Source organism: Panthera tigris, chromosome C1 (assembly GCF_018350195.1).
Source record: "Panthera tigris isolate Pti1 chromosome C1, P.tigris_Pti1_mat1.1, whole genome shotgun sequence".
Taxonomy (NCBI): Eukaryota; Metazoa; Chordata; class Mammalia; order Carnivora; family Felidae; genus Panthera; species Panthera tigris.
In genome coordinates this window covers 153,116,551-153,260,729 of record NC_056667.1, presented here as the reverse complement: position 1 = coordinate 153,260,729, position 144,179 = coordinate 153,116,551, and the positions used below count along the sequence as shown (strand labels likewise).

Below are 144,179 nucleotides of genomic sequence, written 5' to 3'. Positions count from 1 at the left end.
GGTTCCTGAGCCTGCCAGGAAGTGACCTTCCTTACTCACATCAAAGGGTGCCAGAAAACCCTGAGAGCAAGAGACCAGGAGGGGTGTTTTTTTTTTTTTTTTGGAGGGTTTGTTTTTTTGTTTGTTTGTTTGTTTTTTGTTGTTGTTGTTGTTGTGTTTTTTTTTTTTTTTTGAAAGGGGCTTTATTGTCTGGACCTAGGCTCCTTAAAACTGGTCAGATCTGATTCTACACACATCACTCTCAAATAGGATTCTGGTGAAAACTTGGTAACATAACTAACTTTTCCAAATGTGTCTTGTTGCAAGGAAAACAGATCCTTGTTGAACTTTTGCAAATAATGATACTGTCATGAAAACGAGGCCACTCAATTAGTTTCTAGTTTTGCTGACTGTATCTTCACAGGGCTATTTAACATGTTCCTCTGGTATTTGGATCTAGAGTTTTGATCAGTTGAGGCTTTTACTTCTTAGGTTATGTGTGTACCTTCTATCAGTAAAAGCATGATTTGGGTTTGTCTTTTTTGTTTGTTTTGTTTTTGATATTAGGTATTCATAATTATAACAGATCTGTTGGGTTTTTTTGGAAGCTGAAAATTAGTGACAATCTAATCCTATCATTCCCTTCACATTTAATAAATGGGATTGAGAAACTTCAATTTTTATTCTGACTTAAGAGTTCATATGCACAAGGCAGAATAACTCCATTTTTCCTCTTTATCATTTTTCAAAATAATGACATAGAATAGATTAAAGATTATATATGTGCAGTTTTGCCAGAATTTAACAAATTCCCTTTTTAAGGAGTTTCTGCCATTCTGTGTAACCATCAGAATCATGCAGTGTTAGTGTTTATTTTGCCGCAGACTCACTGAGGGAGTATTTTGTAAAGCTTTTGAAGTTTTGTCAATCAGATTGGCAATAAATGAGGTGTAGGATTTTTGAATACAGAATTTATGACACATGATTAGATCTAGTGTAACTTGGTATTTCCCAGAAAGAGGTGAGACGTTAGAAGACGTTAATAGTAAGAAACGACAAGAGATAGGCTTAGCAAACTCTAAAAAGCAAAATCCCCTAGGCGCTTCTAAAACTCTTCCTATTAAATCAACTGTTTTCTTTTTTCTTTTTTCCTTAAAAGGAGTATTGTTCTCCTTAGAAAGAAGAAATGGAGGGCAGTGGATCTTGGGTTTGGGGATGAAGAACATTTTTTCTAGGCTATCGAAATAAAGAAGCAGAAGTAAAGGAATTCAAGGTAGTTTCTGAACAGCTGTGGGTGTGTGGGGCTTCTTTGGACTCAGCCACATGACTGGTGTTGCAACTGGCAACTGGGTATAAATAGATGAAGTTTCAGGTCATTATCCATCTCTGAGACCTTCATCTGATAGGGATCTCAGACTAACCTCTTGAACCTCTTTGTTTTGACCTGCTCATCTGGCTCAAATAGTGGCAAAAGAAAACTTTATGCTGCCTCTAACTTTTAGGACTTTCTTTAAGGTTACCCAAATGGTCATGCTGAGCATGGGCATTTTAGAAGATCCTTAGTTCTTATGTTTATTTTTGAGAGAGAGAGAGAGAGAGAGAGAGAGAGAGAGAGAGAGATTGTGCAGAGCAAGAGAGAGGCAGAGAGCGAGGGAGACAGAGAATCTGAAGCAGCCTCCATGCCGTCAGCACAAAGCCTGATGTGGGGCTTGAGCCACGAACTGTAAGATCATGACCTGAGCCAAAGTCAGATGCTCAGCCAACTGAGCCACCCAGGTGCCCCCAGGAGATCCTGAGTTCTAGATCCCTTCCTTTTACCATTCCCTTCACCTCCACTAGGAGGGACTGGATACAATAAATCTGCCTAGAGTTGTATAAGAGACAACACTCCTCATTTTTCTTTCTTCATGTTTCTATCTGCATCTTCTTCCAACCAAAACAGGATCTTGGATTGGAAATTCTGAGAGTTCCTCTGGAAAACCTGATTACAAAATCTTTTTTTCTTCAGCCTGCCAAGGCACACATTTCGTGAGCTTTCTAGATAATTGGGCCTGAGAAATAACTTTTTGGCAAAGAGTAAATTGGTCTCGGGCCAATACTGGGTCTCTAGGAAAGATTGCTTAAAAAGGAAATTCCAAGAAAGTTATGTTGTGGGAGTGGTCAGTGACCAAATAGGCATGTTTCCCTTTTATACGCCATTACCAGCATAGAAAAATATGTATTTTTCCACAGATGAAAACACTATTGTGTCATGGTTTACTCCTGTTTTAAGGCTTGAGGCTCAGATAATGGAGGGAGGAAGAAAGCCCCATTCTATTTACGTGAGATGTTGCCCAGTGCACTCCATCCTGTACTTTCAACTCTGATGTGTGAAGCAAACATTCATAGCCAGACAACTCCCCAGTTACCACACAGGTGCAGCTGCTGAACACAGCACTATTGCAACTAGTTTTGACAGCAGCCATTTGTGCTTGAAAAAATGTCTAATTTTTTGCTTCCCTCAGATGGTTTCACACTCCTGTAGCAAGCGGGGGCTTTTCTTATAACATGCATTTTGGGTCAGGCTATACCCATTTTTGGGAACCCACCAACACAAATGTTAATGATATGCAGATCTGGCCTTTCTTAAGATGGCATTGCATCAGCCAAATTCCATTTCCTGGGGAGGTTGCTAAGACAATTCATAAATCTTGCCAAATTTCATTAATGTGCTGAGTAGACCCGATGTTATCATATGGGTGTTTATCAGGAGCCAAATCTCTGTACATACATATTGATCATCTCCTTTTTGTGTTTTTCCTGACTACTGATTTCCATAAAAAATAGGAAGTTTAAGGAGTCTCAACAATGTGCGTTCCCTTTGAACAATATCTATCACAATATTTTTATGTGGTTTCTCACATGAAAGTCAAATAACTTACCATTCTCAAGAGACAATCTTATGGTTTAACGCAGACTCTAACTCCGCTGTTGGTCATAGGTCTTCTGTTACTATAGGTCATAAAAAAGTACCTCAGTGAAAAGTAGATTTGTTTTCAAAAGTTGGCAAACGAGACACTTCTATCTCTATGTCTCACAAGCTGTATACCTGTCTTGCCTTATCACCTGCCTGGCTTCGTTCACTTTCTGGAATTCTAAGTTCATCATAATTTTCTAATTATGTAATACTCTCTCATTTGCATATATTCATAAATTGCATTTCCTCTGCTCTCTTCCAGACCAGACACTCTGTTCTCTTCAGACCAGACACTGCCTGGTCTGAAGCCCTTCCTATTTCTTTCTGGAAGTCTTTGAGGGTGGAGAGGTGGTAGTGTCTCTTTGCCCTCTACCCCTCTCTGCTACAGACATGGGGTTATTATGTGGTAACTGTTTGCTTCATGCCTGACTCATACAATGTAGGTATATATGGTTCTCAAATATTTTTTGAATTGGCCCACTGAAAGTAAAGACTTTTGGAGCATCTGGATGACTCAGTCGGTTAAGCATCTGACCAGCTCAGGTCATGATCTTATGGTTCTTGAGTTCAAGCCCTGCATGGGCTCTCTGCTTCGAATCCTCTGTCCCCTCCCTCTCTGATCCCCACAGCCACTCTCCCTCTCTCTCTCTCTCTCTCAAAAATAAATAAAATAGAAACATTAAAAAAATAAAGAAAATGAGGACTTTTGGTAAAATATATTCTACTTATGCCCCATATGCCAAAGCAGGAAAAATAATACCTAATGATAACAATACAGCTCCTCCTCATTAGAAAGCTTTGAGGGTGGAATTTTGCATATATTATCTATAGAAATATGGACAGGCATCATCATATTTGTTATGGACTGAAAGTTTCTGTGCCGCACCCCCCCCCCCCCCCCCCCACCAATTGAGTGTTAAAATTCTAATTTCCAATGTGGTGAGATTAGGAAATGGGACCTTTGGAAGGTGACTCGGTCATAAGGGTAGAGATCTCATGAATGGGATTAATTTCTTTATAAAAGAAACCCCAGGATCTCTCTTGTGCCTTGTACCATGTAAGGACACGGCGAGAAGATGGCTTTCTATGAACCAAGAAACAAGATCTTACCAGATGCCAAATCTTGCACCTTTATCTTACATTTCTCAGTCTCCTGTGTCAGAAAAATTTCTTTTGTTAAAAGAAACAAAGAAATTTCATTTGTTTATAAGCCATCCAGTCTATAGTATTGTTATAAGCTGCCCATATGGATTAAGACATTTATACTGTAACATATACTAATCTTGAGGGAATATTTCAAAAATTATAAACCAAAATATTATTGAGTCAAACACATACCAGGTAGATGGGATTAGCCAAAAATTCTATGACCAACTAAGTAGGTAATGAAAATAAGCTAAAAGTAATTAAAATTTTAAAGTAATAAATAACTTCAAGTAAAGACCTCAGAAAACTCAAGACATAGCAAAATGTTCTTGAAAAAAATTGAAGAAGTTTCAATTATGTCTTTGTGTTTATGTTTGTAGAATAGGTTTGCAAAATTCCCAAGGGTTTTGAGGTAAATAGAACTTTTAGAACCTTAAAATCACTGAATGGATTCACAAAGCTCTTAGGAAAAAGACAATCATTCCCGACATTGCCTGTATTGTCCAGCACAGTCCGGCCTCGAATGTTTCACTCTGTTCATGCCATTCTCTCCCTTGCCAGAGCTGTCCCAGCCTCTTTGGATTTCCCTTAATTCTACCCTACTTCTCTGCTTCCTGGCCTAGCTCTCCATCTGTGGATGCTTTCTCTCACCTCCGGTCCCTTTCCTATTACATTCATCAACTTAATGCTTGCTTACACTTCAGAAAGCAGCTCAAATCTAAATTTGTCTTGCACTGTCAGATTCATGTTCCCCGTTTGTAGTTTTGTTCTAATGTCCTGTATTTGCACTTCCGAGTACATGTTACTATTTGTGTTTATATATTTGTGTGATAATTTCGTTAGTATCTGTTTCCTTAACCAGACTATAAGTTGCATGAGGCCAAGCAAGTATTTTATTTGCCCACCATTCAATCCCCAACATCTAGTACAATGCAGTTAAAAGCATGGATCCAGAGCCAGAGCTTTGACTCCAGTCCTGGTTAGATCATGTAAACCTCTCTAAGCCTTGGTTTCTTCTTTTGTATAATTAAATCAGTAATAATACCTTCTTTGTAGGGTTGTTTTCGTGCTTAGACAATATTTATAACATATATATGCTTATTACAATGCATGTAACAATTATAAATAAATACTAGATATTTTAAAAATAAATATTTGATGAAAGAATAATAAAACATTAATATAGATTTTTCTGTACATATTAGTAATGTACTGATTTTAGTTTATAAATATTGAATTTTAGGAACCCTTAGTAATTCAGTTTTGAGTTTGTAATTTAACCCTTAGGTGTGTATAAAAGGGAAAGTCCGGGGCGCCTGGGTGGCTCAGTCGGTTAAGCGTCCGACTTCAGCTCAGGTCACGATCTTGTGGTCCGTGAGTTCGAGCCCCACGTCGGGCTTTGGGCTGATGGCTCAGAGCCTGGAGCCTGTTTCAGATTCTGTGTCTCCCTCTCTCTCTGCCCCTCCCCCATTCATGCTCTGTCTCAAAAATAAATAAACATTTAAAAAAATAAAGAAATAAAATAAAAGGGAAAGTCCATGGAAGTTTCTATCATCTAACCCTTAGGTGTGTATAAAAGGGAAAGTCCATGGAAGTTTCTATCATCTTTCCATCAAATGGAAGAAACAGTTTAGCACATCACGTACCCCTGAAAGCTCCCTGAGGGCGGCAGTTTTATTCATCATCGAATCTCCATTGTTTAGCGCTCTGTCAGAAGTGTAAAAAGATGTTGCAAAATATAACTGAATAAATAACGCTACTCCATGTCTATTTACAGTTGGTTTCAAGACCAAACATCTAGTTTTATTCTTATCAGTTGATCTCAATTTATAAGGCATGGATAACTTGTTCAATGGGGGTAAGTAGGTGACTCAATTATTCAACTGACTACTTTACTAAATGTGAAATAAGTCCTAAACTTTGAAATGATGGAACAGAGTCTAAATGCTTCCGTTCTTTTCTGACAAAATTCAAAGAAAGGCAGAAACTACTAACCCTCATGAATCAGATGCAATCAGCGTCAAATTGAATTTAAGGCATATGTTGAATACACCATAGTCTGAATAAAAACTTGCTCTTTCCAGAAGTGACAGTAAACACACCTAATAGGAAGAATTTAATAAAAGAAATGGACACTTAATAACACAAGTAGTAGCTGGTGCATATTAAGCCCTCCATAAATACCCACTGAGTGAAGGAACAGGATGTGTTTATTTCGACTTCTCTTTTCAGTGTTTAGGTCTTGATGTTACAGCAGTAGTGAACAGTAAAACAGCTGGAGCCCCACAATTTGCACAGTATCCAAGGTAAAAGCAGGCGTGTTTAGCACAGAAAGCATAGATGAAAGTCACCACCGACCAGCTTCTTCTGGAAACATTCAGACAAGCCCACCTTGGGGGAGAAAGAAAGAAAGAAAAGAAAGAAAGGAAGAAAGAAAGAAAATAGCATTAGAAGAGCAGGCCTTGCAAATAGAGATTAACAAATTCCCACCTAGCTGGGGGTTTTCTCTTATTATTTTTACACGGTGGAGAAATTTTGAGAAACAACTGGATTTTCTGTATATACAGTCAGGTACAGGTACACACACACACACACACACACAAAGCACACACATTTGTCTCTATGCTAAGTCCAGATCAGTGGTGTTTTCTTTTTAGTAATATGCCTAAGGAAAAAAAAACATTCTTTTTTACTTTTAATTTTTTAATGTTTATTTCTTTTTAGAGAGAGAGAGAGAGAGAAAGAGACAGAACGTGACAGAGCATGGGCAGGGGAGGGGCAGAGAGAGAGAGAGAGAGAGAGAGAGAGAGAGAATCAGAAGCAGGCTCCAGGCTCCCAACTGTCAGCACAGAGCCCGATGCAGGGCTCCAATGCATGAACTGTGAGATCATGTCCTGAGCTGAAGTCATCAGAGGCTTAACCAACTAAGCCATCCAGGTGTCCCCCCAAAAAACTATTTCTGGTAGGGGTGCCTGGGTGGCTCAGTTAAGCGGCCGACTTCGGCTCAGGTCATGATCTCGCAGTCCGTGGGTTCAAGCCCCGCATCGGGCTCTGTGCTGACAGCTCAGAGCCTGGAGCCTGTTTCAGATTCTGTGTCTCCCTCTCTCTGACCCTCCCCTGTTCATGCTCTGTCTCTCCCTGTCTCAAAAATAAATAAAACATTAAAAAAATTAAAAAAAACTATTTCTGGTAAAGGTAATGCAAAGGATCAATATAATATTCCTTGAACACAATATCCTCTTGGGGAAACTATTTTAAAAGGTGTGTACATACTAGTGAGAAAGGGTAGAATTTTTTCTTGCTGTACTTCAGTTTGTAGGTAGGTGCACAAAAAGCTATGAAGCTTGACCAGGCTAGACAATCAAAGTAACCTCTTTCCTATTGCTATTCAAGCTATTATGGAAAGGATGTGGCAGGCGGGCTGTCGAGAACATCACCTCATTATTTTCTCTCAAAACCCAGTGTACTTCATAAGCACGTAGAAAATATGAACATAAACTGAAATGATATATTCATAACACAACAGGACTTACTTCATGATGGTCTTAATGACTTCATTGTTTGCCAGGTAGGAAAGGATTCAAAAGAGAGGGGAAACAAGAAAGAAACATCAGAGGTAGACAAAAATTGTAAGGATGTTTAGTGCTTAGAGTAAACAGATTAAAAGCATATTGAGAAAAGTCACAAGTATATAACAACAGCAAACATGGTTTACTCATAATCGCGCAGTCCAATAAAATATGGTTTAGTACAGAGTTAAACATGTATTATTTGCTCATATACTCAACTGATGTGAGAAATCAAGAATTTTATTTCTGAAAAAAGGACAGATCCATTTAAATAATAAAAAACAAACTCTTGGTGCTTTTATGAACCAGGAGCTTTAAAAGTATGATCTTACTTAATTCCAGTGACACATCGTGGTAGGTATCATGACCTTTAATTTACAGGTAGGAAAATGAGATCAGAGAAGTTAAAGAAATTGTCTGAATTAACTCAGTAAAGAATCTGAACACAGGAACATCTGGTTCTCCAGAATATATCACTAACATCTTTCAAAAACCTTGAAATCTAGTCTCTTGCCAGTAAAGGACATACACACGATATTTTGGACATAGAACCTGTCCACTGATTTCTCCCCAAAGTCAGACAAGAAACCTGTGCCATATTAGTCTTCCTGAGAGCGAATACTCATATCAAACAAGCCATCATTTTTCTTCCTCAGAATGGAAAACTTGGTGTTAACCTTAAAAAAAAAAAATTGCCAGCTAGGGGTTCCTGAGTGGCTCAGTCGGTTAAGCCTCTGACTTCAGCTCAGGTCATGATCTAACGTTTGTGGGTTCGAGCCCCGCATCAGGCTCTATGCTGACAGCTCAGAGCCTGGAGCCTGCTTCAGATTCTCCCTCTCTGTCTCTGCCCCTTTCCTGCTGCACTCTGTCTCTTCTCTCAAAATAAATAAACGTTAAATTTTTTTTTTTTTTAAAATGCCAGTTATTTTACCAACAAAAATGAGTTTATTTGGGAACAGCAGAGAATTGCAATCCTGGACAACCAAACTATAACAAAAACCACAGACAAGTCCGCAGAACAAAAGAGAGGAACGCTCTTTTGTAGAAGAAAGGGGGAAGTTGCGAGGGCTTTTCTAAGCAAAAACTCCATTGGAGTAAACTGGGAGTTCAAAATATAGTGGCTTTTCATTGGCTGAGCTGTGACTGTCCCTCACTGGCTGGGCTATTGCCAGGGGGGAGGGGAAGAGTGGGAGTGAGGGGGGTGGGGGAGCAAAGTAGTATCCAAGCCCAAGTTCCCTCTCTTCCTATTATATTTGCAATTGAGGAGGAATAGTAGGGCATGAGATCTTCCACTGCTGAACCTCCCCACTTCATTCTAGTGAGGTTTCCCTTTAATAATTTAAACAGTAGTAATACAGATTTTTATATTGAGTACTTGGATAAAGGTGGCTTACTCTCAGATTTTTTAAAGTCTGAACAATTTCTTCAAAGAAAAATTTTAAAATGGTTTAAGTAAGATTTGGTGATGTCATAAATATTAATATAAAACATGAGAAAGATACATTCAGGCTCACATCCTTTTTTTTCAACATAAGGGACATAGAGGGATCTCAAGCATATGGTATCAACGTTTAATTATTATAGAATTGATTAATAAATAATAAAATGCTATTATGCGACTGAAGTGATGTATAGTCACAGTACAAATGTATTGATTGACATGGAAAGAATTCATAATAGGCACTTTATGAACCAACTTTTTAGTGTGTGTATAGAAAGAATTCTATATATTTGATATATATCAAAGTCTTTATCATTTTATTTCTGGAGGTAAGGTCATGTCATGCAGGCTTTTTTTTCTTTTCTTTTGCATATTTGCATTTTCAAATTTCTATGTAATAAATATGCACTATATAAAATTACATGGTAGGTTAACATAGTATATCCTTGTTCAAATGTCAAAACTTCATGGACATCAAAAACTCTTTGGTTAAAGCCAAAAGTTACTTTTATGACTTGGAATAATTTTCAACACAAAGACATTCCACCAATTTATGTTGGGGAGAAATAAGAGTTCTTTGCCAGGAAACAGAAGGCCCCTTTCCTGCCAGTGTGTTCTGTGAGAAAAACATTAATCCTGGCTAAGTGTGGGGTGACATCTAGTGAACTGTTTCTGTAGATGATTGCCGGGTTATCTCCTCTATGGCTCCCTCTCCTGCCTCTTTTCTTTCAGTACATAGCCCTTCATATCTGTCCTTTTCAAAGCATACATATTTCTCCAATATAGAGAAGGCAATATTTGAGTCATGTGTAGGCATAAACGAGATTTCTCATTTTGTGCACCTTGGCAAGAGAGAGCTGTTTAGTTTGCCATGTAAATAACACATGCTCTTTTCTCTGAAAAACAAAGACTTTGGATTTCAGGCTTTGGATTATGATTCACCTAGCTTTTCATCTGTTAGTAGTTAATAAGATGACTCCGAATTTGCTAAGGCGTAGGACAAGCAGGAAGTCAGTATTTACAGTCAGTCAACAGGTCACAGACCAACTCTTCCTTCACCAAAAAGCTGGAGTTCCTTCACCAACATCTATCTCTATGGGGTGCCAATAGAGGCAAAACTTAATCCTTTGGTTTGAGACAAATAAGTTAGTTATCAGTACTGAAGTTCAAGACCAAGTAATAGCACTTGTAACTCAATGCTAAACTATATATTACTGAGATGGAATCTACTGTTTGAAGTCAGGATTGGTCCTAAAGGACAGAGTAGACAGTGACCAAGTGGCCTTGGCAATAGGGAAAAATACTGTAGGAGGGCTTGACACATGAAATATATGGTCCTTTCTAATAATTTTACATAATTTAGTTTAGTCACTCTCCATATTAACTTAAAAAAATGATCAGGATGCCAGTTAAAAGTTTCCCATGGGTATAAATTATTGATACAAGTTTGGGATCATGGCTTTTCTTGGTTTTAAGGGGAACTTTTTACATCACAAACACTCCTGGCCAACCATAAGCAGAGATTTAAGCAAGCACTGGATGTTTTGTGGTATCATTCTTGTACTAAAAAAATTTGAGATCCACTAAGTTCGGAGGGCCGGATGGGGAAGGGAAGTGGTGGGAGAACAAAGGGTTGGAGCCACATGGCAAAGCTTGCTAGTCATCCTACAGAGGAAATTATTATATAATTATCAATATTGCCCTAAAACATGAGGTTGGCTAGAGATCCTTTACCCTGGAAATCAGATTTTAGTCAAAAACATCAAGGAGTAGAATAAACAGCTTGCACACTTACACAAAAATAAAGACAGTAAAGTGGCATACTCAAAAATCCACAGCATTATGAATATTGAATAAAATTGCCTGAAAGCAAATTTGTTACTGGTATTTACTCATTAAACTAGTAAAAGCACTAAAAGTCCATTGGTGACAGGTTAAGGTAAAAAGGTACGCTTATATATTTTAAGTGACATTGTAATTGGTTCAAATTTTCTTCAGAGCTATTTGTGACAAAAACTATATAATGGTTTCTTTCCTTTGACCTAGTAATTTCACTTTGGGGAATATACTCCTAGAAAATAATCTAAAAGCAAACAAGTAATTTGTTCCAAGCTTTTCATACAAAGCTGTTATGAAAGGGAATATTTGAAAATAACTCAAATGTCCAACAATAAATGATTATCCAAGGAAACTGGTGTTTAATGCCATGAAATACTAGGTGGCCTGTTAAGTTGTATGGACTATGTTAATACAGGCCCATATTGATAGTAAATAACTGACTGAAGTGGAAAAAACATCCATTTGTGAAACCTGATTAGAGTCTTATAAATATATAGGCCTATACATGAAGGGCCATCAGAAGAGACGCTGAAGTGAGGGAGGGAGTGAATTCAGATTTATTGATATATTAAGGACCTCTGTGTCCCAATATCTTTACACAATTTATCTCTTTTAATCTCAGATCAATCTTGTGAGACAGATACTATTTATCTAATTTCTACTGAAAACCAAGTACTTGCCCATGATCTCTGGGCTGGGTAAGGGACAGGTTAGAATTTGAACCCTGTCTGTAATTCCAAACTCCATGACTTTCCAGTTCATCATATTGAACGTCTCCTGAAGTTCTTTTTTAAAAACACCAGTCTTGGGTGTCTGGGTGGTTAAGCATTTGACTTCGGCTCAAGTCATGATCTCACAGTTTTTGAGTTTGAGCCCTATCAGGATCTGTGCTGATAGTGCACTTGAACTCTCTCTGTCTCTGTCTCTGTCTCTCTGTCTCTGTCTCTCTCTCTCTGTCTCTCAAAAATAAACATTAAAAACAACCAAAAACCACACCCGTCTCATTACATGGTCCTTCAGAATGAATTGATTGGTTGAATAGTTTTGAAATTGTATCAAACTATATCTTTCTTTTTTTTTAATATGAAATTTATTGTCAAATTGGTTTCCATGCAACACCCAGTGCTCTTCCCAACAGGTGCCCTTCTCAATACCCCTCACCCACCCTTCCCTCCCTCCCACCCCCCATCTTTCTAATGTTAACTGGCAAAACTTTTGAAATCTTAAAGTAACTAAGCCAGCTTACACTTATTTAAGACAGCATTTCCCAGTCCAGTAAATCCTGTGGGGGTATGTGTTTACATGCATATGTAAATATATATGGCAACTTTTAACAAACCACAAAACCCAAGATCTACCCAACATAGTTTGGCAAATGTGGATTTAAAGTTTTGTGCTCACTAGGCATATTTTTTGAGGTTAAATATTAAAGCTTCAAGTTTTAAAATTAAAACTTAAAGTATTAAGCTTAAAGTGTGAACATTTATAAAAGTTATCTCTACTGTATAAACCTCTATCTGAAATCACTCAGAGAATTAAATGTAAATTAGGGAATTGCTTAGAACTAAATGTAAATATACATATATATATATATATATATATATCCATATCCATATCCATATTTTCTCTCCTCCTTAAAATAAGTGGCACCTCTTTAAATATTGGTACAGAAAATCACCATGGGATCCCTGAAGTTTGTCTCCCCTGGAGGAAAAATCTCATGGAAATTTGTCCTGATTATTCTATAGATAAGATAATAAGAATTTTGATGTTACTGGGTCACAATTTTAGCTATCAGAATGGCCATTGAAGTGGCCAGAGGAAGTTGATGAGGAGGGTTCTGAGTCCGTGACTGACCCAGCACTCTGAAAAGTGATTTGTGTTGGTGAATTTAAATAAATGAACACTAAGAGCTATAACTCTGTGGGGTCAACTCCAGTCCAGAATGAAGGCCTCACCACTGAGTGTGATTCAGGGGACTAATATTTTCCCCAACACCTTATTTCAAGGCCTGTGGCAATGGCCACAGTAGAGGATTTGGCCTCCCTCTGTGACCTAACCTTTGTGTTCCAGAATTGCTTTGACAATCAGTCAGTTCTTAAACCATCACAAGCATTATAAATAGATGGCTGGGGTATGTGGTTAACTTCATAACCTTTACCAACCTCTCATGACTCCATAACTCCTTGTATTACAAATACAACATGAGACCAAGACAGATTTGTCGCTCCTCTCTAGATACTGATGCTGGGTATCCTGGGATACATGACGGGGATGGGTGTAAGGATTCAGAGGAGGATTTGTCTTACTTCTAGACCCATCACTATTTCTACCATGTGTTATTCTCAATACGTGGAGATAGACTGGCACAAGATTTATGTGAGCCCAGCTTCCATATTAATTAAGTCAGAATTCTTGGTTGGACACTGGTATTTTTTGTTTCCCAGATGATCTGAGGAATCTGGTCTGAGAATCACTGATGTAGAAAGTCATCTTTAGTTCAGATTTCAAGGGTGCCTTGTAATGTATTTTGTGATTTAGGCCTCCCTTTATCTTTGCAGTCATATTCTTATCTTCAGATTTCAGCCATTTCTGGTCTAGTTGATCCTGTTTCCAATCTTGTATAGTTTGTGGAACAAGGAGCAATGCATGTTGGACCTCATTTGAATATAAAATCTCATCAGCGGAAAACATTTTATCTAAGGAAATAGAAACCTTACTTCTTACAAGAATGGTCTGTTTGATATCACCAAAGATCTACAGGAAGTTTCTTGAGTATATAGGGAAAGAGAACTTTAAGCAGAAAACAAAATACAATGTAATAATATAAATGCAGAGAAAGAGATCTTTCTTGGAATTTTAGGAAAGAATTTTCTTTTTCTCTAAATTACAAGTAACCTTTAAATCAAAATAATAAAGTGGTAGAAGTAATATAGAATATGCAAATTTCCTCCCATTAGCGAAACTCTAACTGAAATTCAGAGATTGTTATGTTTTACTGCCAGAAGAGTTTGGAGTTACTAAAAAATTGCAATGAATACAAATTAAACAATATTGAGGCATCTGGATGGTTCAGTCAGTTAAGCATTCTACTCTTGATTTTGGCTCAGGTCATGATCCCAGGGTCCTGGGATCAAGTCCTGCAACAGGCACCACACTGAGTGTGGAGCCTGCTTAAGATTCTCCCTCTCAGTCTCTCCTTTGCCCCTCTCTCTAGCTTGCACTCTCTCTCTACAATAACAAAATAATAATAAAAGCAAGTTAAACAATATTACCCTATTTTCCTCTCAGATGTTGGACCACATCACCTATTCAAACAAAGTGTTGTTTCTACTTTCTGATCCACAAAACAAATACCTTCTTGTTTTCATGATTAAAGATATACAATGGTTTCCAGATACTGCATTCCCACAAAGGATATACTGGCAAACGTCCTTCTTGATGTAAGGAAATATCTACATCAAGTCACCAACATCTATGATTGAAGAGCACTGAAGGCTTTGTCTAAGATCCAAGATGGTTTTACGTCAGTTTGAACTTAAGTTTCCTCATCTATGAAATGAGAATATAGTGTAGCCATTGTGGAAACCTGGCAGCTCATGGCCTAATTTTTTTTTTGTTTTTTGGAAAAAATTGGTAGTTGGCCTACATTCTCACTTAGCAATAATTAGCTGGAGCTCTGTCTTTACTTCTCCCCATTTAGATGGGGCTTATTCTCTGAGATATCACAGTCCCTAGCAAACCCTCCTCACCTCCTGTGGCACTGGCTGGCTCCGGGAGCATTAAAGATTGTAATCTGTGACCTGGTCTTCCAGGTCTGAAATCGTATGATTCTCCTTTTTCTTAAGCACAAACACACGGAGCAGGACAGTGAGAGGTGAGTGGAAAGGGGTAGAACAGGATGGGGTAAGAGGGGAACTCTGAGGTTCCTTTGAGTGTGGATGTATAATTTCTCTTGGATAAATAAAACTACTCCCTTCAAAAATTTGATCCACAATTTCAGAGGTGGTAAAGGGTGAGAAATACATACAAACATCACTGTCATATTTACCAAGGGATATGGAACTGAGAGAATGTCTAGATAGAAAAGTAGCTACTATTGGGGCGCCTGGGTGGCTCAGTCGGTGAAGTGTCCGACTTCAGCTCAGGTCGTGATCTCGTGGTCCATGAGTTCGAGCCCCGCGTCGGGCTCTGTGCTGACCGCTCAGAGCCTGGAGCCTGTTTCAGATTCTGTGTCTCCCTCTCTCCGACCCTCCCCCTTTCATGCTCTGTCTCTCTCTGTCTCAAAAATAAATAAATGTTAAAAAAAATAAAAATAAAAAAAAAGAAAAGTAGCTACTGAATTTCATTTCTGTTATTTTAAAATTTAGGTTTTTTTCAGATTATAAAATCATTTATGTTTACTTCAGAATATTTGGAAAATTAAAAAATGTATAAAGCAGTACCAGATTAACATTCATTTAAGTCAAATATACAAGGGGCTAAAATATTTTTATTTCATTGATTATAACAAGAATTTATTGAGCACCTATATGTGTGTTAGGTACTACAAGGGAGGCAAAGACAAGCCAAAGCGATAATACTGAACTTCAGGAAGCACATAATCTAGGCGGAGGAAATAGTACAAGTTACATACTACTAATAAGGAAAAAGACCTAAATACAATATTTTCAAAGTCTGTATTTCAGAGAAACTTGCCAGTGAAAGAATATAAAGAATTTTATATCATCTAAGACAAAGAATCATTTTCCAATTTTCACTAGTTACACCAAATAATGCAATTCCAAAAATTAAAGAATGGACTAAAACAAAACTGTTATCAGTGTAATGCATATACATGATTATACTTAATCAAAATTATTCCAAGACAAAAATATTAAACTATTGCAAAAAAAAAAAAAGTAGAAAATGAAGCCTGTCCCCAACCACTGCTGTAGTACAAGAAATAGAGTTCAATTTCACAGTTACTGGATGAACATTACACTTTGACCCAGACTTCATGGGACCTAGTACTGAAAGTAATTACCATAACTTAAAATACCTCTGTTTGAAAGATTTTCATTCTGGTATAGGTCATAAACCAAGCAGAACATGATTTCAGTATGTTATGAATAATACTTGAGAGAACAATTACCATGTCCAGACATATACTGGTAGAGAAAAAAAACTTTCTCGATTTAATTTGAAAATGATAATTGGCTCATTTTTCAAAGGGCCTTAATTCTGAAAATGTTTTACTATAGCCTTTTTGTGTATGTAAAACCTAATGATACCCTAGATAACAAGTTCCCAGATGAAATTACAAACAATTAGATGCTACATATATCGCTTTCAAGTCTACAGTGTTATTAAATTATCATTGTTTTGCAAATTTCTACTTGCTTTCATTTTTATAGTAAGTGACTGAGGGCAAAATAGGCTCAAAATGAGTGTAAAACAGAAAATACGAATCACCAAAATTTTTGGCTATTTTTCTTTACAATCATTTCCCCCTACATGTAAAATATGGCTTATAATAATAACAAAATATTTCCCCCAGCTTTTCATAGTCTCAAAGACTGGTATGCTTACCACAGTGTCTTTATTTGTCTAGAAAATTTAGTGGAAACGGTGTACTGACCACTGGATAAAGCATATACAATAAATGTGATCCTTCAAATTTACTGCTGATTTATCAAATGTACAGTTGTCAACTAATCCATTTCTTTGATGGATCAACATTTCCATTACTAAGAGAAAACGTACACCTCTGAGCTGTATACTATTCTCTGCAGACCAAAAAATGGGGTTGCCATGGCAACTGCAAACCGTGGAAAGTCTGTCATGACCCAGTAACTGTATAATGGAAAACATCTGCTGGGAAATCACGGCCTGGCACAAGGTTTTCAGGAGGAAGTATTTGTGGGAATTTAACCTTAAAAGATTTCCTCGACCCTGATCTCAGACTCCCCCAATGCAAGTATATAAAATGGTGCAACTCTTGCCAACATCTGCAGCACACAACATAAAGGGAAACACAGAGGGAAAACATGATGCTTCATTCGTTGCCAGTAATACAGCTTTTAAGGAGTTATTTCTTCAAAATCAAATTGTATATCATAAAGTACCCCCCCACACACACACACCTGCAAAAAAAAAAAAAAAAGAAGAAGAAGAAGAAAAAGAAAAGAAAAGAAAGAAAGAAAAAGACAAGTAATTTTCATTATTTGGCCTCAACCAGTGATCTTAAACATGAATGTGTATTGGAATTGCATGCAAGGTTTGTTAAAACTTAGACTGCTAAGCCCCTTGCCCAAAGTTTCTGATTTAGTAGAATGGGGTGGGGCCTGAGAATTTGTACTTCTAAAGTTCCCAGGTGATGCTGTTGCTTTTGAACCTGGATCTGCATTTTAAGAACCACAGAACCCCAGAAAGCTCTAGAAGCTTGTTCGCAAAAAGAATTTTGAGAAGAATAAGAAAAATGTCAGTTCTTATTACGAAGCCCACTTCAACGATATAACTGCTGAGGTTTCTATACCTGGTCCTGCATGAGAAAGCACTTAAAAAATATAAAATTCCAGGTCTTACCCGTCGAGATCTGGTTTTAGTTTGTCTTGGATAGAATCCAGTGTGTAGGTATTTTTAACAAGCATCCAAGTTGATTCTGATGTAAGCTCCTTACTCTACTTTGTTTGGTTTACTGATTGGAGGCAAGTTGTCACTTTGGGGTATATCACAATCACCTGGAAGGCTTGTTTTAAAACTTTAATCATTGCCTCAGCTACTCAGATTCAGTAGCTCTGGATAGGACCCAGGAATTGAAATTCTATCAACCACAACCAGAACTTGGTGAAGTGACCACAAACATCAATCTTCTAAATGAGCTGTTTGAGACATCTATCAAAGATGGGGGGAAACTAGTAGAACTCTTCTAATTTTTAAAGTGATTTTTTTTAAAAATCTGAACACTGAGAAAGACACTAAGCTTAACACCTACTCTGGCTCTCCCAATGAATCCTGGGCAGTCATGATCACCTACTGCAGGAGGAAAGATGGGCTTTAACATGGAGGAGGGGTTGATAGCAATATTCTGTCTGGTTCATGTATTATTACAACACAGAGCAGTTCACTGGGACTCACTTAGGTGGACTTATGGATTTTCCTCCCTTGTTTTCACTGACCTCAGCCTTCAGAAAATGGACTAGTGGCTTAAAAAGAATTACAATTGATTGAAGACATTATAACTGATGCAACCACAAGTAAGCTACCTGGAATGGCACAGCTCACACATTTCCTGCTCTTAGTGCAAGCTGTTTCCCAATCTAATGAAGAAGAATAATCTAAGATCCAAGAAGTTGATCAATGAAAAGAAAATAACTTTTTTGCAAGAAATGCAGACTGTGGATAGAGCATATTGAAAATGAATGTTTCCATTATTGTATAATTTTGTTGCTAAAAATCTGCACACTTAAAAACATGGAATCCAAATATTCTACTTTGATTAACAATCTTCAAAAAGGAAGGGCCTCTGGCTGTCTCGGTCAGTAGAACCTGCGACTCTTGATCTCAGGATCCTAAGTTAAAGACCCACATTACTTAAAAAATAAAATATTGGAAAAAGAGCTTACTTTAAAAAACATTTTCTTTTCTTTTTTTAATGTTTATTTATTTTTAAGAGAGAGAGAGAGAGAGAGAGTGAGAAGGGGGAGGTGCAGAGAGAGGGGGAGACACAGAATCTGAGGCAGGCTCCAGGCTCTGAGCTGTCAGCACAGAGCCCAATGCGGGGCTTGAACCCACAAACTGTGAGATCATGACCTGAGCTGAATTCAGACGTTCAACTGACTGAGTCGCCCAGCCGCCTCCAGAAAACATTTTCAGAAGGGTTTTGGTAGATTTTGAATGATTGTTTAAAGATATAATTTCTTACATAAGTCTTCTATAGTTTTTGACATACAGATCTTTTACATCTTTGGTTAGGTTTATTCCTAGGTATTTTATGGTTCTCAGTGCAATTGTAAAAGGCATTGATTTCTTGATTTCTCTTTCTGTTGCTTCATTATTGATGTATAGAAATGCACTGTTGGTGGGAATGCAAACTGGTACTGCCGCTCTGGAAAACAGCATGGAGGTTCCTCAAAAAATTAAAAATAGAAGTACCCTACAACCCAGCAATAGTACTACCAGGAATTTATCCAAAGGATACAGGAGTGCTGATGCATAAGGGCACATGTTCCCGATGTTTATAGCAGCGCTTTCAACAATAGCCAAATCATGGAAAGAGCCCAAATGTCCATCAACTGATGAATGGATAAAGATGTGGTTTATACATACAATGGAATACTCCTTGGCAATGAGAATTAAATCCTGTCATTTGCAACAACATGGATGAAACTGGAGGGTATTATGCTAAATGAAATAAGTCATTCAGAGAAAGACAGATATCATATGGTTTCACTCATATATACAACTTGAGAAACTTAACAGAAGACCATGGGGAAAGGGAAGGTGAAAAAATAGTTTCAGAGATGGAGGCACCCATAAGAGACTCTTTTTTAATGTTTATTTATTTATTTATTTAACGTTTATTTATTTTTGAGACAGAGACAGAGCATGAATGGGGGAGGGTCAGAGAGAGGGAGACACAGAATCTGAAACAGGCTCCAGGCTCTGGGCTGTCGGCACAGAGCCCGACCCGGGGCTTGAACTCAGGGACCGCGAGATCATGACCAGAGCCGAAGTCGGACGCTCAACCGACTGAGCCACCCAGGCGCCCCTTTAATGTTTATTTTTGAAGGAAAAAGAGACAGAGTGTGAGAGGGGGGTAGGCAGAGAGAGAGGGAGACACAGAATCTGAAGCAGGCTCCAAGCTCTGAAGAGGCAACTCATAAGAGACTTTTTTTTTTATTTTAATTTTTTTTAATGTTTATTTATTTTTAAGAGACAGAGACAGAGTGTGAGTTTGGGGGGGGGGGAGGGGAGGTGCAAAGAGAGAGGGAGACACAGAATCTGAAGCAGGCTCCAGGCTCTGAGCTGTCAGCACTGAGCCCGATGCGGGGCTCAAACCCACAAACCGCGAGATCATGACCTGAGCCAAAGTCAGACGCTCAACCGACTGAGTCACCCAGGTGCCCCAAGAGACTTAAATACAGAGAACAAATGGAGCATTGATGAGAGTGGGAGCAGGGGAGAGGGGAAAATTAACGATATCCATTTATTATCTCAGTTTTTGTAGGTCCCAAGCTCATTACTGTATATTCTCTGTTCAGGGCCTGCAAAGCTGCAGTCGAGGTGTCAGTCAGAGGCCAGAGTCTTATCTGAGCCTCACAAATCTCCTCTTCCAAGCTTATGTGGTTTGGGTAGAATTCATTTCCTTGTAGTTGTAGAACTCAGGGTGGCTCATTCTTTATGGCCAGAAGGAAAATGGCTCTCTTAGACGTCACGTCCTTTTAAAGGGCTCCCCTTGATTAGATCAGATCCAGACATGATAATCTTCCTTTTTATCAACTCAGTGCCAACTGATCAGTACCGTAATTGCTGGAGTGCTAACCTATCATATTCATTGGTCCTGGTGTACACATCCCCCAAATCTCCTCCCCTTAATTGTTAGGGCACTTTTTGGATGTGTACATCCAAAAGTTACTTAAGGGGAGGGGAAGGTGTACACCAGGATGCTGTAATATTGGAGACCATCCTAGAATTCTGCCCTCCACAGCAGGCTTTGATACAATCCTTAGTCACCAGGTTTTTCAGAAGAAATACCAATTTATTCACACATTCTTTGGCTTATATTCAGTATTATTCTTTCATCTATGCACTGCATTCAAGGGATTGTTTCTTGTTTATAGTCTATAACTCAAGTTTAAAATAACTTTGGTCTATAAGAGCTTCAATTAGTTTTTCACTCAAAAAACCAAATGTTACACTTCTTAGCAGAGAAGCTTTAATGAAAATTAAGTCATAAAACTCAAAGGGTTTTTTTTTTTAATTTAAGTTTACTTATTTATTTTTGAGAGAGAGAGATAGCAGATTTGGGGCAGAGAGGGGGGAGGGGGAGTATTCCAAGCAGGCTCCACACTGTCAGCTCAGAGCTGATGCCAGGCTTGAACTCACTGCGAGATTGTGACCTGAGTCGAAATCACGAGTCAGATACTTAACCCATGGGGTCACCCAGGTGCCCCCAAACTGACAGTTTTTGAATGGTCTGAGGCAGACTTTCACTCTTGGCTGTTTAGTGTAATGAGCTAAAATCTAAAGTGAACCTCTGGGGGTCAGGAAGTTCCAAGGTACACGCTTGGAGTCAAATCCTTCCCCTTCCCCTTCCCCTCACCTCCAGCAGCTGGTAACTACTGCTCTCCTTTCTGTTTTTATAATTTTGCCTTTTAGAGAATTTTGTACAAATAGAGCCATGTAGTAGATAGTCCTTCTGTCTCAGGCTTCCTTTACTTAGCATCATGATAATGAGACTCATCCATATTGTTGCCTGTATTTGTAGTTTATTCTCTTATTGCTGAGTAGTATTTCGTTCCACGGATGTACCACAATTTGTTTATCCATGCACCAGTTGTTGAAATTTAAGTTGCTTTCTTTCGGGGACTATAAGGAATAAAGCTCCAACAAATGTTCATAAGTAAGTGAAAATACCTAGTAATGGAACCTGGGCTATATGGTAAGAGTATATATTTAAACTCATAAGAAACTCCCATTCTGCTTTCCAAAGTTACTGCATCATTTCGCATACCCAAACGCAACAGGGTCTGAGAATGCCTCATAATCCACACCAACACTTGATATTGTCAGGTTTTCCAAGTCATTTTGGGTTTAAATCTCCTATCTGCTACTAGTTTCGTTTGTTTGTTCAAAGTGTCTTTTCCTAGACAGATACCATATGTTTTCACTCTTATGTGGATCCTGAGAAACTTAACAGAAGACCATGGGGGAGGGGAAGGAAAATAAAAAAGAGATTAGAGAGGGAGGGAGCCAAACCATAAGAGACTCTTAAAAACTGAGAACAAACTGAGGGTTGATGGGGGGTGGGAGGGAGGGGGAGTGTGGGTGATCGGCATTGAGGAGGGCACCTGTTGGGATGAGCACTGGGTGTTGTATGGAAACGAATTTGACAAATTTCATATTTAAAAAAAGTGTCTTTTCCTTTATTCCTCATTTTCTTCCTTATTTTATTTTATTTTAGTTTATTTCTTTTGAGAGAGAGAGGGAGGGAGAGAGAGGGAGAGAAGGAGCAGGGGAGGGGCAGAGAGAAAGGGAGAGAGAGGCTATCTCAAGCCCGCTCTGTGCTCTGTGTTGAGACCAATGCAGGGCTCAAACTCAAGTCCCTGGGCTCATGATCTGAGTGGAAATCAAGAGTCCTTTCACTTAACTGAACTGAGCCACCTCTTCCTTCTTTTGGATTGAATATTTTCATGACTTTGTTTTATCTCCATTGTTGGCTTATTAGTAATACCTTATTATTTTATATTTAAGAAGTTTCTAGGGATAAAATATACTTCTTTAATGGTATACATTTTATAAGTAATATTATACATTTTATATTTTGTATAAAATGTTAGTTTATTTCCATTTCTCTCTTTGTGCTATTGTTATAAAATATTTTACTTGTACCTATGCTTAAACCCTTCAGTGTATTATGATTTTTGCATTAAATCGTTGAGTATCTTTTAAAGAACTTAAAAATATCTTTTTATATTTACCCAGATATTTACCATTTCTGGTACTACTCATTTTTTTTTTTGGTAAGGATTTATATTTCTCTCTGATATAATTTTCCTTCTGCTTTCACAAACTCACCTCAACATTCCTTGTACTAAAGGTTTATTGGTGATGAATTCTCTAAGTTTTTGTTTGTCTAAGGTTGTTATTTCACCTTTATTTTTGGAAAACAGTTTTGCTGGATAAAGAATTCTAGAATAAAAGGTTTTTGTTTTTGTTTTTAAGTATTTAAAGATACTACTCTAGGGGAGCCTGAGTGGCTCTGTCGGTTAAGCGTCCGACTTTGGCTCAAGTCATGATCTCGTGGTCCATGGGTTGGGAGCCCTGCGCTGGGCTCTGTGCTGACAGCTCAGAGCCTGGAACCTGCTTTGGATTCTGTCTCCGTCTCTCTCTACCCCTCGCCCCGCTCCTTCTCTCTCTCTCTCTCTCCCTCAAAAATAAGTAAACATTAAAAAAAATTAAAAACATAAAATAAAGATACTGCTCTATTGTGCTTCTGACCAGTTCACCATTATTCTTTCTTTGTTTTTTGTCCTTTGTGTTCAGTCTGCCTTTTTTCTCTGGCTATTTTCAAGACTGTCTTTTTAGGACTTGATTTTCAACAATTGGATTATGATATGCCTTAATACAGTTTTCTTTACTTTCACTCTGCTTGAGGTTATTAAGCTTTTTTGAACTATTAATTATAAATTTTATCAAACATGGAAATTTTCAGCCATTATATCCTCAATATGTTTTCTGGTCCTCCTACTTTCCTTCTGGGACACCAATTACACAGAAATGTGGCCAGTTGATGTTGTTCCACAGGTCACTCATTCTTTCTTTCTTTCTTTTTCAATCTCTATGCCCTCTTTATCTGTGACCAGAGCTCCAGTCAGCCAGTCCTTGGCACCATGTAAACACTGGGAGTGTTGACTTGCTGCTTCTCTGACCGTGTTGACAGAGTAGCAGATAAAACTTCTCCACAGAAAAAATAATTATAAAATCTATTCACAGAGAGAAATAAGACTGAGAGACAGAGAAAGCATGTTCTCTGAACCCTTGATTTTTTTTTCACATCCTGTATTCAGTTCCTTCTGAAGCTTTATACACTCTTGTCTTTGGAGTGATAGGCTCAATTCTTGCTCACATTTTTGTACTCGGTTATGAGAAATTCCCAGATCTTTATAATAAATCATCTTTATTTTGCTTAAGCTAGCTAAATTTAGTTTTCAACAAAAATTCCAAGGCGAGTTTTTTCCTCTGTTTCAGCGTGGAAAATTTTGTTGAAAATGAATTATATATGGAACCCCAGCATGTAAAGAAACAAAAATGGAGGTGCTCCAGTGTTATAGGCATTGAAGGGCTCTCTGAAGATCCAATTACTTGCATCCCTTCCCCTCCACCACGGCACCTGATTTACTCCCCATAACTCTAGGACTTCCTGGAACACATTTTGGTTACCATTGTCCTATAGGATTATTCTTGCTATTCACATTTTCTGTATATATTTTTTGTCTTCTCATATCTGTGTTTTAGCCCATGCAGTTCCTTGGTTCTGGAATGTTCCTTTCCTTAAACTTTTTTTTACCTACTGTGCTTTGGCGGCTCCTCAGGGTCGATGTTGCTTAAATGGCCAAACATTCTGAAGGTCTTCCTTAATCATTCTTATAAGGAGAGAAATGAGGACAAGCCACAATTTGGTGCTGCTTAAATATATTTTCCCGTCTTTAATTTAATTTTAAAAGGTTTGAAAACACTCATCTCATTCCCCAGACAGATATGAACCAAAATAAGCCCAGATAGATGAAGCCTAATCTTTGTCATACTTTCTGAACAAAAGGAAACAATAATGTTTATTTCAATATTTGGAGTGAAAACTTAGAGAACAATGTTAATTTTGTATATTTACAAAGATATTGTCTGACTTTAATGCTCTGAAAATTTTGCTTGAAGCTCTTACTCTATCACCTTGATAAGGGAAGGGGAATGAAATCAGTATTGAATAAACACTGTATACAAGCCAATTTGTTAGATTTAACCTTCAGAACTCTTTACGATATAATGCACAGTCAGCTTTTTAAATTTTTTCAGTTGTCACCTTGTGAAGTCAGGATTCAATTGATGGTACTTATTAAATGAGACAGACAATGAATAAAAATAAAACAGCATATTAGTGTGTTTTTATGTTTACTACAAGTGTCCTTTTTCAAGAACATAGGTAGGTGCCTCATGTTAGTGTTTATTGTGAGAAGGAATTAAACAAAGTCTTGATTTATAGTAAGAACTGCTTCTTCCTAAAGGAGGTTTAATAAATCACACACGTCGAGTATAAATCATTTCATATCAACACAGCTCTTCAAGTAAGAGTATCTTGTATGTGATGGCAATTCTGTGGTTGTTAGGTAATAGGTACCTAAGTTTCTACTGCAGCCTTTACCTTTCTTTTGTCATTCAGCTATCAGAAATACTAAAATGGATGGCACAGTATCCTCTGTGATAACGGTTAGAGAGACAGTCTATGCAATCGTGTAGAAAAGTACACAATAAAATAAAATACCTGCAGACTTTGCATAATATAGCATAACGGCCAAATGGTAAGATGTGTATTTAAATAGTAATAACCAGATTAATATAAATGCCCCATCTTTTATAAAAATATATTTAAGAATGACATTCATTTTGTGCTGCCACCAACAGTAAACGCTAAAGCATTCCACATCCCTGATACATCAACTTTCCAACCTGGGTGCAAGTGTCAGGTATGCTTGTCAAATATTAAAGATTAGGGAGACGGTATCATTAGTAGTGTTGCCAAGTACGGAATTATGTTTTGTATTGGGAGACAAATACAATAGGTATAGTCCTTTCTCCAAGAGTTTGTAACATAAAACATTCAATTTGAGAAGACAAAACTATGGGATAAGTGTGGAGATCCAACATAATTTCACCATGACGCTAACACAGACTTAAGGTAGTAGTTTATTCGAAAGCTCAGTTTTTAAACATAAGTTGTTTAGTTTTTACCATATTAAGTACGCATGAAAAAGAAATCTAAGAATGGGCCTTAGAAAGCCTGTAAATAACTTGAAATTTCTTGCAAAATATTTTGGGGGAGAGGGGAAGTGTGTACATTTTGCTGGGGAGAAGGTATATGGCTTTCATCAGACTTTCCATTGGTCTATAAGCCCTCAAAAGTTTAGAGCTGTTAATATCAAAATTCAGGTTATTATTTTGTTGTTAAAGGGAAGTATTGCTGTTTTTGTGTAATGTTGACATAACACAAGTCTGCTGAAATAAAATTTAATGATATGGATTCAGGTGTAGCTCTTTGTTTAGGATAATATTATTCAGAATTTAGAAGATATCTTACAGTTATCCTCAACAATCTGATTAAAATCAGAAGATACTTACCCAATGGTCTTTAGGGGCCACAAAGGTATTAAACACATGTTAAATGAGTGACATAAACATAGAGGACACTACAGAGTGGTAGAAATGATGTAAAACCAGACAGTGTATGCCTCTCTTAAAGGTATTCAAATCCAGTTTCTTTTTTTCTTTTTTTAATTTCTTTAAAATACTTATTTATTCTTGAGAGAGAGAAAGAGTGTGAGTGGAGGAGGGGCAGAGAGAGAGGGAAACACAGAATCCGAAGTAGGCTCCAGGCTCCCAGCTGTCAGCACAGAGCCCGACTTGGGGCTCAAACTCACGAACCACAAGATCATGACCTGAGCCAAAGTCAGACACTTAACCGACTGAGCCACCCAGGCGCTCCCACTGTGTTTCTTTTAATACCATGGCACAGAGGAAAGTGCCAGCTAAATAAAACACCAGTTTGTGACCCCCGAATGGTTAAAGAATCACTATTGGTTGTTCATAGCAGCGCTATCAACAATAGCCAAAGTATGGAAAGAGCCCAAATGTCCATTGATGGATGAATGGATAAATAAGATGTGGTATATACATACAATGGAGTATTACTCAGCCATCAAAAAGAATGAAATCTTGCCATTTGCAACTATGTGGATGGAACTAGAAGGTATTATGCTAAGCGAAATTAGAGAAAGACAAATATATGACTTCACTCATATGAGGAACTTAAGATACAAAACATGAACATAAGGGAGGGAAGCAAAAATAATATAAAAACAAGAAGGGGGACAAAACATAAGAGACTCTTAAATACAGAGAACAAACTGAGGGTTGTTAGAAGGGTTATGGGTGGGGGGATGGGCTAAATGGGTAAGGGGCATTAAGAAAGACACTTGTTGGGAGGAGCACTGGGTCATCCATAACTCAGCCAGTTATACATAGGGGGTGAATCACTGGAATCTACTCCTGAAATCATTTTTGTACTATATGCTAACTAACTTGGATATAAATTAAAAAGGAAAGAAAGAAAGAAAGAAAGAAAGAAAGAAAGAAAGAAAGAAAAAGGAAGAAAAGAAGGAAGGAAGGAAGGAAGGAAGGAAGGAAGGAAGGAAAAAGAACCACTATTGATGATAAACGTAAATGCACCATTGATATCTACGACACTACTATATGCTTCATATGGTTTTACTGATTATGCAGAGTGAATTCATCTCATATTTGCTGAACTTTTATTAAATAAATAAGTGTATAGTGGTTAAATCATTCTAATTCTGGTCTGGGTATTCCACCATTTTAATACTAATTTTGATTGCATCAAGTTTGATAAAATTAAACACTGTTGGCAAGCCAAAAAACTTTACCCTGCTATGTTTAGTGTTTGAAGGCCTCTAATTAAACTGACAAATGACAGATTAGCAAGAGAAAAAAAAAACAGATTTAATTATATATGTATTTGGGAGTTCACAAAGAAAGGTGAGTCAGGGAGGTGGTTGAATTTGGGGTGTACATCCCATCTTAATTGGGGATGGGGAAGGGCAGAGTGACACTTTTGGAAGAACAAATGATTTCTTAGAGGAGGGTAAAAGGGCACTTATGGAAAAACAAATGACTTTTTGAAAGATAGATGGGCTTTTAGGAAAACAGATGCGAGATATGATAGTTTTATAACGTCTGCTTGGGTGTGTAGACTTCAGGTCTCTAAGAAGAGAGGATTAGAGTTGCCCTTGGTCGTGGTTGGGGATTTATGACAGTTGACTTCTCTTAGGAGGTTGTGCTTTTAGGCAGATAAGGGATTTTAGGAACTCAAATGCCTTTGGCCTAAAATAATTTTTATGCACAGTGGCTTATTCTGGAGCCCTTCAATATGAAGCAGCATTCTATGAATATATGAAAAAAAAGAAAAAAAATGACTGTTTCCATTGTGAAAAGTAAGCATCTGAGGCTTCCTAGATCATTTGTACTAGACTCTTATTGAAGTCCATATTTTTGCTAAGCGTAGTGACTTAGAAGCTAAGCGTAGTAGTTAGAACCACAAGTCACTGGTTTAATAAGCTTCGAAAAAACACCTTAGGGAAAAAACAAAAACAAAAACAAACCCAATTCTGAGTTGCTAAATCACAGACTACAAATAGGTGAGCTGAAATAGAACAATTATAGTAAATCAATGGCTTATCCTTTTACTCCTTAAAGATCAGAGACTTTAAATGTTTTTCTGAACTCACATGACTTTATCACCAACAGCAATTTACTAGTTTCATTTTAACTAATACTATTGCTAAAAAGCTGAATCTGAGCAGACTATTCTGGATTCTAATAGGTTAAACAACTTTCTTCAAAAGCACACACTTAAAAAATAAAATTTGTGAGGTGCCCAGGTCCTTGGTTGGTTAAGCATTCGGCTCCTGATTCAGGCTTACGTCATGATATCACAGTTCATGAGTTCCTAAGATCAAGCTCTGTGTTGGGTTCTGTGCTGACAATGCTTGTGCTGGCGTGCTCTCTCTCTCCCTCTCTCTCAAAAATAAATAAACATTTTCAAAAAAATAAAATTTGTTCTACTTTTCACTGACAATACAACAAACATAGGATGTTCTAGAGCCAACCACTCACACCTTCTATAAGCATCTTTCCCCTAGAGCTTATATTCTCCCTCATCCTTCCCAGAATTCCCTTTCCTCTTAACTGACCTTCCTCCCCCCATCCCCCTCCCTCAGCCCCAGGGATTGTTTTCCTTTCCAGGAATATCTCTGTTACTCACCGGCAGAAGTTTAGCATTACAAAGCACTGAAAGATCAGAGATATGAGGGCAGCTGCTCTGAAGACCCCCAAAATGAGAGAAATGGATGGATGTGATTTTTAAGAAGTGAGACCACCTCTTTTCAATCACTAACAAAGAGCTTACAAATCTCCTGGAGACTTTGTAAAATAAATGCCAATTTGGGGACTGAGACCTGAGATTTCTGCATTTATGACAAGCCGTCGGTGACGCTAATGCTGCTGGTCCAAGAATCACAGTTTGCTTGGTGGCAAGGAGTTGGACCGTCCTATTTATTAATGCACTTTTTCCTTGAAGGTTCTGAAAAACACTCAAGAATTAAACTGCTTTCCATTATTTTGCTTGCTGCGCTATTATTCTTAAAAAAACATTTTTTTTAATGTTTATTTTTGAGAGACAGCGCATGAGCAGGGAAGGGCAGAGAGAGAAGGAGACACAATCTGAAACAGGCTCCAGGCTCTGAGTGGTCAGCACAGAGCTGGACGCGGGGCTCGAAATCACGAACCGCAAAATCATGACCTGAGTTGAAGTCGGACGGTTAACCAACGGAGCCACTCAGGAGCCCCGACTACTTTATTATTCTTTGCATTTACTCAAGGTTACCGAGTTTTATACAGCATTTATGAAATCTACAGTTTCTCTTAGGTGATAATGTTGTACTAGGGCATGAATCACGATGTATTTGTATGATAATCAGAATATAAGACAGCTTTGCCCGATTCCTGCAATGGGATAGTAATTCGGCATTTTTAAAACAACAACAATCCTGAATATCATTTGTTAAACATTTACTCTGTTCCAGACACTCTACCAGGTCTTGGGGGCTCAAAGTTGACAATTACATCACCCTTACTGGTAAAGATCTAAAATTCATTGTGCTAAGTGCTCTAGTAGGATATGCATAAATGACAGGGGAAACAGATGGAAAAAACAGCCTGCATCTGGGGAACACTAAGAGGCCATTGGGAAGAGGTAAAACTGAGGTAAGGCTTGAAGGATGGGCCAGGCTTACCCTTCAGAAGGGGGGATAGCATGTGCTGTGCAGAGAAAATGGCATGCACAAAGGTGTGGAAGCACTTGCCCTTGCAGCAGACTTTTGATGGGTGGGTGTTATGTTCTTTACCTGACAAGTTCACCCCTGAACAAATGCAATTAGCTTTGCCGTTGCTATATTATTTATAGCAACAAATAATTGAAATAAGAAGCAGTTATTTCTGTTTTTAAAAAATTAGTTGAAAAGCAAGTGGATATTAACTTTTTTATAATTACTCTCTGCACGGTCTTTTAAATGCAGCTTTGTAAAAGAAAAAAAAAACAGAAAAGAATGTAGTTTGCATCTGTGCATGGCTCACTGATGAGGAAGCTTCTAGAGCATGCATCAGAAGAAGCAGCTTCAATTGCTTTCAGGCACAAGACTCGTTTCCCTATGGAATTAGAGACAATCACTTTTGACTATAATTTTTACGATATCTCCATGTGCAGGTTAAGCCTTTTAAGCAACCAGCTTTATACAGTCTTTTTTTTTTTTTTCTATCACCCAAAGTAACTGATAGGCATTTATTAGGGGAACACTATAAAAAAACAGTGCAGTGCAAGCTAACATTACATTCATTTGCTTGTTATACACATATTTATTTTGCAGTATTTTATGCTGAGCACTTTTCTAGGCTTTGGGAGTAAAATGACAAACCGGTAAAATGACAAATCCCTAACCCCAAGAAGCTTACATTCTACTGGAATTACCACCAAGCAATAGGGGAACTCTATCTAATAAGTGTTTCTCAAAGTGTGGTCCATGGCCCATTGGGGGTTCCCAGGAACCTTGCAGAGTGACCATGGGGCCAAAACTTCACAACACTAAGACATTTGCTTCCCCCCCCCCCCCCCCCCCGCCATTGTTGACATTTGCATAGATGGTGCAGAAGCAATGATGGCTCCAACTGCAGGTGCCCTGGCACAAATACCAGCAATGTTACTAACTGTTCTGCATTTCTAGTCACTGTATTCTTGCTGCCACACACTTTCAGGGGGAAAACAGAAAAGGCCGGTTGCACGCAAGAATGTACTTAACGAAGCAGTAAAAATTAATTCTATTAAATCTTGGCCCTTGGGTAAATATTTTTGGACTAGTCTGTGTGAATAGAAAAAGATGGATATAGGACTTCAGCAAGATGGGAGAGCTATCTTTCACCCTCCCATGAAGAAAGAAAAAGAGAAAGAAAGAAAGAAGAAAGAAAGAAAGAAAGAAAGAAAGAAAGGAGAGAGAGAGAGAGAGAGGGAGGGAGGGAGGGAGGGAAGGAGGGAGAGAGGGAGGGAGGAAGGGACAACACAATTAGCAATCCATGAATTAAAATAGCCCTAGGAGGCACACCTGTGTGGCTCAGTGGGTTAAGCATCCGACTTCAGTTCAGGTCATGATCTCACGGTTCAGTTCGGTTCGTGAGTTTGAGCCGGGTGTGGGGCTCTGTGCTGACAGCTCAGAGCCTGGAGCCTGCTTCAGATTCTGTGTCTCCCTCTCTCTCTGCCCCTCCTCCACTCACTTGCGCTCTCTCTCTCAAAAATAAATAAAAACATTTAAAAAAATTAAAAATAAAATAAAAAAGAGCCCTCGGAGGGCTCAAGATTCAAATCAACCTACAGGGAAAAAACAAAACAAAACAAAACAAAAAAACAGTAAAGCAAAAAAAAAAAAAAAAAAAAAAGACTAACCACACAGAAGGGATTGGCAGGCGATAGCATAGCCGAGATATTCCCAGAAGGCTAGAAACAGCGAAGGGTGGGGCTATCACTACTACTGTCAGTATCAGTATCAGCTGTGAGGCTAGTACCACCCACGTCCCCAGTGACCTCATCACTGTCACAGACACCTGGGGCGCGAGACGCTGCTGTGTGCCTTCTTGGGAAGGAGCTACTGTTGTGTCATCCTGGGACCAGGCCAGCAGACCCCCTACCCCAACCCCACATAGGCGTTGGACCCCAGAACTCCAGCCGCCAAGCCCGTACCTGCACTCCGGACCTCAGCTCCTGGGACGTTCCATACACACCCACGGCCCAGACCCTAGCCCTGCCGCTGCTCCACATGCACACGCAGGCATCTCAAGTACCAGAGCCACTGCCATGGAGGGCCAGCCAGCCCCTGACCGCCAGAGCTGTTCTTTCCCATGCACAAGCACTCTGCCCCTGCCCTGTGGCTGCACATCAGACGCCAGCACTCTCATGACTGCAGGGTGCCTGCAAACCAGACCTGGTGCTAAAAGGGGTCCTCTCAGCCACAATATCTCCCACGGGAGAAAGGAGATCAGGAGGTCTCCAGCAGTTTGTGCCAGCAAAGAATCGAACAGCTCTCACCACTGCTGCACATAGACATCCTGGGCCCTTGAGAACCCCTGAAATCACCAAACTGGGGGAGTGAGAATCACTCAGCTGGGGGAGTCAAGAGAAACTGCGCCGTGGGCCGTCCCCCGGAGCAGGAACTGCCAAACTCCATACAGCCGGTGCTGCCCGCTCACCAGGGGATAAATCTCTTCCCCACACAAAACTGGCCTGTAGAGTCTGGAACAGGTGACTGCTATGAGTAGAATTGTTAGACATTGTATCAGTAATCAAAAATTTCCCAACAAAGAAAAGCCCAGGACCAGATGGCTTCACTGGTGAATTCTAAAACATTTAAGGAAGAATCAATGACAAACCTTCTCAAACTCTTCTAAAAAATTGAGGAAGAGGAAACACTTCCAAACTCATTTTAGGAGGCCAGTATTACCCTGATTCCAGATATGGACACAATAAGAAAATAAAACTACAGACCAGCATCCCCGATGAACACAGATGCAAAAATCCTGAACAAAATATGAGCAAACCAAATTCAATGATATATTAAAAGGCTCATATACCATTATTAAGTGGGGTCTATCCCTGGGATTCAGAGATGTCTCAACATGCACAAAGCAATAAAGATGATAAAACCACATTAGCACGTGAAAGATAAATATCATATGATCATCTCAATAGATGCAGAAAAAGCATTTGACAAAATTCAACATTCTTTCGGGAGAGAAACTCTCAACAAATGAAGAAACGTACCTCAACATAATAAAGGACATATTGACAAGTCCCCAGCTAAGATCGTACTCAGCAGTGAAAAACTGAAAGCTTTTCCTCTAAGATCAGGAACAAGACAAGGATGTCCACTCCCACTGCTCTTATTCAACATAGTACTGGGAGTCCTAGCCAGAGAATTTGGTAAGAAAAAGAATTAAAAGGCATCCAAATCAGAAAGGAAGAAGTAACATGGTCTGTTTTCAGATGACATGATCTTACATACAGATAACCCTAAAGGTTTCCATGAAAAAAACTGTTAGATCTAATTAATGTATTTTGTAAATCTGCAGGATACAAATCAATATACAAAAATCAGTTATGCTTTAATACACTAACAAGAAACTATCTGAAAGATAAATTAAGAAATTAAGCCTTATAGGGAGGGGCGTCTGGGTGGCTCAGTGGGTTGAGCGTCCGACTTCGGCTCAGGTCATGATCTCACAGTTTGTGAGTTAGAGCCCCCCTGACAGCTCAGAGCCTGGAGCCTGCTTCGGATTCTGTGTCTCCCTCTTGCTCTGCCCCTTCCCCACTCACAGCTTTGTCTCTCTCTGTTTCTGAAAAATGAATAAACCTTAAAAAAAAATTAAGCCTTATAGTAACATCAAAAACAGTAAAATAGTTGGGAATGAATTTAGCCAAAGGGGTGAAAAGATCTGTGTACTGAAAACTGTAAGACATTGATGAAAGAAATTGAAGAAGACACAAAGAAATGGAAAAATACCACGTATTCTTGGATTGGAAGAATTCATATTGTTAAACTATCCTTATGACCCAAAGCAACCTACAGATTCAATGTAATCCCTACTAAAGATACAGTGGCATTTTTCACAGAAATAGTTTTTATTCTAAAATTTGTATGGAACCACAAAAACACTCTGAATAGCCAAAACAATCTTAAGGAAGAAGACCAAAGCTGGAGATATTACATTTATTACTTTCAAACTATATTACATACCTGTAATAATCAATACAAGATGGTGGTGGCATAAAAACAGACACGGAAAGCCTGGACCTGGAAGGGTGAGTAAAGTCTCTCTGGTTTAACGGTGTTCAAACATTAATGTACGTCAGAATCACCAGAAGGACTTGTTAAAATACAGACTGCTGGGCTCCACTTTCTGATCTGAGGTGGACCAGAGAATGTGTATTTCTAACAAGTTCCTGGGAAATACTGATACTACTGCAAAGTGGAGATACAATATACTGGAGGATTCCTAAAGCACTGTTTTTTTAATGCCAGTATTTTACATATGTTAGAGAATTTAGTTTTTAATTTGCAATTTGCTCTTCCCTACCACACAAACAGGTTCAGGGGACTCTACCCAAGGTACACTTGAGGAGAGCCACTATGATGCTACTCCTTCCCTTGGAGGCTTTATTGTTGGGTCTGAAGCCTTCTTGCTGGGTCCAGTTAATCCCATTATACCTTCTTCTGTGCCCTAGCCGCCTTTGAGGGGCTGTCTCACACGCCTTGCAATTAGATTACCATGGGGCCAGCTCGTTTAGTACACAGTCGTGGCCAGGAACACCCAACCTCCTGCAGAGAAATGGCTTCAATTCCTTGACTTACACAAATAGACTTCTTTTGGGATGGCTGGCATCATAAGATGTTAAAGCCATTTTATACTCTTTTCACTGGCTGCCTATAAGAATCAGATGTTCTTTTCCCTTTGGTGTTATGTACTATTTAAATACTCTCGGGGCACCTGGGTGGCTCAGTCGGTTAAGCGTCCGACTTCAGCTCAGGTCATGATCTCACAGTCTGTGAGTTCAAGCCCCGCGTCGGGCTCTGTGCTGACAGCTCAGAGCCTGGAGCCTGCTTCGGATTCTGTGTCTTCCTCTCTCTCTGACCCTCCCCCGTTCAATGCTCTGTCTCTCTCTGTCTCAAAAATAAGTAAACATTAAAAAAAAAATTAAAAAAAAAATAAATAAATATTCTCAATCCCATGCCTTGTATAACATTTCTCACGTTTAGGTTCTTATGTGATGTGACTATGTGTCTTACGCCTGACACAAAAACCACTCTTTTTTTTTTTTTTTTAACGTTTATTTATTTTGAGACAGAGAGAGACAGAGCATGAACGGGGGAGGGGCAGAGAGAGAGGGAGACACAGAACCGGAAGCAGGCTCCAGGCTCTGAGCCATCAGCCCAGAGCCGGATGCAGGGCTCGAACTGACGGAACATGAGATCATGACCTGAGCTGAAGTCGGTCACCCAACCGACTGAGCCACCCGGGTGCCCCAAAAACCACTCTTAAGAGACGGTCTTCAGGAAGCTGCTGGGTTGAGGGTGAACAGGCCCAAATAAAGGAGCCGCTGGTTTACTGGTGATCCTCAGTCTCTAGGCTACAAAGCAAAACGCTCATTCAAACATTTGTGGAAAGAATGAATGAATGAATCAAAAAGCAAGCCTCTGTTGTTATATTATTTCCACCCTCCTTGTTCCCAATTATTCAAAAGTTCAAGCAGGTAGAAAGACACTTGATACAACAATTTTTTCCCTGAGATAGTTCAACCTGAAGGAGGATGTTGACTGTTAACACTGTTTGACATGGAAAAGCTTTAGAAGAACTTGGACCTGTCTGGTTGGATGTATTCACTGAGTGAGTTAAGAAATTGCTTCAATATAAAAGGGGTTCAGTTCATATACATAGAATATCTCAGTGAGTAAGAGCTTGGGTCGCACTGCATAGGTTCAAATCCTGGCTCTACTACTCAGCTCTGTGATATTAGGCAAATTACTCAATCTCATTGGGCCTCAAGTTCTCTGTTGGTAATGGGGAGAACATTATGTGTATATTTGATGGGAGAAGTCAATGAGACAATTCATGTAAATTACTTGGAATTTTGTCTGGTACGTAGTGAGGCTCAATTAAAATTAGCAATAATGATAGTAAATATAACAAAAGTATTATAATCATATTATTATCGAATTTATAATAATATTATTATCACTATTATTCTTCCTAGGTATAGGAATTCTATCTTCCTGGATAGAATTATGAAAGAAAAATCTCAAGAAATGTGGTAGAGAGATGTCTCATAGAAACATTTTCTGTGGGAGTTTACAGTAGTGACTAGAAATTATCCTCAGGAAGAAAAAAAGAAGATTATAAACCAGTATGTAAGCTTCTTCCCCTTTGATGGTAAAAGTCACTCTCTCTTTCTCTTTCTTTTGTATTTTATCTCTCACCAGCTTTAAGTCATTCTTCATCAGAAGCCTCGGTGTCTTTTCCTCTTTTACTCTGTTTTTAAGCTACAGACATGCGGGGTCCACAAAATTTCCTCTGCTCCTCCCAGTGGAATGCATATGGCAGGGGGATCATGTGGGCTAAAAATCTTGGACATCAGGAGGGCTGACTCATGGAGAGGCATAATGCTAGGTGGTCAAGGAATGAACACCTGATTGCTGTCTTAGGAAATGAAACAACAGGAAAGCTCCCAGAGGACATGACATCAGACTTAGAGTGTTTAGGGACCAGTTTATTTCCATTCTGTTTTGCATCACCTAATTGGAAGAGCTACCCTCACCTAGTCAAGTTTCTCCATGGAATTCTGCCTACCAGCCTTTCAACTGTTGAATGAGCATCATTGGTATATCCAGAAGATTACCCAGTGGTGACAAGATCTGATTCTGAAGTTTGGGCTCTTGCCCATTGATATGTGTAAATGTACATCCTGACATCTTTCACTACTGAGTTTGGCATGAGAGGTGATGACAACAGGAGATTTGAATCAGTCTTCTGGTTGAGCTAAAATGTGGTCAGAAAAAGAGTTGTAGAATGAGACTGGGCAATAACCATAGGTCGTGCTGCTACCCGTGAAGGCAAAGCAGGAGCTAAGGCAGACAGACCCACGTAGTCCACGGCAATGTGGCAGGTTGGAAAGGCATGCGCTTCTGTGATATTAGTAATTGTTATTCCAATGACTAAGTACCAAATACAGTAATAAGTTCAACATATCAACACATACAATTTTTAGTTTTTAATCATTCTCTGTAGCCTATTTGAACTTATATTTTTTAGCAAAGAAGAGTAAGAATCAGCAATATATTATCAATAAAATTGTATATTCTGTAAAGCAGGTGAGTTTCATCATAGGGTATATTTTAAATATATGAATCTTATAAAATATTTTAAGCATATTGAAAAGTGCAATAAAAATATCCAAGCAAAAAGGAAGCAAAGCAGTCTTAGATATTAAAAAAAATTATAGAAATTTTAAAATAATACTATTCAATAACAAGTTTAAAAAATTTTTTTTCATGTTTTTATTTTGAGAGACAGAGACAGAGCATGAGTGGGGGAGAGGCAGAGAGAGAGGGAGACACAGAATCCAAAGCAGGCTCCAGGCTTTGAGCTGTCAGCACAGAGCCTGATGCAGGGGCTCAAACCCATGAGCCCTGTGAGATCATGACCTGAGCTGAAGTTGGACGTTTAACTGACTGTAACTGACTGAGCCACCCAGGCACCCCTCAATAAGATGTTTTAAACGTAATATTTTGTAACCCTTTGTTCTTCATAGTTCTCAGAGTTCTATGATTGTGAAAAATCAACATAAGATACAAACTTACTTGCATTTTATTAAGTCTATGTATATGTTCATTTAATATTATATGTATCATGAAACAGAGTAGAGTCAGACAATCTATAAACTACAGGTTATAAATAGCAAACCTCTACTGAATGCTCAACAGAAGTGCTAAAAGCTACTGAATCTCTTCACGTTCTTTACAGTACATCTGTCACTTTCTTTATGTTAAACTACTCCTACTGGGAATTATAAACTCATATTCCTCTCTCTCTCCCTTCCTGCTTTAAGCTAGAGAGCTATTGTTGATACAAAAACATTTTCTAGAAAATAAATTTAACTGAGTTTAACTTGCTACATCCCTAAGAGATTGCAATGTGAAGATGGAAATAAAAGCTATTATATATTCTTAAAAGTTCTAAGTTTACTAGGTTTCATGCTTAAAGTGAAAAAAATGAGGAAATAAGGTAATTCACCCACAGATGTCTCCTGTCCCTTTATTTGGCCTCCAGCACATTTCAAAAGGCTGTTGATAGTCTTAAGACATCTTTGGTTGAAAGTAATATAATCTTCAAAGTAAACAAAAATAAATGAATGAAAAGGGGATTTACTGAAAAGACATTTCATAGAATCCAAAGAAATTATAAAAAAACAATTCTCAGAAAGATAGTCTTCCTAGCTCCACCATTAAATAGCTCAACTTTTATTTAAAAATTTTTTTTAATGTTTATTTTTCAGAGAGACAGAGTGTGAGTGGGGGAGGGGCAGAGAGAGAGAGGGAGACACAGAATCTGAAACAGGTTCCAGTCTCTGAGCTGTCAGCACGGAGCCTGACATGGGGCTTGAACTCTGGAGTGGCGAGATCATGATATAGGCTGAAGCCAGATGCTTAAGCGACTGAGCCACCCAGGTGCCCCTAAATAGTTTAACTTTTAAGTACCAATCTCTATCTTTCAGTTTAGATTTTTAAGAGCGAATCTGATTGATCTAGCTGGACCTTCTTCCTCCCTCCACTGAGACCAGACAGGTAAGGTGGCAAAGCTGGAAGGATGCCTGACAGATGTCCAATCCATGGGGTACAGGGCAGGGGAAGTTCTCATGGCAAAGACTGCTGTAAAGCCCAAATTATCCTCAACCCTCCAGAAAGGCTATATACAGATTGCCATGCATTCAATTTTACAGCAATATTTAATAAACACCTGCTATGTTCCTGGTATTATTGCCTAATGGGGGTGGTGGCACAATACCCTGGCACCTTCCCTAATTTTGACACAGGTGACTGATTAATCTTGAGCAATTGACATCAAAGCCTTCCAAAGGGGCCAAGATGCATTAATGTCTTTACGGTTAGTAACCATTCTGAAAGTAGCAACCTGGATGCCTAGACATTCCCCCACTTGTGTAAAGACAAGAACACAAGTATTAATCTGCAACAAGGCATTCTGTGACAAGTCATTATGTCATTGTATACCTAAAAGATAACCAGCTTTGTCTGGTGACAAGACTTCCTCAGTACCCTGACTCCTTCATTACTAGATCCAGATTCATATCAAAGTCAAGTCTGGCACACGGCCTAGCCCTGCACTGGGCATGTGACATGGCTTAAGCACACACTTCCTCATTGATTGACTTGATGGCTTTATTATTTCTAGCAATTAATTTAATCAGGACTTACAAATGGTCCTCAAGCAAGAGTTAAATTTTGGTTTCAGATAATTATTCCGAATGAGTGATTCTAGATAAATCACTCCCAGGACCAACAAATTATTCAAGATCATGCAGACAGGATTTAAAATCAACCTGCAAAATTGCTAACTTCTGCAAACTTTCTCCAATGTCTATTTCTCCAAGGTCATTACTGCCCTGACAGAAGATTCTTCAAGCTTAGCATTTTTTACTTAGTGTTCTTTTACTAGTTACTTTCTCTGTTTCTTTGTAGCTGAGATTTAAGGGATCTCTTTTTTGTTTTTTCTCCTTGAGGTTTTGATTTTTCAGACTAGGACTTGTGTAGACAACCCACTTCTTTTCATTAATGCAGTAACCAATATCTGGATGCCAGATCATTTCAGTACCATCTGGAAACATTCATGTGCAAAGTTAAGTGATGTAATGTGAGAATGAATCACTTTGAGTTAAAAAAAAATAAATGTCAATAAATGCCCCAGAGATTTCTTATATACTAAGTTAGAAATTATGACTAGACAAATTCTAGTGGATAAAGTCTACTTGATTTTTCTACTGAGTTATTAGAAGAGATTTAATTACAATTAAAAAAAATTAGGCTGCATACTTCTAAAGGAAATATCCTCTGGACAAGGAAAAACAATTGTTAATACTTAGGTCATTGTCTGATAGGGAAAGAGAGTTTATTTGGAGTGCACATGAATGAATATGGTGGTGTGAAGGCTGAAGAGTAATGGCTGGTTGTAATTGTTGCTTGTGTGATATGTGTAGCCACTCAGACAGAAATCAGCCTTGTTATTCTACGATGATAAGAGGGTTGCAGAAGAAGGTGCTTTCTTTATGGCTTGTCCCCTGTGAGCAACATAATTTTGATTCGGGAAGTCAGGTTTCATTTAGTTCAGCTATCTTTATATGTGGCAGACTCACCAAGAGTACCCCTCCCCCCCACCATGTTCCCTCCATGAGCTATGCCATCCTGGTGTAATTCTTTCTACCTGAATGGGGGCAGAACTTGTGACCTGTTTTTTACCACTGAAATATGGCAAAAGTCAAAGAATGTTGCAGATGTAATAAAGGTACACAATTGATTTAATTTTATTTAAAAACTTATTTATTTATTTGTTATTTATATTTACAGCAGTTTTAGATTCACAGCAAAATTGAGAGGAAGGAAGGAAGATACAGGGATTTCCCATATACCCCTTGCCCCTACATATGCATCATCTCTCCTATTATCAACACCCTCCACTAGAGCGGTACATTTGTTACAACTGATAAACCTATATTGACACATGATAATCACCTAACTCCATAATTCACATTACAGTTCACTTTTTTTTGTTTGTTTTACATTCTATGGGTTTGGACAAATGTGTAATGACATGTGATTTGCCCTTACAATGAACTTAGAGACTTGAAGCAACAAAGATCCCGCTGACTTTGAAGAAATGAGCCACCATGAGTTCTGTAACTGTAAGGAACTAAAATCTTCCAACAACCACATGAGCTTTGAAGAGGACCCCAAGTGTCAGATGAGACCCAGTACTGGTCAACATGGTCTTGCCTACTGGAGTCACAAGACTCCAGTCTTGTGAGATTCTGAGCAGAGAACCCAGGTATACTGTGTCCAAATTCCTGACCCACAGAAACTGTGAGATAATAAACATGTGTTGTTTGAGTTGCCACATTTGTGCTTATTTGTTATTGGCAATTAAAAACCAATACACTATAGCAATATCTGAAAGTTATTTCATGGAGAGGACAAAAAGATATTTCATTTGGGTTTTAGAATGTTGGGTTTTAGAATGACTGAATTGAAGCATCTTAGGAAAATCTATATATACCTTATATATTGACTCTATGGGTTCTGGTATATTTCCAGATCTTTCTAAGAAAAAGTCAGCAATTGAGCTTATGTTTCTGAATTTTAGATTCTTTTGCCAAGCCCTGCATTGAGTTTTGTCCCAAACTGTCTATTCTGGAATGCCTGCTTCTTGTTTCACAGAGGATTTTGTAGCAAGACTATTCTGATTTTTCTCAGAGTATGGTCTTTATAGTCTTAATGTTTATTTATTTTTAAGACAGAGAGAGAGAGAGAGAGCACGCACAAGCAGGAGAGAGGCAGAGAGAGAGGGACACACAGAATCTGAAGCAGGTCCCAGGCTCTGAGGTGTCAGCACAGAGTCTGACACAGGGCTCAAACCCATGAACTACAAGATCATGACCTGAGCTGAAGGAGGACACTTACCTGACTGAGCCACACAGGTGCCCCGTTCTTTATAGTGTTTATCAGCTGATTCCTGAGGAAGACTTTGTTTCCCGTTAGTATGCCTTAAAAAATGCTGACTGCTGACTTTATACATTAACCCAAGAACGTCTGTACGTTATAATTATATAGTCTAATTAGAATGCTTTGGGTCAGATTTACTTTGGGGACCACGTTTTCTTGGGCTAATTTTCCTCTGCTGCGTTTGGGATTTGTTATGTACAGTAGCAGAAGAACATTCTCTTTATAGGAAGAGTAATTTATTGTGTGGCTTGTAGTTGAAAATAAATATTTTACACATGTGAATGCATGACCCTTCCTATGTGACTTTGTTAAAACCCTGGCCACAGTAGTTCAGGGAGATTATGGTCTAATTATTTTATTCCTGATACTAATTCAACAAATATAGCTTTATTAATGAATAAGTGATGAATTATTTCATGAATCAGAGAAAGAATTTAAGACATGAGCTTCATTGGACAACCAGATATTATTGTGCTCATGAAAATATGGATAAACATTTTCAAAACCCTCTCAGTTACTTACAGTAATAATGAAAGGTTATTTGAAACTCTATGTACTTGGACATTGGGTTCATTCAGTTTTATGTAAATCTCTGAAATTCTTTCCATTCACCATTTCTTTGGTTTCATAATTTGTGTTGGTTTGGTTTTTCAACTATAAGGTGTTTCATGTTCAAGGAAAGAAATCTTTTCTTAAGGATGCTTCACAAACTGCCTTTTCCTGAAGAGATACATTCAAATGTAAAACATTGTTTCCCAGCAATGTTTCCAAAAGTTACAGTTGCTTCTATTTTTTCACATCTAAAATAGACGCCAAATAAGTGCAAAATTTGCAAAAGTAACTCTCCTTCTTTGCGGAAAAAAAATGTTAGCCATGTTTCTTAATGGACGTAGCGCCCCCTAGTGTTTAGGGTTGCAATAATATTAACTATTTTTTCTATATACATTTTCACTGAAGTGAAATTCACAAAATTATATTGAAGTGTGCAATTCAGCGGCATTTGGTGTACTCAAAATGTTGTGTAACCACAATCTATCTCTACTTTCAAAACCTTTAAATTGCCTCGGAAGACACCCCACGAGTAGTAATTAATCACTCCCCTAGTAAATTCTAACTCGCTTTCTGTTTTTATGGATTTGTGTATTCCGGCCATGTCACATAAAATAAATCATACCTTTATTCTGGCCTTTTAAACTTAGCATAATGTTTTTGAGGTCAATCCAAGTTGTAAAGTGTATTAGTACTCCATTCCTTTTTATGGTCGAATAATATTTCATTGTATGTATATACTTCAATTGGTTTATGCATCCAATGATGGGCATTTGGGATGTTTCCATCTTTTTGTTGTTATAGTTATGTTACAAACATTTGTGTAGAAGTTTCTGTGTGTGTGTGTGTGTGTGTGTGTGTGCGTGTGCTCACGTTTTCATTTCTCTTGGGTGAATGCATACCTTCTAGGGGAATTGCTGGGTTGTATGGTAATTCTGTGTTTAACTCTTGGAGGAATCACACACACACAAAAGACCAAGATACATAAGAATCTGGCTTCCTAAAATATTGGTTTGTTTTACAAGAGAATGCTTGTTAGTGTGGGCAAATAATGGCAATAGTTATCAACCCACTCATAGTTCCTTCTAATAATGCAGTGTTTAATAGGCAGCCTTTCTAGAATTGAGCATGGATTGATAATTCCTCTTACTCCCTAAAGATTGGCTTCAATAATATACTATAAGATTTATCAGTTTAAAAATGCGTGACGTATTGTAGAAAAAACATACAAAAGAAATCAATAAATTTGTATTTCGAATGACATGATTAACAAGCTTGATCTATTAAATGTATATAAAACATTGCAATAACAACTGAGTAATACACTTTATTTTCAACTACATAGGAAACTTATATTACATTTGCTAAGCTGCTGAGCTACAAAGCAGTTCCCCCCGAAAGTTAAATGATTAAAATTATGCAGATTGTATTATCTGAATACAGGGAAAATAAATTAGAAGTCAAAACAAAAATATCTAGAAAATTCCTCAAATATTTGGAAATTATACAGTACTTTTCCAAATTTCTAGTAAGAAGAAATCACAATAGAAATTAGAAAACATTTTTAACTGAATGGTAACAAAATAACATATAACAAAATTTGTGGAATTTTATTAAAGCCATGCTTATAGAGAAATTTATAGTCTAGCCTAAGTGCATTTACTAAAAAAAGAATGAATAAAGGCTGAAAATAAATTTTAATAATTTATAAAATAATAGTAAATTAGAACCAATGAAATAGAAGGAAGGAAATGATAAATATGAAAACCACCCAAATTAATAATGAAATAGAAAAAGACATGCTATAGAGAAGATTTAAAAAGCCAAAAGTTAGTTCTTAATATATAATAATTAATATAATAAAATATGATATTAATATAATTAATTGGGGGAGGAGGGTCTTTACTACAGATCCCATAGAGTTTAATAGATAATATAAAGTTATAAGTAACTTTATGTGAATAAACTTGAAATCTTATTTGAAATGGTTAAATTATTAGAAAAAATAGTTCAATGGCAACTGAGTCCAGAAGAAACAGGAAAACTAAATGGTCTTCTACCTATTAAGGAAAATAAATACGTGATTAAAAATTGAACATGAAAAGCAAATCTTCAGACTTCATGAGTCATCCAAATAATTAAGGGAAAATTAACATCAATCTTAATCTCTAACAGAGAATAAAAAAAGGAGGAGCCTTTCCCAACTTGTTTTAAAAGCATACTATAGTCTTATGATCCAAACCTACTAAGCACATTAAAAGACTGTAAGCCAAGCTGTTTCACAGATGTAGATGTGAAAATATGAAGCAAAATACTAGAAAACTAAATATTGCAAAATATGAAATTGATAATGTAAATGACCAAATTGGATTCAATCCCAGAATAATTAGGATTAACATTCTAAAGGCAATTAACACTCTTTACTACCTTGCCAAAATAAAGGATTATAACACTAACATGATTGTCTAAATAAGGTACAATAAAAATTTAATAAAATTCAGTGTGCACTGATTCTGAAAACTCTCAGATTAGGAATTGCAGTGATTCCCTTTTTAGATGGTAACAAGTATCTGCTTTAAAAACCTACACCAAATAGCATACTTAATCACATTAGGATTAAAAAGAGCAGAAATCAATGAGTAGAAAACTGAAAAACTGCAGAGAAAATCAATAAACCAATATTTGGTATTTTGAATACATTAATAAAATTGAAGAACCCCCAGATATTCTAATTAAAAAAAAAAAGATAAATTACAAATTTTCAATGCCAGAAATGAAAAAAAGGATATGACCAGGGATGCCACAGATATTAAAAGCACAAGAATGGAATGACATGAACCATTTATGAGTAAATTCAATAACTTAGATGAACAAAGCCTTTATAAAATGTAACTTACCAAAACAAAACAAAACAAAACAAAACAAAACAAGAAAAGGAAAAATCCTAATAGCCCTATTAGGAACAGATATCTGTAATTAAAAACTTTCCTACAAAGAAGACTCAAGTTCCAGATGGCTTTACTAATGAACTATATCAATATTTAAGGGAGAAATAATTCCACTCTTAACAGAAAGTCCTTCAGGAATGGACAATTCCTAACTTGTTTTATGAAGCCAGCATTATCCTGATACCAAAACCTGACAAATTACCCAGAAAGAACACTAAAAATAAGAAAATGACAGTAAAAAACATGGGTGAAAGATTTAGAAATTTCAACATACAACCCTTAGGAGTTCCAGATGGAGAAAATAGAAAAAATATAGAATGAGAAAATATTTGTTTGCTAAAAGAAATTTTCCTGAAATTTTCTAAATTTTAGGTATTAATAAGCATATTAATCCTCAAATTAGCATAATTTCTGAGTCAGATTAATAAAAGTATTTTCATAACTAGACTCAAAATATTGAAAAAAACAGAATAAATATAATCTAAACTAGTCCATTAAAATATGGGTGAAATTAGGCCATTTTAAGAAAAAGAAAAATGGAGTCAGTTTGCTACTCACAGACCTCACTCATAGAATTCCTCATATATTTCAAGAAGGAAATAGAACACAAAATGAAATAGACAGAAAAAACATATTTTAGGAAGGATTAATTAACATATAAAGTCTAAGCACTGACTATACAAATTTATAATAATAATATTGTTTAATTTGTTGGGTGTCAAAGTAGAATTAAAATAGTAGACAAAAACCACATGCGAAGTGGGCAATACTATGTAAACATTCTAAGGAACTTCATTGTTCCAGATAAGAGTACAACTGTTTATTATATTTCACTAGCTAAGTATGCATGTTAAAATTTAAGATCAATCACTTATTAAAAAAAAAAAAAGGCAAGAGAAAAGGAAGGAAGGGAGGAAAGGAGGAAGGGAGAAAGGGAGGGGGAGAGGGACAAGATTTGTATCTTTGGAACCAGTACAGATGTGGGAAAGAGAATAAACATAACAAAATTAATGCACAGGAGGACAAGAAGAGAAGGAAGAAAAAAGAGAAACTTGACAAATAAAAAGCACAGAATAAGGTAATTAAAATCAAATGTATCTGTGTATAAAATAAATATAAGTAGGTTGATATGCTATTAACAAAAAATATTAGATTGTTTTTTAAACTATGCACATTCTTTTAAAAATATATATTAAAAGATAAAAACACAAACATCTTTAAAAATAAAGAGATGGGAAAATGAGATCTCTGTGAAATATTGCAAAATAGGGGCAGTGCAGTCTTCTTACTATCACATTAAATAGGGACAGAAATATCTAATTTTACTGCCATTCTACTGCTCAGGAGCGATCAATCATTTCTCACTGCCGACAGAATAAATCCCAGACTCTTTAGCGTGACATTCAAGGTTCTTCACCTCTGGCTATAACCTTCTTTTGGACAGTTAATTTCATCTTTGATCTCTCAGTTCCTATCGCAAAGTTAATATGCAGTAGACAAACATTTATTTAGTTCTGATGACAGAAAAAAAAACACTATCAATGCGATTATTGTAGCATTTACTTGCATAATACCCTCTTCACCTTTTTTATAGGTATTTAAAAAAAAAAAAAGGAAGGAGAAGCATGTTTACATTGCTTATTGACAACTAAGCAAAATTTCTTTCCCGCACGCCTGTTTCTTCCCCCTTCTCTCACTATTGCTGTAGTTATTAACAGCAAGACCTTTTTCAGAGGATAATTTATAAAGCATCCCTTCCCATTTTTAAACTCCTCTACCTTCCTCTACTTTCCCCAGTTGTTCTCTCTTTCCTTCTCCTCAGCCTTTACATCCCCTCTCTTATTCCCTCCCCTCTTCTCTTTGTAAATCAATCTGTGTTATACAGAACTCAGGAGAACATATGATTATGAGAGGTGCCCCAAAATAGAAAAGTAGAGAAGTCTTTCCTGTTTAGATTTGTGACTTGATAATCACAAATTGAATGTATGTCTTATGTGGGCTATCTCCCATTGGTCCAGATTAATGGTTCTTACCCAACAGGGCATGTAAGGTTCACCTGGATGGGTATTTTATGAATCCATACTGTTTCCTAAACCACCTGTGTATTCATCTCACCCAGTATGCATTAGGAATAATTTGGGGTGCCATGTTGTGTGCATGTGTGTGTGTGTGTATGTGTGTGTGTATAATTTGAAAAAGCTCTCAAAAGCAAAAGGATTCCCTTTCACTAACTACAGTCTTAGAAGAGAACCCCTGAAATAAATGGGTCAATGTCTATTTTTTGTACTAAAAGATGAATAATCCCAAAGCCTCCGTATTGGAAGCCTTACTTTATACATGATGAATTATGTAATGAAATTCTGAAACAGGAAATGTTCATTTTCTGTAGAATATTTTTTCCTATTGGGCAAAGAGACACTAACTCATTGGCTTTTAACTCTTAGCATGAATCAGCATCAATGGCAAGCCTTAAAAATATTAGATGCTTAAGTCTCATCCCCAGAGATAGGAGTTCAATTGGTCTGGTCTTGGTCCATGCATTGACAGTTTTAAAAAAGAGTCTCAGGTAATTCTAATATGCAATCAGAATTGAGAAACATTTCTCAAAGTGCTCATAATTAGTAGAAAAACCAAATCTGTGTCATTTGGGAATTTAGTTACTATATTATGAAGAGGTGAGATCTAAGCTCACTTAGAAGTTTTGTCAAGGGAATTGTAGAAATGAACATGATGATAGTCTATGGATTTTTTATAGTGACAGCAAATTATTAGGGGTTTAAGTGCACAGAGCCATTGTCTACAGAATGTAATTAACAAGAGACTGGGTGAACAGAAAAGAAACAAGAAAAATATCCTGAATGAAAAACACCGAGAGCCCAAGGAAGGATGAAAAAGCATATAGAAAACTAGATCAAGAATACAAAGGGAAGAAACTAGAGTGAAAAGAGGAACAAAACAGTAGGTAGACGGGAAGGAGAAAGGATGCACGATTTAAAATGTTAGTCAATTTTTTTATTAATTTTTGTAACTTTCCAGTACTCTACCCAATACCATATCTAGATTTTGGCCAATATTAAAACTAGATATCCAATACACTCTTCTTAATTGATTTCCATTCCATGAAAAAATTTAAAGATGAATCATTATATTTAATGTGTATTCTTTACATTTATATTTTTTTCTGATAGATCATTTTTACATAATAGAAATTTAGCTTTAAATGGCATTTCAAAGATAGAAACAAAGACAGAACAATTAAATACAAAACAAAAGCAAAACCTTTATTCTTCTGGCTTGATTGTAATGTGGTTTACCGTTCTTTATGGTAGTAGCATTTTCCTGCATGCATATCACCAACACACTACAAGTCAATAGCTTTAGTATAAAGAATCTACACTTAATGTTGCCTGTGAAAGAAAAACAAAATGTTTTGCTGCAGCTGGTAATATAATTTCACTACCTGGCTTTGTGAGGAAAAAAAAAACAAACAACAACTTGGGACCCATATCATATCTGATACAGTTCTAATGCCATACGGGCCAATAAGAGTAAAATCTATCTGGGTAAACAAACACTGGAAAAGACATTATTTTCTGAATAAAAAGACTAGGTGGAAATATCTGATTCAAGCAATGCCAAGAATATCAACTGATCTTTCCTTAAGCCTCTTTCGATGATAAGGCATTACTATTTGAAAGCAAATAAACGCTGGACTCAGTCTGAGATGTGTTCCACGTCGAAATGTGTGCAAAGTTTACAGTACTAATAAAAAAGCAGAAACCTACACTGCATCTTAGTCTTTGTGTCTTAGTTTGTGAAGTGCTGTAATTTAAAAGTGCTAAGAACAGAAACTAACAATAGCGACTGTGACATCAACCTGAAGATACTTTTAATTTCTCATTTTATGTACAAAAGGCTGAAAAATAAAATAAAATGAACTTTTTACAGTATTTATATTTTCTTAGAAAACTCTAACCATACAGGTTCAACAGATTGAAGCAGCTTGCAATACGTTCGTACGGTCGGGCTTTTTTTTTTTTTTTTTTTTTTTTTTTTTACCACAGAGTGTTCAATTCAGATCGGAAGAATAAAAAGCAAGAAGCTCTTCCTTGTTTGCTGCAACCTATTGCTTAATGACACGAGAATGAGGTCTTGGTCGAACAATTTGCTTCACTTTCCCACTGACGTATGGCTTCCCATATTAGACTTCTGAACAGTGGAAGGAGTAAGATACAGCAGCATAGGCAAGATAAACATGCAGCAGTGACAGCTTCAAACTATAATAGAACCAATTACATCATATTACCTGTTGAAAGCTTGCAAACTATACTTACTGTGGTACATATTTGATGCAATAAATACTGTGCTTAAGTCATCATTTGTGTTTGCTCAAACATGCACCACTGGGTAAAATTACTATTTACAAAGCAGACTTTTATTTTTTTTTAATTGACATATGCTATGTCAACCTTACCAAGAGCAGAAGATGGCTAAACAATACTGCAGGAAAAAGCAGAATCAACTTTATAAAGTGGTGGGGGATGCTTTTTGGTCAATTCAGGTTCTTAAAAGGATTGATAGGATAGTTTTAGTTTATGCCAAAGGACACTTATCAAAAATGTTATAGTCATGCTGCCGGGACTGTGAATGATCATGTGATGGGGTGGGTGTGTCTGTGTGTATACATATATATGTATATACACGCACATATACATATATACATATATACATGTACATATAATGGATTATGTAAAAATAAAACAATTCTTCAATGCTTGTGAATTCTATGGAACATTTACAGGCACATTAAAATTTTTCTGGATGAGATACCTTAAAAACATGAATAGCTATTTAAGCACCTCAAAAATCTAAAAACATCCTGAAACAAGAAGTAAACTCTTTCTTTTTGTGATGAGATTTTTTTTTCACGTGTGAATGAGAAATGCAGCATGCCTTCATTTAAAATATATCCAGTTGTACAATAGAGAAACGTAGAATTCCCTACCTTTAATCCCTCTCCCCAAACATAAACCCATTTACAAAAATAGTCACATATAATAGTAAACAACCTGTGAATTAAAAAAAAAAAAACAGGTGATAAGTTCACAGCATACATTTTGTAAAAATATGGCAGGTGTGGCAGTTAAATCATAAACAGTGGTGACAATTACTATCATCAAGTGTCACGTGTTGAATTTACATAAAAATTTAACTTCCCTCCCCCCTTTAAAGTGGTTCCTATAGTCTGAGTAGCCATTACATCTCTGCTCATCAGCAGTGTCAGCTGGTTGTGAAAACAGAAACCTCCTGTCGATGCTGTTTTTCTGGTTTATTGAGTCCCAGTTTGCTGACCAGAGGTCTCTGTCTTGTTATAGGCACTGACCTTAAGTATACATTTGTAAAAACAGTCAGTTTGGCATAGACCTCCTGTGGGAGTCCTGTTGACACTAATCCATCACCATCACAGGCTGTAAACAATTGATCACAAAATGAAATATTCTTTGTTCCTTTTACTTTTTACTTTCCCTGATATCTTTCCCTTTGTCTTCCTTTTCGGATTTGTCTTTTTCAAATTTTTCTTTTTCCGGTTTGGTGACACTGTCATACGAGGGTGGAGAAGTGGTGGAGGGTGTCACGTCGGTTTTCTCTGGAGTCGAATTCTCATTTAGTTTATCAATGAGGATATCGTCTTTGATAGGTGTTCCTTCGCCTTCTTTGCCTTTGTCTTTCTTATAGATACACGAAACCTTTTTCACTTTTTGCTTCAAGAGGTAGCGTCTATAAGCCCTCTGGATAACAACAGCAGACACCTCCTCTTGCTTGCGTTTCAGAGTGGTCGTGATGGGTTCGTAGGAGACTTTGGAGGGGTTCGATGCCATGAATCGCTCCTCCATCTGTATTCGAAGGGCATCCATCTCTCCACTCTCACCCAAAACACGCTTTGTGAAGGCAAATAAAATGTCGAGGCAGTGGATCCGGTCGCCACTGACCATGGGCAGGTCCATGGCAATAAGCTGGACTTTGTTTGGTTTTGCTATGAGGAGAGGAGGATCTAGGGCAGCTGCAAAATCAGAGAGCTTGGAGAACTCTATAAACTGGGTGGCATCAGGATCGAACTTCTCCCAAACCTCATAGAACATCTCAAAGTCATCCTCACTCAGGGGCTCTGCACTTTCCTCAGTAGCGACACTGAAGTTCTCCAGGATGACAGCGATGTACATGTTCACCACAACTAGAAACGATATGATGATGTAACTGACAAAAAAGAAAATCCCCACAGATGGGTTTCCACAGTCTCCCTTAACAGAGCTTCCAGGGTGATCTTTTTCAGGGTCACAATCTGGAGGTCCACTATTAAGAATAGGTGCTAGCAATCCATCCCAACCAGCAGAGGTGGTAATTTGGAACAGGCAGATCATGCTGTTGCCGAAGGTCTCAAAGTTGAACATGTCATCAATTCCAACTTCCCTCTTAACATACGCAAAGTTGGACATTCCAAAGATGGCGTAGATGAACATGACCAGGAAGAGCAGGAGGCCGATGTTAAACAAGGCGGGAAGGGACATCATCAGAGCAAAGAGCAGAGTGCGGATCCCCTTCGCCCCTTTGATCAGACGCAAGATTCGACCAATCCTGGCGAGACGGATCACTCGGAACAGGGTAGGGGACACGAAGTATTTTTCTATCAGCTCGGCCAGAAACATACCTGTGGAAAATCAAGAAACAATAACAAAAGTAGTGCTATATTTAATAGCCTTGAGTGAAAACTTACATGAATTGGATAATCACTAGTTTTACAAAATGTGGGCATGAGAATTAGATATACACATACACACGCACACACATATATAGACACATGCACATTCTGCATTATTTAGCAAAATGAAACTGGTATATTTGGTGTTATAACATTAATCCCTCTGAAGGCACTCATACAAGGTATTGATACTGAAGGTATCAATGGTCATTTTTCCTAGTTCAAGAGAAGCATCTATCAAAAGAAAGATTCAACCACTGAAGACCTAAAGATGTTACAGAGCATATGGCAACCAAACAAAGAAGTGGATTTATAGTTCTAAAATTCTAGTTCTGGTATTGGCATAAGAACTAATAGACAAGGCTTGTGATTTTGGATCAGGAATATGAGAGATCTTATCCTGAGATGGCTATGATCCATTTTATTTGGAAGGTGGCAGAATGATGGACAGGAGAGAATCCAGGCTTTGCAGCAGACATAACTTGGCACTGAATCCTCTCTCTCTCTCTCTGTTTCTGTCTGTCTGTCTCTCTCTTTTTTTTTTTACACATGACTAGATGGTGATAGTTTCTATCTACTTTTGTTGTTGTTGTTGTTAAACTTAGCACTTACTGGGGCTTTTCTTTGTTCTAGGCATGATACTAAATGCATCAACTTATATCATCTCATTTAATTCTCCCAATAACACTTGAAATATTTTCTGGAAAGTCAGGGTTGGAGAGGTAACTTGTTGTAGGTCACAGAGACAGTAATTAGTGGAAATAGGCGAGCTCCAGGCCAGGTCTGCATGATCCCTGAGTCTTGTCCCTTACTCGCTAAATGACCACCTCACGGCAATGTTGTGATGATCACACAGGATGGAGAATTGTTTTGGTGTTCTAGTCTGTCAGAGAAAGCAGTGTAAATGGTGGAATACTAATTTTTCCCTCTATGTTTTCTCTTCTCTAAGAGGCAGAACCTTGTCTTAAATGTCTTATATTTACTGCCAGCACCTCATTTAATGCCCTATACTTTACTACTCAATGTGTATTGATGACAATGAAGCTGTTTTGGATTTTTGAACAAAATGTCTACTTCTGGAAAAAGAATATTACAAAGCATAGAAAATATCTGAACCCAGAGGTAAGATGAAGCTTATATATATGTGAATATATATAAACACACATACAAACTATTCCAATTATCAATATCCTATCTATGGACTATTTGACTACTTCTAATAATTTTTGTGTGTATGTGTGTGTGAATTATTTATTCAAAGCAATACTTGTCTATATCAACGGAGTGTGATTGAGTACAGGATTGTTATGCCAAGTTCCTGTTATCATCCTGTGAAATGAGACAAGATGATAAATGAAAGCTGCAAAATATAAAATCTTGTTTTTACATATCAGTTCATGCACAGCATGCAACAAGAGAAATGACAAACTGAAGAATGGACGTTAGACTTTTATTTAAGATTTTGGGGGGATAAATGAGAAAGATTAGTGAGAAACATTTTCAAAATTTTAAAACAAATTTTTACTACTAACTTCCTTAATTGAGTAAAAGTACCTCCTCTTACCTACGATAGAGAGAATGACCACCACAAAATCAAAAATATTCCATCCGATGGTGAAATAGTAATAACGAAGAGAGATTAGTTTCAGCACACACTCTCCAGTGAACAAAACAATAAACACCAGATTAATCCAGTACAGAATGTTTGTCATTTCCTGACTCTGGTCATCAGTTTCCACCATCATGGTGACCATGTTGAGGCAGATGAGAATCATGATGCTGATATCAAAGACTTGTTTGGTTACAAAATCAAAGACCATTCCTTGGAATTTGTTCTGGAACAAAGAGTATGTAAAATTCACTTAGGAACATAAAAAAAAAATCAAATTCAACATATCTGGTTTTAACATAGCAATATGAAAATGTAGCTTTTATAAAAACATACCATGCTTATTTAATACTTGGAAGAACATTTTGTATACTGGAATATACAACTTTTTCCAAGTATATTTGTTTTACTTATACTGTTCATGATACCAGATTTTGTAAACTGACTTTAAGAACCACTTACTGTGTTCTCAGTAACCATAACATCACCATGTATATGATAGACAGCCAGCCAATATTTGCCACTATAACACATCTTTGTTATTCCATGTATTGGCACGGGGTATCAAAGTAAACTTTGAAGTACTAATAAACAGCTCTCCAGATTTTTCTCTCATGTTTATTTTTTTCTAGTTTCTGCTTTTATCGTCTTTCCCCAAAGCCAGAGTACCTTAAGGTTCAGCTGGGAAGATGTTTTAAAAAATTATAGTTCAAGAAAAAGGACATATTTAGAACTCCTGGTGAGATGTAATTAAGTTCTGTATTTTATTTAAATGGTATTGTACCAAGATTAATTTCTTAGCTTTGATTACTGATCTATGGTTATGCCAGATTTTAAAATAAGGAAAATCTGGGTGAAATTATATGGGGTAACTCTTGTGAAAGAATAAAATAATCTTTGTAAAAGTTATAGTCCACAATCAGATGTTCAACCTTTGCCCTATTCAGTTTGGACCTTATTTCCAAGCACTGAATGGCTTTATGTCTTGTTTATGAAACTCACCTTACCAGTTCTACTTGTTTGGACCCTGTTTTATACCATTTTGCCTACTTCTGCTTGGTATTTCAAGATTTTGGGGGCTCAAGCCTTGACCTAACTTCCACCAAGCTGTCCTGTACTTTCTTAACTAGAACCACGGATGATCTGTTACCTATACACTTCATAGCTTTCCCAGATTCTGACAAGTCTATCCATCTGGATTCTCTGTACTAGTGTTCTCCCTCTCTGTTGAGAGACATCCATTACTCCCTATGCAAATTCTTGGACATCAACCTCCTGTTTGTAGTATTTTTCTCTTTTCTCTGAACAGGTACCTGGCTTACTGGACTGGACTTCTATTGCTTCAGGTGAGTCTGTCCTTCCAAAGCCTTCTTCAACTTAATAAATGTGTCTAATTCCAGTTCCAAACCTTCCTTCTTAGTTCTTATTTACTGTAGCTTACCTTTCCAAGTCTGGTTATGTTTCTCTTATTTCTACCCTTCTGATATTTCCTATCCCTCTGAATAAAATTTGCAGATTCTACCGTATCATTTTATCTTATCTCCTTGTACTAAAAGAGACTTCCTTCACCCCTTCTCTGGTGACTTTGAATTCAGTTTTAAGTTTTAAGCACTCCGTGTCCTCAGAAAACTTTATGTTTACATTTGTCATAAAATTGATGACACTGTATTGCATATGGTTTGCTCTTATTTATTTGTTTTAGTTATTTCTCCCAGTTGTCTGGAGGCTCTGGAGCAGTGTCATTTTTTCTCGTAGACTTAACACCTACAGTGTAGGAGGTTCACAATTGCTTAAAATTAGAAGGTTTTATCAATAAAAAGCTTAGTTTTCCTGCCCACGTAGCTTTCCAATGGGTCACTTCAACGTATAACTGCAATCCTCAGTCCCTAATTGTTGTCTCCAACTTAAATCCCAGGATGTAGTGTATGCTGTGGGAAGCTATGTAACCCTGGCAGCTTTGTTTGCCAAAGATTTACGTTCTCTCACTTCATCTTGGCCCTTGACGATGATTAGGAATCCTTTCTCCCTCACTTGCTCCAGGATAGTTCCAAACTTCTCAGAAATATCCTATTCTTTTGGTCTCTATTCTTTTTTGGGAGCATCAAAATCAGTGTCAAGAAACTCTTCTACTTCCTTTTGCATTTCATATTATCTTGACTTTTCACATATATCTTTTTATATATGAATCCGTATTTGCTAGAGGACTCATCCCTCTAAAATATGTGACTTTATTCTATATTCCCTCTCTTCACACTCTTCTTCTCCAGAACTCCTGCTTTGTTTCAAAAACCTACCTCTCAGTCTTAAGAAACCTTATTTTGCTACTTCTAAATACTCATTCTTATTCCCGTCTTTTTTTGATTGCCAGATTCTGCAAGCTAGCATCTCTGATTTTTTTTTTTCTCCATGCATGTCCCTTCTTCATACCTTGCATGACACTAGTCATCCAGTGTGTATGGTAGAAACTCATAAGTTCTCTTTGTTGGGTTCTTCTTTGCTTCCCATATTCAATTAATAGACAAACTTTGTAATTGTACTCTAGTGACAGCTCACAAATCCATCCACTTTAATTCATCTCCACATGACTCTGGTTCAGGCTACCTATCATCGCTACCTATCATACCCTATCACCATCTATCAGTCAGCTCCAGAACAAATCTAATAAGCATACACATTGCCCCTGCCAATACTGGTTGAGTTATCTTCACAAAACTGAAAACGACCAGGTCCCCTTCAATCTCTTCCAGTTGCTCTAAGGATAAAGGCAACTTTTGAACATAACATACAAAGCTCAGAAAAGTCTGTGTGCCCTAACTTCTTTCTCAACACATTCCAATAAGCCCCCACTCTCTACATCCCAGCCTCACTGGCCTTCCTACTTCAAGGCCTTCACACATGCACTGCCCTTCTGTTAAAGGGCTCTTTTCTTCCAGACAGTAATTCCCTGCAGCAACCAAGCAGCTACTGGCATATAATATACAATTGGAAGAGCCATAAAAATTCAGAATGATGTCATCAGATTTAGAAGCAAGATGGTAGGGGAAATATGAAATATTTTTAAAACCAGGAAAAACAAAACCTGCGACTTATTTCATAATGATTCCAATCAATCCGCAGAGTTGGACAGAAAATGTGGCAAATCTGAGATGTACCGATTATTCCAATTCATCCCCACCACGCTCTGTGAACATTCAGTATTTCCACACAGTGTATGTATGGATATGTTTTCTTCTCTACATTATTAGATACTCCTCAGTGACATCAATTCTATGTAATACTATTGGCATGTAAGTCTGAAATATTTTATTTACATGTACTTTATATGTTTATATATAATACGTAATTTGTGCATTATATTATATATAATATATATACACTTAGACTATTACACATATACTTAGGCTATTTAGGCTAGCTGCTAGTCACATTGCTAAGATAGAAATTTTGTTTTGTAAATTCACAAAAGTACTAGTATCTAGCAATTTGGGCTGTGTAAGTTGTAAATAACATAGATCTTGATGGGAATGAAAGTATGTTATTCTTACAGCAGGGCGAGGGATGGGTTTTTGTGGTTTCTTTGAACCCAGTTTTTTCATTGCATTGTAGTATTTCTTCTGCTCTTCTGTCATAAAAATGTCTTGACCTCCAAAGTAAAGAAATGAAAGCAAAACTTGTTAAAATCATGTTCTTTGCTAGTTATAAAATCTACCTCAGAAATTGTGTGAAATCGCTTCCACTTGCTATTCTAATGTTGCCAATATCTGTATTTACAGAGATGCACATATTCAATCTTTAAAGTATTCTGTATTAATCAGTCATATTTCTATACTGAAAATATCAATACATGCTATCTGAATTAGCAATTACTTAAAAACTCACAATTGATTAAATATCTCAAGGTAATTTCAGAATTTTATATTCCTTCTTTTTTGCTGATTACATTTTAGACCCTAAAAGAACTAGTGTGACATGTTTAGTTCACATTTTAGAATAAAGAGGAAGTTTTAGTATACTTATCTTCTTTTTCTGTTGGTTGAAGTTATCTATGATGACACCAATGAAAAGATTCAGGGTAAAGAACGAACCAAAAATAATAAAGATGACAAAATAAAGGTACATGTACAGATTGTCTTCATACTTGGGTTGTAATTCTACCTACAAAATATTAAGGAATGGTAACTATTAGAACCACTACTTGTTTTATAAAAGGGACATCAGCAAATTTTCAATTCTCAAAGCATGTCTCAATTGCTGGGAATAAAAAAAAAGGGCAAACATTAAAGAGATTTTAAGAAACATCAAATCTAACATGCTTATTGAAGAGTCCTACAAGACTGTTCACTGATTTGACAAAGTAAAACAACTCATAGAAAAGTCTGGATAATTAAAATTCACTTCACCCAGTAAGTTTCTAGATTATGAATGCACTTTCCCCAAAGTCCCCCAGTAGGGCATGCAGAGTGAGGATTTCCTCTTCCTGCAAAAGAGATGTTTGAGTCACACTATTTTGTGTTAAAACCTTTAAGATTTATTCTCTCTAATTCAGTTTTTTCATCTGTAAAATGGAAATAATAGAATCTTAACCTCACAGGGTAGTTGAAAATGTTAAATATATTAATATATGAAAAGGGCTTAAAAAAAACCAGTGCCTGGCCAGTAGTAATAACTGAGTGCAAAGGTTTGATTTCTATTACACATTTCTTTTCATAGGCTAGAGTTATTATTGTATGTGTGGATATGGGTTCATCTGTTGGATCATTCCTTCTTGAAAATAAGTGTATAGATTCATCCTACTCAGTAGGCTTTAGGCACAGTTTCTGTAACAATGATACCCTCTCTTGTCCAGCACACTTTTGGTAAAAAAAAAAAAAAAAAAAAAAAAAAAAGAGTGACAGTTGGCTTGAGCATTGACTATAATCTATAGCTCAGGTCATACAGGATATTGGTCTAACCAACTCAGTTAACCAGTCCCAGGTGATAATGGATACAGGGAATGTATCATTGTGTCATGAAAGCAATGTAGAGGGTAACGGCCCACTTGATATATTTTTCTAATAAAATAGAGTAAAATGGAAAATATTAGAAGTATTGTAAAAGTACATATTCTTTGATGAGACTTTTATTTCATTTATGTGTGTAGATAGCAAACAGTGATAGAAAATGATACATTTAAATGTTTTTAAATTAAATACTATATATACAGAAAAGTGCATAGCACATAAGGGTAAAATGTAGTAATAAATTGTTACAAAGTGAATGTCACAGTGCAGGACATCGTCAAGAATTCAGAAACCCTTGGTGTATCCTTCCCAAATATAAACTCTATAATCCCTACTAAAGGCAATCATTATCCTTTTATGGTAATTATTTCCATGCTTTTTCTTAGAGTTAACATCTAAGTGAGCATTCTTGAACAGTAAGATTAGTTTTGTCTATATTTTGTCTAGTGGACACATTTGCATAACTCTGTTTTATGTATATATTTTTAAAAAATTTATTTTTAAGTTATCTCTACATCCAATGTAGGGCTTGAACTCATGACCTGAAGTCAAGAGTTACATACTCTACCGATGGGGCCAGTCAGGCACCCCAACTTTGTTATATTTTTAAGATTCATCCATGGTGTTGCATATGCTGTATTTGTATATCATTTCACCACTGTATAATATTTAATTATTTGTCCATTTCTACTACTTTTGAGTTGTTACCAGTTTTTGCTAGACCAAAAAGTTACGTTCATTCTTGTACATAGATTCTGCTATGCATGCACAAAAGTGTAGGATATATTGCTAAAAATGAAACTGCAAGGTTAAAGAATACCTTGAATTTTATTAAATAATGTGATAATGCTCAACTTTTTAAAATAAATATTTATCTATTTTTTCCCGGTAGCATTAAAAGTTCTTATTGTTCTTTATTCTTGACAATACTTGGTATTGTCATAATTTTTAATATTGCCAATTAGGCAATAATGTCACATTTTGGGTTAAATCTGCATTTCTCTGATGACTACTGAGAATAAGAGCAAGCAACTTTTCTTAATTTTGATGTCCACTTGGATTTCATCATTTGTAAAATGCTTAAATGCTGAGGAGTTATGTAGCAGACACTGTCTTCTAAGTTACTAAGGAAGAAACTGAAAGTAAGTTGCATATCAACCTGTTGATAAGGAAGGTGGAGAGAACTTTAAATGAATTAATCAAAACAAGTAGGAAACTACTGTAGAAGAAAGTGGTTATGAGCTCATGCTTGTGGTCAGAGTTCAAAAACATATAACCGCTTAATGCATTGAGCCTCTTTGCTTCAGTAGTGAAATGAAGTTAATGTCAACCACACAATAACATTGTTACTTAAGATTCAATGTGATAGTATAATAAAGCCCTTAGCTGAGGGAGTAGTAATACATAATTAATTATTATTATTATTATTGTTATTATTATTCAAAAGAGCACATAACTGGGATTCTTGATACAGAGATACAATGCTGTGCTTTTAGTTCTTGTGCTCTCTCTCTTTTTTTAATAAGGTGAAAAAAACCCCACAGGAGTTCTTTCTCAGTTACCACCTGGTTATTGGTGCTAGGGAAGTAACATTTTGAGTTTAATTGCTATGTTCCGGCAATATACCAGAAGGCAATCTCTTTTTTCCAAAATATGATTTCCTTTCTCCTTGTTAAGCAGTAAAAAATTAATGAAAAGTGTACACAAAATTTCAAAAGTGTTGAGGTGTGTAAAGTAGATTGTGAAGGCCCCTGCCTTCTACCACAAAAATCTCACATCCCAGAGAGAAACACTAAAGTTTTGTTTGTTTTGATTTGTTTTGTTTTTCCACCATTAGATTCTTCTATTACAAGGAAGATAAAAAGATGGAGGAAATCTGTGACAGACAAAGGAAGTGCGTTCTTTGTTAAGAGCTTCTAATGCACAAATGGCCAGAACTATCGGGGCCAAAAATAAATTGTCTCAGTTTGCAAAATCAACAAGTTTTTAAGTGCTGGGTGTCATGCTAGATATAGAAAAGACGTGTTAAAAGATTTACAGTGAGTAGAAAAAACATTCAAATCAATTTTTGGAAGAAATAATGCAAGGTTGAATATTTTATTTTTGTAAAATAGATGTTTTCTATAAATTGACTCATTGTTTTATTTACCAGTAAATTACAACACTGTGGAAATATTCACTGGATCAAATTAAACAATTTTTCCTCTAAACAGACTTACGTTTCGTGAATCAACAGCTGCATACATGATATCCATCCATCCCTTAAATGTGGCCTGTAAAAAAGTCAGACCACTTAGTTTTTCTCCCCCACAAATGATAATTTTAGAAAAGAAAGTTAAGTATCGGATTGACCAAGATTCATTCAAAAACAGGTATACAAAATAGTTTGGGGTTAGTATTTAAACTCTGGTCAAAGTTTGTAATATCATAGAAAATACTTCAAATTTATGTTCTTCTATAAACCTATAATTAAGCCATGACAGATTATAACAATGTGCTATCATAAAAGCAATTATCAACAACCTTTGACTCTGATATGCCCATGAGAATACAACATAAAATTTGATAAAATAATTTGGTGTATATGATACTAGCATCAGACAAGATGAAAAATATGCTGCATTGCTTGATTGTAATGCTTTCCATTCTACTTATTCTCTTCTAAATGGTATTCTCACCGATCACAAATCATGATGCTTTATTCTCGAAAATCTACTTATTGTTGATTATACTATTTTAAGACAATTATTCCATAAAACAAAGTAATTTCCTAGTCGGAAAGCAAATACATTCAGCTGCAATGCACTCTTTTAAATATTTATGGTTTTTTTGCAGACATAGCAAACCTGAAAACAAAAATCTTATACATTTTTTTTCAGTTTCTTAGAGCCACAGAATCTGTTCTTCCCCCTAATATTCATACAGTGTTGGGTATCATGCAGGTGGATCAGCTCAGGGAGTGGTCGGTTGAGAAGCGGGATAGATTGTCTACGAATTTATAACAGATATAATGAACTTGATAGGAAGATTTTTATTTGCAGGAGAGCAATCTCCCTATCTGAAGGAGTTCAAGCAGCAGGCAGGAAAGGTGGGAATTGGTGTGACAGATGTTAAGGTGGGGTAGCTTGGTTGTGGTGGTGGTGAAGGTTAAGTGGGTGAAGACTTGATGAGGGTTTGGTACTGTCTGGTGGCCAAGGAGTACAGAGATCTACCACTCCTCCTCTTACCCACATACGCGTTTCCAACCCCACCCTAGGGCCACTGCCTCTACTTTGCTCAGAGTAGGGGTGGGGTAAAACAGTGGGAACCTACATAACAATGTCAGTAACAAGGGACTGGTTCTAGGGTACCTAATGCATAGTCTGAAAGACTGTAAACTTTGTAGAGCTTTCCAGTTTCCAACATGGTGCAGAAAAGTTAGTTCAGCAATGATTAGAAAGAATCTAGGCAGACGGGCTTGAGAAATACGTTTTTGGAAATATTGAGGGGGGAGGTTTCAAACTCATGTTAATAAGACATCACAGAGAATAATAAAGTGGTTACTTACTACTTGAAGCAGAGAAAGATATCCAAGTCCTACATTATCAAAGTTTACTTTCACATTTTTCCACCTGGCAGTTTGATTGCTCTCTATGAGGGCTTTACATTCGCTGTAGTTGTTGACCACACTTACATCAAACATCTCTCCAGTGGTGTAGTTAATACAATGATAAAACTTGCCAGCAAAGAGATTCACTCCCATGATACTGAATATGAGCCAAAAGATCAGACAAACCAGAAGTACATTCATTATGGATGGAATGGCTCCTAAAAGAGCATTGACAACAACCTGGCACAGAAACGAGAAGGGAAAACAAGTGGAAAGTCAACAGCCGTTTTAAACACTATTCAAAGAACAGCATTCAAATGAAAGAAAAGATATCTGTTCTTAAAGTTAAATATTGGGCAGAAACTATCTGCAGTATCTGGCAGCTCCAGTAAGAAAAAAAAAACAAAAAACTTTACAATTACAGTTCAGAATAGTATAAAATACATTTTATATTGTAGGAATGCTTTCTCAAGAGGTAAGAACATACACATGGCACATTTTCATCAAAGAATGGAACTAATTCTAAGTGGAGAGAATAATTAGGGGTGCAAATAATGATGTGGCTGTAAAAGCAGGGTCACCATGTGGATATCACAATTTCTAAAAATTTGCAAACCATAACATTTATTATCCACAATTTGAAAGTAAAGGAGAACAGCACGTGAGGGTCATTTTCCAGGGCAAAAGGGAACACTAATAATAATTATTCTGGGAACACAAGTATAAGCCAGGACTGTCCCAAGCAGTGTAGTCTAGGTTCTCCCTACACATGCAAACTTTGGAGCAGAGATTTAAACATGGAAATTGATCATGTGATGGGGAGAAAAGGGTTTGGAGGGCAGGAGATCTGTGGGCCGGTTTACATCACAAATTAGCTGTGCACCTTTGGGCAAGTTATTTCATTTTTCTGATCCTCCTTTGGGGAATCCCTTTCAGAAGAAAATTCTCATAAAACACTGCAATTTGATCCCAAGGTCTTCACTGAATGGTTTTGTTCCTTGCAGCTTTCTCAATTAACTAGGACTTCCAGGAAACGTTTTTCAGCACTTTTTAAAATTATCCCTCAAGGAAATATTCAGCAAAATATCTTTTTCTGTGCAAGTGCACCTAACCTACACCAGAAATAAACTTTATCGATGAACAGACATGTAAAATATGAGAAATACATGCATTAACCTTCCTCAAATGCTTTATGGTATAAAAAGTACATACGTACATACATATAAATATATGAGTAAAGGTATCTTACAACAACAATACCAAATGAGTACTTGGCAAAAGGCACAATTCATCTGCAAATTGGCACCTGGAACCTAGTCAGTAAAGGACAATATTTTAATGTGTTTTTAAATGAAAGTAGCTTTAAAAGAACTTAATACAGTACTAAGTTACTACTAGAATTTCAACTCTCTAATAATTCAGAGGGACTTGTGGACTTGACAGTTCATTTTTAAGTTCACTACAAGGAATGCTCTGCAAATGTGAGGAGATGATACTGGTTACAAGACTTAAAACACACACACGCAGGCGCACACACACACACACACACTCACAAAACTGGATAGCAAAGAAATAACACACGTGTTTTCCAAGACAGATGTATGGAAGGACTATCTATGCAAATTTGATATAGAAAATATGAAAAATTATTTTAGTACTGACAGTTTGATTCTCCTTCTTAAATTAAAACTACTACTGATTTTAAATTGGTAAAGTGAAAATAATTTAACAGCTAACCATTCCTTTCTATGCAACCATGCGCACACCAACACACAAGCACGCACACTTACACACATCATTCATTTCTGGTTATGTCTGAGACATTAATAGGAAGTCCCAAGTAACTATTTCCAAATATCAGAAAAAGCGTCATTTTCTAAGAGTTTCTTTTGGAATAGCTAAATCCACAGAGACAGGGCGTCATCATTTCCTCCGTGCTGAGGGTGTGTGTTCTCAGGTTACGTACCCGGGGGATGACAAATGGCAACACAAATTCCTCCTTGTCCCTGTGTACCACCTTTCTAAATGACTGTTAGATTTCCACAGCTGGCCTACTTTTTAGCCACCTCAGCCTGTGTTTGAAAGCTAAAGGGCCAGATTCAGATTTTAAAAGACTCACAACACATCATAGGAGCAATGAAGAAATGAGGAATTCTTTGGTGGTTTTAAATTACAGTCAGTGGAATTTCCTGCACATTTACAAATGGAATGAACATAACTAATCTTGTCTCACATTTGAAGTCTATGCAACATGATTGAGATTTCCCACAGAGTGAAAAATCTACTTAGAAGCGGTCTAATTGTTTCTAATTAGAAGGAATCACTTAGGCATTCTATTATGTGAGTGTCTCCAACAGTGTCAAGTTTATGGACATCTGACAAATTTTATTGATCAACTGGTTACATCAGTATGGATGTATAAGACATAAAGTCTCCATGGATTTGTCATTTCTGAGGTAGAAAATGTCAGTCTGTTCTCAATTATAATTCCAGCAATTTCTAAAGCAGTGGCTCTTACCCTCATTCCTTCAAACCGGGATAAGGCTCTCAATGGCCTCAGAGCTCTTAGTGTTCTGAGGGATTTGATGGCACCAAGTTCTGAGTAACCCAAGGCATTTGCAGTCAGGCTAACCAATGAGACCTATACAGAGAAAGCAACACAGTTTTCTTATTTATAGACAAAAATGCTTACCCAGTTCAATCTTGCTCTGTGCAATAAACCAGTAGTTCTCAACCTCTAGTGAGTATCAAAATCACCTGGAGGGCTTGCTGAAAACACAGATTGCTGGCAGGCAGAGTCTGATTCAGCAGATTTGGGGTAGGGCCTGAGAATGTGCATTTCTTCAAGTTCCCAGGTAAGGCTAAAGATACTGGTCTGTCAGCCATACTTTGAGAACCACTGCCATAAACTTATGAGAAAGAAGAAGCTATACATGTTCTCTTTTCAAGATTCTTGACAAGAACGGTTTTTTTTAATCAAATGTAAAACAAGAAACAGAATACCACAGAAGTGCAATCTTCATCTACAGATCTGTAAAATTCTATTTAGCACACCCGCAAGGAAGAAGGTTAAAACAGTGCAAGTACACAGGTGAAGTATGTAAACCACTGGTGAATCTGAGCACAAACACACTCAGAAAGATCTAGGCCTCTAAATAGTGGCTTTGTCTTTGTGTCAACTTCATTACGAGGGCATAAAACCATTAATTATGTCAAATTAAAATAATTAACTAAAAAAAGAAAAATTGAGATTTCAGGGGGTGCCTGCCATGGCTCATTTGGTTAAGCATCTGACTTTTGATCTCAGCTCAGGTCATGATCTCATGGTTTGTGGGTTCAAGCCCCATCTCGGGCTCTGCACTGACAGGATTCTCTCTCCCTCTCTCTCTGCCCCTCCTGCTCCCTCCCTCAAAATAAATAAATAAACTTTAAAAAATAAAAATAAAAATAACCCTCTTAAAAAATTGAGATTTTAGTATGACTAATTAGAAATTGCCAGAACAATATTTTTTGGGTCATTTATACAGACAATTAATGTAGTTGATAGAAGTTCTAAAATCTCAACTAAAAAGGAAAAGAACAACTCTTATTGGTGGCACAGAAATGTCTGATTTCCTTTGAAAGTACATAGAAAACTCATTAAAACTACATAATCTAAGAAAAAGTATTTTTTCTAAATGGCACTTGAATTTCAAAAGCAATAAATAAAAATAGATGTGTAATATAACTTTTAAGAGCATAGTGTAAATGGTATTTGAAAAAAATATTTTTTTAAAAAATAAATGAAGTACACAGAAAATTTTTCCAACAAAACTTCCTCGAAGTAATTTGGCACATGAAATGTGAAATAACAAAACCTCTAAATTTGGCAAAAATTGAGCTACAAAAATTTATCTTAAGTGGTTTATATACTTTTCCTAAAATCTAAACTTTTAGCCTTTGTGAGCCCTCTCTTCACAGATAATTGAAAACTAAAGTTACTGAATTGTCATTCGTTGTGAAGATTTTCTGCATATAAAATATGAGGCCCTGGACTACTTAATCTTCCCTGAAGACAGAATCCAAAAGAAATAAGCATAAATTAAAGAATGAAAGGTAAAAGTAGGGCATAAGAAAAAAATTCTGAACAGGGACAATATGTATTGGCTAATTAAAAGAAATGGTAAATTACCCAATTTTATGTGACTTGTGTAGCGAAATGTGAGAAGGAGATACATTCAGGCTTTCTCATCTTTCTGGAGCAATCTCCTAATTGGTCTTTTGGCCTCTAAATTATCCCCTTTCTATTCAATCATGCACTACCCCACCACACTTCTCTCTCTAGTAGAGCAAGCTTTTTGTGTTATTTTCCATAGATAATGCTTTATGGGCTTCCGTATCTCTTTGGATGGCATCTCAGATACTTTAAACACTTCTCAAACTTACCTTTCTTACGTCATCATCCAACTACAATACATTTGTCCTCACCCTGTGGCACTGTTCTTACCCTCTAGTGTTATGTGTTTCTTGAACAGGCCCTGCTTGGTATGCATCGGTATTTTAACGCTTTGGCGTCCCTCCCCTTATCTATACCTGCTGACGCTCTCATTCCTCAAACTCCAGCCTACACTGTGCTGCCCTCACAAAGCCTTTCCCCCTTCCTTAGTGAAGTGAACAGCACTTCTAATACCGACATCATCTTCTCATTGTATATGTATCTGTCCTCATTAGTCGACTTTAAGCCAGAAGCTAGATAAAGGACATTCATATTTGTAACTTTCATAACAAAACAGAAGATCAATAATATATTTGATATAAAGCAAGGTATTGATGAGTTTCACATATTGTCTTAAGAAGTTTTTTTTTTTTAATGTTTATTTATTTTTGAGAGAGAGAGAGAGGGGGCGGGCAGCAGAGGGGCAGAGAGAGAGGGAGGCATAGAATCCGAACCAAGCTCCAGGCTCTGAGTTGTCAGCACAGAGCCTGATGTGGGCTCGAACTCAGGAACCGTGACATCATGACCTGAGTTGAAGTCAGATGCTTAACTGACTGAGCCACCCAGATGCCCCAAGAAATCTCCTTAAATTTAAGAAGGTAAATATCAGGATATGCTCAGTAATATGAGCATCAGCTGCAGGACAACTGGATTTCTCCTAAGAATTTCTTTATATTCAGGTCATATTGATTTAATGCCTTTAATATTACACAGACACATTAAATGGCAGATATTTTTATTATAAATTTACCAATGTATCATAACCACATACAGAAAATAAAGAAAAGGAAAAGTATCATCCATAATCCCATTATGGAAATCAAAGGCTATAGTCTTGGTATATTTTTTCATTGTGTGCTGTCCAATCAAATGTGGTTTTAAGTATTTTTTTATTGTCTTCCTATATTGCCAGAAAACTTTTGATGTAATTCTGCATGAAGACTTTATATATTACATTTAATAGTGGATTTGCTTTAGGCAGATTAGGAAAAAATATATAACAAAGATATTTTCCACCTTAAATTCAAAGAACTCTGTCTCATAATTTTTTCTTCTGTTTGGTGATTAGAAAGTTTATATTGGATTAAAAGTTGATTTTTCTTTCATTTGAAACTATAAAAAATAACTTTCTTCATGAAAGGGTCCTTTTTTTGTTGTTTTTACTGGCATGATATGCAAGTTTTATATATCAAAATATTTCAAGTTAAAAATATGTCTTTAAATTCCAAGGAATTACAGGGGTGCCTGGGTGGCTCAGTCGGTTGAGTGACTGACTTTGGCTCAGGTCATGATCTCACAGTTTGTGAGTTCGAGCCCCACATTGGGCTCTGTGCTGACAGCTCGGAGCCTGGAGCCTGGTTCGGATTCTGTGTCTCCCTCTCTCTGCCCCTTTCCCACTCATGTTCTGTCTCTGTCTGTCTCTCAAAAATGAATAAACATTAAAAAAAATTTTAAATTCCAAGGATTTACAATCAACAGAATACTATCTTCAAAATGCACTATTTAGCACATTGTGCTTTCCTGCAAATTCCAGAGTCCTCCTCCTCCTTTGCTGGCTGTGAGCATCATCCTGTCACCTCCCCCATGTCCCTGTCCCCTGTCCCCACTGACTTGCCTAGTCTTTTCTAGAGAAAAGGCCTTTAAACTTCTTTTTACCCATTAGGCATAGACTACTGATTTAAAAGGCATTTAAGAAGTAAGTCTCTGGAACTAAAGGAAAATGATTTTTATTTCTTTTGTTCTTTTGTGAATAAAAAGTGAGATCTATACTCCCTCGGAAACCAGAGAGCAACTTCCTATTCAATTTTTTTAAAGACTTTTATAGTCTGGTACTCCACCTTTATTTTCAACACCAGGGCAGTTTAATAAAACTCTGAAATAATTGGCCCACAGCCAATCTATTTCAATCATCCCACAAATCAAGAAGTGTCTCCTGCTTTTTTGACTTTCAAGTTTCCTTGTAATTAGTAATCCATCTTGGGACAAACACCTCTCAATACGCTCTGATGATGACAAAAATACTAACGTCAAAGATAACTGTGAGGAATTTAAATACACTAATTCTGTCAAAGGTAAGAATGAGAAAAGCAAAACTTCTACATTAATATATTTTGTGTAACTTGGGATTTAAATATTAATTTGCAACTAAATCAGTAGGTAAAGTAAGGCAGCATTTGACTGTTTCACCTATGAAAGTATCTGAATTTAAATCAGCAAAAAAACATTTTGGGGTAGATTCTCATTGGGAAAATGGGAATCACCATTTATATATACATGAGGTTTTTACTGAGTGCCTACTATGTGCTGGGCACCATTGCTAGAACTATCATATCATGCCAATGGGATGAAACAAGAAAGTGCAGAATACTCACATCAACAATGAGGAAATCTAGCCAGCACCAGGCATTGGTGAAATACATTTGAAAACCATACGCAACCCACTTTAGAAGCATTTCCAGAATGAATATATAAGTGAAAACTTTGTCAGCATATTCTAACATGGTCTTAATGGTTTTTCGCTGCTCGATATATATATCTTCAAAGGCCTGTAAGTGAAAAAATTCCAATGAATTTCATTGTCATAAACTGTCTCTAATTGATGTCTTAATAGGAAAACCATGCTGCAAGCCTCTACTCAGGTGCTTAAGTCTGGAAGGCTTCTTCCCATTTCCCATAGTGGCATTTTGCTTTATAGTTACCTGCATGCAATGACTATTGGCTGCACATTTCCGTCAGCCAATGAATTAAAATAATTTTTAAATTAGGGTATCAGGGTATCTCAAAGAGCTTAAAAATTTTGCGACTGTCAGGTCCATCTCTCCACAGCAGGAGGGAGAAAATCAAGTGTGAGTAGATCTGCTTTGTTCAGTGCACTGTAATGTATTCTCTCAGTAATGCGAATGTAAGGCAAGGAGCCCTCCCTCCCCCACCCAACCTGCAGAAAGAGGGACAGAGGTTTATCACTTTCTCCACTCTTTTTCTCTTGCTCAATCTGGGCATGTGTGTGGTGTGTATTTGGGAAGCTCCCTCTTCCCATCCCTGTGTCATTTTGCAGAGCTCTTGGGAAAGGTTGGGGAACTCATTTTCAGGAGCCTTTGGGTGTTCTGGAATGAAAAGACCACTTATCTAACTCAATCCCCTTATAGGAAAAACTATCAGGATAACTCGGTGGTCTGGATTAAGGACAAAAGAATATTTTCTTTTTTGGAGAAAAGGGGATGTGGGCTTGCGACCAGGGCTCAAAACAAGGACCTAAAGTCTTTTGAGCTCAATTTACAGCTAAGCTGGAAGCACCCCAGAAGCCAGCCATTGTGTCAGCATGTTAGTGCACTTTGGGGAGATTTGACTGGGTATGATTGAGAACCAAGAGCTGAGACAGCGAAGACACTAGTTACTGGTGAGATTCAGAGTTCCCTCTTTGTTGGCATTAAAAACGCAGGGCTGGCTCTCTTCGCTCAAGTACATGGCAGGATGACGGACTCTTAGTCAAATCAGAGGCAGGGTTAGAGGCCTCCACTTACAACACTATAATCCCCCGAATGAAATCCACTCACCAAACACGGTAGTGACTAACTGAAAAAATAAAAGAAATGCAGCCACATTTGTATCACCAAACGGGAAAACAGGTCACACGATTTTCATATATTAATTAATATCTTGACCAAACTGACCCTTCCATTGAGTGAAATCAGATATAAATTAAGTTGTAATGCTTTCACTTTGCTACTAGTCAGCAATTAAGTTCGTCTACTATTTGTCATTCACTGTGATTGGCACTAGTGAATCAGCACAAACGAGACAAGTGAGTTCCCTGCAAAATGGAGTTTATGTTAAGCAGGTTGATACTCACCTGATAATCCCATATCATGCCTGCATAATCACTCTTTATAAGAACTACCTCTGATGACTAAAAGTCAGAAGTACCTTTCTTTAAATATTACAAGAAACCATACTTGGCCTGATTCAATCTGAGACTTATTCCACAACAATAAAAATTGCTATTTCCTGAGCCTCTCACACTGTGCTAGGGATATCGCACAATGTTTCTTACTTCACAAGCACTGGATTTTAAAAACCTGTAAGAGGTTTTTGAAGAGTTTCAAGTAAAGGAAAACGCACAGGTCATATGTCACCTACCAGTGCCCCACTGCTGAGTAGAATCATGAAGACAATGAAGGTTTCAAACCAGTTGTGCTCCACGATCTTATAGCAAGTTTTTCTCAAGTTCCACCAGAGTTTTCCTTTGCCTTCTTCTATGCTTATCTGACAACACTTGAACTTCCGTACACAGTCTACAATAAGTCAAAGTAAATGAAGAAAAGAGAATTACTCTTGGGTTATGTACCTTTGTGTTGGTGGGAACCTCTTCTAAATTATTACCTGATACATTGTACATAACTATTTTTTAAAGATGGCTTCCACTCATGCAAACAGAAGTCATCTGTATAGTTTTTAAATCATTCATTCAAAAATACTTTTTATGTTTATGTGATTATTATAATGGGTTATATTACATCATAAAAACATATAGAAAAACAGAAGGAAAAATAAAATCACCAAAAGTTGATATTTCCATCTTATCATCTTATGAGTGTGATTCCATTTATATATGGACATTTGAATTCTAAGTAGTTCATTTCATGGCATAATATATACATTTTGCTTTTTTTTACAAATAAATAGAACTGTGAAAATTTTCATAATACTTCTCTAAATAAGATTACCAGACTTAACCAGAATCCATAAAATTATTCCACTATTATTGAATATGTTGCTTTAATTCTGGCTATTATCAGCAACAATGCCGTAAACACCTTTGTGTAATTTGTGTATATAAACATACTGAGTTATAGTTTATCAAGGCTTGTCAACAAATATTTATTGAATATCTGCAGCATTCAAGGAATTGTACTGGACAAATTACAATACTAGAATGAGTAAACATAGCTTTTCTTTAACAAAAAGTGTGCATTTTAAGTACAGGAGTTTTGCTCACAAATTCTATAGTTACAGAAAATAAATAATATCACAAATTAAATAAAGTGTTGTGAGAACTGATCGGTCAGATTACTTTTTGATATTGAGCTTTGTAGACAAAATGAATTTCGGGTTAGACTTTGAGGGATAGGTAAGAATCAGGTTTGGTACAGGAGCTGTAAAAGAATGGAGAAACAATGGCATCAATAAAACTTAATAATAGACCTAGAAGTTGCATAAAGGAGACAGTTAGGAGTCAATCTAAAAAAGGAACCTGAATGAGTCAGTTGGAGAATTTAGATTTTATATGCTGTCTATGAGTAAAACATTGAAGGATTTATTTGGGAGTTATGAAGATGGACATGGTAAGAACATGGGTATAGAATGATCTCTACCTATACAAGGGACTGAATGGATAGAAGAAAGAAGTTGAAATTCAATCAACTGAACACTAAGAAAGTAAAAACAAGGTAAGCGTGGTGATGGTGGTCAGGAATCAGGAAATAAGGCGGAGTGATGGGATCTGACAGCACACACACAGCAGGATGCTGGGGCGTGGGAGACAGATGAGTCATGACATAGGGTTTTAACCAGGAAGAGGGCTCTGGATCAATGAATAGAAAAATGGAAACCTCATCTTGAAAAGAGCAGATATTTTACTGTATAGATATTTATCAGATGCTACTTTATAATGCCAGCCAGCCAGATCATAGCCTTTGTTTCATGAAAATTTAATGATGCACATTGTTATTAGCCTCTCAACTAAGAAATAAATAGCATTATATTTGTTGTTTCTTTGAGGGCAAGATCTTTTTCATATTTCTGTTTCTCAAAAGATCAAGAAGATTTACATGACCTGAAAATATTCATTGTAATAAAGTAAATGGAACTAAATTTAGGTGTTGTTTTTTTTTTTTCTCTAAAGAGAATATGAGATGAAAAAAACCAGTTTAACAGAAAAAGACTGATTTTAGTGGGAATGATAAATGCCGAATTTGAGACATTGGCTTATTTCTGAGAAAAAAGGAAGAAAATGGGATAAGGAAGGAGAATAAAATGGGTCTAGTCTGTATCTGTTTTATTCTTAAATAAAAAGTCTTAAGCAAATATGATAACAGTATTCAAATTGTTAAAGTTGGTTGGTGGGCATCTATATATTATTTATCATTTTCTACAATGTGAAGTTACTCTATATTCTATATAGAACATATTTCATAATATTTCATATTTAAATGTTTTTAAGCTTCATAAATGACAAATGTTGAGAGTATCATAGTTATTATTCCATAATTACATATTATTTCCTTATTATTGCAGTATATATGCATATACTGTAACTCAAAAAATAAGCTAATTGTCTGGTAAAGAGGAAAAACTAATGCCACAGAAATTATGTTTGTGAAATACCACTTGAATTATTGTGAATTTTCACAATAATTGAATGTTTTGTGAAGTCATATATTTTTTTCATAATGAAGTAACACTGGAACGTATGCAGACTTTTTGGAGAAAAATAGCAAAAAGTGACTTCCCTCATAACGTATGCTGAACAAATAGCCCTCCCTCTGAAGTTATTTAAAAATTGACAATTAATATTTAAGTATTCATTTTTACCAATGCATATAAGTCCCAAATCAATAGGTATATGCAACATAATCTTCTGTAATACACCTTGAAAGAATCCAACATCGATTGTGATTTCTAATGTCTGTGTAATTACATATACTAAAAATTAGCTTAAAGTTTAAATTAAAATAGCTTTAATGTTATTTTTTTTAATGTTTACTTATTGTGAGAGAGAGAATGCGCATATGCATGCATGGGGGTGTGGGAGCTGGGTGGAGGTGAGAGAGCCAAAGAGAGAGGAGAGAGCAGCCCAAGCAGGTCCCACCCTGTCAGTGCAGAGCCTGATGCAGGGCTCTATCTCATGAACTGTGAGATCATGACCATGAGCCAAAATCAAGAGTCAGAAGCTTAACCAACTGAACCAGGCAGGCGTTCTAGTTTTAGTGTTCTTAATGTAAACACGCATAACCCAAATGAAACACATTTGGAATTAGTTGTAACAAAATTGCATTACTAGTAACAATTTGAGGCAGTCACTATTTTTAAAACAAATTTTTACTTAAGCAATTACAATATAGGATTGATTTGAGGCTAAGACATGGCATGCATTATTAAATAGCTGTTAACTAAAAAGTGAGTTAAACATGAAGTGATTTCCAGGGTTTTGGAGAAACGTTTCTGTACCTACAATAGAAATTTATATAAGAAAGGTGAAGAATTTCATATCTTGTGTTATTGTACTAATTTTTCTGCCTCTTTGTATCATCAGTTGTGCATTCCCTCACACTCTGGACTGGCCAGGTAACTTTGCTTTTGTGAACGGGACAGGAGCAAACCTGACATAAGAGGAGGCTTGACCAGTCCTTGACAGGTTTCCTCTCTTGCTCTTGTGCCTTCCCACTAGAACATATCTGGCCACTATGTGGAGAATGAGATGAGTGCAGCGGAGCTGAGGCAGCCCAACAGTCCGTCTAAGACCTCAGGTTTGGAAGAGAGCCTATCCAAGATCAGCAAAATCATCTAGCTGGCCTTGGACTTGTGAGCAAAAGTATGTTTTTTGGTTAAATGCTAAGAAGTTTTGGGCTGTCTGATATATAGCATTACTGTTTAGAAAATAACTGATTCATACTTCAAATAACATAATTTTAGCTTTTTTCAGAAAATCCTCTTGGTATGCCCCAGTGGCATGGTGCCTCATATTATATAACTCAATATATTTTTTTTTTATTTTTTTTTAACGTTTATTTATTTTTGAGACAGAGAGAGACAGAGCATGAACGGGGGAGGGTCAGAGAGAGGGAGACACAGAATCCGAAACAGGCTCCAGGCTCTGAGCTGGCAGCACAGAGCCCGACGCGGGGCTCGAACTCACGGACCGCGAGATCATGACCTGAGCCGAAGTCGGCCGCTTAACCGACTGAGCCACCCAGGCGCCCCATATAACTCAATATATTTTGGCACTTCATTATCTGTTATCTACTAACATTCAGAACTAATAAGAAATTGACCTTGACAGATGCAAGTAACCATTAATCATGCACAGTTTTAAATATATACTTATCAATTAGTACCCATTGTAAACTGATAAAACAGTACACAATAAATTACTTCTTTGACTTAAAATTTGTCTCCTTTAATTTTTTTTTAAAGCTAAAGAGAGATATGCTTGATTTGGCTTTCTCTCTGATTAGATATTCTAGAAGGCTACCAAAACACCCATAGACTTAGGAGCATTTCTTAGTTGAACAGGATGCACAAATATAAGCGTGTCTGATTACATAAACTAAATCTTACCTTTCAAAAACGTATCTTTGTTTTGATATAGAAAAAGAAAAAAATCAAACAAGTAAATGAACAGCTACTAGATAGATATAAATGATTGGAGGGTGGAGAGAGAGACTGGTAAGAGAGGTCCAATGAGCTCATATGCATGGTTCCACTTACCTTCTGTGAAACAGGCTTCAGGTTCAAGGGATTCTTCGGGTTCTACCTCAGGTTGCTCACCCTCAGCGGGAGCTCCTATATCAACTGTGCTGCCTTCAGATGAACTAGTTGCATTTAGCTTCTGAAAATCAATTCCACAGAAAAGCTTTTAAAATAGTTTCTTTAATCTATAATATAAAAATTCAAAAGGCGTGCCCTCAAGTCTTCTGTATGCATTTCCTTGATCTGTAATTTAAGAATATCTTAAACATAATGCCAGTCCGCTTTAGTAGAGGTGGGGGTCACAAGATTAGAGGTAGCACCACAGCAGATTTTTTTTCTTTAAAAATATGGTGCTAACAACTTAAATAATTTTTGATTAAGCACACATGTAGAGATACTGAAACAAAATCCTGGAGAGAGCTTATGTAAGCCACCAGAGTCACATGGTCATCTGTGATCTTGCTTTTGTAAATTAGCTTGCAAATGGTATAGTTTGTTTTATTCTAAAATTGTGACCCAACCAACGAAAGCTGCACAAGTGTATTTTCATGTCAAATACAGAAAAGATTTGATCAAATGCACATAAACAGCAACAATCTAAATTTATCCACTTTTCATTGACATGAAAACATATACCACTAGTTGTTATTAAATATATTCTATAGTTTTTTTACTCAGAAAAGAGCAGCACATTGTTAGCTTTATAGCAAGAGCTGGTATTTTGCATTCTCTTTGGCCAATGCACTCCTGAGTTTCATTGTGCATTTGGAAACTACTTGTTACTCTGGCACTCTCACCTGTCCTGTTAATACAGGGAGAAATGAATCTCTGGTAGTCATTTTGGTTTCCTTTAGGCTACATCAAATACCACCAAAAGAAAAATATAATAGGAAGAAGTTGTTTTAAATCTTGAAATCCACCAAACTTTAGTCAGGTTAGGGTGTTCAAAGGATCAGCATAAAGGAAGGTATCCCAGTCTTTAATCTGGTCTTAAAATGCTGCAGGCATGACACAGGGCCAGGTATGAGTGCCACATGGAATCAGAGTAGTTTGGGCCATAGCATTCTCGGACCTGTTACAATGTTATTACCATTAGTGCATAACATTAGGAAATGGTTGAGCTGGTAAGAGCTACTTTATAAAGGGGATGAGGTAAGCACATGATAAAATGCACATTGAAGTATGTTAAATTACTATAAAATGGGTATTGTAGTCAGTACTAGAAATACTCTACTCATATTTGAGCTAAGGATTATATGGATTTGCCCCAGGAAGATGGTTCCTTTAGTTTATGAAAATAATTTTCTTTATACAAAATATTTTCTTGGCATGGCGATGCTCATGAATTACAACTACTTATGTGTGATATATATGAGATTGAAAATGCTTTTGTCTTGTGTAATTTAACAATATCAATGATAGAAGCATAAATATTAGATGTGAGTCTATCTTCTTAGAACTGTTTCAGGATTGTTTTTTAATTTGACCAAGACATTAAATCAAGCATTATATATTATAAAATGCTTGAAATTTGTTGAATTCTTTTTCTGCTCACCAAATGTGTCACAATACTAAACAGATAATCATGATATCTTTGTCGTTACAATCGGAATATATTTTGGTTTAAGATGACACGGCAAAGTGGGAATATTTATTGCACATATTTTAATTCTTTACACTGCGTATAATTTCCTATCCTTTGTCTTTGGGCTTTGATAAGTATAGTTCTGTTTATATACAATTGACTAAGAAATGACCAAATTATTGTCTCATTCCAATCCATCTGATTCACATAAAATTGCTACATATTAGGGACCTAAAGATACTGATCTTATCATTTGTAAGATGTTGAAACATGACATAGATAATCAGAAAAACTGAAGCTTAGTCAGAACTGATCTAACTACAGACAGCCCACAATAAGAAATGGAATACATTCCTTTCAGGAAAAAGGATAACACTGTAAATACAGATTGGGGAAAGACCTAGGGATGAGCCCAAGGGAAAAATGAAGATCCATATTCAGGCTACTCCACACATTAGTGAGTGACTGTACCACAGTCTACATCAGTGCTGGGTATGTCGCAGGTACTCAATAAGTATTGTTTAAAAAATGAATGAATGAATAGACTTCTCCATAACAAAATGAAGATTAGGTCTGGACAGTGATTGGAAGAAGTCATCAGATAAATTCCAGTGGATCTTGGTTTGAAATGTTTCAGAGGATCCCTGTAACATAAACTATCACTTCTTTCATTTAGTGCAGTTCCTTAGTACTGATATAGAAGTAACGTCTTTTTACTGAGCTAAATATTTGTGTATTTAAAGGTCAGGTTACTACTTTTTCATAAGTGCAACATGAAAGTGTTTTGTCTCTAGAAGATGTATATAACCAGACTTAATCGTCTGAAGCAAAGATACTACTTTTGCCATTTTTGCGTCCCTAGTACCTATCACCAATGTTTGTGTTTAATAGATGTTTGTTGCATAAATGAATAAATAAACAGTGCATGGACTCTTTTATTCTCCCAACCAAGTACTAACCAGGCCTGACCCTGCTTAGCTTCCGAGATCAGACGAGATCGGGCGCGTTCAGGGTGGTTTGGCCGTAGACAGGACTCTTTTATTCTGTCAGTAACTACTTCTGACATCTCCTAGTAAATACTTTCACATCAAGGGAATAAAAATAATATTCACACTTATGTGCAGAATAACACAAATCCTTTAAGATTCTGAATTGTGTAAATAATGGCCAGCAACTTTTAGAATTAGGAGTGCTGTCTCAACATCAGGCTTTCAATTATTCAGGCCTAAATGTGTATATGAAGAAAACTATAGTTTAACTCTGGAATTAGCAAACTAATATTGAATCATTCTGACAATGTTTTCCTTCTTTTGACTCAACGATGTAAGTGGATCTGCAGTCCCACTGGTGAATGGAACCTTTTTAAGGAGAGGCAATCTCATCCTTCTCCATCTTCCCTCTGATGTGGACCAGCATGGGGTCCACCTGTCACATGCATTACTTCACCTGGCTTACAAATAAAGAATCTAAACTGTACATTAATCCTCAACTTCAACCAATCCAGAGTCTATTTAGAGAAAGAAATGTGGCTTTAATTATCTTGTCAAAAGTTATAGTGAGTCAGTAGCTGGACTCCAGATCTTCTGTACCCCATTTTACCAGAATTTGCTAGAGAATATTTTGATGATTCATAAGGAAAACCAACCTTTATCAATGTAAAATATTTAGTAGACGTGATACATACTTAAATGTTGTAGGTTCAAGAGAGTGCTTGTGATATTACTGATTCCTAAGTTTCATGACTATGAAATTAGTATTAGTTCAATTTATATTTACATTCTTATAAGTATTAGTGTAGAGTAGAACTAAATACTCATTGGAATATTAAATGAACAAAAAGTTTTCTTTCAACAATAGTACTGAGATGTAGGCAAGAAACTGTGATTTATAAAGTCTTTCTTGATAACATCAATTCAATGACTTTCTTAAAATTACGTAAGAGGCAAATATCATAATATAAAGTATGTTGACTAACAGTTAAAATGTGTAAAGAGTCCATAAAAATGAAAGGAACCAAACTAAGACTATAAAACTCTTCAGCTTCAGATATGGTCATAATTATAATAAATCCTAACTATGGTACAAATTCATCAAATAGAACAGTCAAATATACATCATTATATGGAATGATTAGAACTCATGTACTTTAAGAATTTTCAAATAAAAGTTGCTTTTAAATGCTCCAAACTAGGCATCATCTACTGCAAAATGCCATATGAGTAAGAGACCAAAATATGAATTGGCTAGAAATAGAAACAGTTCTATACTTTCAAGTTCTATACTTGACAAGTTTTATATTAAAACTTGTAAAATTTGGTTGTTTAGGTTCCCTTTTTATTTTTTGTTCTTATTTTTCAGGAAATAAATGAACTGAATATATTATTAGGATACCCTGCCTAGTTAAATTTAAATAAAATATGATGTACTCTAATATCAGGATCAAAGAGATCAAACAGGAATAGCCAATTGTTACTTGCTATGAGTAGCATAGGCAATAATTTACTTTCAGGTGGAAATAATTACTTGAACATTTATTTTAATGAAAACCTCATATTATAGGGCTCTTCCCATTGAAAATCTTCTGTATTTTTGTAGGAGTTAAGCTGGACAGAATCATATTTTGCTAAATTATCTAATAAATATCAAAGTACATAATATTGCATTTTGTATTTTTAAAAATTATATCTCTTTTACTTTCCATATCATTGATAAATTACTATTAAACATTGGTGTGCCAAACTACTAGTCTTTCTTTCAGAAAGTAAAATTACTTTTAAAAATAATTAATCACGGGGCACCTGGGTGGCTCAGTTGGTTAACAACTGACTCCTGATTTCTGCTCAAGTCATGATCTCATGGTTCATGAGACTGAGCCCCATGTCTGGTTCTGTGCTGACAGGGTGGAACTTGCTTGGGATTCTCTCCTTCTTTTTCTCTCCTTCTTTTTCTCTGTCCCTCCTCTGCTCTCTCTCTCTCTCTTTCAAAATAAATAAATAAAAAACTTAAAAAAAATCACAACAGAAAAAGGGAGAGAAAACTTGCTATTTTTTCATAGGCACACTTGTTTCTCATTATAAAATTGAGATACATTTTTAAGAAAATATAATTAGTAAGATTGTATATAATTTAGAAAAAGATGTATATTCTACTCTGATTCAATGAAAGGAATTGGGATTTTAGAGAAAGAAATAGCCTCAAACATAGCTTAAATCAAACATTTCATATTTAAAGATTTTGGCCCCCCAAAACGGCAATCCTTTGTTCCACATGGATCTTAATGAGAATTTATATTTAAGGAGCTCTGGGTTATTTTCCGTGACAAACCTTAACACTACTATGACACTTTCATGAAAGTTATAATCTTTCTTGCTTTGGGATAAGCTTAAGGCCAAAGTGGCACCTTAATACCAAAAAGGGACTGTTGTTGTCTTAATGAGGAAGATGGCAAAATCAAGAGTATCATTAGCATTATACTACATTACCCAGAAATTATTTTTGTCTTTATAACAGATACATTACACAATTTTCTAAACCATAAATTGGATTTTAAATATCCTTCTTGGTGTGGCAAAAGTAACCCTTATATCATGCTGGCCTACCCCTCAACAGATATAGAGTGCCCCAAAGACACACACATGTTTGGCCCATTTTGTTTTTACATGAAGGACATTAAAAGCCTTTTTCTCCCTTAATTACTATCCTACTGGAAAACTTTCCCTTGAGGACTAAACATTCTCCAGGAGAAAATAATACATGGGTTCTTACTGTACCTATCCCCCCCAGACCTCTCTCACATCTTTTTCCCTCTTCCCACCCCTTGAACTGGAAACTAGGATACTTCTTTGGGGAGCAGACAATATTTCCTGAGAGAGGATAAGAGACATATTCAAGGAAATTGAAAATGATAATAATGTGAGAGCAAAGAATAAATGGAGTCAATTTAAACTGGTTTCTGCCTACTTTGTGTTCCACCATACGTACTCCAGTTAAATCTCCTAAATAAACCAATAGGTAATATATCTGATAATCACTTTCCTTGTACGCCTGTTTATATAAGAACTTGATGAATGGGATAGTCAGAAAATAAGGAAACTAACCTTCCCTTTTCCCAAGAAACTGGGAAAAACAAGCCATTATCATAAGGAGTCAAATCCCACATTTTCCTGAAGAATGAATACATTATAGGACAAAAAAAATCTCTCTAGTCTCTGTGTATATGTGCATCTGTGTTTCATTGTGAGCAACTACATCTCTTGGATCCCATGTCACATCATTCCTCCAATATTTAAAGCATTACCTTCCATGAGTCTAGAGTGCCAAAGACTGAATATTTTATTCCAATGTATAAAAGAATGCTACAAGAATGACATAATCATTGCTCCTTTCCAAAGAGCCAAATATGCTTATGGTAGGTTTGTTCTATAGTTAATGGCAGAATAAGAAACTGCACCTAAATGACAAAATATTTAATTAATATTTCTGGAAAAATAATTAAATTACACTAAGCAATTTGGTTAACATATTTGAGCACAAAACTATGATTTCAACATCAGGAAATGCAAAGGTCCACCTAATGGACCCCAAAGAGGGTTATACTCATTACCATGGTCACATGACAAGGAACGTCCTATCATTCCAAAACACTGAAAGAGCTCACAATGATTCTCTACCTATATAAGAGTTTGCAGTGCATGATATATTTAAATAATATTCTTCAGGAGAAAGTTTCCCAGCAGGTTTGGGTGAAATAGAGGGGGAAAAAAGAACCAAAAAGGACAGAGGAACAACAGAATGAAGAAGTTGGATTCCAGATCTATTTTCAGATGAACATATCACCTAAAAGATGATCATCTTATTTTTAAAAATTTTTTGGCGTACAAAAGGCATTTATTTCCTTTTCTTTCAGTCTTAGGAGTTTTAGGGGTAAATATCAACAGAATCTCCCAGGGAATCATATTCTAAATTTAAAACACTTTTGGTCAATTGCTAAATAAAGCAATGCCATTTTCTTTAAAATGAAGCAGATAAAAATTATACCCATGCTGCTAGTAGCCAAAATAGAAACATTCCAATTCATTTACATTATTGTCACATTAAAATACCTTTTAGGCAGTTTGCACGTGAATAAGGAATTGCTTTGATTTGCAGATTACCCTTCAGAAAAATTTAATATGACACTGAACAAAAATTACGAATAAAGTACACACACTGAGGCTATATTAAAAAAAAAAAACAGGGGAGAGAAAGCTTTTCTGCAAGTTTTTCAAAGAGCACCTACATTTCTCCTTTAAGCCCTTAGCACGTTCAAAACCGTAGCATTAAATGGAAACTAAATAATCCATTAAGGCATGCACTTTTACTTTTCACTGAATATAGTTTCTATTAAAATCTATGTAAGAAGATTAGCAACTAAATCATTTCTTTTAAAGTTAGGGTTGCCAGACTTGCCTGACCATGCTTTATATGACTCAGCATAAGAGCAGCTGTGCATATTTTTATTTTACTGCCAATGGATGGGCAAGGAATGTAGCTGAGTAACATGCAGGCCAGTCAAAATTCATTTAGAAACTGATTATAGTTATATATGTACAACTTGCTTGGGTAACCTGGGTAAAAGTGATGGCACGAGCCTCTGTCTGGTTAAAAAACACCAGAGCTGCACTCTTGATGGGCTCCAGCTTGGTTTTACCCCTGTGAGAAGTAAGAATGGTAAGCAGTGAAGGTCACTATATTACACTAGTAAATTTCACTTTGAAAAATAATCATTCAAGCATGGCTTCAACATTATTAAAACACTAAAAGACAAATCAATCATTCAAAATCACAAACCATGAAAGGAATTACATTAAATACAGCCAAATAACGTTGAGTTCAAGTATACATGGTTATAACATTGTATACGCCATAGAGAAAATACAAAAAGCTATCAAGGAATCACACAGCTTTGTCAAAGACATCAAAGAGGATTTAGTTCAAACTCCTAAACAACCTCCGAGTCTACTTGGTTCATCTGTCCTATAAAAAGGGATTCATCTAGGCATTCCAAAGATTTTTTAAAGTGCCCCATTTTCCCCTTAATTTAAAAAAATTATTTAGAAAAGAAATCAATAAACTTCATACCATTTCTTACTACTATACATGTGATATTTAACAGCACAACCCCATCTCACCAGTTAAGAAAATGACCAGACAAAAATAACTAGAATACAGAACACTAAACAGAGATTTCAGGTAGGAATATTTGGAATTCTTGGATAATTCTCTCAAATCTCGTTTAGTTTCTAGTGTACAGCTACTAGGTTAGATACCAAAGTTGAAAACCTGCACATTTCTCTTCCCAGACTACTTCTATCTAATGACTGAATCTTTCATTAGTTTGTATTTAGCAAGTTTGATATAAAGACAGAATTGAAAATTTCTCAAGTAATAAAACTTAACAACCAGGTAACAATCTCTATGGTGGGAAGGAATCAAGAGGACTCCACAGCTAAGGCAATACAATAATTCTATTTCCAACTGGCAGATCAGTCTCTTCCTCCAATTCCAAAGTACTGACTTCACATATATCATTTTGGAATACTTAATTCAAACAGAAAACAAATGGAAAAGCTTAACGGTAACTGGAAAGAGAGCTTCCATTTTCCTACTATACACCCCACCTGACTGGACATTCCTCCTATGTTGAACATAATGGTTTGAGGTGAGACATGAATATACGCTCTTTTGGAGAAGCCTGAGGCTTTAAAATTTCTGAAAATTAAGAAGACTCGCTGTCAAGATATTCAAACTTAGCCAAAAGTTTAAACTAACTGGTGGCTTTAACATTTGATTCTTCATAATTTCTTCTTAGTTTATATGACACCCTAAAATTAAACATACATAAAAAGAAAAATTGACTTCCCTTACTGTAAGGGAAATGTTTAGCGTTTGGTATGATGTCAAGATAACAAGAGGGGAATATACAGTAAAATTTAATGACCCAATTCTATTTTCTAAATGCTGACCTCAATTTCTGGTAATATACAATACCAGAAATTAGGCCCCACCCTTTCCTTCAGCATAATCCAACCAACTATGCTTACCCCAAATTTTATTAATATATATATGGTTATTGTTAAATTTAAAAATAATGACCTTATTAGTAAACATCTGAGTTCAACTAGTTATAGCAATTTGTTGCCTCAGGCTGCAAAGTTTTCCCTTGAATCTCATCACTTATTTTGTGAAACTAGGAGCTATGGCATTGTTACTTACATGTTAATTTTAGTACCTATATTTAAATTTTCTCTGGATTTCATGTTTAACATCTACTTCTACCTAATGACTGAATTAGCAATACTACCTGTCTTATAAGCAAGAAAGAATGAAAAATAGCATATTCTTCAGTGATTTTACGTGATCCACATGCAAATACTGATGGAAATAGCTAAGGTTTCCTTCATAGAAATATATTTTTGTTCATAATTTTATTAACTAATGTCTAATTTTTGTGACTGTTATGCTACTTAAAGTTTATCCTTCAGGGCCTCAAACTCCCTAGTTATCTATCTTTCTTAGAATGAAGACAGTACTTTCAAATGGCAAGAAAGGATGAATCTTTGTTTTTGGCTGTTATTTTTATGTTTACTCAAGCTTTAATCACTGGGAATTCTGTTTGCATTTTAGTATGGTTAAACAATTAAACACTAAGGGTTTAAATTCTTTCTTTTCTTTATTCTCAACCCTGTGCTTATTAACCTATAAACAAATTAAAAGCACACTCTGGTACTCATACTCTTGTAGGAAATCAAAGAATACTTTAAACTGCCAAGATGCTTAATGTAAATTGGTAAATTCAGAATTTTACATTCTCTAATGTATCATGGCATATTGTTTGTGTAGACACCATGCACTGGTTCAGTAAGGTTAAGCACACTTTCAGCATGATTCTTCATCACTACCTTCATTTCCTTAAAAAAACATTTACTTCAGAAACAAGAAACTATATGTAAATATCAAGTCAAGATCCCAATCAGATTTTTCATAAATAAAAATATCTGTGCAAACTAAGTAAGATCACATTTTAAGAAGTGTTTCATAAAAGCCAAGTGAGAATTAGAACTGCCCTCTCGCCAAGTATTTTTCTAGTATGTACCAAAAAACACCATTGTGGGAGAATTACAAGGAAGAAAGTGAATAAATGAAGGCACCTTCACAAATCTAAAATTATGTTTTTAAATTAGAAAATTCATATTAGTCTGCATATTCATATTATCAAGAATCCAAAATGGTGAATATTTGAGAAAATGAGTCAGCATACCATTTGTCTAGCTACATTTTAATCTGTCATCAACTTATCTATCACCAACTTTGCCAAAGAAAGGGTATCAATAGACATTTTCTATTTTCTTACAGAGATGAAACATAACCTTAAAGTAGTCTCATAGTTTAAAGCATACATTATGTCAAAACATCTTTTTATTTAAAAATTCCTACCTCTTTGCTTTCCTCCATATCTGACTCACTGCTGAATTCTTCAGTATTTAAATTTTCAAAGTCGGACTCTCCGACAGCAATTGGTACAGTCACAGTGAGGCTGGGATTGTTTATGAATGACATATAATCACTTTCATCCACAACATATTTTTCGACACTGCTGCCTATGCCACTGGTAGTTCCATTTCCATCTTTGAGATAATTGAGATCTTTGCCTATTTCTATAGTGGTATGGTTGGAAATACAGCTGTCTTTTTTGTTATTTAGATCTTCAAGAGGTTTAATTTCATCTAAAGCCTTTTGCTTTCTAACAAAGGCTTTCTGAATAAATTCACGTAGTTTTCTCTTAACATAATCAATTCCTTTCTGCATCCTCCCCACAGCAATCTGGAGATTGTTCATTTCATTATCATCATCAGTGGCGGCAAGGTTGTCAGAACTGAACGAACTCAAGAGCAAGGCCAGGAAGAGGTTCAGAACCTGAACACAACAGGAAAATAGGTGATCAAAACATTGTGTTGTTTCAGTTGCTCTTAACTATAAATTTTCCAAAATTACTCTTACATCTCATTTTTTTTTTTTTTACTAATAGGTATTCCTTTTAGTTTATGATAAACTGTTCTGGAAAAGGTGAATGGAATAAATACTTGGCCAATATCAGGTAATACTATTAACACTACTTCCTTTTCAGTCATTGCAAAATTGCTGAAACTACTATTATATGAAACTTCTAAATGAAGTTGAGTTCCAAAAGAGAAATCTTAGTTATCTAGATAACCATACAGTGAATAAGGAAAAAAAAAGTTTTATTTGGGATGCTAAGTATTTTCCCCATGTGACCTGGATTTTCCAGGACACTGATAATTTATTATAATTTTATTCCTAAAACCAAAGATGATTCCATAAACATGATTTTATTTTTATGTGTTTGTACCAATTTTTGCACGTAGATAACTTACCAAATTAGAAAAAAATATATAACTATTGCTAAATCAAAAGCCACAGTTTTGGTTCAGAAAATCTTGGTCACTAGATCTATAAAATGGCTGAAATACTATACAAAATAGTTATTATATGATAATAATGATGTTAACATCGACTTATGATGGTGGAATCAAGGTATTACCTTGAACAAGATTACTAATTAATCTGTAACTTGAGTCTCCAAAAATTTCTGGTATGAGAGAGTAAAAAGATTAGTGACTATAAACCTATTTACGTACTCAACAAGTATAATTTACTAAGGGATAGAGTATTCAGATGGGACAAGGCCAAGCTGTAAGTTTTTTCCAGGATTTGATTGATAATGTTTATGAGTCTTTGATTACTCAAGCATATAGAGTAAAAAAAAGATATAGTAGTAAAGGGAGCCAAAGACAAAATGTAAATAATAAAGAAGAGTCCTAGAAAAGATTTCAAGGAAAACTACAATGAAAGGGAGGCAGCATCCTTGGTCCATTCCTACCTTTCCAATAAGCTAATAAGGGCTACAGCTCCTTTGATATCCAGTTACACGTTAGTACAACCAATGGTAGTAAGAAATGTAAAAATTTGTAAGATCCAATAAGGACTTCAGATAAGCTGTGAGTCTATCTTGACATCTCTCAATGGCTACACCATGGCTGCTGATATTCATACTAAGGCCTACTCCTTTACTTCAAGAATTTACCAATAAAGTTATATTTTAATGTGCTTTGCTTTTGGATTTATTATTTGGATGAAAAATAGATGAAAGAAAAAAATGCTACATTTTGGTTTTTATCCATAATAAAAGTGAATTTTGGTGTCATAATTGTTTTCTAGATTTGATTTCTGAAGGTTTATTAATGAACTGTCTTTGTCTATCAGGAAATTTTTTCTTGATATGTATCAATCAACTCTCCAGAGTGAGATCCAACTTGTATTTTCTCTTCAAAGTACTGAGAAAATACTACAGAGTACTGTTATAGCTATATATGGCCCACTCCCATTTCTTGTTAGGAGGGTGGGGCAGTCTGTGGCCCCACCTCTGTCTTGCCTTTGGACCAGGCATCACAGTGATTCCTGACACTTGTGGTGGAGCACCATAAGAACTCACCATGTGAGTTCAAATGGCGTTCTATCAGTTCGCCTTTGGGGGACTTTCTTCTCTTTAGTGAGGATGAAAAGTAAAAATTATAGGAGGCAGTGCATCAAGTCATTCTGCCTTGTTTAAGCAAATGTAATCTGAACACATTTCCTTACTGGTGGCAAACATGACAGATATTATTACTACCTTAGTTACTCCAGAAATATATCCAGGATATGACAAAAGAAGAAACTTTTAAAGCTGATAGTAAAAAAAGAAAGGAGAGCCTTTATTTTTTTCCTTAAAGGTACAGGATTTAAATTTATGTATGTAGATGGAAATGATGATTTTATAGATTATATCTCTTTATTCATATATAGTAATATAAGTTTATATGAAATGTCATCATAGGTATAGATACTTCTGGAATTCTCTTCTCAACTTGAATCTTCTGTACATGTCAGATTTGTCTTATTTCAGTAAATTAATAATTTATATGGGATACCCATCTGTATATACACATATATTTGAAATCAAATTAAATCTACAATACAAACTTATGACTTTTATTTCTGTTCTATATAATCCTAGGACTATCTGTTTCTGTACTATGCAATCTTATACTTCTCTGAAAGCAATCAAGTTGTACTGGAGATTGTGGTGGCTATAAAATATACCTACAAATTATTTGATACTCCTCCACTCAAAAGTTAAAGCCCAATTCCTTCTTAAGTTGAGTTCTTCTTAGTGACTAGCTCTGATGAATACAACATGGCAGAGGGACGGTGTATGACATCAAGATCAGAACACAAAGAAAGCTTCTCCTTGCCCTCTTTCTCATGTCACCTGCTATGGGAGAAGCCAGCTGCCATGTCATGAAGATACTCAACAATCCTATTGAGAGGTCCATGTGGAGAGGAACTGAGACTTTGTGCCAACAGCCAATAAGTAACTGGGATTTCCTGCCAATAACTAAGAGATGGAGGCTTCTTGGAAGCTGATCTTTCAGCTTCAGTCAAGACAACTGGGTCTCTAGCCAACATCTTGACAACAACCTTATGACAGACCCCGAGTCAGAACCACCCAGTTTAGCTGCTCCCAAATGTATGACCCACAGAAACTAGAGATAATAAATATTTGTCATTTTAAGTCACAGTTCAAATTTCTGGATGGCACACTGCTCATGTTTTTTGTTACTTCAAGAATAGGTCTGAATTATCTAACCCAATATTGAGGAGGTTGAAATCTGCAAATGAATAGAAATAAATGATAACTGTTAGCCTTTTCTTCTTCCTTTGGGGAACTGGAGGTTACTTTTATGTGAAAGGAAATTAAGTCTATAAATTATATACTTTAAAATATTGGTTATGTCAGTCCTTGTTCTATGCCTCTGGATTGGGACTTAATCATGAAACTCAGTATAATTACCTAATATTTAAAGTAGAAGAACCTGATCCCCTCATTAAGTCTATTGTTTTCTCTTCTCCATCCACTGGGTCCACTGTTGCTTGGTTTGGGACAGTCTACTTTTCTTCCTAACAACCTAATCTTACATCTTAATTAAAGATAATTCAGGTTCAACTCCTTGACAAAGCCTTCTTTGATGATCCTTGCCATTGTAAAGCAATGTTTCCACTTAGTGAACTTGATATATAGTACTTTGTTTTTATACTTTTGACACGTGTTAGATACTTTCTATTTTAATCCTGTTTGAGTAAGTCATATCACTGCATCATATATATCTTTTTATCAGCTTTTCTATGCCGCCAGGAATCAGTAAAGATGTGTTGAGAATGGTTCATTGGATATAGACATGGTAAGTGATTTTTGAGTCAATGTTACTTTCCAACACTATAGTTTCTAAGTACCAAATAACTTATGCATGTTTAATGGATTGAGATCACCATTAATTTTTAACTCCAATTTGTAGGAGAACTGAATATGAAACATTTTCAAGTGATACTGTTGTTGATACTTATAAATAAAATGAGTGACTATTCTTAGTAACACATCCATGCTTTAATACAAGAACTGAAAGGTAAAAGCCAGAAAGGGCTCTCTCCATGGAATAGTAAGAAGTATAGTGACGAAGAACAACTTTGATTCAAAAGGTATTTTAAGAGTTTATGTTATATGCCAATTATGTCTCAATAAAACTGGCAAAAGTTAAAAACAAAGAATAAACAAATATTTAAAGAAGACTTATGTGGGTCTCCATAGTCTAAACTATACCTGGTTCCTGCAATAATGAATAATTGAGGATTGATTTTAAAAAGTCCAAAAACATAAAACATTCATCTGTTGAACATAATTTTTATGGTTACATTGTCTTTTACCGAAAATAAGGAAAATATTTTTACTACATACCACCAGGTTTCCAATCACCATGACCATCATGAAGACAGTAAGGCACATGGTTTGGCCAGCGACTTCCATACAGTCCCACATGGTTTCGATCCACTCTCCACACAGTACGCGGAACACAATCAGGAAAGAGTGGAAGAAGTCATGCATGTGCCAGCGTGGGAGCTCACAATCATTGGAAATCTTGCAGACACATTCTTTGTAGCTCTTACCAAAGAGCTGCATGCCGACCACGGCAAAAATGAAGACGATGATGGCCAACACCAAGGTGAGATTACCTAGAGCCCCCACAGAATTGCCAATGATCTTTATCAGCATATTCAGGGTGGGCCAGGATTTTGCCAACTTGAAAACTCGGAGCTGGAAACAAGAGCAAGAAGGCTATTACTGCCCTGCCTTCTAAAGAATCTGTAAACTTATTTACAGGGAAAATCTACAGCATAACTGTCTTAATTGTAGGGTGGTGGGTTATTTGTGTGTCAAACTATTATCTAGCAAATGTATCAGTTATTTAATACCATGCATTATTTTTCATTCTAAAATAGACTATTTTGTAAATAAAACAACTACATTATACAGTTCTTAATGGCATTTTAATGATACCCCAAAATTTCCAGAATCTTACATAAGCATATGTAATATTCTTTTTGTTTTTCTATGGGAAACTGATATATCTAAGATTGATGGTGATTAATTAGCAGAAACTGTTTCAAAGAGGTGGAGGCTGTCATTACTTAAAAGCCCAAAGTAGATACATTTTGTAGTGTACTTGAGATGCACAGGTACAGATAAAGTTAACACAAATTATACAAGGTACAAGAGAAAAACCAACTAATTTCTTTAAATCTTTAGATTGCTTTAATCTTGCTGTTATCTTTAGTTGGCTGTAACATCAGGCTGTATTTTATAGGAGATTTATTACACCGTAATCCCCCTGCCCTTAATTGCATTTTCACTTTCTGTGGTTTCAGTTACCCACAGTCAACCACGGTCTGGAGGCAGATGATCCTTCTGACATATTGTTAGAAGGTTAATAGTGGCCTAACAGTTTGTCACAATGCCCACGTCATTCACTTCACTTCATCTCATCACATAGGCACTTTGTCACCTCATATCATCACTAGAAGAGGGTGAGTACAATACAGTAAGATATTTTGAGAGTGACCACATTCACATAACTTTTTTTTTTAATTTTTTTTAATGTTTTATTTATTTTTGAGACAGGGAGAGACAGAGCATGAACAGGGGAGGGTCAGAGAAAGGGAGACACAGAATCTGAAACAGGGTCCAGGCTCTAAGCTGTCAGCACAGAGACCAATGCGGGGCTTGAACTCACAGACCGCGAGATCATGACCTGAGTCGAAGTCGGCCACTTAACCGACTGAGCCACCCAGGCGCCACTCACATAACTTTTATTAAGAGTATATTGTTGTAATTGTTCTGTTTTATTATTACTTATTATTGTTAATCTCTTACTGTGCTTAATTTATCAATTAAATTTTACCACAGGTGTGTATGTATAGGAAAAAACAGTATATATAGGGTTCAGTACTATCTACATTTTCAGGGGGTCTTGAAACATATCCCCACAGATAAGGGGGGATTACTCGAACTACTTTATTTGAATAAGAAATACTTGGACTTAAGTAAAAATATATATTTTGTCAACCCTTATGTCTTTAGTGACTTAATAAATCAACTCATTATAGTGTGTAAATGGCTTGCACCACTGTACTTGACATGTTGGTTGTATTATTAGCTCATGGAATCCTCTAAAGTACCATTTATAGTTCAACTGCAGCAGCGTTTCATCTCTGATGTTTCAGGAAATGTCAGGCCAGGAGTAGTGCGTTATTTAATGGCATATAAGTGATCCAAAGGAACAAAACATAAGCATCAAAATGTTTAATTTATTGCCAGGGAATAATTAACGCAAAAGAGCCTACATACTAAGCAAAACACTAATGATATTATTTCCATCACTTCCTACTTCCCCAAACTGAATCACAATCATCACAAAGATTTACTAAACACTTTTTAAAGTAGTTGCCCATACTACTCGTTACACAATCATTTCTAATCATTTCTGTTGTTGTTGTTTGGCATCCTTCTAGGTTCAAATTAGATCCATAGCTATCTAGATGACTAGGTAAGGACCTTAGCTGTAAGGATCTCAACTCCAATTTGATCTTTGAAGGCAGTAAGGGAATTCTCAAAAGACTTCACAGCAAACTCTTGAACCTAATCACCATTAAGATAAGTTACCGATAGGAACTTGTCTTTACAAATTATATACAACCTCTGTTATTTGAAAGTAAGTCACAAAAAGAGCCAACTCAAAGTAATAGCATGATAAAACGTATCACACTTTAAATGGAAATGTGCCAAGTGATATTTTGTCTCTTAATTTAAAAGATTCGTGAACTGATGAATATAAATATCAAATAAAAGACTTTGTTTAAAATTAATAAAATATAATATAGGCAACTCTTCTTAGAGACTGGATTTGGTGACTTCCTGGTTGGCTGAAGGGGCAAATGCATGGGAAGCTCTATCATCTTTTCTTGTCTACTCTACCCAGTCTCAAGTCTTGACTTCTATGGGGGCAAAGTGGGCAAGTCCATAATTCTTGAGCCTCTGAGAGAAAGGTGGCTCATCCTAAATCTCAGCCAAGCCTTATGAATGGTTAACTCCACATAACTGAAAGATGAATATTGTGTTGTTTAATTGTGATTTGGATTTATATATAGATCCTTTTTTTTTTCTCCCTCCCCATTAGCCCTGCCATTCAATCACTAAAGACAGAACTGTTGGCTGTTCATTTGAATGAACTTCATCTATCCATGAAAGCTCTGATAAAGATCAAAGTACTGTCTGATTGTGGAGAAATCCAGTTTGTTTTTAAATGTATTCAAATAATATTGTAACTGTGGGAAATCCTATAATTCTTACTAGATAAGAGTGACGTCTGATTATATTAATTATAAAAACATTACGGATACTCCCAGTTAATTTACCAGCCGAAATGATCGGAGAACTGACAATCCTTCCACGTTTGCCAAACCGAGCTCCATTAAACTAAGGCTCACGATTAAACCATCAAAAATATTCCAGCCCTCTTGAAAGTAATAATATGGATCCATGGCAATTATCTTCAGAAACATTTCTGCTGTGAAGATCCCAGTGAAGACCTAAATGAGAAATGTTATTACACAAGTGAATACTCTTGAAAACACTAATAATTATTGTCTCCCAACAGACCACAATCCAATTAAAAATTTTAAAAATTGGTTTAGGTCCAACAAATCAGTAACCTCAAATGGTCTGTACTCAAATCAATATTTAACTGTCTGTACTCAAATCAATATTTAGCTTATTAAGTGATGAGGGGTACATGAATTAAGACAATAAAATTAATATTGTCATTTTAGTTATCTTACATGAAAGGTTCAGTTAAATCATTATGGTCAACTGCTCGGCTCTGTCTTGTGCTAAGAATATTTCACATTAGCTGTAATAAACATGGTCACCACCAGCCCTACTGATGGTAAGAATACTAAAAATAAAAATTATTTTCCTGACCAAAAAGAAGCAGCATTCTCCATTCTCTATTTCCTTACTCTACAACTATTTCAACCTTTCTCCTCCACATGTCTTCAACTGTTTCCTTATCTTTCACTCTCAGTACTTCTGTGTCACAGAGAGGTAACAGAGGTCAGCCAACCTGAACTTTCTCAGTGTTCCATCTACCTAACTACTTATATCCAAACCCATGCTTTGCTCTAATTTCTCTGCCTGTGTTCTGTGTCTCCTTTGGTCTTCTCAAAGAATTCACCTTCTCAATTAACCTGTAGTTTTAATCTCTTCTTGCTACTGACTGCTTCCAATTGGGATTTTATAGGGAGCAACGGACACTCAGTCCTTCTCTACCACCAGCATCATCAAAGAAACTCTCCTTGCATTCTACTTCCCCTGTTAGCTACCCCCATACATCCTCTCCTCATGGCCCAACTTCTTTAAGAGGTTGGGTATTTGTCTATACTCAGTAGTTCAATTTCTTCAACTTTACAACATATCAGTCAACACAACCTGCTTTAACCAATTTCACCAACATAGCCACCAACATCACCATTGCTAAATTCAATTGAAAATTTTGCAGTTATCTTGCTTACCTCTTCAGAAGTTTTTTCACATTGTTTACTGTTCCTTGTTCTTTAAAATATTTTCTGTTCCTGGCTTCAGTGATCCACACCTCCCTGGACACTTCTCAGTTGCTTTTCTTCTAACAAATTATTCGATATTGGATTTCTTCAGAGGTCTCTCTGTCCTGGAAATTCTTACTCTAATTTTCCTTTTACAATAAGTTTACACTTTGAGATTTATTTTTCCATTCAAGCACATCTCCTGAGGTCCAGAAATATATACCCACTTGTTTATTCAATACTTTCATTGAATGGCTATTTTACAGGTATCTCAAATTCAACAGATCCAAAATTCACCTTAAAATTTTCTCTGCACAACCTTGCTTCTCTTTTGATACTAACTCAGTAAATGAACTCACTCTCAAACTTGGTGACTATCTCAGAAACCTGACAGTCTTACTGACTTTTCCAAATATCTCTTGAATACTTCAGGTTGAAATTCATCCATGCAGGCATTACCAGCTTATTCTCCTTTTATTGTTGAGTAGACATCCATTGTTTGAATATTCTACAGGTATTAAATACTGTGTAACACTTTGTTTCTTTTCTAAGCAATCTTTTTGCCACCCAATCATATGTGCTAATCTTTTCATATATTTTACACTTACATACACTGTAAACTCTTGCTTTAAAAAATCAGCTGTCTTTTAAAGAAATTAAGGAAAAAAGACAGTCTTTTCTATTTACCTAGATTTTAAAATTTTGAGTGACCATCATTCCCAGATTCAATTTTCCATCTAATATGCTTTTCTCCTTCAGCCTGAAGAACTAACTTCCTTTGGCATGTCTTGTAGCATAATTCTGGCACAACAACTTCTCTGTTTTTGTTCATGTTAAAGTCATTTCACATTAGCTTTTGATGGACAATTTCACTGCAGAATAATAAGTTAACTTTTTCTTGTTTTCTTTCTTTCATCAGGCCATTTTCTCATGGACTGAATTATTTCTGATGAGATATCAGCCCCAGTCTTCTGGCTGTTTCTAAAAGTTTCTTTTATTTTCAGCAGCTTGACTAAGATTTGCCCAATGTAGTTTAAATTTATCCTTGCTGATGTTCACTGAAATTTTATAATTTAATTTTAAAATGTCTAAGTTAATATTTGCCACCAATTTTCAGAAATTTTTGGCCATTGCTTTTTCAAATATTTGTTTTGTTCTACTCTTCACCTTTCTCCTTCTGGGTCTCCATTATGCAAATATTAGACCATTTGATGTTATTTTGCAGATTAGGAAGACTCAGTATACTTTTCTTTTTGTTTTTTCTCTGCCATTCAAATTGGATCATTCTGTTGATTTGCTTCAGTTTAGCAACCCTTTCTTCTGTTGTCTGCTTTTTAAAAAACCCATCAAATGAATTTTTCATTTTAAGATTTTTTCTTTTTAGTTCTAAAATGTCTAGATGATTCTTCGTTATAGTTTTCATTTTTTTCCTGCTCATACTCTCCATCTGTTTATTCTTTATGACCATTTATTTCCTTCAGAGCATTAAACACATTTATAATAGCTCCTCTAAAGTCCTTTTATGTTGATGCTAGCAATTCAGTCATTTCTGGATCTATTTCTATTGAGTGTTTTTTCTCTCAACTAAGACACATTTTCCTATTTCCTTCACATATCATGCAATTTTTTATGTGATGTAATGTGTTGTAGAGAATTCTGATCAATTATTTTCCTGTGAACAACAATGATTTTTGTTTTATCAGGCAATTAGGTTACAGGTTGGCCACCTGGAATTTATGGTAGCTATGTTTTATATTTGATTAGGGCAGAATGATTTGGGTTTATTCTTTGTCCTAGCTGAATTCTAATTCTTTGGCATAGTCTTTACTTCTGAAGTGCAGCCCATGTGGGGTTTCAAAGAAAAGCTTGAAGTGTTTGTTCAGTTTCTCTATCTTGGTTGGCTTCAAATTCTAAACTCTGTTGTGAGGTGTCCCTTTTTATTCTATTTTTTGGAACTGTTTGCAAAGGATTGGTGTTAATTCTTTAAAAATTTGATAGAATTCACCAATAAAACTATCTGAGCCTAGGCTATCCTTGTAGGAATAGTTTTTGTTTTTGTTTTTGTTTTTTTTTTACTAATCCAATTTTTACTTACTACAGGTTTTTTCAGATTTTCTATTTCTTCTTGACTTAGTTTCAGTAGTTTGTTACTTTCTAGGAATTTTTCCATTTCATGTAGGCTATTAATTTGTTGGCATAAATTATTCATAGTATTCCTTAAACTTTTGTTTATGTAAGGCCCATAGTGATGTCCCCTATTCATTCCTGGTTTATTTTAAATTTTTATTAAAATTTATTTAATGTTTATTTATTTTTGAGAGAGAGAGAGAGAGAGAGAGAAACAGAGTGTGAGTGGGGGAAGGCAAAGGGAGAGAGGGAGACACAGAATCTGAAGCAGGCTCCAGGCTTTGTACTGCCAGCTAAGACTCAGGGCTCAAATTCACAGACATGGGGCTCAAACTCACGAACTGTGAGATCATGACCTGAGCTGAAGTTTGATGCTTAACTGACTGAGCCTCCCAGGCACCCCATTCCTGACTTTTTTTTATAAGTCTAAGTGAAGATTTATCATTTCTGCCGATCTTTTTAAAGAGTCATCTTTTAAAATGTTTATGTATTTATTTTGAGAAAGAGAGAGGCAGAGAGACAGCGTGAGAGGGGGAGGGGCAGAGAGAGAGAATCCCAAGTAGACTCCATGCTATCAGTGTGGAAACCAACACAGGGCTTGATCTCACAGAACTGTGAGATCATGACCTAGCTGAAATCAAGAGTTGAACACTTAAAACGACTGAGCCTCCCAGGCACTCCATTTTTCATTGATTTCTAATTTAATTCCATTTTTGTCAGAAAAGTATTTTGTATGATTTCAATCTTTTTAAGTTTATTGTGGTTTATTTTATAACCTAACATATAACCTATCCTGGGTAATGTTTCATACGTCTTGAGAAGAATGTGTATCCTGTCCATATATTTTCCACTATTCCATGATTCATCTCAAAATGCAATTCTTGCCTTCCTTAACACATAAAGACAAGTTCCACTTTGAATTGTCCATTTGTTATTTTTGTCTTTCCAGCATCTACTCTCCTAGAAATGTCAGATTTGGATTTTTTTTTCTCTTTATAATCCACTCATTTACTCTGTCTTCAATGATAAGAAATGGTACTGGTGTACTCAAATAGGGCATTCTAACTCTAGAATCAGAGTAACTGACTGGCTTAGAAATAGTCGTGTAACTACAACCAGGCCAACAATATTCTACTCTTAGACCTTTGTTAAAGTAACTAGTTAGGAAGCACAATCCTTCTGCCCAGGGGTAAGATAAAAGTTGGTAGAATGCTGCCATCAATAGAATACCCAGCCAGAGATGAAGGAAACACATTGGAAAGAAGTAGGGTCAGAAAATGACTCCCAATGACATTGCTGGAGAACCAGAATCTAGATAGGTTAAAACATGGAGCTGTGCCCAAATGGACATTAGCTACTTGAGGTAATGAATTCCCTTTATTTTTGCTTATTCCCATTTGAGTTGTTTCCTAATATCCACCTCCATAAAGTTTCTTTCATCCATTTCTCATTTTTTAGAGATAATGTTGAAGAGGTTCTTATATAGGTGAAAATTTGGACTAGGTAATGTTATTGTCCTTTCCTACCCTCCAGTTCTATGATTTCTGACCACAGTTTGTAGGAGCTTTCAGAGTCTCTGATATAGTGTTCAGAATTCCCATTGTTCTGCCAATTTCTCATGGGTACAGTTGCCCCAACTGTAAAATACAGACAATCATAGTATCTACCTTAGGACTGGACTTATGGGAACCTAGAAAGAGGGAGCTCATGTAAATTTCATTTCTCAGGTTGGGAGGTGCATGAGAACTTAAGCCACTTACATTGGTATCAATATGTTTTTGTTGCCTGAATTTATTCATTTTGTTTATTTTTTTAATGTTTATTTAGTTTTGAGAGAGAGAGAGGGAGGGAGAGAGAGGAAAAGAGTGAGAGTGAGTGGGGGGAGGGGCAGATGGAGGGGGACAGAGGATCCGAAGTGGGCTCTGCACTGACAGCAGAGATTCCGACGTGGGGCTTGAACTTAGGAACTGTGAGATCATGACTTGAGCCAAAGTCGGATGCTTAACAGACTGAGCCACCCAGGTGCCCTCATTTTGTTTCTCGGTGTAAGATCACTTTCCTTTCTATCCCCCTACCATATAGCCAGTGAATGTTAACACAAATTTTTAAGTGAAAATGTATGCAAAAATTCATCATTATAAATTCTTACATTTATGGGAAAAATTCACACAGAAATAATAATCTCTATGTGATATTTCCTCCCAAAAGAATTCATCTTCAGGTGTTTATAAATTATATTTCAAAATTACCTAACTTGGTATATTTTCCAGTTTGATTGACAAATGTAGTCATGTTCTTAAGAATCTATTCCAAATACCTGAGAAATACACAGAATCTTGTTATCATAGACCAATGTCCTCTATAATTCATAATCATTTTTCTTTTTAAATTTATTTATTTATTTTGAGAGAGAGAGAGAGACAGAGAGAGACAGAGAAAAGCAGAGAGAGAGGAGGAGAGAGAGAATCCCAAGCAGGCTCCACACCAGCAGCACAGAGCCTGACATGGGGCTCAAACTCACAAACCAGGAGAGGATGACCTGAGCTGAAACCAAGAGTGGGATGCTTAACCAACTAAGCCACCCAGATGCCCTATAATAATCTTTCTAATGGATGGGCAATTTAAATTTAATTCTAAATCAAATTGTACATAAAATTATTAATTCTTTCCCACTCCTTAACTGTAGCAATATATTTTTTGTTGTTGAAAAAGGGATGTTAAACTTCTGCTGTCCAGGTTTACATGGCCAATTAATTCATATTTAACTTGAGGGCGATATATGAAATTCCTTAAAGCAATCATGAGCTCTTTCAGTGGGAAGAGGAACCCTCAGTGAGTCTTACCAGGTTTCCGACTGACAGCACGCTGCTGAATTGCTCCGTCATAGGATAATGCTCCATGGCCATGAAAAGAGTATTTAAGACAATGCAGATGGTGATGGCCAGGTCAACAAATGGGTCCATCACGACCAGGTTGACGAGATGTTTCACCTTTAACCATGGTTTACAGCAATCCCAAATCAAACACATGTTAGCAAATTTGTACCAGCAGGGTGGGCATTTCTGTCTGGATTCTTCAAGTTCTGGAAAAAAAAAAGTTACAATACTCATGAAAACTGCTTACTTTCTATTAAGCAGCATTTGGTTTAAATTGAAAGTGAATTTTTAGAAATCTAAAGTTGTCAAAAGGCCTTAATGGGTTAATCTGATTGTGGAACAGGTTTCACCTATCATGGTTTTGTGGCCTGTAGAAAACATGGCCACAAAAAGTCTAGTGAACTTTCCAAATCTATTTTGGCTAAACAGAATTTCCAAGATTCTATCTGCGATATTAAACTGTCTGAAAATTATCTTCAAGGATATCCAAAACTAATGGGTAGGACTTGGGTTAAGCTCATCCATGCTCCAGATAGAGCCAGATGCATATATGTTATCAAAGAATCCCTCTCAGGAGATGTCTTAAAACCTTTATCAGTCATACTGAATCTCAGTTTCTTGGATTAGGCATGTGTTTTGAGGCAAAATGAGATATTTTTGTCAGTGTCACCAGTCTTAGTTAAAAAGTTTCCAGATAAGCCTTGTAAATACAGACTTGCATACTGAACTCATCAAGATTGTTTTTCTCTATATTTCATTATTTAACTAGAGGGCACAAAAGAAGAGAAAATCTGTACCTTAAGGAACTGGGATACTCACTGTTAGCACAAATCAATGTTTCAACTGGGACTTATGTGCTACTGGTAAAATACAAGAGGATTTTCGGTGGAACATATGTAGAACTCATAAATTTTCATGGTGTGAATTTATTTTAATGTATTAAAATGTGTAATTATTGTCTCAAGCCTATAAAATTTCATATCAAAATACATTATTTAAGAAAAAGGTACAATGGTTTCAAGAAGCATTTCAACTAAAAAATAGGAGAGAGAAGAGAGATTGCACAGCTCTTTAAGGTGATATTCAAAATACTGAAACTTGGCAAATACTGGCAAAGAATTTTGGAGAATTAGGAAGTGGGAGATTACTATCTTCTTGGGTAAGATGTTCTTCTAATACACTCTTGAGTGGGAAGAGACTGGAGAACTTGTTTTCTGCCCGTGTTATTGCTTCACACCTGTTTACCTGCTCTGCGAAATATGAGACCACCACTTCTTAACACTAAAGTAGAGGGAAAGATTCTTTTTTCATTCATGACATATTTGACTTTGATCAGTTACCTTAGTATTACTATAGTAGCAATGGTAATATCCCTCCAAACCTGGTATAATTTACTAGAAGCTAAACTTTGTGGGAGAGAAAACAGCATATGGAATTGGTAAACATGACCACAGCTAATGATTTTTTTGTTTTGCTGGTAAACATTCACTATTAGCTAATGCTATAAGTTTACCACTTCCCTCTAGGAAATTAATTTCCCGATTATTTTTAACAGAAGTCTATTGGAGGTAGATTCTTCAGTGATCTCTTTAGGTATTAAAATTCTTCAAGTGCACAGTTTATTCTATTTTTCTTAATATGTAATTTTGTAAATAATAAAGAAGAGTTGAGGTATAAATCAAAGGCAAAACATAATTATTAATCACCCGTTATTGCATAGATACTTTTAAGACTCCTATATAACATCATGCTTATACTGAAGATAAAAAGATGTCATTTACAGTAAATAACAAAAGAGAAATGAAATAATGACTCTTGGTCTATGTGTAGTCAGAATAAGTTATTTTTTAAAATGCTACTTGTCATTCAGTAGATAAAAAGAAGCAAACAGGAATTGTGTAGAAAAAAAAATATACCAGAGAAAAGTTCAAAAGGGAAAATTCATCCAGTGTTGCTCATCTTGACACCAGGAAAAAGTGAAGCAAAGTTGTTTTAGTTCTAAAATAAAATCATTCAATTATTCATGCCAGAGAGAGAGAGAGAGAGAGAGAGAGAGAGAGAGAGAATGACAGGAGAGAGGGAGACAGAGACAGAGAAAAATAATCTTACATTTTAAAACAAAACAAAGCACTCATGAAAGAACGACAGCCATTTCTCCATTATTCCTGTGTGGATTATCCGCAGTGGGATTCATTTACATCCCAGTTTAGATATTTTGTTGGGTCTCCTCAATTCCTCAGGTGTTCGTAACTTTCCCTCTCACTATCCTTCCCATGGATGTGACCAGGAAACATTTCTATGCGGTTTTTGCATTTAAAACTTGAAAAGCAAACAATTTCATTAAATAGGCTATTCATTCCCATGGACAATGGAGACTTGACTGTAGTTCATCAAAAGAAGGAAAACAAAAGATGCCAGCCAGCTGGATCAACAAGCCTGGTTCCAAAAAAAAAAAAAAAAAAAAAAAAAAAAAAAAAAAAAAAAAAAAGAGGGTAAATTAAACCATGATTAGCTTTGAAGGAAGATCCCCAAATAAGCAAATTATGTCAACTTAAGAAACCTTTCTACTGTTAGCAGGAACAAAAAGAGGAAGGACCATATTAAAGACAGCTCTAGTATGCATGTGTATGTGAAGTATTGCTAACAACCAACATAGATCAATGCCACATTCCATATAGCCAACGAAAAACAGAATGAAAATCTTGCCATTGTCCCTCACAAAAGTATAAAGTCACAAAGGTCTGCAGATATTAAACCAAACACTCAATCTCCTGCTTCCTGAATTATACATATTTCTAGGACATCCTAGGCAACTCCATTGAGATACATTTCAATGGAGAGGCATTTGGGTGCACTCATTTTGAACTCCATATCTTAATTAGTGGACAAGTCCAATCTTGTGGTGGATTGATGTTTTTCAAGTAATTTCTTATGTTAGCTCAAACTTAATGGTATCAGAAGTGCAAAGTAGGACTGTTGATTTAGACTTACCCTGTCTCCTTCTCTACTTCTTGCTTTAGGGAGCAGACATGCTGCTGACATCGGTAGCAGAACCACTGGCAGCTTCCTCTCAGTGGTTTTGCTATGGCAAGGAGCAGAAGACCAGAGAATCTTCAAAAGATTTACCTGGAGGGACAGGGAGGAGCAAGCTACTGGCAGCTGGGGGAGAAGAGGGAGTGCAAGCTAACGCAGGCGAGGTTGGAGAAGAACGTACTGAGTTTAATATTCCATAGAAATCAGTGAAAAGATTTCTGATACTGCAGTAGGATATTATAGAAATTGGGTCTTGTAATATTGACATGGCTGTTATATATTCAGCCATCTACACTGTGGGTTTTTCCTGGCTGTGACTTTTAGGCTTTGGTACTGGTATTAGTATCAAAGGATCTTTGCATTCAGACTAGAAAAGAATTATTCCAAGAATCCATCCAATACCAAGAGAAACTATAACTAACAATAAGAAAGCCATGTGCCTATGCCTCATCTCTCATTCACCATCTCTCTTTTTTTTTCCTTTGACATGTCTGCACACACATACACACACACACACACACACACACACACACACAGCTTGGGAGAGGGCAGAAAGAGGTAGTTATAACAGAGATAGGGAGAGAAGGGAGAAGGGGGTAAGGGAGGAGGATAGAATATATTTTATATGAAGGTATTTTCCAAGTAGTTGAAGTTGATAGTTCATATTTAAATTAACTTACAGCATGGAAAGACACAAATGTGAATTAACAAAAACAATGAAAATAAAACAATAATGATAATATTTATTAACTGCCTTCTAAATTCAGATACATAGGTGCTTTATATATGATGTCTCAATTCTTACAACAATCTTATGCCTAAACTTCATTATCTGCATTTTACTGATGGGAAAACTGTGGTTTAGAGTCATAAATTAACACATTTAACATGTAGCAGAGCCAAGAATTGATCACAGATCAAGCTGTCCCCAAAGTCTTTATTTTGGCATTATAAGGTCCAGACGTCTAAACAATATGTTAACCACTCAGAAATATAATCTGCAGCTAAAGAAAGAGATGATATATTGTAATACTCTGGTCAGAGAGAGGCAAGAGTAGTTCTAAAAATTCTTTAAAAAAATGCTTCAAAGAGGTTAATATAGAATCCTAATCCACATTTTTAATTTATATTTCTGGTTAAATACAAGGACTTTATAACTTGTGTCTTAAGCAGTTAACACAATTCAAATGGGTTAGCATCATCATGAAAATAAATATTTATAATGTTACTCTTTTCATTGTCATGCACACAACAAGCTTCAACAGTTTAGAATTTAATCTACAAAAGCAGTATTCCAAGTATATCTTGAATTTGCATTAGCTTCCTGGAGACTAAATGTAAAAATCTATTCGAGATAGTACAATCTATGTGTTGTATGTGGATTTTACTTTTAACTGGTAAGAGATATAATGCTGGTATGGTATAAGGTCAGGAAGAATTTTCTTGGAATTTATGGAAGTATTTTGTTTTCATCATTACCAAAGCACCACCAAGTAGCTCTGCTGTAAGGCTTTTGACGTACCTTCCATGGTGTTGGTCAAAATACTAGCTAGACTCATTGCTCTTTGCCTTGCCGTAGGATCTTCCAGCAAGTCCATGGAAACATGGTAAGAACTGGATCGTCTCTTTCTTAGTTCTGTTTCAGTAGTTGTGCCCTGAAAATAAAATTTCAGATAAAATAACTATTACTCTTAAGGGTAGCAAAACCCAAAGCGTTCCTATAATAGGTGCTGCTTAACTAAATGTCCACCAGATGAGAATAGCTCATTAAGACATTGCTGGAATCATCATTCTTGGGAAGTGTTTGAAAGCCCATCAGATTCTCATCCTTCAGGGATGCCAGGGTTTGCAATCAAGCTGGACTTTAATTCCTCCCCCTTGGAGCTTTTGACTGGAGGGATCATGCCTACCATCATACAGATGATTTTTAGCATTTCAATCAATCTTACCTAGGACTTCAGAGTCAAGCTCATTGTTCCTTGATATACCCTCAGGTTGAATTATTAGACCTTTATAGACGCATATTCATGTGGTTTAATGTATGGAAAGAAGTTTTAAGGTTTCCCTAATACTCATCAGTAACAGTTCCCCTAAAATGTGAATTCCACTTGTAAAATGTTTTTGTTCATTATCAACAGGTAGCATTTCCTAACATCCTTAACAATAAAAGTAAAATATTAGAACTAATCTGCAACTGTCTTACATTTACAAAACAACTCCAAAAAAATCCACAAAACAACCCATATCCTTGGCACCGATACTCTAATTTAAGGCAATAACACCAATTTTAGGAACTTTGATTTTTAACCATGATAAAATGATTTGATGATTTTCTATTCCAAAATAAACTCACTAAGATTTCAACACGGGTGGAAATTTATTCCTACTTTAGGAGATCAAACAATGAAATTAATTATCACAGGAAGAAAGGGCAAAACTCATACTTTTCAAATGCAGATCTGAGGGCCAATAACAAATAAGTCATTTTTAGTTCTCTGAGGATTCTCCCTATTTCTGAAAAAGCAATATGAGTCCTGTTCATCTACTTTGACTTTACTGTGGGATGAGTAATATTATGTTATTAATCTGCATACCTCTAATGTAGACATATTCAAAAGCAAAGTTTCCACTTAACTGATATGATTGCCATTAATGGCGATAAACATCTATACAGGTCACTCTAAAAGTAATTTTTCATAGAAGAGAAATAAAATTAATGAGAAAAAATAACCATTCTCTGATGAAACTAAAGCTCTTTAAATCAAAAGTTTATCTCTCAAAAATTAAAATATTTGGCTTGGTCAGAGAAACAATGTCTTGAGAAAAAAAAAGGTCACTTACAGTTCATCTAGTCTCTTTTGCTCTATAGAGAACTATACGTGCAATCCTAGATCTGTCTAATCTTTAATGATAGATTTCTGAACCTCTAACGATATTACTGAGGAAATTCTTAAGTTAAATTGCTTCCATTGAATTTATGTATAGAGGATACTGTGTGCTTTGGAGGGGGTCATTTGCCTTCAGCTGTTTCTTTTCTTTTTCTTTTTAATTTTTAAATGTTTATTTTTGAGTAAGAGAGAGAGAGAGAGAGAGAGAGAGAGAGAGAGAGAAAGAGAAAGAGTGTGAGCAGGGGAGGGGCAGAGAGAGAGGGAGACACAGAATCCGAAGCAGGCTCCAGGCTCTGAGCTGTCAGCACAGACCCCCATGTGGGGCTCGAACCCACAGACCCCAAGATCACGACCTGAGCCGAAGCCAGATGCTCAACCGACTGGCCACCCAGGCGCCTTCAGCTGTTTATTTTCTGTTCTCATTTCCCCCTCTGCAGTCTCTGAAAACCTACTCCTTCATCTACACCTTCAGCTCCAGCTGCACCACAGGGTAGTGCCCTGCCTCTCAGCATCTGACCACAGGATTGAAGAATGGACAGGACAGAGGGGGAAATAAAAGGATCTCGCTAAGCTCTGCTTCAAATGGGTTCCAAATTGCCTTCAGAGATTTATCCTACCCTCTCTGATAGGGCAGGAGTTTTATAGTAATTACTGAAAATGCTATTTTCTGAGATTCTCTTTGTATTTATGCAAAAAAGTTGTGGATTTGTTTTTGTTTGTTCAATTAACATTTATCAAGATCAGTGATGCTCATACTTTATTATGTGTAAGAATCATGTGGGATGCTTGTCAAGGAAGGACTTTCCCTGACTTGGTTCTCTTCAGTCTTTTAGTCTGAGTAAGTCTCAATCGGCCCAGGAATCTCTATTTTTTTTTTTTTCCCTTAAATCACTTTATTGAGGAATGACTGACATGTAAAAAGCCGTATATATTTAGTGTATGCAATTCAATGAGTATACACTCATGAATTATCACCACTATCAAGGCCACAAACAACTTCAACATCTTCCAAAGCCTCCTCCCACACCCTTTATTATTGTTGTTGCTGTTATTATTTGTGAGACCACTTAACACAAATCTATCATTTTAGCAAAATTTTAAGTATACAATACAGTATCATTAGCTTATAGGCACAATGCTCCACAAATATCCAGAACTTATTTATCTTGCTTAATGAAAATTTTGTACCCTTGGACCATCAAAGTCACAGAAGCAGAGCAGAATGGTGGTTGCCAGGGGTTGGGGGAGAGGGAAATGAGGTATCTCCATTTTTAAGAAGCATTCCAGGGAATTCTGATGCAAGTAGTCTGAGTGTGAAGTAGTATATTTTGAGAAACACTGGATTAAAATGAAAATGTTTACCTCCTTAGCAATTTCTTATTGTCCATTTAAGAAAGTTTAAAAAAAAAATCAAAGGAAGGCAATACTGAAGAATGGATAGAATGTAGGTTTAGTAGCCAGCATACCTGGGGTCAAATCTTAGTTCCACCATGCACAGGCCTCAGTTTCCTCCTCTGTAAAATGGGGATAATATTAGTAACTATGATAAAGGGTTGTGGTGAGGACTTAATGAACTAATACATGTAAAGTGCTCTGGACAGTGTCTGGTACACAGCTACGCTTATTTTTTAAGAGACGTTGATATTCTTTCTCCATTCTTCCTGGTTCCTTCACCGCAGAGTTCTACTTTTTCACGATTTTATCTGAATCCAGGAAGCTTGGACATTTCTTTGGGAGAAAGTGGGGGCAGAGGCCATGGGGAAAAAAGTGATCAATGGCTATTTCTGTAACCCGAGTTAAGAAGTTCCTCTACTAGGTGACTAAAAGCTGACTCTGTATGATTTTATTGTGGCTTAAAGAGCTTGTCCAACTATAATAAATGCGATTGTATTAAAAAAGGCATACAAAGAAGATTTTAATATGATTTGGCAAACTATAAAATACAACCAAATGACATGGCTTGAATACTTTTACGTCAGCGACTAAATTCTTATTTAATACTAAAGCTTAAAAGCACCTTACGTTTTACAAATGAAAATGTCAATAATATATCCTTATTATATCCTTATCCTAATATATCCTTTAGTCAAAACTCTTTTTTATATTCTTGACTTACAGTCTCTTTGTTTACATAAAGAAATCATGATAGTAATATAGAAAATCGAAATCTGTTCTAAAAATGACAATACATGACCCTACCAGGTACTTTGAGTGACTTCTTTACCACACAAAGGTACAATGGCTGGGGTCGTTTGAGTGGGTGCTAAACATGTTACAGTACTCTGACCTGCAAAGAAAAAGAATGTTGCAGGGCAGGATTTAGATGTCTTTAATGATAGTATCTACTTCAAGTGAAGTATCAAATTCTCCTTTTGATGGGACAGTAGTAACAAGTTCCTTAAGCTGAGTATATAATCTCTTGCATTTCATTCTATCATATTAATGTTCTATTATATTAATTAAACATTATGTTTGATAAGTTATTGCTGTGCTTTTTGGCAAGTTTCACACGCCTGGGCCTCTGAGTATATCTTTTTCTTCTTCCCGTTTTATGATGAATACTTCTATTTAGATTTTATGAGACCCAACCTATATTTTTAATTAATTTGTAGAAAACTCTAAATAGAACAATTTGACAAAAGAAGTTCACAGCTGGACTGAACCAACCCTAACAACTGACCTTACAAAATTCTTGCATGTGGAAATCAAACAATCCTCCCGCCTACACCACACAGGTCCCTTCCCAGTGGCTGCAGTTTTCACTGGCCTCACCTCTGGAAGGAGTTGTCCAGCTGGAGACGTGAGAGCAGAAGGCCCCCCCACCAGGGACACCACTCCGTTGCAGTCCACGGCGCTGTGCATCTTCCCGTTCACCGGCAGAATGGGGAGTACCCGGGAGGCGCGGCTGGCCTGGCTGACATTGCTGTGACGCCGCTCTCCGTGTCGGTGTGGCACAAACAGAGAGTCTCTCCGGCTGTCATTGTCTTCAAAGGTGCTGTGCTCATCATCGGCAAAGTCATTCTCAGAGCCAATATCCTTCGCTCGACCTCTGAAACTGAAAAGGCTCGCCCTACTGTTGCGTCTTGGAGAGAAAAGGGAGCCACGGATGCTCAATAAAGACTAGGAATAACAAGAAAGCAAACGAAACACAGATGAAAGGAGTTAAGAGCGGTCATTCAGAAATACGTGAGACTTAACTTGTTGTTTCAGATTTGTTGACTTGCTTAAGGCCAAGTCATTGGATGAGTGGAACCATGGGACCCTGTGCTAACTGGTGGTATTCTAACACTCTCTACTAGGCCCACCTCTTTTTGATTTGCTTTCCCTTTTTCTCCCTTCCTTCATTTTTTTTAATTTTCCGCCATTTTCTTCTATTTTACACATGCCTTAAGACAGTCACAAATACCCCTCAACATTGTTTTGTCCCATTATTGGCACTAGAACAGATTTTTTTGCTAGACCCTATTCTAGAAGCCAGCCTCACTTAACAAGCCAATGGAAAGCAATTGCATATACACCTACATTTAGATCCTTTGAAGCCAGAAATACACCAAGAGCTCACTAGCGACCACACCCTGATGCAGACCTTACCACAGAGGAAAATAAAATCAAGCTTGCTGGTAAGTCTGTTTAATTATAGTACAAGGAGCAGCTTTCCCCCTTCCCTTTGCATATTTTATAAAGTCTTCATGAATAAATTAAACAAATCAAGCTGAGAACTTTATGATTCATTCCCTGATTTTCACTCTTCTGTCTCTCAAGAAATCTGAAGAGTACCATATTCACAAAAACCTGGTTTTCACTAAGTATTTGGTCACAGTCATTACCCAGGTTTCTAAATGGCTACATTGTCACTGCCACCATGCAGTTTACCTTGATTCTTAAGCATAGCAGCCTTGAACACAATTAATCACTTCCTGTTTATTACTAGTCTATGTTTATAACTTTACTGTGGTAAACACTTTTTGCTCATCAGATATCCACTTCTCCTTCTGTCAACAGTATCCTGATTATCCTTGACAATAATGTTGAGGCAAGACCATGACCCAGGCCTAGCCAATGAGGGTATTCCATAGAGAATCGTGTAAAGAGGGGCAGGGGACCCTGCTTGGTCCATTGACAGCCACTTCTTTCTTTTACAATTGTTGGGAAAGAGGTGCATTTTCAATTGGGGGTGCTAAGAATATTGACGAGAAGGTTGAACTTGCAGTGGGAATCTTGCCACTGTGTTGGAGAAACCCGGGCTGAAATATGGAGAAATGCTTGGCCATAACGTGTTTTGAGCCCTCGAATCCAGCTATGCCCAAAGCTACTCACAGATACTATCTATCTGGTTTAATCAGGTCTCTTTTTATTTAGGCTGACTTGAGTTAGAGTTCTATGATTATTAATAGAAAGAATACTGATTTCATCATTTCAATATTATTAGTTTGATCTTTTTCTCTCCAAAGGATTTAAAGCTAACTAAAATTATTTTGTACCTATATACAGTTCATATTCCCTGACCAACAAGTCTGCTTTTGATTTTCTTTTTAGCTAAAGAATAATGTTTCTCAGTAACGTCAATAAACATCTACAAAACATTTATAAACTTTAAACACTCTCTTATGTTATGGGATTCTATTCATTTACACAAAGAAGCACATTTACTTATTTTTTAATGTTTCTTTACTTTTGAGAGAGAGAGAGAGAGAGCCCACACACAAGCTAGGGAAGGACAGAGAGAGGGGGAGACACAGAATCCAAAGCAGGCTCCAGGCCCCGAGCTGTGAGCGCACAGCCCAATGCGGGGCTCAAACTCACAAACCATGAGATCACGACCTGAGCCGAAGTCAGATGCTCAACTGACTAAGACACCCAGGTGCCCTCACAAAGAAGCACATTTAAAGAGACTGATCTGCTCCTCCAACAGAAGTCATTTCTACTTTTCCTGTTCCCAAATTTTTTCATCTTAGTTCCAACTTCATTAGTAAAATTCCTTCTTTCCTTTATTGTTTTCCATACAAGTAATTATTTTTAAAATTTCTCTTAGACTACCCAATTTCTTTCATCTCCTTTTGCTCTTTTCACAAGATATTTTTATTTAGCTATAAAAACATAAGAATTACAGGATCTGTGACATACTGGTTATCGTCAGCTCAAAAGATAAGAAATGCTTGGCAATAAGAAATAAGGTAGAAATTATATGTATCACTCTTACTAAGAGTTTATATTTTAGCTATAAGTACTCCATTCAGAGCCAATAGAAGGATTGGAGGGAGATATGTTATAAAATTGCACACAAAGTTTCTCCAAGTTCAAAGGTGAATTATGCCATACAAGAGCACAGTTTACATGAGATGGCTGTATGAAAAACGATTGTGCCCCATCCGCTAGCATCAACTTTTACTGCTTGCATTAATTATATGAATCCATAACAATCAAATGCTGCACTGCAAATAAAGGATGGCCAATAAGAAAAAATCTGCCATAACAAATGAATCTCTAAAAAGCAAAACTTAAGAAGGCCGACTATATCTTGTAAAGGTTTCAAAATAAAATGTCCAGATTGTCTTGAGACTTGATTAGAGACTGTTCTCTTGGTTTCTTTCTCTCCCCTCTCCCATACTAAAAAATCAAACTGAAGCCTAAGAAAGATTTCATACAATCCACCTACTATACTGAAAAATTCTAATCTTGCAATAAAAGCCTACATTATATATACTATATACGTATATAATATATATATATATATTAATATGAAGGTATAAATGGTTACCAACACAATTGCCTTTCCATCATGTTACCACAAAACAATAGTTTTAATGCTTTGGGGTCTTGGGCTTTCAAAAAATCTAAAAATGGACCTTTCATCACTGTACCCAGGTTAAGAACCTCTACCTCGCTTGATATTTTCAGTATTACTTCCAGGGATTTGGAGAGTGGGATTAGTATAAATTCAGGATTCTCCCTGTCTCTCTCCCCTCTTCCTCCCTTTCTCTTTCTCTCCCTCTTCCTCTTTCTCTCTGCCTCTCCATCTTCTTAGCTATTTGTTTGACTACTTATCAGATAAAAGGAAAATCTTTCACTTTTTAAAAATACGGATACCATTTAAGAAACAAGTATCAGTGTGAGCCAGATGGTGCATGTTGTATAAGTCAGTGATCACTTATCATGCCCAGCTAGATAGGAAATAGTTACCAAGAAGACAGTACTGGGGAAATCCATGAGCATAATTTATAGAAATAAGCAGGTCAAAACTTAACCTTTTCAGGCTTCATGATTTCACCTAGAATTAGGTCTACTGGATTTGAAATAAAGCAAATTAAAGAGACTCTCTGTGGCACCTGGTGATTTGCTCTTTCAAATTTGGGCAATTTTACCTCTAGTAAAATTTATTTTATTTTGAAACCCCTTCCCTCTCTCCCTCCTTTCCTCCTTCTCTCCCTTCCTCCCTTTCTACCTTCTTCCTTTCCTTTCTTTCCAAAATGAAGATGCTGCAAAAAGGGAATCTGATTTTTAAGGAATTCACATTTATTAAGATTAATGTCTCCACTAATTAAATCATAATTATGACAACATGAACGAGAATGAGTATAAAATGCAGATATTAAAAACAAATTCTATTTTAAATATGAACTAAACCCTACTAATCCTTTAATCTATCCCATGTCATAATGTTATTTGGACTTGGAATGAATCAAGTTGACCTATAAAAATTTTACACCTATTAAATATAAGTTTTTGTGAGACTCTATACTATAAAATGTATGAAACAACTAAAATCCTATATATTAATTGTTTAGTGAAATCAAATGGTAAGTTGCCTTATCAGTTTTCTTAAATACTCTTTCAGGTTGGGCTGAGAAAGTGGAAAGTTCAGGTGGTTCAGTGTCATATCAAATTTGAATACCACCTGAACCCTTAATAACTATATGACATTGGGCAGTTATTTAATTTCACAGGGCCTAATAAATAGTGAAAGTAATATGACGCAGAGCTGTTAGTATTAATTATGATAATGTAAAAAGAATGCCAAGAATAAAACAAGCATTTGACAAAGAATACAGCCCTCTCTTTCTTTTCACATCTGTAGTTTGGGGTGATGATTATGGTACCTGCTCAGGGCTGCAGTGACAGATTTAAACAAATTTATATTGAAAGCTGCAATGCACTTTGTCTATTGTTGTTCTTTTTTAAAAAATTTTTAACGTTTATTTTTGAGAGAGAGAGCTGAGGAGGGGCAGAGAGATAGAGGGAAACACAGAATCCGAAGCAGGCTCCAGGCTCTGAGCTGTCAGCACAGAGCCTGATGTGGGGCTTGAACCCACGAACCGTGAGATCATGACCTGAGCCGAAGTCCGGTGCTCGACCGACTAAGCCACCCAGGCGCCCCTATCTATCAGTGTTGTTCTAATTGTCTTTGTTACTGTATAGATACTAAGGTTTCACCACTGGTGAAATTGTCTTCTGAGAACCCGTATTCCTGGTAATTCTCTTGGTAATTTCAAAATTTAAGGATCCTAAATTTCAAAGTTTCCACAGCTTGTGTTAGTACATAAGCCACAGGCATCCAGTGAACATTTACTGCACTGTAGAATCAAGGTATTCTTTCAAGGGGACTCCCACATTAAACATGAGACAGATAATCAAGTGCCACTCAACACCACTATTTATTTAGTGTCATAAATACTCCTCAGTGCATTTCCACCTAACAATTTTGGCTACACTTCTAGAAAAATTTTGCTTCAGTTCCCCTTGAAATGAGGGTCTGAAGAATGATTCTTCCAATGAGGTTTGTATGTGAATGGGAACAACCACACAGATGGTCTGAAAGAATACACAGTTCACTTCTAGGAACCTGCCACTCAGAAAGCCCATAGTTACTGGGTCCAGGCACAGCAGCATAGCTAAAAACGGATGGGAACCATCTGCTGAGAATTTCTCATGTGGAAACTTGCCCCGAGATGTTTGAGTCTTCAACAAAACCTCAAAACCACAAACCTTCCCAAGCTCAGTGGGGATCTACGCTCTAAAACTGCTTTCTTGGGATTCCAAAAGTCACAAAACTCACAAAGTCTCTGAGGTGATAATCAAAACACTTGATGATCATTACAATTCTGAAAGCACTGTGCCATCCAGGGGTAAGACGGTTTTATTTCTACCAAACGCTGGCGTATCTTTAAAACATGGCTTGTTACGAAAATGCAATTTGTGTAAGCTAATAATATCTTTACCTGGTGTGGAGAAGAAAACCTCTTTTCATATGTCAGCCTGCTTCCTTCTAAGGAAAAACGGAAACCTTTTCTTCTTATGCTGTCTTCGGATTCCGATTTGCGGACCCCGTCTTCTTTGTCTTCTTCTCCAGACTGTTCTTTCTGCTTCTTTTTCTTCCTTCTGTTTTTCAGCTCTTTTTCACTCTTGGAGCTCAACTTTGATGCTACTGAAGAACTCTCTGAGAAAACGCCTATCCCGCCGGCACCACTGAACTCTCTTGATTCAGCAGATGCTGCCGCAGCTGCTGCCTGGAAGGGCATGTGGTAAATGGTAGTTGCACACAAACCTTGCGAAACTCTATCCATGTTTACTGCTTAATTTACTTTTAGTATCATGAATACGATCTTGAAAAACAATTCTCCATTCTGGTCCATATGTTGGAAAACAATGCATTGTCAGTAGACCAATTAAAGAATTAAAGTCAATAGACACGTGGAAGATGATACATGTGACTTTGATGGAAACTTTCAAGCTCTGGCCTCTCCATATGCTCTCTAATTATTCAATAATATGAGCAAGACGTTCAACTATCATAACACAGTTTTCTATGACTTAACCACTATTTTAAGAAGGAAAGAATTCAAGAGTTAAAGGTTTCCTATTTCAACCTGATATATCACACTTCCACCTGACAGTCACTTTTGGCACCCTTCTAAATTAGTGAATTTAGTTCAACCAAATATTTTTATTTTAATAAAATTTCCCCCCTCTCTCACTTGAGTATTTCACTAAGAAATGTACAACAAAAACACGTTACAGATCATATATAAGGGAATCCCAGATCATGGCCTCTGAATGAATTTCTAAATTATAACAGCACAGTTTTTGGAAAGATATGGTATTCTATGTTGCTGCTGTTACCCCAGTATATTTTATCTATCTGACCTTTATTAAATATTTAGGAGACTCAGTATTAAAAGGTAACTATAGTTAAGATCCAAGAAAATCCAAAAATAGGCAATTGGATTAGCTAATGCCATTAAGTCAAGGAAATATAATTCGGAGCAATTCTTGCCTTATTCTGAAGTCTTATCAAGTCCAAATTAAATTATTTTTACAGGATAGGAGGCAAAGCATGTAGTGATTTACTGTATTTATACACCAGCATTTTTCTTATGCAATCCATAAACTTGCATTAAGCACCCTTCAAATAAAAAATAAATATTAAATAGGTCTTTGTTTTTTCAGATGCTAGGAAATAATCTTCTCAGCTTGACTCTGGTTTTCTGACCTTTCCCACCTCTAGTGACACTAATGAGGAAGTAACCAGAACAAATTCCTCTTCCCCAGAAACATTAAGGAAATGCTTTGATTGACAGCATGTAGGTTTAAGTACTTTGTGAGCTTGAGCAAATGAGGAGTCACAAGGGAGAAAAAAAAAGTCAACAAAGCAATTATAAATTCTCCATGTGTTGATGCCATCAGATTGACAGTAATCATCAACATAAAATAATAATCTCCTAAAAACCTAACAGGCTTTTAACACCAAACACACATGACATGTTTCAAATGTCACTTTTATCCACTACTGATTTTGTGTACTAAATGCCATTGTCCTCACCGGTGTGGTCAGAGGACTGAGATCAACAAGCACAAAAGGGCTCTATGCTTGCTAACTATACCTGAGCTTCCTCTTGTTGCTTTTTTAACTGTTCGAGCATCTGTTGAAATTCAGCTTCTTTCTGTTCAGCTTCCTCGAGGGTTGCCTGATTCTGTTCCTCGTAGGCCATGGCCACCACAGCCAGGATTAAATTTATCAGGTAGAATGAGCCCAAGAAAATGACCAGCACAAAAAATATCATGTATGTTTTCCCAGCAGCACGTAGTGTCTGCAAAAATGTAAGAGATATTTATGAAATTTTATATAGATGTTACAGCTTTTATAGCAATTCTCTTGATCTCAGTATTTCATGCCTCCCAGAAGAATCATTTTATCTGTTCTCACCAGTTGGTAAAGGTTCTCCCAGAAGTCTTGAGTCATGAGACGAAATAAGGACAAGAAAGCCCAACTAAAGGTGTCAAAGCTTGTATAGCCATAGTTGGGGTTTCTACCAGCCTTCACACAGATGTATCCTTCTGGGCATTGGCTGTAATTAGATTAAAAGAAAGTCAGGACTGAAAGTCTGCAGGCTGACTTCCCTGTTTTTATAGACGCCAATATCTATTTTATATGACACTAGGGAAAACGGATTTCTCTCAACTTACCCAGCACTTAACCCACTACTGTGTGGGCTGATTTACATAATAACAGAATATGTTAAGACTCTTTGTGGATTACTCTGTGATTCCTAATTGTCATTATATTTACCATGTCTCCATATAAAAGCAATCACATCATGATTAATATCTTCTGGGACTTACAGACATGATCAGGAAAATAAGCCTACAGGGAAAAATGATTTTCACTGAAGATATCTACAGGCAGAGTGACTCTGTGTGTGTGTGTGTGTGTGTGTGTGTGTGTGTGTATGTGTGTGTGTGAGTAGGGAAAAGGGGTGATGGAAGGATGGATGAGGGCACATGGAGAGGAGGGAATGACTCTGCATATTGAAGATTTCATAGTTATGTCCTTAATGATTAAGCCAAACCTGGCCTCAATATTGTGCCTGACGCTTCTGGGTTACATGATCTCGGGTAAATTTCCTAACTTTGCTAATCTTCAGGCACCTCATTTATAAGAAAGGGCTAATAATCGAAATTGCCTTGTAAATAATTTTTTTTAACGTTTATTTACTTTTGAGACAGAGAGAGACAGAGCATTGAACGGGGGAGGGTCAGAGAGAGAGAGCAAGACACAGAATCTGAAACAGGCTCCAGGTTCTGAGCTGTCAGCACAGAGCCCGACGCAGGGCTCGAACTAACGAGCCGTGAGATCATGACCTGAGCGGAAGTCGGACACTTAACCGACTGAGACACCCAGGCGCCCCAGAAATTGCCTTGTAAATATATAAGCATTGAATAAGATATCATATGTAAAGCACTTAGTGTTACAGACAAGGAGTTAAAATTAGTTTGTTTTACTTATCACTGGGATTTGGAGATAAAGGCAGCACAATATTTATCATATGAGCCAAATGTAAAGCCATTGGAAATTTTGCTACAGGTATTAATTATGAATAGCCACAATATCATATTCCATTGAAAAAACATTAGAATTCTTTTGTGATTCTAAATTCTTGGGAAATAGGGGAAGGTAATTATTTCTCTGACTCTTCCTTGGCTTTAGCTCCAAGGGCAATACTTTTTATTTTTTTTTATTTTTTTTTAATGTTTTTTATTTGGGGGAAATAGAGAGACAGAGTGGGGGAGGGGCAGAGAGAGAGAGACACAGAATCTGAAAGCAGGCTCCAGGCTCTGAGCCTGTCAGCACACAGCCTCATGAGGGGCTCCAACCCACAAAGCGTGGGATCATGACCTGGGCCGAAGTCAGACGCTCAACGGACTGAGCCACCCAGGCACCCCCCAAGTGCAATACTTCTTAATAACAAATATTCACACATCAATCATAATAATCAAAAACACATATTGAGTGCTATAATAACTATTTATTCACTAATCCATTTAATTCTCATAGCAATTCTATTATACTAACCATTTATCACATGAAGAAACTAAGGCACAGAGAGGTTATGTTATTTGGTGGAGTCAGGCTTGAATCCATGCAAACTTCCCAGTCTATGCTCTTAACCACTTTGCTAAAAGATGCTCGACATACACTCACCATGACTCAGATACTGTCATTATCTTCAGAGATCTTACATCTGAAGCCATGGAGACTACATTAGCATATAAAAAATATCACACTTACAAAAGTACATGCTTATGCATTCCATTAACTTAATCTTCTAATACATATGTACTGCTTTTTCAATTTTCCATTTAACTAATTTGGAAGATTAGCTGTGACCTAGTATGGAAAAGTAATTGCCACATATGAGTGTGTGAAGGAGGTGAGAATCCACACTTATTTCAGCTATTTTGAGAATCAGCGTGAAGTAGAATTTATGGAGGGCCCTGAATGAGGAGTGAGCAAGGGCTGGGTGGGTGGGAGGTGGCAAGTTATTGAGGCTGATGGAGCAGTGTGGACTGAAACTCAATATGAAACATCACTTACCCTGCATCCGAGCTGTTGCCACAAAGCAGAGCGTCATTTTGCCCTTCCAAAAAATAAAAGTGACCTATTTAAAGAGGGAGGAATTGAAAGAATCATTAAAAAAGCCCTCAAAACACTTCAGCCATTGTGTTTAGGTAATAAACCTTACAATTTTTTCAACCATAATGAAATGGATAAAATAATAAATATGTATATGGGCTGAATGAAAATATTTCAATAATAACTGAATACTAAACAAATACCAAAATACAAAGTCTTCAATTAAATAAATGTTTAGAAAATGTTTAAAAATAATTTGGGGCTGGGGAATGAATAACTATCATAATATTCTCATATCAGCATTTATTGCAAATATAAACTCAAATTGCTTGGGATGGTTAAAAAAAAAAGAGTTGCCAAATTAAGCCTGTTTGGCACAAAAAGTGAGAGAAAGGGATGCCTTGTTGTTCTGAAGTGCTTCCATGCAAGTAAAATTTTACTTTATAAGTACTTTTTTTCCTGGACTCGAAATAGATTTAGACATTTTTTTTCCTACCAGTTTTAAGTTAATTTCCTGTGAAAAGTGGCTTAGGTGTTTTTTCTTTCTATGATGCTCTATATAAGTATTGTGTTTTGGATTTTGGCATGATTACTGTCTTTCAAAGGAACAGAATAAACTTGTTTCTTTGAAGATATATAATTTTCTAAGTATATCTAATTTCTATTCTTTTTTTAAAAAAATTAAAATGTTTATTTATTTTTGAGAGAGAGAGTGCAAGCAGGGAAGGGACAAGGCGGGGGGCGGGGGGGACAGAACATCTGAAGCGGGTTATGCCCTGAAAGCTTGAGCAAGCCCCATGCAGGGCTCGAACTCATGAACTGCAAGATCATGACCTCAGCCAAAGTGGGACACTCAGCCGACTGAGCCACCCAGGTGCTCCTATCTAATTTCTATTCTTAGGGAATACCTATATATAACCTCAATAATTTGCAAAGATGATCTTATAAAACATGCACATACATAAACATACATATTTACATATTCTCATACAAAAGCACACCAACACAGAAACATCAAAACACATACATGTGCCCCACAAAAAATTTATTGTATTTAGGACTACTTAAAGTCTATGTTGAAGGAATACCCTAACATATTATGCAGGGAAAGCTGGGTCATAGTTTTGTAAAACGTTTTAGACTTCACCTCACAATATGTACCAAAAAATATTTCCAGATTTTTAAAGATTGAAGATTTAAAAACAAGTCCATTAATTTAATATATAAGCTTTGTAAGTGTTTTTTTATGTAGAATATATGGGGGGCTGCTTTACATGCAGAATACCTAAATGAATAGTTTTACGATCTCTGAACTAAGAAGCATTTTCTAAACTTAAGTAGAGAAAACTGAAAACAAATTTGATGACTATATTGCTAGAAGTGAAAATCACTTAAATATCAAAAACAAGTAATAAGATGAAAAAGAAGCTATATTTGCCAAAGAAGACAAAATGCTAATGTGCTTGATAAATGAAAGAATTCATGTGAATTCTCCAAAATATACTATCACTTGATGAACTGAGTAAAAAAATCAACAGGTAATTCACATTTTATGAAATATATAACTTGCTAATGATACTAATAAACATAGTTTAAAAATTCTACTGCAATTAAAATTAAGGAACAAGAAGATACACTTTTCTTGCTACCAAAGAGTTTTAAAATACAGTCACAGTCAATATTAAGGGGAGTTCAGTAAGGTGACCACTGTGTAAGGAGTTTACAGTGGTATGATCTCTTCTGAGAGCAATTTGACACTCTGTCTCCATAGCCTTAATCTGGTTATACCCTTTGACACTGCCTTTCCCTGCCCTCCCCCTTTCCCAATATTCTATTAATAGAAGTTTATCTGAAGGAAACAATCAGGAAAAGAGAAAAGATTTATGTGCAAATATTGTTATTGTGCTGTTATTATAATATTAATAAATAGGAAACCCCATAAATAATATTTAAAATTATTTATTTATTTATCCAATGAATCTTAATTTCTGTGATAGAAATCTTCACAAGAATATTTACTCTTAAAAGATGAATATAATTTGGGAAAGGATAAAATTTCACATGGTTCTAAAAACCATGAAGGATACCTTAGAACAAGTATCCCAGTGGAATAGTGATAATCTAAGGACCAATGGAAATTGGCTAGCTAATTGTATATGGAGAGGGAGGGACTTGGACATCCAAATGACAGAGAGGCTAGCTTCAATGATAAGAAATTATACTGAAGTATATGATATCGTATGTTTATTCTGATGTCCATCCCTAAATATAATCAAACTATACTGATAAACAACTCTAAAACAATGACTGACACCAAAAGGATAAATTGGAATAACAGAAGTTGGGTTTGAGTTTATGCTTTCCTATTATCAATAAGCGAATGGCTGGATTGGGGTTGCTTAACTTTCTGATGAGTACAAAAATTTAGATTTTCATCTCGGTGAGTGACTTCTCTATTTTCATGCATATCATATGCACGCAATACATATAATGAGTCAACTGAATAGGGCCAGATTATTTTTCCCCAGTCTTCTTAACAATGCACTTAAGCACAATACACTGAATAGTTCAAACTACTGGTTTATTTACTACATGACTGAAAACTCCTGATTAATGCCTAGCCAATATTTTTTTGTTTATGCAACATAAAATTGTATTGCTTTCCACACTGGTTTAGGAAAAGATACATTTTCCAGTGGTAACTTTGATCATACTGATTGATAAGATAGGTAAGGGGAAAATAGCAGTAAAATATCATTATCATATCATATCATAAATATCATTTGATTTATGTATTGCATGTGTTATCTAAATTGGTTAAGCCATTTGGTTTACATTAAAATGGAGACAATTTCTACTATATGTATTTTTTAATATTTAAAGGACTAAACAACTTAATGGTTAAAAGTATATCTTACTTTTATCCTCAATGTATTCATCCCAGTTAAACATGCTCACTGTCCTATTGAAAGTGGTACCATTCCCATCCAATGAGTTATTAAAGAAGGAAGTGATGTTTATTTCAAAGGATGAATTATCTGGGGGCCATTGCAAACATTTATTCCGCAGGTTGCCCATAAACAGCTGTAGTCCTATTAGTGCAAACACGCTCAGACAGAACACGGTCAGAATCATTACATCAGAGAGCTTCTTCACTGACTGGATCAGGGCCCCTACAATGGTCTTCAGGCCTATGAACAAAATCAAAGGGAGGAATTTAAATATACTGTTCAATAGCTACTTTACCGACAAAAACATCATGAGCTTGTCCTGGAAAATAAAAATGTCATGCAGAATGCCAACAACATTAGTTTAATGTTTGTGATTGAATAAGATTTTCATGAAAAGCCTGCTAGCTGGTGAAAATGAATGAAAGCAGAACTTGTATGTCCATTAGAAAACCGTGAATGGAAATGAACCAAAAGTGTATTTCCAAATACCCCTCAGAGCAAAAGAAATGATTTTATTATTCATGCTTAAACACCAACCTTGTGTAAATATTTTGCTTTTATTTGCAGATGTCTTACTCCCTAACCTCTTATTGATTTTAGAAAAATCTATATGAATAGAGTAGTAAGAAATCATGAAGTCAATGGATTATGAGGTTACATATTTGTGAATTCTGCAAGCTGGAATATGGGTTAAAAAAGGAAGACATCTGAAAACTGAGCCCCATGCAGCACTCATGCTATCTCTCACTCTTTCATTTATCTGCAGAGAATATAATCACCAGTTTTGGACCTAAATGGTCAAATTTGCATGAGTCTGAATGCCTCATAGTTTAGCTTCTATGCGGAAAGCTTGACGTTACGGGATGCAAACCATGTAGCCTGTTACTGCAAATGCCTCATGCAAAAACTTGTTAAACTCAAAGGCTGATTTAGAACGGTCTTAAAGAAAGCAAGAAGTAAAAAAGCAAAGAATCAAATCCATCCAAAATATGATGTCCTGATTCTTGCGTTTTTACATATTGATTTGCAACATCTGACAACAAAAGGCTATGCACAAAAGCTGTGATTGTAGTGCCAATGCAGCTAAAGTCAGCCTCGGTGTTTAACCTAGCTCTCACCTGGAATGACTGAAATTGTTTTCAGTGCTCGGAGAACTCTGAATGTTCTCAACGCTGAGACATTGCCCAGGTCCACAAACTCTGTCACATATCTGTAATAGGGAGTTCACACACAACACAATAACAAAACACAAGAAACAGTTGGAGATATAAGGGGCCTACCACCTTATACCAGTTTCTTCTTACCTGGAATTACAGAAATAGTTTTCAAAGCTCTCAAGACTCTGAAAGTTCGAAGAGCTGAAACATTGCCTAGGTTTACAAATTCTGTTACATACCTGTAGAATTAAATCAGAGTTATTCAGAATTTAGGGAAATCTAAGTCTATGTTGGTCTTTCATCAAGACCTTTTCAACTTCAATGAGTGTTGGCATCAGATTTCCCAATTAAGAGAAAAAGGGTGTTGTCTTCAATCATAGTCTATGTTACTTCGGAAATTTTATTACTCTACAGTGCAAACTGAATCCAAAGTTAGATAATTTACTACTAGATTCCTAATTTCTCCAAAGTGCATAATTGATTAGAAGAAAAATATTCTAAATTCCCATGATAACTAAGAAAAATGCTTGATCTGTCAATGGAAGCCACCAAGGAGAAATACAGCATGGGCTCCCATCAGTGATTTATTATTCCAGGATGGAAAATGTATTAAGATACTTACGCAAAAGTAATGACTGTGAAATCCAACCAATTCCATGGATCCCGCAGAAATGTGAAATCTTCTAAACAAAAGCCCCTTGCAAGTATTTTTATAAGTGATTCAAAAGTATAAATTCCTGTAAAGGTGTACCTGAGAGGAAATAGCCAAGCCCACATTAAAGATCTAGTATGTAATTTACATGTACATGTTTTAAAGGAAACTTAACAAAAAAAAATTAGAAGCTTTCAGACGGGTCTATACTAGTCTCCCAATGATGTAAGAAGCTTAAGTAGAGTTTAAGGCAAAAGAAACATTACATTCTGAGAGACATTCTCATTGACTATAAGTAAATAAGTATTGTATTTGCTACATGAACTAATTTGAGGGCCCAAATAATATGCTTCTTTTCTTCCCCAAATAATATGGTTCTATAGGACGGTACCTGAAATACTCTAGCTTTGAGTCTGATTTAAGCAAATAGGTATTAACCCCCAAATTAATGAAGCACTGCATTTCATAAAATATGCATCATTTAGAGCCATGACATATATACTGATAAAACATAGAAAAGTGATAGCCATGACAAAAAGAACATACAAACTAGGCATAATTTTTACCATTGGATATTAGTAATCACTGATGATATTCAGAAGGGTATGAGACTCACAAGGAAGATAAAGGGCTGCAAATATTGGCAGTTGAACAAGTGCAGTAATTTGAGCTAATGAATGAGCCACTGCAAGCTTTGCCCTATGGGAAATCAGTGGTTGAAATGAACTTTGAATCATTGTTTAAACTTGTCTAGTTAGGAGTAGCTAGTATGATTTGCTAAAGAAAATGATGGGGTCTCAAGATAGTAATTTAAAATACAAGGGTTGACAATACTGAAAAATATTTTTTATTTTCTACTTACTCCACATTCTTTGTCCAGTCTGGAGGGTTACTCATGGTCATAAATACACAGTTGGTAAGAATGGTGCACATAATGAGCACATTGAATAAAGTAGAAGAGTATTGTCAAGGAAGACAAAGATCAATGGGAAATCTCACTCTTATGCCCCACTTTGCCTTTTACACCATGAAGTTTAGAACTTTTATGCTCTTATTATTTTATTCTTCAGTTCATCTTTTCCATTTCTGTAATTCAACAACCACATATTTAGGCCATGTCAGGCCAATTCATCAACTATTTTGAGGCCATTTAGGTGTTTTTAATAATTGAGAATAAAGATTTGGGTTCACCGGTAAATAATTTATCAATTTAAGTTTTTTTTAAATGACAGACTCAACAACTGAACTGCAAGTTCAGCATGTCTGTAAATCCTGACAAAAATTCAACAAAAGAATTTAAGTGATGAATTAAATGCATTATAATTCCATTAAAAGGATCATTTTGGCAGAATGCCTTTAATAAGATCCTTTCTGAGTGGAGGGTATAAGTGCTCATAAAATTCTGAACAGTAAGAAAAGGTGGCTGGTATTAGTGATGGCATTTCTTGGGTTTGTAATTGTGGCCAAATGACTTATTGAACCTAATAGTTGGTTCAATTCTCTATAAAAGTGAGAAAAAATAACCATTTCACAGGATTGCTATGAGGATTAGTTAAAATATGCAAAAGCTCCTACACTTAATGTGCTCAATAAATTACTTTCCTAACTTCCTGAATCATAGAGAACACTACTTATAACATCTGGTTTGTGTCACTGTACCCACTTGGCCTTTGTAGACATAGCCAATGCCTTTCACTTTCCTTTACACTGAAAAACAACAACAAAAACTATGCGAAAATATTCAGTAATCAATTAAAATGACTTTCATATATAATAAAAAGCACAAGAAAGATTCAGTTGTAATTATGCAAAACAACAGCCTTTATTGATGTAAACTTAAACACGGTGATAAAAATCCCCGAGACTGAATAAATGCTATTTGTAACCCTAATTACTTGTAATTTTTATTATACATTTTCACATTACTGACACATAACAAAATAGTAACATGATTTTAAGTGCAGTAAAATGCGCCAATGAGTAGTCAATGTTGCATTAATCTATAATGGAAATTTCTTTGCACCTACAACTGCCTTTAGTCAAAGCAAGAATTCATTTTTTGCTTTTACTAACAGTGATATAAGGCGCATGCTTAATTCTCAGCTTGTTCAAATGCATCCACATGCAAACAGTCCTAAGTGAATGATGTCGATCAGCCACGTGAGGGCACTACAACCATCTCGAAGAAACCTATTGTTCCTTAATTGCTAAAAATAAACAAAAAATAAGATAAAATTTAAGATGATTCGCTATTAGTATACACAGCCAGAAGACCTTCTGTGTCTGCTGGCCTGCAAGGTTCTACTAGAGAAAATAACTCCCTTTGGCAGATCGGCACCATTCTAAATGCATGATTCTGAACCTCAACAGTCCTCTACACAGTCCTGCATTTCTCCACTTAGCTCCATCTCCTACCCTCTGCAAAGACAATTTCATTTCATTCATTCTCCAATTCAAACATTCTCCAATCCCCTCTGACCTCCAGCCCTCTTCCTTCCCTCCCCACCTGAAGCTGATGTCCTTATCTCTGACTTCTCTGAGAGAAAAAATAGACTGCCATATCTCTACTTTCCACCCCTGAGTTGATAAACTCTGGAGGTTTTTGGACTTATCCTTTCTTCCTTCCTGTTTCAACAGGGAATGTTTTCAATTGCCCCCACTCATACTCTGGACATCTTCTTCCTTTCCAGAATACTTCAGAAATCTCTCATCTTTTCTCTTACCTTCATTATCTCCCACACTAGTGGGGGCTTCTTACCAACATAAACTTGCTTGAGCCTCTCTTGTCTTGGGGGAGGGCAGACTTTCTTGTAATCCCAAATCTCTTTTAACTACTTACAGCCTTAACTTTTCTGGATCTCACAGCCAAACTTCTTGAAAAAGCAGTTTATCTTTTTTCCCCCTCATGCATCCATACTATTCTTAGCTGACTAGCTTTTCTTTCTAAAGATGGCAGACTCTGCATGTTTTGCCACTAAAAACAAAAGGGCAATTTTGAGTTCTTATTTGATTTGCTCTCTCGGCAGTATTCAGCAAGGAAGATTCTTACCTTTTTCATGTTTTCTTCCCTTCTCTTTCATGAGGTCCTAATCCTCTGGTTTCCTTAGGCCTCAAGGGCAACAATTTCTTTGTATCCTTTGAAATGTCGCAATTTCCTTTTGAAAAGGAGATGGTATCTCGGGCCATTTCTCCCCTCTCCTTTATTCATCCTAGTAGAGTTCATCAACCCACAGAGCTTCAAGGGCCACTTATGTACACACCGTCTCAACTGTTTCTCTCCAGTTTAGGCCTTTCTTCCGAACTCTACACAACCAAGTGTTCAAATGACATCCGCACTGCATATCTCATTAATATTTCAAAATCATTTACAAGATTTTGAGTTCTAAAACTGGACTAAAAATATCTTTTCATAGTGCCTTTCCCCCTCCACCACCCCACCCAGGACTGCACCTTTGATTCCCTGCATCTTATAAAATATCCCATGATCAAGCCAGAACCTAGAAACAATCTTGGATTCTTCTCTCTCCCTAGACCTCTACATCCAATTTAGCACCAAATACCATCAACTTTATCTGCTATCACTGAATTCAGTGCACTTTTGCATCCCCATATCACTACAAAGTCAAGTGCCCACCAAGTGTGACTGAGATTACTGCAGTTTCCTCCAAACTAGTCTCTCTGAACCCACGTTTAGTTCCTTTCAATCTATTCTGCACACTGTGCCAAAATGACCCATGTAAATGCAATTCAGATAATTTTAATAGCTTTCCACTATTCTTGGGATGATGATCAAATGTTTTGACACAGTCTAGGTTCTAGAAGGTCCAGCCCTTGTCTATTCCTCTAATTTTGTATTCTTTACTCTTTTAAAAAAATGTTTATTTATTTTGAGGGAGAGAGAAAGCCTGTGCACATGCACATTGGGGAGGGGCAGAGAAAGAGGGAGAGACAGAATCCCAAGCTGGTCCTGCCTGTCAGCAAAGAGCCGGACACGAGGCTTGATCTCACAAATGGTGAGATCATGACCGGAGCCGAAATCGAGAGTTGGACGCTTAACTGACTGAGCTACCCAGGTGCCCCTGTATTCTTTACTCTTGATTTCACTCTGCCCAGTCCTGTGTTACTGTAATTGTTTTAGATCATCTAATGTAATATTCTCATTCTCAAAGAAGGGTCTTTGCAAACGCCACCTCTTCTGCCAGGAAATGTTCTCTCCCGCACTATAGCCAACTCATACTTGTTCTTCAGTACTCATTTTAAAAATAATTTTTGGTAGAAATTTATTCACCATAGTACCTCACCTGTTTAGGTCTACCAGTTGTATATCCCTGTAGCATCTTTTACTAGTCTTGCAATGACTAATTTTAATGCTGGTCTTTTCTTCTACTACATTGTCAGTTTTGGGAGGGCAGATACCATGTCTGTACTGTTCGCCACTATATGCTTGCCATTTTGCACAGTCAGTTGACTATTGAATGAAATAAATTTTGCAACTCATTTATTACTAAACGGAATAACAGTTTTCCTTTCTAATGATTTTTGATGATGTATTGATTGACATGGGATAAAAATACAGCATGAAATCTGTCTTCAAATATATTGAGTACAAAAGTCTCTACACTTTGTTTTTTGAAAGAGAGGACAGAAGGCAAACATAAGGTAGAAATTAACAGCCTCGTGGTATTTATGTCACATAATAACCTGAGCCATGGTTTTATGACCCTTAAAAAATATGTACCCTTTTTTTTAAGCTAAGCAAGATTCACTTTTTTTAAAAGTTTATTTATTTATTTATTGAGAGAGAAAGGGTGAATGAGTGAGGGAGGGGCAGAGAGGGAGAGAGAGAGGGAATCCCAAGCAGGATCCTCACTGCCAGTGCAAAGTCCAGTGTGGGGCTCGAACCCATGACCCATGAGATTATGACCTAAGCCAAAACCAAGAGTCAGATGCTTAACCGGGTGAGCCACCCAGGTGCCCCTATTTACTCTTTAAAATGGTAGAATTTAGTTAAATAATGAAGTAAAATATATATTTCAATATTAACAAATAATAGAAATGATTATTGTCCCATAAGTCACAATTAATAAAGCATATACTCAAACAGGAATTTTCCACATTACCTGACTATCCTTTTAATAATAAGAAATACATTTAAATTAGAGATCCTGAGAGACACTAAGGAAAGGAAAGTAAATAAAACTATTTTGCTTTAAAAAAAATTTTTTTTAACGTTTATTTATTTTTGAGACAGAGAGAGACAGAGCATGAACAGGGGAGGGGCAGAGAGAGAGGGAGACACAGAATCTGAAACAGGCTCCAGGCTCTGAGCTGGCAGCACAGAGCCCGACGTGGGGCTTGGACTCATGGACTGTGAGATCATGACCTGAGCCGAAGTCGGACGCTTAACCGACCAAGCCACCCAGGCGCCCCGTAAACTATTTTGCTTTTAAAACAAAATAAAAGATAACTAGATTTAGGTTTTCTGCTTTTGATTTAATAGGTATCTCTAAATAGGGTGTGTCATTACTCATCAATTTTAAAAAATCACTGTGGACTAATTTTATCAGTCACATACTTTTAAAATTCTTGGAATTTGGTGAGTGACTTTTTGTAGGGTTTCAGATAATCATAACAAATATACAGATATGAAAAAAATGTAGGTATGGGTTTTGCATTGGTGATACCACACATCGAAAAAGTATAGAAACTCCACATCAAGGGGGATTTCAAGGGGCAAGAACTAGTAACAAAACCTGTAAATCTTGTATTATTTTCTAAATATACAGGCCAAGACATCAACTAGAGTATATTTTTCAAAACAACAATGTATCCCAAAACAATATTTCCTTAAGAGCTTTGGAATGTAAAATAAAATGGAAGCAGATTAACCTTATATAATTTCAGGAAAAAAGGATCTTTTACATCTATTAATTTATTATTTAAAAAATTTTTTTAATGTTTATTTATTTTTGACAGAGAGAGAGAGACAGAGCGTGAGCGTGGGAGGGGCAAAGAGAGAGGGGGACACAGAATCTGAAGCAGGCTCCAGGCTCCTAGCTGTCAGCACAGAGCCCGATGTGGGGCTGGATCTCATGAACCTCAAGATCGTGATCTGAGCTCAAGTCAGATGCTTAACTGACTGAGCCACCCAGGCGCCCCTTTATTAATTTATTTATACCTTGATGAAAATGTGTTAACCTTTGATTTGATTGATATTAACCTGTCAGTTGGCAAATGTAAAATATTTTCTGTGTGTATATGATTAAATGAAACTTCAAGTCTCTACTGAAGATGGCTTATGTAGCCTTTGACATGGAACCTGAATATTTAAAATACTGACATCGCTACCCTCAGTTCCGTGTAGATAGGATGGAGTAACATGAGCTTTAAAGCAATGAAAGATGGACCAGATGCTTCCTTTACCAAGCACATGGGTTCCAGCAAGTTAATTCTGTGAAGATCAGTTTTCTTACATAAATATAGTCTTAATACTTCCCTTAGAAGATACAATTATTTTTATTACTAGTAATCATTTTTTATTAAATCATTTTATTATTCCTCTTTTAGTGTTTTTTTAAATTGATATTTGAGAAAGAGAGAGAGAAAGAGAGACAGAGAGAGCGCGCGCGCGCGTGCGCTTGAGTGGGGGAGGGGCAGAGAGACAGAGACAGAATCTGAAGCAGGCCCCAGGCTCCAAGCTGCAAGCATAGAGCCAGATGTGGGGCTCAAACCCATGAGCAGTGGGATCATGACCTGAGCTGAAGTCGGATGCTTAACTGACTGAGCCACCCAGGCGACCCATTTTTTTTTTTTTTTTTTTGCTTTTTGTTGTTGTTGTTGTTGTTATTCTTAAAGAAGGGAAAGACATTGTTTGTGAGTCTGTTCAGGGACTTTGTAATGTTATATAATATCTGGAGAAGTTGCAGAGGAATGTTTAACTCTAAACTAGAGGGAGAAAACAATTTGATGTCAGAGTTTTGTTTTGTTTTGTTTTGTTTCTTTTTAACATAAAAGTGGAAAATTCAGAGCAGAGTAGGAGAGGCCTCTTTCTACATATCAGTGCATATTTCTAGCCCAGCAGAAATATTGACAAAATGTCACATATATACTTTTAACTCTTGATTTGTTTCATTCTATGATTAACCATCTCCTTAACTATGTGATAATGGGTGGTAACTTTTGAGCATCACAAGCAGGGGAAATGGAAATCATAAGTTTCCTCCCCTCCTCTCCTACAGACCTACCTAGTTCTTTGCATGGAAAACCATAACATTTTTTATTTCTACATAAAGAGCATATAATTTTTGAATGAGCTGAAAAGTCTACTTGTTAGTTAATGAATTAGCCACTGAGAATAACCTTTGAAATGCATACAGACAGCAATATTGGCAATGAATCTAGTACGTTATACCTGAGAGTCTTCTGTTAGGTGGAAAATGCAAAGGGCACCCGGCTGAGAGTCAGAAGACCTGGTCTGAAGTTTTAGCTCTGCCACTGCTATAAAAGATAGGCTTAGAAAGGGAGCAAATGTGCCTGGGGACTCAATTAAATTGTCTGCAAAATGAGAAGGTTGAAACCAATCAGATTGTGTTTTAGTCACTGACAGCTCCAAACTCTGGTGCTATATGAACATTTTGTTTGCAAAACGAAGCTAGGAGCGAGTAGTGATTTATACAGTATTCTTTGTGGAATTCTTTAGGCAGTATGAGAGTTTTCCTTTACTTACTAATCTTGCAGTAGTTACTGCTTGGATGGTAGCTACTGCAACCAAAATAGCTATCATAGCAACCACACATCAAGTACCTACTATGTGCTCGTCACGAGGCCAGGTACTTATGGTATATTTTATTAGCATTAATGTATAAATTTTGATTACAATTTTATACATTGAGAAACTGAGATTCAAAACAGTTGTAATAACTTGGCCCAAGGTCATAAAGCAATAGGTAAATTTCAGAGGCGGGGTCTGAATCCAGGTTTTCTGATACTGACAGCTATTTTTCATTTTCTTACTCTGTGTGAATCACCAGCAGTCTACACTAGCTGTGTGATTTGGAGTGTCACAGGTCGCTGTCATGACTTTACATACCATCTGAATACTGCTGTCTCCTGCAGTTTTATCTCCAGCCCAGCCCTCTTCTGAACTCCAGACTTCCATATCCATCTATGTACTCAACTCCTCCACTAATAGCCATCTCAAAAATATATTCAAATCTAATCCAACTACTCAGAAAATCCTGTTGTGAGCCCTTCTGAAAAACACATCCAAGTTTGATGCCATTCTGCTACCCTCATGGTTTCTACCATAGACTAAACCACCAGCATCCCTTGCCTTCATCATGGCAGGAGGCCCCCGATCTGTCTTCTTTCCCTCCACGTAGTCTGTTCTCCATGCAGCAGCTAGAGTGGTATTTATAAAATGTGAGTCAGATCATGATATTCTTCTGCTGGAAATCCTTCAGCCATCACTCTGCATCTCCTTCAAAGTGAAGTTGGTGTTCTCATCATGTTCTACAGCTGCAGCTCCTGCCCTCCACTCATGCTGACTTCGTCTCCTACTCCACCCTGCCTTTCCCACTCTGTCCCAGCCACTCTGGACTCCTTGATGATTCTTGAACATACCAGGTGCATTTCTACCTTCATACTTGGCCTTCGTATTTGCTATTCTCCTTACACTTACCTTTCCCCTACATTTCCATGTCTCACTGTCTCCCTTCCTTTGAATCTCTACTCAGATGCTCTATTTTTAGAGAGGACTTCCCTGGTCATATGATCTAAAACAGTACCTTTCCATTCTTCTCTTTCTATACAGCTTTATTTTTCTTAATATCACTTATCACTAGCTGACATATGATCTAGCTCTCAAACACACACATATACACAAATGTAACTACACTAACGTAGGAACTTGGTTTTGTTCAGTATTGCATCCCAATGCCTAGAAGAACACCTGCCATATAGTAGGTACTTAAAAAATATTTTCAAATGAACAAACAAATGAGTAACAAATGAAAAATAAAAGGAATAAGCATACATAGCTAAAATGATAAAAACTAACATGAAACACATTTCTGACAAGAATTTTAAGAATATGGATTTTTTAAAACGTGTTTATGATCTAGAAACTATAACCATATTTTATTTAACTATCAAAACAAGATATTAGGCATATCAAAAACATTTTCAGTTTTCAAAATACACCCTGGCGCAAATATAGTAAGCATAAGTATAACTTCTCATTCTGCCAAAGTCAAGAAACAAAGCTAATTTGATATGCAACAGCTTCTAATGAAGATAACAGCTCTTTAAGAAACAAGACAGGATTTTCTTCAGAAATAGAGATATTAGTCTAGGCTCAAAATACAATTTTCTTTATTGTGAATGGGCACTTTCTTGTTTAGCAGTTAATGATAATAAATACACAAATGACCTCTTAACTGTGCCCAAACCCACCATCACCATCTCCAAGCATTTTTACCTTACAGCAAAAAGCATGTGCTTAAAGTCAGAAAACCAGGATTTGAGCATAGGGCTTCTGTTGTGAAGAATAAAAGACAAAATCACTAACTGAATCACTTGAAAACGCTACAGTATTATATACATCAAAGTTTACTAGGCTTCCCTATCAAGTATGTCACTGTCATCAAAAGACTGAAGAATTTATCTTAGACTATTAGTACACTTGACTTTTCTTTTCTTCTATCTGTACTCCAAGATGAGATATGTGAAACATAGTATTTTTATTCAGGTAATTAGAGATTTTAAAGAGTCTACCTTTTTCTACATTGGAAGACATTTGTGGCTTATCAGCCATTTATAAGCTTCTTATCGTTCACTTTAGCAAATCTCATAAATTTACCTGGCTACCTTCACATTGCAATTCACATCACTGCAGTCCTCTGAACAACTCTGCCCCGGGGTTTTGTTTCTTCAAGGAAGCCGGTGCAAACCCTCAAATTCAAGTTGTGTCTTGATTCCCAGAGAGCCAGAGAGCCCCCACTATAATCTATGTCCTCAATGCCCAGATTCTCTGATTGAAATTTCTTTTTTTTCTTTTTTCTTTTTCCTGATTGAAACTTCTATAACTGCCCTTGTCCTCTACCACCAGGAGTCTCTTTTCTCAAAGGGTCTTAAATTAGGACTCATGGGTTCCCTAACTTCATAGAAGTTTTTGGAGTTAGATGATGGCTTTCATGACATTTTCAAAGAAATACATGATCTCCACACAAAATGTTTAAAACAAAAACTGATTTTTTTCTTTAATATTGGGCTTTCTTAATTCTGTCTCCTCACTCAGATTCAGGACAAAATCAATTTTTTTCTCATCTATTCAAACCCTCCATTTTGTTACTTGTTTTGCATATAATTCTCCAACCTCTGCTTCATGAGTCACTTATTTATTCAACACTTATTCTCCCAGTATCTAGTTTTAACACAGCATTGGACATAAGTTTGAGTTTTCACATAATTTCATATAAAAATGTTTATATAAAGGGCATATCGTTATTTAAAAATATAATAAATAATTTATGGAAAGATTTATTTAGTGCAAAGATTACAAATACCCAAAACATAATAATAGACCATGGCTTATAATTCAGGAGACCCAAATCTAATAGTAACTTTATTATTAATTTCTTTTTTTTAATGTTTATTTAGTTTTGAGAGAGAGAATGCATGAGCAGGGGACGGGCAGAGAGAGAGGGTGACAGAGAATCTGAAGCAGACTCCATACTGTCAATGTAGAGCCCAACGTGGGGCTCAAACTCACAAATCATGAAATCATGACCTGAGCTGAAGTTGGACACTTAAATGATTGAGTCACCCAGGCACCCCTTTTTATTCATTTCTAATGCTAACTCATAGATCTTTATCCCCCATACCATTGGGTTCTTGAAAAACAGAAGTAAGGAAATATTGCTTTAGATAATTCACAAAAAAAGTATTAAGTCTTAAAGCTTTTCAAATTAAAATATGTTGATGTCTATGCAAAGGACATAGGGGAAGAAGGGGAATGAACTAGATGTTAAAAGGAGACTAAATTCTAAAATGCTGTGCTTCTGAAAACATCATTTACCACACTGCCAGTCAAGTCCCAGGACATGATTTACAGCCCTCCCACCCAGAACTGAAACAAGTTTCCTGTACCAAGTTTATCCCATCTTCAGAATTCCTTACCTTATCTATTTCAAACATTTTCTCAGCCTACTGGGGGCAGCGAGCTTTCACATCGAAAGCCTTATCATGTCATGGACTCTTTCTAAAGAAGAAATAACATTAAAAGTTGCTCTGAGACTCTGCTTAGATTTCAGTTTCCCTTTCAGGAATCTTACCTCTGGTTCCTGATGTGTATCACTCCTCATCCCAAGGTTTAAGTGTTCTTCCGGTAAAAGTCCCTGCCTGGCATAGCCCCAGTCTTCCAAACCTTAGCTTCCTTGGTTTTCTCAGGGCTGGCTATCAGTCAGACCACTATCCCTCACCTAAAATAAAACCTCTCATTCACAACTACTCTATTTAACTTCATAGTACCATCTCCCACAAAGGTGTCATCAATCTCATTTCTAGGAAGTAGTGACTTCAATAAGGAGAATGAAGAATAAAATGAGGATGTATATGGGTTGACAGACATTAAGCCTTTGGAGAGATAAAATTGTAGCAGGACATGTGACTTGAATAAAACACGGCAGCAAGTGAGAAAAAGAAAAAAAGAAAAAAAGAAAGAAAGAAAGAAAGAAAGAAAGAAGAAATAAAGGGAAGGGAAAAAAAGGAAAGGAAAGGAAAGAAAGAAAGAAAAAAGAAAATCAGTGGGATGCTGTTGGGGAAAATTTTTGGAGATATATTTGAAAGGCCAGTGTGTATACAGTTACAATTATAAACATTTACTAACTCAAAGTTTTCAAGTGCTGAAATAAAAAGCAGAAAGTAGTACAACTCATACCAAAAAGATATAAAATTGTTCCATTCAGATTATGTATATAGTTTCCAAATGTGAAAGCAGTAAGGAAAATTAGCTCATGGAGGTTACCCATTGCCTACCATTGTAAAATATGAAGACTTATAAAATGAGAGCCTTGAAACATGATCAACATTAATGAAGAAGTCTTGGATGTAACAAGTAATTTAGAAGGACACAGAGGAGTAGAGAAGAAAGATGTAGTAAGTTGGGGAGAGGCGAACTTCAAGAAGATGAGGAAAACAGGTTCACTTACCTATGATCCCATTTGCAATACGCTAACTGTTGAGTAAGAGGAAAGAAAAAAAGAGCACATCATGTTGCCAACCACACATATTTGAAAAAAAGATTCCCAGCTCAATAATTCAAAGAACAAAATCATATTAAGCAACTGTTTGAAAAAGGATATGAATGTACCAAAATCTTAATAGCTAGTTTTCTAATAGGGTTGAAGGGAGTTAAAATGTACAGGGCAGGAGTGGCACTGAATCGAGAGATTGCTTTCCCTTTATTCAATACTATAAATGTCTGAAAAAGAAAACACAACATATAAGGCAGAATTTAGGATCTTAATATTAAAATTAAGAACATTTAAAGAAAAAGGTGAGACCATTATTTAAAATTTTGCATTATAAAATACTATAGTAATACACTATCAACATGCAACACGATGATAGGTGCTTTTTCTGAGCACTATTAACTTTCCTAAATTTGTAAGTGACCTGAGCATTTAAAAGAGAAAAAAAAATGTAGTCGATGCCATAGGAATTCTTAGCATCCTTATCAAGTTTTGATAGCAGTATATTAAAACCATATTTATAATTCACAAAAAGCATGAAAATGGGGCTTTGATTACTTCTTGATTTTGATAACAATTTTCATGAAAACTTCAGAGTTTTCCAGGTGTGTTTTTGGATGAGATTCTTTTGGGGGTACTTAAGTCACCTACTATTATTTCTTCTGCAGAGAGCCATGGGAAGGGCAAAGTCTTTGGTATGAAGGCATAATCCTGCTGATGACCAAAATAACTTACTTAGAGGTTGAGATTGTAAAAATGAATTTAGATACTGCTCCTGGAAATTAATATAATATAATGTAATATAATATAATATAATATAATATAATATAATATAATATAATACAATACAACCCTTGTTTTCACTTTTTGCTTCATTGTACCCTAAGCTGAATAGACTTTTTGCCCTTCCTCAGTTATCAACTACATGATGCTTCTTTAGTTCTGTTTGTCCCGGGAATGTAGGTTCAGATGAGTGCTTCCAAAAGACTTGTAGGATAATGGGTCCATTACATGCTCAAGCCCACTCAGCATCCTAGTGACACTTCAGGCAGAGGGGAAGAGGCACATCATTCTCTACCAGACATCTGTGTGACTAGCCCAGAACCAGTTAGGAAGTGGGGGAAGTAAAGACAAGGTGTCTAAAAACTCACTTTCTTATTGATATAGTACGGGTCCAGGTCCTCCAAGGGCTCTGACACCATCTCTGGAGGGATGTCTCCATAAATAAATGGCAGAGATTTCCCTGCTTCCAAGTCACTGTTTGGCTTTGGGCCATTTTCATCATCCTCATCCTTACGCTCTTGTTTGGGTCTCTTAGCTTTCTCTTCTGCAATGCGTTGTTCAATAGCAGCAAGGGATTCCCTGGTAAAGAAGCGGAAGCTGTCAGGTCCTGGTGGTACCAGCACTGACTGTGCCATCTTTTCATCCTGCTCCTTTAATCACTGTTTAGCTCCTTGCATAAGAAAGTGCTATGGAAACGAGAGAGAGAGAGACAGAGAGAGAGAGACAGAGAGAGACAGAGAGAGAGAGAAGCAACAGTCATTAGGATAAAAGGTAACTGTGACAATTACATGATACAGAGATAAAATATATAAACCAATCTATCTGTAATATTTACTAAGGAAGCTGTATTTGGCATTCAGGGGATTCTCATGCACGCATTCATTTGCTTGCATGGAGATCTGTCTTCCACACCCAGTAGATGTCTATGAGGTAATCTAGTCTCCCACTCCCAAAATGTTTTAAGTGAAAATATCCAATTTCGAGCTCAGAAATGGAGGATACTGGTTTGTGCTTGCTGTTTCACTTGTGTGAATATTTTGGCAGCCATCTTTTTCAGCATCCTTTCTGAAAAAAGAATATCAGAGATCCAAAACAACAGATGAATAATCACCCAAAATTATAGAACCTGGGCTATGCAAGGATCTTGCATGTATCTCTCCATTTTTTTCCATGTTCCCTTTGGCCTACTTTTCCACCTTTAATAGCTTATTCAAAATCAACGCACCTGGTAAAGAGCTCTGGAAATCCTGAAATGCCAGGCTATGGAAACATAGGTAGATACTGCTTGAAAGCAAAGGAACAGGAAGGAGCGGGGGATGCCCGATTGCATTTGGAACTGCTCGGAAGCTGCACAGGAAGGGATCCAGCTCCTGCCAAACCGGGCAGGAAGTCATCCACGTCAGAGGTCTGGATCTTGGACCCCCCAGGCTTAGCAACCTGCTGCTAACTAGTATAATTGCTTCTTAAATTAACAAATTTGCAACACCTTAGGAAATACTGTAGAAATAGTTCATTTTCTCAAATAGTGCCCATTTCATAAAAATCTCAATAGCAGATTTGGACTGGAAAAAATAACAAGTGTAAGATAGTTTATCTTTTCAACAAACTCCTATTTTGTTGGTCTTTGCAATAACATAAATGGAGGTTTACTGTATTCTAATTTTATTTTACGAGACTAACATATATAACTTAACAGAGTACACCAATCATTCCGAATGTTATCTCTGAACCAGTGGCAAGAGTTTCTATGATTTTTGAAATCATACAACCAAAATCTTAACTCCTGAATGCCATCTGTATATGCTCACTTACCAATTTTCCTTCCTTTTAAAATATCCATCCATTTTAACCCCCATCCTACAGCAATGAGAATTGCCATTTAATTATATGAAGTGCATTTTCTAAGAGTAAATGTATTAATATCCAGAGCATTTCTGTAGCATATGCCAAATCAAACAGGGAAATTTAAAATAACATAAGCTACTGTACCGTTCCTACATTTTTTTTTTTGAAGTAGAGTAGGACCTTTCAGCCACCAGCTAGCAAACTGCTCTCTCAGTATCACACTATCTCCAAAACATCTCTATTTTACCTCACCCATCCCCAGAGACCCTCATGCCTCAACAGACATAAGCATGAAGAAGGTCCATGCATACTCCATGGAGGAAACTGCCATGCCTGTATGCTCTAATAGAAGAGACATGCTAAAACATGCAGCCAGCAGCTTCAAAATGAAAGTGGTCCTCTGCAGATTCCCCCAAGGATTGTACTGTAAAGGTAGAGAAGCATCCCAGAGAATAAGCATAATAAGAATATTAAAACATTACCCCTGCAGAATCTTTTACACTCAGAGTTTGGGATTGATAAGCTGGCACCAAGAAGACTGCAGCTAAAATTCCATCATTCTTTTTTTCTTTTTTTCATTTTCTTTCTTTCTTTCTTTCTTTCTTTTTTTTTTTTTTTTTTTTTTTTTTTTTAAATTCTCCTTCAAAGACCACACCTAACTTCCTGTAAAAGGATTCTGGTAACTGAAGTAAGAACAGGCATTTCCTGTTTGGGGACTACAAAATGGCGTTATTATAACTACCACTAGAGGGCGGGGGAACTGTGAAGAGAGAAACCTCTCTCCGTGTACTCCGTGTACGTACACAGAGCCGTGTGTTTGAAGCCGCCCAAATTTTTCACTAATGGGAGTTTTGATCTTCCACAGGCTCTTAGAACGAAACGTTAAGACTTTGCTGATTTCAAAAATTATTTTGCTAACAGATTAAGTTTCTGTTCATGCTTTTAATTTGATATGCCAGAAATCATTCCATCAATACAAATAATTGAAATTAAGAGTAAAAAGAGAAAGTAAATAATGAACGTTAAAAATAAAAATTCATAAAACAGCAATCAATGAAAGTCTTACGTACAGTGGAATTTAACATTAGCCTTAGCCCCAGAGTATCTGATATCCAATATAGTGCTTTGCTAACTCAACAAAGAGATGGTCTTTGTGCTATACAAATAAAGTTTCTGTTGAAATGAAATTACCTTAATGGGACACCAACCTTATTTTATGTATGATTTTAGTGGCTGAAAAGCAGCCAGAAGAAAACTGAACAGCTAGTGAAATCCTAAATCCCAGTCTTTCAATTAATGACATAGTGATGATTGAGGGCTTACTATCTGCCAGTGACTGACTGGGCAAACATGTCTGAATATATGGTATCATTTCATCCTTCCCACATCCTATCAAATATACTCTTTCACTATCCTGATTTGAAAACTGAAGAAAGGCAGTACACCGTGGGTAGAAAAAGTCACCTAAGATCATAAATTCAGGATTCAAACTCAAAGTCTGACACCAAAAATCTGTGAACTTTATTTAGTCATAAAAAGAAACACCTGCTCATGCAATTAAAGCCTGAAATAAAGATTTAAATAAAAATTAGGTGGTGGTACCAATTATATCCAGAAACGGTCCTAATTATTAAATCAAGATATTTTCTAGGTTCATCATTTTCATTAGAAAATGTATTTGTTGGAAACAAGCAAGGAGAAGATAGAGGCAAAAAGAATTTTTTAGTTACTCTAGCAAGCCTCTTTTGGTTACAAGAGACAAAAGAGTGACTCAAACTGGCTGGAGAAAAGAAGGAAGGAAGGAAGGAAGGAAGGAAGGAAGGAAGGAAGGAAAGAGGAAGGAAGAAAGAAGGAAGGAAGGGAGGAAAGGAGGAAGGGAGAGAGAGATGGAGGGAGGCAGGGAGGCAGGGAGGAAAGAAGGAAGGAAGGAAGGAAGGAAGGAAGGAAAGAAGGAAGGAAGGAAGAGAAGGAGAGAGAAAGGAAGGAGGAAGGAAGGAAAGAAAGGAAGGAGAGAGGGAGGAAAGGAGAGAAGGAAGGAAGGAAAGAAGAAAGAAAGTAAGAAGGGAAGAAGGAAGGAAGGATGGAAGGAAGGAAAAGGAAAAGGAAATTCATTAGTTCAAGATTTATTGTCAGGGGCTAGCTTTAGGCATGGAATGATTCTGGAATACAGCTGACATTACCATAACTGTTACCTAGTTATGCTGCATTCTTTGGCTCTGACTTCCATGGTGATAGCTTTTTTAGATATTCAACCCTTATTTGTAGTAAGGTTCAATAGCAGCTGCAGCCTCCCAACTTCCCAGACTTAAATCCAATAGGCATAAGACACAGAAAAACTCTCATTGCATCCCACTGGCTCCAGCTGGGTCACATGCCCATCCCTGAAGTAATCGCTCTGTCCTAGGTAATGCTGTGCTTTGTGCTTTGATTGGCTTCCCCTAAACCAAATGTCTCACTCTTGGAACTAGAAGGAAACCTTGCTTAAAACCTATGAACAGTCAGGATTATGGCGGTGGTATAGGGACATTCCTTAAAAGTAGTGATGGGATGCTATCACTGGAACAAGGGAGGGATGAATGCTTGTCAACAAAAACAAGTAAGTGTGTACTCTATTCACATATTGGTCATATGGTAGTGTCTCGATACTTAGTAATGCTATAAACACCAGAAGATAGATAGATAGGTAGATAGATGATAGATAGATAGATAGATAGATAATTTCTATATCTACATATATTTTTTCCTACTGAAAATGGTAAAGCTTTACCATTTTCATTAGGAAAAAGTATATCTGCTATGTATACCATCTTAAAGACTTAGAAGCCAGGCGAGACAGAAGATTCTTTCTCCAAAATAAGTTGGGGGAAAGAACATGTTATCTCCCTGATCAGTGGCTTCTCCTGCTTGGCTGTGGGCCCCATGAGGGCAGGGAACTTGTCTGGACTTGTTGACCACCTTCTAGTCTCCGGGGCTCATTGCACCATGTGGTTTCCCCATACATACCTGGTACTGAATTAAAAATGAGACCTAATTTGCATTTGTATCACTAGATCAAAAGAGGTAAAAAAAAAAAGACCTAGTAAAAAAGTATCATACAAATAAAATCTGGCTTGTTTTAAAAATACAATTAACTACTCTTTCTTGGACTACAGTAAGAAAACACTGCAGAGAGTTCTTCTTGCCTCTTTATGATCAAGAAAGAATCTATTTGTCTTTGTTGGTTTCACACTGTAAACAATATTTTTTTAAGCAAACATGTCAAAATATGTGTCCAAATACATGTTTTCCTTTTCAAATTATTTTTTAAGTTTATTTATTTGTTTAGAGAGAGAGAAAGAGAACATGAGCAGAGAAGGGGCAGAGAGAATTCCAGGGAGGCTCTGCATTGTCAGCACAGAGCCCGACACGGGGCTCGAATTCACAAACCGTTAGATCATGACCTGAGTTGAAATCAAGAGTCAGACGCTCAACCGAGTCACCTAGGTGTCTTTACATGTTTTCCTTTTTAAGTTAGTTACCTTGGAGGTCCAGGCACTTAAGTCAAGGGTGCTGGGCTCTAAATAGTTTTGGATATCCTTCTTTTGATGTTGCTGTTGCTTATCTTTTTAGGGAGCTCATTTACAGTTCTCTTTTTAACCAATCATTTTTTGGCACTCAGTTTGTAGCTACACCTGATTTATGCAACATTATCAATTTTGAGGGGTTCTTGTTGACTTACTATTATTTTGGGGGCACCATGCTTCTGAAGAAAAGGCATCTTTACTCTGCTACTTTCTAGCTGTGCTTCTTTAGGCAAAGGACTCGGACTATAGTGAGGATTAAAACAAGATAAGTAAAATACCTAATACACACACAGCAGATGCACCTTATCCAGTTTTTCCCTGTGCCCTTAAAGCTCTTACACATAACACTATACTAAGCAGAAGGAGTAAGACCAAATACAAAGCTAGAAAGAGGTCTGATATTCAGAATTTGCAATGCAATTTGTTATTTAACAATAAAAAAGGGCGACTTTTTTTAAAGTTCTAAGAGCCAGTATTCTCCCAGATGCTTAGAATATAGTAAGTAACCCACAAGACAAAAAACAGACAAAATTCTGCCCTCATGAAGCTTATATTCTATAGAAGATATAGATCTACATAATGATACAGATTATGTACGAGTAAGCTCAACATGGAATATAGCAGGCGCTGCTAATTGCTGTGGAAAAAGATAATGGAAGAAAGGGAAGGAAAAATATCAGGGTAGGGGGCCAGGGAGAAGGGTGTGTTGTAAATTTAAATAGGGTGCTCAAGGAAAATTCTTGCTGACGAAGTGACATTTAAGCAAAAGTCCCCTGAAGGACCAAAGAAGGCAGCCAAGTCATGAGCCTTCCTGAGTGATGGGGTTCCAAGGGGAGAAAATGCATGGAAAGAACTACAGAAAGGAGTTCATATTTGGAAAGACCTGTAGAAAGGTAAATAATACTGAAAGACTGAAACCATACAAGACAATAACTCATCAACAGGAAGAAGAAAGTAGAGCAGGTAGCAGGGACAACGAGTACCACAGCAGATGCTGCCAACCTCAGTTAGGCCTGCCATCTGGTTTCCCAGCAGTTTCACCGGTGACACCTGTGACATAAATGTCAAGATCGGAGCCCAAGCCAGACCCTGAGAAGCAACAATCACACCAGGAATAGAGGAAAGCTCGCTGCCACTCAATGTCCCGAGCCTGGGCACAGAACAGAACGGGGGTGTCGAAGGCGGGATAGCCATGCTCCGCTGCTTGGAAAACTCGAAACCTGGATGGCTATTTGTAGGGTGGACCCAGGAACAGCCTCACAGATATGAAAATACAGCAGCCAAATTTAGCATCTAGAAACAGCTCAATGTCAGAGAAGTAGACAAGGCAAAATGTTGCCTATCCTTGATGCCTAGAAATATTTGTTGAAATTTTAGAAGATTTAAAAAGAGATAATCTTTCTGACCATGATGCACTTTTAAAAAATAAACCAATTTAAAAACAGCATCAACTGAGAAATACAGCTACAAAACAGATATTGTTACAAAACTTTTCGTTGGCTTGCTTTCACGGGTGAAGAGTGCATTTGTTGTCTATTCAACATGTTGCCAGCTACCTTCACTGGTAAATTCCCTTACTTCCAATCAGTCCTACTGCCTTTTAGAGAGAAAGAATATAGAATTAAGCACTCTGTTCCTCAGTTCATTTAATCTCCTGACATGCAGGGCTTTTTCCTCTCTCTCTCTCTCTCTTTTTTCCTTCTTTTTTCCTCTGTCTTTAAATAAGGGTGATTTGTGTCCCGGTCAAATGCATAATGTTGCTGCTGGAATGAATTCAGATCATTTGAAGTAATATACTCTTTGAACAGCAAGGCATTTTGACATTGCTTATTCATTTTCTTCTTTTTCTTAACATTATTAAAATACCAATTTTTGCCTGTAAGAATGAATGAAGAAAGGGTATTTTAAATGAAATGATTTCTTGCATTCCATGTTTAAAAGTTTCCCTATATAACTTCATGTATGTGAATTGTAAAAGTGTAGTTAGAACTCACAAGATGGTTGGATTTTTGAATAGCTTTCTATCCATGTACATAGATGCGTAAGCCACAAATGTCAGATGGTGTGATTACCATCCGACCACACTGCTGTATCACGTTCATCTGTAAACTGAAACAGGAAAAACAGCAGGCTTGGGAAGGGAAAAGGGCAAAAGGCTCAGGAAAACATACTGTGTCCCCCAATAAAGTAATCACTTGCCTTCTACATATTCATTTGCAGGCTCATACTCATGAATGACATTTTGCATTTATTTTTCTCACTCCCAACCAAACAAAATATACTGAAATCATTAAAAGCAGGGATTGATTGGTAAAAGCAGCCTCGTCACTTGGAAATTATCAAAGGGCAAGAAATGACTCACACATTTTTTGAAAAGTTCAAATCATGCTTGCATATTTCAAACTGAATATTCTTTGGTTTCTCATAAAAGACACACATTGAGAAAGAGCAAAAGTGAGAGTAAGAAAGACAAAGAGGTGAGGAGGAGGAGGAGAAGGAGGAGGAGGAGGAGGTGGGGGAGGAGGAATGTTTGGAGTTCTACAAAGAAAACAGTCTTCCAAATAAAAGATTTGTAAATTAAAAGATATGACTTAGATTTAGAATAAAACCCCTACTATTCTTTATGGAACTGAGCAAACATTTTCCCTTGTGTTGGCACCATAACCAACACTAATTAAAATTATAGGTTTTGTGTTTGGAAGGGGGCTTTCCAATAGATTATTTAGTCAGACTGGTTATATTCATTAAAGATTGAACTGAAATCAGAGACAGATGGTTTTGTCTCAGATATCAGAAGAAAGATTTCACAACTTTTCTTCGTTGTCTATTCAACTTTTTAATCACTGATTAACTTATTCTTTAGTTATAATCTCTGTCAATATTAACACAATCCAGGGATTCTTAGGTGTCTCAGTCGGTTGAGTAACCAACTTTGGCTCAGGTCATGATCTTGTGGTTCATGGGTTCAAGCCCCGCATCGGGCTCTGTGTTGACAGCTTGAAGCCTGGAGTCTGCTTCGGATTCTGTGTCTCCCTCTCTCTCTGCCCCTCCCACCCCCCAAAATAAATAAAAACATTAAAAAAAAACACACACTATCCAGACTGTTTCTGCTACTGTGTCATTGGATGAAATGGAAGCATCATACATACCCTTATATGGGATTTATCAGTGAAAAATTGCCAAAATATTTATTTAGCGTTCTGTTTATTGACACTGAAAGGATATTTTCCTTTTAGTTTAAGCAATATCAAGTGACTTCATATAATTGCAGTAGAATAAAAACACTGGCTGATGGTAGGCATGATCCCTATAATTTTCAACCTTCAGTCTGCTTTTCTGCCTCTCCCCTTTCATGGTATTTTGATTATTGTTAATTTAATTAATCAGTTTCTGAGAATAAAGAATAATTAAAAGGAATGGACACCCAGATTTTTAAAAAAATGTTTTTAATGTTTATTTTTGAGAGAGAGACACACAGAGTGCCAGCAGGGGAGGGGCAGAGAGAGAAGGAGACACAGAATTCCATAACAGGCTCCGGGCTCTGAGCTGTCAGCACACAGCCCGATGTGGGGCTCAAACCCACGAACTGGAAGATCATGACCTGAGCTGAAGTTGGATGCTTAACTGACTGAGCCACCAAGGTGCCCCAAGACACAGATTTTTAACATGTTGCACATGTTGCATGTTAACATTTTAACATGTTCTGTAATTCAGTATAGAATATTTTGTCATTTTCTTTATGATTTCTTCTTTGACCCATGGATTGAACATTTAGGAATGTGTTGCTTAATTGCTAAAAAAAAATATTGCCTTTTTATACACACCTTATTGTTATTGGTTTCTAATTTAATTCTCCTTTTGTCAAATACTCTGAAATGAATTAAGTCTTACTTTATGACCTAGCATGTGGTCTTTGATAAATGTTTCATGTATAATTGAAGAGAGTGTAAAAAAAAAAGAAAGAAAAAATGTATATTCTGCAATTGGAAGGATTATCCTATAAATGTCAATTACGTCTTCATGTTTGATTATTCAAGTCTTCTATATCCTTACTAATTTGTTTTCTATTTTTCTATCAATGACTGGGAGAAGATTGTTAAAATCTCTAACAATAATTGTGTATTTTTATATTTCTCACTTTATTTCTGTCCATTTTTTCTTCTTTTATGTTGAAATTTTATGATTTTGCTATACACATTTAAGAGTGTTAGG

At 36.4% G+C, this 144,179-nt stretch overlaps 1 protein-coding gene across 10 annotated transcripts; it reads right to left on the bottom strand.

Annotated features, from left to right (window-relative positions):
• Positions 1-50,371: 50,371 nt before the first annotated feature.
• Positions 50,372-135,276, bottom strand: LOC102954329 (sodium channel protein type 2 subunit alpha). Of its 10 annotated transcripts, none has more exons than XM_042997260.1 (26): positions 134,928-135,276; positions 133,888-134,006; positions 122,388-122,477; positions 121,496-121,624; positions 121,021-121,112; positions 119,684-119,956; positions 116,727-116,790; positions 114,558-114,699; positions 114,235-114,441; positions 112,573-112,860; positions 107,129-107,476; positions 102,991-103,123; positions 98,403-98,641; positions 92,248-92,421; positions 89,234-89,590; positions 84,820-85,299; positions 74,778-74,898; positions 70,428-70,582; positions 68,663-68,836; positions 64,335-64,457; positions 61,775-62,056; positions 60,447-60,500; positions 57,245-57,382; positions 56,773-56,877; positions 53,183-53,453; positions 50,372-51,567 (listed from the first exon to the last, which is right to left on the bottom strand). In XM_042997260.1, the coding sequence occupies exons 1-26, from the start codon at positions 135,192-135,194 to the stop codon at positions 50,372-50,374; spliced, it is 6,021 nt and encodes a 2,006-aa protein (XP_042853194.1). In that variant the 5' UTR covers positions 135,195-135,276. The 10 variants fall into 10 exon arrangements, with proteins under 10 accessions (XP_042853194.1, XP_042853202.1, XP_042853196.1 ...); XM_042997268.1 differs by having other exon boundaries at positions 57,245-57,378; positions 60,443-60,500; positions 107,276-107,476; XM_042997262.1 differs by having other exon boundaries at positions 107,090-107,476; positions 119,744-119,956.
• Positions 135,277-144,179: the final 8,903 nt, after the last annotated feature.

Excerpts from the sequence above, each read along its gene's own strand:
- LOC102954329 (XM_042997260.1), bottom strand. The coding sequence starts at position 135,194 with ATGGCACAGTCAGTGCTGGTACCACCAGGACCTGACAGCTTCCGCTTC. Across the intron at positions 121,625-122,387 it reads GACTGGACAAAGAATGTGGA|GTACACCTTTACAGGAATTT; the intron begins GTAAGTAGAAAA and ends ATTTCCTCTCAG. Across the intron at positions 68,837-70,427 it reads TACTCAGCAGTGGGGCACTG|GCCTTTGAAGATATATATAT; the intron begins GTAGGTGACATA and ends TTTCACTTACAG.